Source organism: Sus scrofa, chromosome 11 (assembly GCF_000003025.6).
Source record: "Sus scrofa isolate TJ Tabasco breed Duroc chromosome 11, Sscrofa11.1, whole genome shotgun sequence".
NCBI lineage: Eukaryota > Metazoa > Chordata > Mammalia > Artiodactyla > Suidae > Sus > Sus scrofa.
This window is the reverse complement of record NC_010453.5, coordinates 55,364,559-55,508,737: the sequence shown is the minus strand read 5'-3', so window position 1 is coordinate 55,508,737 and position 144,179 is coordinate 55,364,559. Positions and strand designations below refer to the sequence as shown.

General features: G+C 34.7%; 1 long non-coding RNA gene across 1 annotated transcript; it reads left to right on the top strand.

Moving 5' to 3' along the window:
• On the top strand, positions 64,444-115,377 carry LOC102163241. Its single transcript, XR_002336714.1, has 5 exons — positions 64,444-64,527; positions 81,551-81,640; positions 86,875-86,976; positions 88,587-88,659; positions 115,296-115,377. It is a non-coding gene; the product is annotated as an uncharacterized LOC102163241 (long non-coding RNA).

The window sequence follows — 144,179 nt, the reverse complement described above, 5'->3', positions numbered from 1 at the left end:
GTATCTAAATTATTTTAGGTAGTTAGGGGAAGGTCAAAGTTTCTTCCTGGATATTTGGCCCTTGATTTTAGCTTGAAATAATCTGTGTACTAAAGAGACACTTGGTGGGGGGGGGCAGGAGCAAATTTTTTTTCCCTTTAGCTTATACAAGGAAAACTGCAAAATATGTTTGAACAAAATTAGAGAAGTGCTAAATAAATGTTAAGATAAGGTAACGGACTGAAAGAATTAATATTGCTACAATGATGCACTATTCAAATTGATCCATGGACTCAATGCATTTTCTATCATAATCCCACTTGGCTTTTTTGCAAAAATCACTAAACTGAAGTTCATACAGAAAACGAAAGGATCTGAAAGAGCTAAAAAAATATTGCACAACAAGAATAAAATTGGAGACTCACATCCCCTGATTTCAGAACTTAGTACAAAATAATAGTAATGTACACAATGTGGTACTAGCATATGAATTGGCATATAGATCAATTGGATAGAATTGATAGTTCAGAACTAGACTTCTCATGGTCAATTGGTTTTTGACAAGGGTGCTAAGACAATTAAAAGGAGAAGATAGCTATTTAAACAAAATGGTATGAAGAGAACTGGATATCCACACAAAAGAATGAAGTTGATCCCTGACCTTGGACTGTAAATAAATAAATAAAAAATTTAAAGTGGATCGCAGACCTAAACGTCAGGATTAAAACTATAAAACTCTTAAAAGAAAACATAGAAGTATTTTGCATTAGGCAATGGTCTCTTATACAAGAACCAAGATCACTGTTGACAATAAAAACAGATAAATAGACCTTAAAGACACCTCATCAAAGAAGATATTAAAAATAGTCCCACCAGCAATGAAAATGAAAATGGTACAATCACTTTGGGAAAGAGTTTTATGGTTTATTACAAAATTAAACATACTTTGACCATATGATCAGCAGTGTGTCTCTTAGCATTTGCATAAAGGAACTGAAAACTTATGTCCATATAAAAACCAGTTCATGGATATTAATATTAGATTTATTGTCAAAACTTGGAAGGAACTAAGATGTTCTTTAGTAGTGAATGGATAAATAAACTGTAGTCCATAAAGACAGTGTAATATTATGCAGTGCTAAAAACAAATGATCTATCAAGTCATGAAATAATATGGAGGAAACCTAAATGTGTAATACTAAATGAAATAAACCAATCTGAAAAAGCAATATAGTATATGATTCCAAATATACGATATTCTGCAGGAGGAAAAACTATGGAGGTACTAAAAAGTTCAGTGGTTACTAGGGGTTAGGAAAATCCAAGTTTGAATAAGTGGAACCCAGAGGATTTTTTAGGGAAATGAAAATACTCTGTATGATACTACAATAATGGAAGCATGTCTTTATATGTTTTCCAAGCCAACAGACTGTGCAACACGAGTAAACCCTAATGTAAACTATTGGGTGGGCGACTATGATGTGTCAATTCATGTTCATCAATTAGTAGCAGATGTACTGCTCCCATGGAAATGTTGATAATGGAGGGAGAGAAGGGACCACGTATGTGTTGGAACAGGGAGTATATGGGAAATCTCTGTACTGACTTCTCAGTTTTGCTGGGAACCCAAAAATGCTCTTTAAAACAACAACAAAAAAACCCTTAATTCTATATCTCATTTCACTTTAAATAAAATCTAGGTGAATTAAATCCTCAAGCAATAAAGAAAAGAGAAAAATCTGAAAACAGTAAAAAATTTAGTCATATTTTTAGAAAGAGATTGGAAAGCGGGGTCTCTTTTTTTTTTTCCCCAATAAGTCTCTGCAAAAGTCTGCATTTTAACATTTGAAAGAAACAATCATATGTTCATGCTGACAGCTTTACAGCTTTCCCAGACTGGGCCACCAGGTAAGTTACATGCACACAGGAACTTGGAAGGTTATCGCACAGCTTTTCAGCAGGTTGGGACCAAGTGGCCACCTTCCCCATAGCTGGGCTCCAAGTCCTTCTTTCACAAGAACTGAGGTTTGGGAAGTAGTAGGAAACTGAGAAAGCATAGTGGCAGATTGGATAAATACACCTACAGACATTAGAAAAGCCCCATACACAAAAGTCTATTACCTTAATATGTCCACTGAAAACAGGCAGATTCTGAGGCATGTCACTAGCTCTAAAGACTTTCCATGTCATTGGTAGGCTATAACAGTAAAATATACAATAGTCAAATACATATTTTTGAATAGAATCCTGTTCTTAGAGAATAAATATATTCACACATAGTTAAAATATGACCACCGTGAGTAAATTCAAGGGGGAGGAATTTAGTTTTAAAGAACAGAATGCATGATGCAATTTAAAACAAATGAATGCAGCTTAATTTCATCCTGAGCTGTTTGGTAAATAAGATGTAATCCAATCCTACTGGAATTAATGGACGAAGGAATATTTGTAGTTAAAATGCATTTGTACATATTCAATAAAGACCTCAAAAACACTGTTTTCTTTCAAGTTAGATCCCATATGAACTGTTGTTTATACCATTAATGTGCTAGGGAAGCATTTATAAAGTGAAACATAAGCTTTATAATATAACAATGAATTATACATTTGTGGCTCTCATTATACATAAATGTTTACCATATAAAGTAGAAGATTGAGGCAAATATATTAAGAGTATTTTAAATCAGATCTGCAAGGGAATGTATGCTACAGATTCAGGAATATTTTTAAAATGATACATTTGACTACAAAAATGTAAACAAGTTAATAAATTATAATAAAACTCATCATTCTTCTTCTTAGCATACAGTATTTATTAATTTAAATTTTACTGATTTCACTAGCTGATCCATTAAATGCAAATTTTCCCTGTGGCAACCAAATGAATTAGTGACTTATTCCTTTATTTATAATGTGAACTCCCATGAAAATCTCTGCAAAAAAATTTCCTTCCTACTCAGTACCTTAGGCACTGACATATCTCCACAAACTCAGAATATGTCTTTGGTTTCCATTGGGAAAGTAAACATCTCATATTTCAACATTTTCTATCAAGTGCATTTTGTATCAAATGCATTCTATCAAATGCACTTATTTTAACAACACATTTAAGCCTGATGAGCATTTGACAAATATATTTCAGTATGAGATACATACAATTTTCTATATGATTCTACTGTACTGTAATCAAAGGTGATATGTTTCCTCCAAGTCCTGAAAAAATACAGAATTGTTTTTTTCCCTTTTGAGTTTAAACCCAACAGAGTTAAATTGAAAACGATAAAAGCCAAGTGAAAAACTCACATTTGGCTATTCTCAGACAGCACTGGTTCTTCTTATTTTCTCCTTTGTCAGGCTGTGTGCATTTCACTTTAAAATTCCCAAAGCTATGGAGCATCTATCGCCTCTTTGGGGAGACTATTCCACCATCTGATACAGTTCACTAGCTATGTCAAAGTCCAACTTTCCTAGCTAAGAATCAGACTTGAGTGGAATTTCCTTCTAACAGAGGGACCATTTGACTCATTTTATTATTTTTATTTCTGAACACCATAGTGAACTAGCCAGTTGACTGTGTGTTCAAAGACATAGACCTGCCCTGAGGACTCACATCTCAGCAAATGATCCCTTTCCTCTGCCTGACTTGCCCAGCACAGGACAGAGAATGCAATCATCTTGATCAATGAACCTGAGTAAAAGCAGAGCAGGCAGGACACTAATCAAATAAGTGGATCTGCTGAGGCTAATCCTTCAATCCCAAACTTTGTTTCTTGAGGGCCCATAGGCGATAAGCAGAAAAAAAGAAAGCTAGATAATATGCTGTACGTGGCATGCCTCAAACAGTCCCTCTGCAGTCACATTTCCATTTAATCACCTTGAGAATACAGTGTAGTGTCAGAACTAGAAATGCATATCCTGCTTCAGATCCATTTCCACATCTGAATTTTGCTATTTTCTGAAACCTTTACATTTTAAAAATTACACCTGTAATTACAAGCATCTTCACAGAGAAAGAAATAGACAGCCAATTTGAAATTAATCAGTCTTTATAGGGTTCCTCTCATGATATTCTTCATAGGTTGTTACAATTAAAAGTACTCTGGGCAAAGAATCAGAATCAAGATTTCAAATTTGACACCAAGAACTATATTACCTTGAGAAAGTTATTTCACCTCTTAGTATTTCAAATGTATTGTAAAACAGTCATAATAACTATTCGATAGATTGTTGTGACATGTATTGGGAATATTGTCTTAAAAGTGCCAATCTGAGAGTGTGATTAACGTATGGTATATTAAAATTTGTTCTTTCTTTTTAAAAACAATTGCCAAAATGCCAATTCTATTTGAAAACTGTTACGGACTTCTATACAGTGTTTTGGGAACCAAAAAATGAAAAGTATAATTTAATTTGTAAAAATGAAATAAACATAGATTGATGAGGTCATTTTAATCAATGGCGCAAGTAGGCAAATTATTAATGGAAAGAGAGGAATATTATGTCCAATAGTAAAAATAGTTATTTTACACATTAAATGTTAAATATTAAATATAAAAGAGTTTCTTTGAAATTCCTTTTCACCACCAATCTAAATCTCTTTTGTCACATTCTTCTTTTTATTGGTACCAGTTCTCAGTTTTAAATTAGAAGATTTTCTTTTAAACGATATTTAGTAAAACTATCCACATAGTAAAAACTTAAAATATGTGTATAGATTTAAATTTAGAGAAAGTTTGTTTCTCAAGTGTCCAAGGAAGGGAGTTGATGAAGAATATCAGTGAAAACCTATCAATGGTGACTATTTAATGGGCAAGGTCATGACAGGAGAAAGAGAATTTGAGAAGTTGAGTCACATAACAAAAATATGTGCCTGAGGTGCCATGTAATTCTAAGAAACTCACACATATATGCACACACATATATTCTAAATGAGATTAAACACCAGGTGTGTGATGCAGAAGAGAGTTGATACCAGAGAGCTCTGATAGTCAAGGTCAAGAGGAGTGTATGGTGGAGGGATGCAGTGGGGGTGTGCGATGGAAATACTATAAAACTGGATTGTGATATCATTGTACAGCTATAAACATAATAAATTCATTGAGTAATAAAAAAATTTAAAAAGAGCATATGAAATATTAGCGATGGAGAGAGATGTTGTCTCCAGTCTCTCTTCCCTTCCCATCCTAAGGCACTGAAGGAGGCATGCCTCTATGGACAAAGAAAGTTGCCTAGCATTTGAATAAACAAAGAATGTTGTCTGTCATCAGCCATTGCAGCCAACCCTGATGGTGAGCCCTGAAGGGAATTCAGGATGGAGAAAAACAGAATACTAGCTCTAAATAGTGAAAAGGCATATCAAAGAATAACTTAAGTACAGACTCTTACATCTTCACATATATAGAAACGTAATAAAATCATTAACTTGAGATGTCTACTTTTTGTGATTAGCAGTAATCTTTTGATGTTCAACTACAAACTACAATTTTACCTCCTTGGAAACGTTCCTGAGAGTTATCTGAGAGGCTATCTCCAAGGCTATAATACTTAGTAAGATACTCAAATGAAACATAACTCCCAAATTTTAGGTTGTGTGTTTTTCTTTTTTTTTTTTTATTACTCAAATGAATTTATCATGTCTGTAGTTGTATAATCATCATAACAATCCAATTTCACAGGATTTCCATCTCATAACCCAACCACATCCCCCCACCCCCCAAACCTTCTCCTCCGGAGAACATAAGTTTTTCAATGTCTGTGAGTCAGTATCTGTTCTGTAAAGAAGTTCATTCTGTCCTTTTTTCAGATTCCACATGTCAGTGAAAGCATTTGATGTTGGTGTCTCATTGTATGGCTGACTTCACTTAGCATGATAATTTCTAGATCCATCCATGTTGCTAATAATGCCAGTATTTCATTCCTTGTGTATATGTACCACATCTTCTTGATCCACTCCTCTGTCGATGGACATTTAGGTTGTTTCCATGTCTTGGCTATTGCAAATAGTGCTGCATTAAACATTGGAGTACATGTGTCTTTGCAAGTCGTGGTTTTCTCTGGATAGATGCCCAGAACTGGGATTGCTGGGTCAAATGGTACAGGTTGTGTGTTTTTCTTTAGTGGACTTTTTGAAGAAGAAAGGAAAGATGTGTCTCAAAGTCAAACACCCCATCCATCATCAACTTCAAATACTGGGCATGTATGAGATTACTGGGTATTATATATGTATGCATTCATCTCAGGTGCAAAATTAAGATGGTAGTCAAAACAGTTACAACATAAATTATATATTGATGCATTTTAAAAATCTACATTAATGCAAGAAATCCATAATGGAGAAAATATAATAATTTTAAGTAAAGATATTGAGAGTCTTAAATTCAATCCCATGATGTTGGGACAAGAATTTGAGATACATCTAGACTCTCCAAAGGTATTCAAAACACTAATAATTGTTAAGATGTATTGGCTCAATAATTAATTATAGCTTGGACTTCATTACATTTTTTGGAGTTGCAAGAAAACTTGATTTTCTTTGGAATTCTTTGGGAAACTAAATATTATTAGAGGGGTGTGTGTGTGTAACTATACAATAATATATATGTTTATAAAATTACAAAATACAGTTTACACCAAAGTTTAAGTTTCCCTTTTTCATTCTAATCTGTCTCTTGCAGAACATTTGAAATGTAATAGCAAGTTGAATAAAAGACAGGTGAAGCTAAGCTATTTCATGAATTCCCAGCACATGACTCTGTGAAGTCTTTTGTCAGTAAGCCAACCTTCAATTAATCACGATGTCTGAGAGTACTCTAACACCTAACATATTATTTCCAGGCTTGACAACTGTAAAGACAACCCTGGAAGGCAATTCGCTTCCTCTATTTCAAGGCTTCTGAAGCCCTGACAAAAAAGTAGGTGATGAATGCAAAGACCTTTCAAGTTAATGTGCTTGCTGCTCTGATTTCTGTCATGACAAACTATTTTTATATGACTACCAATTAAGTCACATAGCATACACTAATTATTTAGGAATTAAAAGAATGAAAACATCTTCCTTTCCTTAGGGGAAAAATATATTTTTTCTTCAGTACACCAGTTGTGTATGTTACATTCCTCTTATTTTCACTAAAATGATGAGCTCTAAATCTCTGAATATACTCACAATTAAAGAAGGAAAATCACAGTTTTGAGTCATGCCTTTCTCTGAAAGGAAGTTTCCAATTAACATTCTTATTCAAGGTCCAGAAAAAAGGTAGGCTGTTGAAGTGTCACTGCAGTATGCCAATGTATTCAAGATTTGACCTGATCTATAGCTATAAAAAAGCACAAGAATAGGAAAATTACAATTAGTAATCTTCCTTTTATTTCTTTTTTTGAGAAAGAATGTTGCAGTTGTATTAATTTTTAATGGTGACCTTCTACAACTGTATTTCCTCAAAGACATAATATTTAGTGATAGTGAATTATATTTTAAAATCTCAGCAATAAACACTATATACTTAACTCTATTTTATAGCTATTTTATTTAGGAAGTAAATTTTTTTTTCAGGCCTGCACTTGCGGCATATGGAGGTTCTGATGCTAGGGGTCAAATCGGAACTATAGCCACTGGCCTATGCTATAGCCATAGCAACACCAGATCCGAGCCATGTCTGCAACCCACACTACAGAACTCTAACCCTAACCACAGCTCATGGCAATGCCGGATCCTTAACCCACTGAGCGAGGCCAGGGATCGAACCTGCCTTCTCATGGATGGTAGTCAGATTTGTTTCCATTGAGCCATGATGGAAACTCCTAGGAAGTAAATTGATCTTCACTCTTCCTAAGGCTACTTATAAATGAACTGTAAATAATTGAAAAAAGTTTACAGTAGTACTAATTATAATTCATCCATTGTAGAACTTGGCTTATTTAAGGCAAACTCAAAAGTTTTCCAGAAGTAGCTAATTAAGCCAGAAATTTGTTTTTTTATTACCTTTTATTTATTTTTTTTCTACTGTACAGCATGGTGACCCAGTTACACATACACATATACATTCTTTTTTCTGACATTATCATGCTCCGTCATAAGTGACTAGACATAGTTCCCAGTGCTACACAGCAGGATCTCATTGCTAATCCATTCCGAAGGCAATAGTTTGCATCTCTTAGCCTCAAGCTCCCAATCCATCCCTCTTTTCCTGAGAGAAAAATGATTTTTTCCTCAAGTCAACAAGTTTTGCATGTTGCATTTCTCTGATTTCTTTTTACTTCATACATTCCAGACATATAGTTGAATAAATGAATGACCCAGAAATGCTAATAGGTAGGCACAATAAGAGCCCCAACAAAGCCTGTTATCTCTAGACAAAAGACCAGGAAAAGAGCAATTTAGCAAAACAGAAAACTTCTAGAAAATAACTGCTCTCTTATTGCCAGAAGAAACAGCAAAATGAAGAACAAAAACAAAACCAAAATTTTATCTCCTCATCCAGCAATACCAGAAGAATTTGAATGGGGAACCCAGACTTCCTAAGCTAGAATAAGTCCTCCCAACATCACAACTGGATGGTGGCTGAGAAGTCAAGTGGTGATCTGATGTTTTTATCCCTGACACTCTATGGTGCATGCATGAAGAGACTGGACCACCACCTGTCAGGCAGCAAAAGGCCTGCCCTCCCTCCACAGTGAGGTGATGTCAGATGTGAGGAATAAGGCCTATTACCACATTCTGTGTTAAAAAGGCCACCTTCTTTCAGGCAATGTCACTGGAAACCACATGGGAAGCTAGAATGCCCACCATTGCTCAGCGTTAAATAGGAACAACCCCTGTCTCAGGTCAAATGGAAGATAAGTGGAGAACCTGGAGTTCTACCTCTCCCTGTCGGTAATGAGATGGTATACCACCCTTTTCCTTGACAGAGTGGATCAGAAAGAGTTAAAACAAAGATTTAAATATGATTCTGAGATACATATAACATGAAAGTATTCAGATTCCATCAACAACCCCTTGTCGTACCAAAACATGTAACACAAAAATATTAGGTTCCAATCAGTAGCACCTTGTCATGCCAGGAACAAGGAAGTTTTCAAGCTAAATGAGAAAATGTATGTATATAATCAATAGATGTCATTACTGAGATTTACTGAGCTAGCAAAAATGTTAGAATTCTGTTGTACACATTTTAAGGCAGCCATGACAAAAATGCTTCAATAAGCAATTATGAATGCACTTGAAACAAATGCAAAAATAGAAAGACCCAACAAAGAACTAGAAGACGTGGGGATGAAACAAATGGAAAATAATACAATTGTCCAAATTAAAACAAAACAAACAACAACAAAAAAGCCTCTGTGAATGGGATCACAGCGGAATGGAAGAGACAGAGAAAATAGGGAACTTAAAAATGGAATTATAGAAATAACACCATCTAAATGAACAAGAAAAAATAGACCGAAAAAAAAAAAAAAAAAAAAAAGAAACTCAAAGACCTGTAGGGCCATGCCAAAATATTAACATTCATATCATGAAGCTCCATACCTTTACGTTTAATTCAATTTGTGATATATTTATACTCTAGCACCAAGAGTGTATTAAATTAGTCAAAATCTCAAAATTCCTGTGCACTACTTTGAAACGCCTATCTTCAAACCTAAAATCTTGACATAGTGTTATTTTAGGTTTACACTTTGTCAAAACCCACATCTTACTTCCTGGTCCAGGAACTTCCCCTAAGCACAACAAATCTGTTCTGGTGAGAATCACTTATTCAATTCAGTGCAACAAATCTTTTTAAAGTACTTTCAAGGGGTCAGGCCCTCTGTATTTTCACATGCTGTTCTCCCTTCCTGAGAAGGATTGTTTTATCTGACCCATTTGGCAAATTCCCACTCTTCCATTAAGTTCAGTCCAAATACAATTTTTGCTGATTCTCTCCAAAAGTATGATAATTTCTTCATTTTTATAATTTGCTTGTCAATACATGTGCACCGATTTTTGCCCTCCTAACTAAACTCTGTGTCCTCAGAGGCTAGGACTATCACTTCTCATCTTTGCAACTCCAATTGCATTTAGATATCTTCTACCACAAAGAGTTTTCAGTAATTATCTCTTACATAAATAAATGAATTAATGCATTCATCAATGCATCAGATATTTCTTTAATACCTACTGCCTACCAGGCATGTTAACAGACCTAGGTATATCTGGATGATATTCATTGTTCTGAAGAATTCAAATCAGAGTAGAGAAGATATATCATTAAAGAAGTAATTATAGGAGTTTCTGTCATAGCTCAGTGGAAATGAATCTGACTAGCCTCCATGAGGTTGCAGGTTCCATCCCTGGCCTCACTCAGTGGGTTAAGGATCTAGTGTTGCCATGAGCTGTGGTGTAGGGTGCAGACTCGACTCAGATCTGGCATTGCTGTGGCTGTGGTGTAGGCCAGTGGCTACAGGTCTGATTCGACCCGTCAGCCTAGGAACCTGCATATCATGGGTACGGCCTAAAAAACCAAAAAAAAAAAAAAAAAATTATCACGTAAACAATGCGCTATAACCAAATTCTAGTCTATGTTGTCAGAAGATTTTAAAAGTGAGTATGATTTTGTGTCTTTATGTTCTAGGAAGGTACATATGTCTCACATTACCTTAATGTGTGATATTTTACATGCTTAGAAAAGGAAAGACTTAAAACAATTTTACAGTACTGATCATATAACTGCCATTATCATCTTTCAACCAATAACATAAGCCATATTTTAACCACTTGACTAAATGAAATTACTAGCAAACACCACAGGGCCTAGAATACAATGAGTGCCCAATAGATACTCTGTTGAAAAAAATGGTTAAAGAATGGTCTAAATTAGTCCTCTCCAAATTTTTACATTGTGATAATTCTTCCTGAATATATACATATATGCATGCATAATTTAAAGTACATTTCCTATTATAATATAATATATCCAGTGCCTTTAAAAAATGCGAAATAGAAAAAGGAATGAAAAAAATAGGTAAAAGTAGTTACAATATAAATTCTGTATTCATTATTATTAATTAGAACTAAACAGTATTCATATAATAATTTATAAATATTTATTGTTGATAACTAAACAATTCAAAGTCAGATTCTTAATGTAAATAAATGCTGAAAAATCTTTTAGAAATATAAGTTTTTAAGCAATAAGAGTTTTAAAATGAGTTTAAAAATATGTTTTATTTTCTCTTATTTTAAGAATTACAAAAAGAGGAAATCCCAAGCTATTGAATCTATCGCAGTATGTTTTCAAGGACTACTGTCCCTCTGATTTCCAGTTCTGTTGTTTCCAGTGTATGACTTTCACCTTCATGTTCATACAATGGCTGCTGCATCTTTCACATTATATCTGTTATCCAGGCAAGTGGTAAATCAGGGGGAGGGGCACAAAAGTCAAAAGACTGAAGAGACACATCCTAAAATTATTTTCCAGCACAGCCACTGCCTATATTTCAGTGACAAGAATGGGGTCACAAGTCAGCACTAAGCTACAGATTAATCTGGAAAATATTTTGGTTTGATCTCCACTAAGAGAGGAAGGAAATTAGAAGGGAATACTATATGACTTGTCTAAATATTCCACTCTTTCTGTTTTGACCATCATAGCTGAAAATGGTTGTCACTAATGGGGGAAAAATTAATAGATTGAAATTAGAAAAATAGACTATGTGCAGGGATTTATTAACATTGGAAAGAAAATTGTCATCTGCTTTGATAATTGTGTTTCTTAAAACTAATTGGAAGGTATCATTAACAAATATATGTTTTAAACCAACTGAAACTTTTACTTCAAAAATTTGAAATGAATAAGAAAAAAATGTTTCTAAATTTCCTACACGGTAATGTGAAAAGTTCTGTATAGTCAATGTTTTCTGTAACAGAATCATATAAATATACCAACACTTCCAAACCTTTGATTCATCAATGCTCTTTTCATATTGTGGTACACTGAGAATGAACAGGTTCTAGTGGCACTGTATTCAAGCCCTCTATATTGCAAAACTTCCCCTAATCCTTAAAGAACTTCACATATTGGAGTTGACACTTAGCAAGGGAGAGGAGATTTATAAGTTAAGTATTGCAAAAGAGAATCCTCTTGTTTTTAGAAAAGTTATCTATAAATATAAATTGAATAGTTTCTTGTTACCTACCACTAGATAGCACCTCTTTGCTATAAGCAGCTCACTTTGGAAACCATTGGTGTAAATTTCTTGAATTTAAAATGTTCAGAGACATGCTTTTTAGAAAGGAACACAGTAGAGTTTATTATATTCCATGATCACTTCTATGATAGGATATCCTTTAGGTAACTTTCTTTGAAACTTCTTTGAAAAAAGAAATTATAACTACTAGTTTTCAGATTCAGAGTCTGGTACTGGGGCTTAATTCTTTTCTAATATCACTTCCCTTTCTCTCTGTTCTGTTTTCTGTATACCAACAAATTGTAATTCAAACAAAATACTTAAATCTTCTCACTTACAGAAAGACTACTTTGAACAGTTCAGGGTCAGATTAGCTTTATGTTACAACTTGTTTCAACTGGTTATACTTTGACTACAAATGTAATACCAGATACCTTCACTTATGTGTTTACCTTTTGAAAGGAATGAGATAAGTTTTACATTCCTAGGATTTTATATTTACATTAGGATGATTTTTCTTCCTAAATTTATTACTTTCTATGGAGATTTCTCTCACCTAGAATGTTAAATTACCTTTCTAGGAACTTACTAAAAAAATACATATCCAGTTTTTTTTTAATTAAGAACTAAGATAACTAATTATGCATAATTTTACATAAATCTCTATCCCCAATAGAATTTCGCATTCAAAGATAACTCTACCTTAATAACATTTCTCACTTTCTCATAATGATTAAATAATATAAATTGTTAGCATATTCATGTAAATTATTAATTATTGAAATTATTAATAATTCTTTTGCTTTTTGTTTGAAATAGAACTGAATTATAAACAGACATAAAAGTATATTTACATATATAAAATGTTTTTAGAAGAATATATAGCATGTATCTGGAGAACTCAACTGCTGTATTCTTTGAAGATACCATGTATTTCTTTCTTTTCCCACAACAATGCTTACCACAGTATTAGGTATGTAGTAATTTCCTGCAGTTACTGAATTGAAATCAATTCACATTTAATCTTCCAAAAATAATTTTATATTTTATTTTGTAATTTTACTTTATATATACTATGTGTAATAATCATAAGTCATATAAATTAAGTTCCATGTAATTTTTCCTATGCAGTTTTTAAAACATAAATACATAGACTAAAACGACGAGGTAATGATCTGATAATAATGATTTTAATATATCTTTCCTTTTAGTATATGTTTCCTTTAAAATGTTATACTTCTATTTTTAAAAGTACATTTTTTTTGAAAACAAGTTTACATATCCTCACGTAAAACTTGATATAATCTTTTTGATTTCAAAAGTGTAATCTTCAAAGACTTTGTAAATGACCCTCCTGGGGCTTGTTCATTATTCATAAATCTTGGGTTGAACCTAGTCTGTGTAGTCAGTGAGATTGACCCTTTTGCAATTAAAGCAAGTAGTTCATTTAGAATTTAGTTTGCAATAAATCATCCTTGCAAGTTATTTATACATGCTCAAGGTTAGTGCTACAAATCACCCTTGCTTTTACTCTGTGTCAAACACTTTCCCTCAGACATGAAAGGAAAGACAATTATGAATTTGACTCTATGATAGTACCTAGTACATTAATTATCTATAAGGGATTTTTGATATATAATTCAGGTTCCTCCATCACATCCTTATGCATATATGTGTATCCATAGAAGCATGAATTGCATGAATTACAAGAAAAGCCTCCCATTGTTTTCTTCCTTGCATTGCTTTTTTTTTTCCATTTTGCACTTCCGTCCTTTTCACCTTGAACATAGCTTAATGGAGGAGGTAACTCTTTTAGATGAGATGCAAGTGAGACTTTACCACAATGGAAAAGTCTACTTTGTCAAGGGATTGATCCTGAGGTCAACTCAGTTTGTTTCTATCCATATAAAATAAATTAACTTAAAAAATAGCCTACTATGTGCCTTACTTAGTGATTAGGTATTAACAATGAAAAGGAGAAAACGAACACACTCAGCTCTCAACAATTTTGTATCTGAATGGCCTCTCATCAACATTTCTCCATCCTTGACTAGGTACTGTTATGTATTGAACTTGTTCTTTCATTTCACAAGTAATCCTCTTTTAATGAACAAACATTAAAAATTACTATCCTGGAGTTCCCGTCGTGGCTCAGTGGTTAACGAATCTGACTAGGAACCAGGAGGTTTCAGGTTTGATCCCTGGCCTTGCTCAGTGGGTTAAGGATCCGGCATTGCAGTGAGCTGTGGTGTAGGTCACAGACGGGGCTCGGATCATACGTTGCTGTGCCTCTGGCATAGGCCGGCGGCTACAGCTCCAATTAGACCACTAGCCTGGGAAACTCCATATGCCGTGGGAGCGGCCCTAGAAAAGGCAAAAAAGACAAATGAAATAAAATAAAATAAAAATAAAAATTACTATCCCATCCACTTTCTTATTATTTGCTAACATTGCTATGTATCAGATACTAACAGATATCAGTCACATGCTTTACATACATTATTTAATACAAAGAAAAACTTTATGAACTAAGTCCTCTAGCTATCCACTTTTTTAAAAAAAATAAGTTATGACATTGTAGCTTTGGTGAATGAAGAAACTTATGCAAATTCTCACAACTAGGATCCTGCTTTGCAATCACACCATGGAAGTTTTCTAACTTCAGTGTCAAATTCTTAGTCACTGTGGCAAAAGATTTAATACAATTCTTATTCTATCTTAGTAAATTTGTTTAAATCATATCTTTTCCAAAACTGTTAGTACTAAGCATGGAATAAAGTAACAGCTACTTTTCCATTATCTATGGCATTTATGCATAACTTAATTTCCAACTATATAATCTGATTGAGTTATTGGCAGCAATCTTGTATGGTAGATATAACTACTAACCATATTGAAATGAAGATAATTTGGCTCAGAAACTCTAGGATTTTTGCCCAATATCACACAGCTGATAAGTGTCCCAGCTAAAATATCAGCCTCCATTTTTTTTTCCAGTTAATTTCTTCTGATATTCCATGGTCCCAATGCAGTTCTTGATAAATTTTGGTGAAACATGGGAAATGTGTCCTTCCACTAGTCATGTAACTCGGCTTATTCTAACAATGTATATCAATAAATTTGGCCAAAGAAGAGGAAATGAAATGGGAGAAGTTGTACTTCTATTTATCCAAGAGCAGAGAGGAGGAGTAGAATAAGAGAATGACAAGGTAGTGAGTGAGTGAACTCCTTCTCAAGATACCTGATGCCACTACATAGAGAAAATATGTATTTTAAGTCAACCTACCTCCAAAGAGAAAAGGAATTCCACAAACTTATTCCTTGGTGTTACAAGCTAGAACCCAATAGACATTTTACTAAAACTCCTGCTGAGGAAATTATTTATTCTTTTCTAAACTACACAGGTTGTGTGATGTCAAAGAGAACAGAAACAGGAATTTTCCTAGACCAAAATCCAGGAAAATAGGATTTCTTCTTGGAGTGGAAAAGAAAAATAATAAATCCTGTTCTTTGAATATGACAATTTTCATAGCACGATAAGATAAAAAAAATTAATTTAATTTAATTTTTATTTTATTTTGAAGTGTGGCTGATTTACAATGATCTGTTACTTTTAGGTGTACAGCAAAGTGATTAATTTATAAATATACCCATTTTTTTTCAGATTCTTTGCCCATATAGGTTATTACAAAATACAGAGTGGAGTTACCTGTGCTATAGAGTAGGTCCTCGTTAATTATCTATTTGATATATGGTAGTGTGCATGTGTTAATCCCAAACTCCTAATTTATACCTTCCCCTGTCTTTCTTCTTTGTTAACTATAAATTTGTTTTCTAAGTCTGTGAGTCTGTTTCTGTTTCATAAATAAGTTCACCTGTATCATTTTTTTAGATTCCACATGTAGGTGATATCATATGATATTTGTCTTTCTCTGTCTGACTTACCCCACCCAGCATGATAATCTCCAGGCTGGCCATGTTGCAGAAAATGGCTTGATTCCACTCTTTTTAATGGCTGTGTAACATCCCATTGTATGTATGTACTGCATTTTCTTTATTCATTCCTCTGTCGGTAGACATTTAGGTTGCTTCCATGTCTTGGCTATTGTAAATAGTGCTGCAATGAATACTGGGGTGCATGTATCTTTTCAAATTTTGTTTTTCTCCAGATAAATGCCCAGGAGTGGGATTGTTGGATCATATGGAAGTTCTCTTGTTAGCTTTTTCAGGAATGTCATATTGTTCTCCACAGTGGTTGTAGCAATTTACATTTCACCAACAGTGTAGGAGGATTCCCTTTTTGCCACACCCGCTCCATACCCTCTCCTCACCTTTATTGTTTGTAGACTTTTTGATGATGGCTATTCTGACTGGTGTGAGAATGGGAGAAAATACTTGCAGACAAAGTGACCCACAAGGGAATACTCTCTCCAAAATATACAAACAGCCCATGTAGCTCAACATCAAAAAACAAACAACCTAATCAAAAATGGGCAGAAAATCTAAATAAACATTTCTCCAAAGAAGACATACAAATGGCCAAAAAATACATGCAAAGATGCTCAACATCTCAATTATTAGAGAAATGCACATCTACTTTTGACAAAATTATAATCTACTTCCCTCCCAAACATCTTTTCACAAGATTCGCTTGCTACTGCAACTTGCTTAGGTACTCAAATATTCTCAATGCCATGAGTATTGCCTTTGCATGGCAGTATAATTTTGTACATGTTATCTCTCCATCTGGATATGTATTTCATGCTCCATGTGTTCTTTTAACTAGCATATTATATTCCTTCAGGAACATCTAATCTAGGTGTTCCTGTCTATGGATACTATCTTGATTGTACCAGAAAATGGGATATTTTATTATTTGTTTCTGCAGTGTTCTGCTTATACTTGTATACCCAGTGTACATTTTTCTGTATTGAAATGTAGGGGAGGGGGGATTTTCCATTATTCTCTGCTGTTTCATTGACTGGTCTAATAATTAAATTGATGTAAGACAGATTAACAGGGGAGAAAACAAATTTAATTTCATACATATAGGCATCCCTTAAAAATATGAGACTCAAAAAAAGTGACCAAAGCAGGAAGATTTTATACCCCCTTTAGACAGGGAAAAAATAAATTTGTGAAGAATTTATAAGACAAAGGGCTCTGGGCTTGGGGAGTAAGTGAAGAAGTAACAAGATTTTTTTCTAAAGCCTCCTCAGGCCTAAATTCCTGTCTCTGATAATAAGGTACAGGGAGGATACCTTTCACTTGGGAGATTTATCTCCTATTTTCAGGAAGAAAAATGAGGGTCAGAGTGGCCTTCTTATACTGGCTGTTTTTCAAATACCTTTAATTCAAAATAATCGATATGCCAAAGTGGCATATGGCAAAGTAACATGTTATAAACCCCTAGAGAAACCATTTCTGATTCTTTGGCACCACAAAAACTGTGAAATTCTTGAGGGGAAGACTGTGTCTTATTTTTTTTGGCGTCAAACACAATCCCTGGTATTAAGTAAGTAAATGTTAAGTTATAGAAATGGATGAATTTAAAACATTTCTGGAGTAACAAGCTATGGTATTTCCTGCTAGATGGGTAAAGAAGTCATACTATTTTTGAGAGACCTTTGGATGGAAGGGAATCCTAATAGCATCTTTATTCTTTCTGCTAACAAGTATGTATGGCTATCTTAAAGTCATTTATACTCATGTCTGCAAGGGACTTATAATTATATCTAATATTATGCAGCACCATGAAATTATATATGTTTAATGTGGCAATTAAATTTATTGCTATTTTAATTTTATTATAACAGTAAATGTTCTTCCTTATATTTTATAAGGCCTAATCATTGTCTTAGACCTTAAAAGAATTAGTAGAAATCTAGTATCCAGAAAAAATGTCATCAGGAAAATGAACACTATACATATGTAGTATTAGACATCTGTGGAAAAATTATAGAACATGCTTAAGTATCCTCTACTTGATTTCATAGATTAATAAAAATAACCTATAAGCCATTGTTTTTCAACTCTCAAGTACATATGAATTACTTGGGAATCTTGTTGAAATGCACTTTTGTATTAAGTAATTTTGGGGTAGAGCCTGAGGATCTGCCTTTCTAGCAAGCTCACCAGGTTCTTCAAATACACATTAGACTTCAGGACACAGATTGAAGGAAGAGTTGCTTTTGTCTCTAGCAACTTAAAAAAAAATAAAATTAAAATTGAAATGTGAGTAGAGTCCCTCTTTTATGCTTAACTCAGTCCTTATTTTGATCAAGAGGATTAATACATTGAGAACTAAGACGCCTCAGAAATTGACTGGAACATCGGTGATATTGAGACAAAAAATAATTTCAGGAAGACAAATGTAGAGGGCACTCTTTTGAAGTCAAATCGCAAGGATAGATGCTGGTCTCAGGAAAATCCAGCTGAAGCAAAAAAGCATTAAGCTATTCAACTAGAGAGATATGCCAATAGAGTCTGAGAGCAGAGGTGACCACTGCTTCTAACTAGAACACTGGTTACAATTTATGATAACTTGAATATGCCTCTCCTAGACTATTCTGGTGATGTGTGTATCCTGAGGGAATAGAAAATCAAATGTACCAATATAAACAAATAATTACAAAATAAAACTTCTGGAGTTCCCATTGAGGCTCAGTGGTAATGAACCTGAGTAGTATCCATGAGGTTGCGGGTTTCATTCCTGGCCTCACTCAGTGGTTTAAGGATCTAGCATTGCCCTGAGCTGCAGTGTAGGTCACGGACGTGGTTCAGATCTGACATTGCTGTAGCTATGGTGTAGGCCAGCAGCTACAGCTCCATTTTGACCCCTAGCCTGGCAACTTCCATATGCCGTGGGTGCAGCCCTAAAAAGACAAAAATAAAATAAATAAAACTTCTAAACATCTCAAATGTCACCTTCAATCAACTGAGTAGCAATTGAGAAAGTTTCAGTCAACTAACCAGGTTAGTAATTAGGCTGCAATAATTAAGAACCAATACCTAAAAGAGAGCTGACCACCTGCTAGTAAGGTAGAGGTGATATTTGAGTAACATCTTTTAAAAAGGTGTTTATTTCTGTAATTTTCATCCAAACAACTATTTTAACAGCTAAACAATGTAGCATATAATGTAAAATACAAAGGAACATTATCATTCTGAGAATTTGCAACATATTCTGAACATTAAATGTGTTAGGTATTTTGGGGATTTTGTTTTTGATATCTTAACCCTAATGCCAGCTCTTTTTTAGATGATGGCTGTAACAATCAGATTTAAATATGCTAAATATTTTGATTTGAAATTTTAATGGAGTAATTATTATAAAATATGTTGATTTCTCATTGTCAGTGAAAATTACAATGCAACACACAGCAAGCTTTTAACTGACTGAAAATAGTTTTTATAGTGTCAGTTTATGACATACTATAAGTAATTGTCTAGGCAACCAATTATATTTTTATTGGGGACACATATGGTAAGACAACTGAAATATTCACATAAAAATTTTACATTGCTTGTTTTTTTCATGGTTTGTGGTATATTTAAATACCAGTACTGCCAAGTTCAAATTTACCATTAGAGTGAGTTCCAAATGGGTACATTGTAACATTCAGGTAGAACTATAAAGTAATTATATTGACTCCACAATCCAAATGTGAAAGTCAGTAAAATTTTTTAACAAACATACTCTCAGATATGTGTTGCAGCAAACAATGGCATCAGAATCCCATAAATCATATGAAAATGTTCATAAGGTAAAACCACAAATTAGGAAGAATATCTGATAAATAGCACAAAGCTCAAAAGAGGATTAGGGAGATATCTAATCGCCAGTTCACAACCCTTTTGACAGCAAACAGCAAACAAAATGTTCTAAAGTAAAAGACCTGAGAAGTGACAGGGTCTCATAATCACAGTGAAATATGGGAATGCTGAAAGACCTCAGGCAAAGTGGCTAGTTTGAGCTCTTGGTCACTGCTGATGTGTTATCACTTTCATCATCAGGCATTCTTGAGCTCACTTGGCCTGACATGGCCTTTGGCTGATGCTCTAGAGCCCCCTGTGCCTTGGCTAAAGGTCATCCACCCTAATCTCTAGCCTCTGTCTGGTACAATGGTCACATTGGCTGTTAGGACCAGATGTAATTGCTAGCTATATCTGAAATTTGACACCTCAGTATAGAATTGTGTGTGTGTATATCTGTGTGTGTGTGTGTGTGTGTGTGTGAATTAATATTAATATACACTGTAGGGATGGTTAGGACATTAGTTAGGACTATACAGTTTAGAGATGATTAATTAGTAATTGAAGGCCCTTACATAGGAATTCATACTTCAGAACTCATTATATATTACAAAGTAAACATGAAACAGAAGACTCATAATTAACATGATAAACATTAACAATATTTTATTTAGGGTGAATAGGTGATGTTCACAATATATATTTGTCTAGGAACATTATAGTAAGTTCATCACAACACACACAGTCTCTCTCCTTTTCTTTCTTAACAAAAAATTCTGACTGCTGATACAAGTAGAAGACTGACTATTCCAGTTAATTATTTATCATTTTATCTGCTTTAGAATGACCTAAAATTTCCCAGATAATTGTAGGAGTGCCTAAAAGAGAACAAACATCAATATTATGGAGGAAGTTAAGTAATTATTTTTGTACAGGCTTAGTGTGAGTATTTGTATGTTTATCAGAATCTAGTCTGAGCCTTACTTTCATAGTAACATGTCCCATGGTGGCAAGATTGGGAAGGAGTTATATACATCTGAGCTCTGTCCCTAGTAGTCAGAAACCACTAAGATTTACAAAAAAGAACCTGACAATGGTTGACTGAAAATATTTTCTTAGGTTAATTAATAACAATCACTTTGATGCCCATTACCGTGCATATTACTACAATATTTTCCTGATAGTGGGGACTTCCATTTTGTACATTTGAAGACTGAAAATACTTAACACTCTAAAGGTTAAAAGCATATTTAAGGCAAGTAATATAAGGTAACAGTATTTGCAGAAATTCTGAGTCTTCAGTTAGAAGTTTCAAATATGATAAGCACACAAATCTGATCTTCAGTGTAGGAAAACAACTTTGTTCAAATGATTAAAATGCTAAATGGTACATTAATACATGTATACCTAATTGCTATTCAATATTGATTAAGAATCACTTAAAATGGCATTATTTTGTTCTTTGTATGGCTGAGTAGTGTTCCATTGTGTATATGGACCACATCTTCTTAATCCATTCATCTGCCTGTGGACATTTAGGTTGCTTCCATGTCTTGGCTATTATGAATAGTGCTGCAATGAACATAGGGGAACATGCATCTTTTTTAATGAAAGTTTTGCCTGGATATATGCCCAGAACTGGGATTCCTGGATCATATGGTAGTTCTATATTAAATTTTCTGAAGAACCTCCCATACTGATTTCCTTATTGGTTGTACCAATTTGCATTCCCACTAACAGTGTAGGAGGGTTTCCTTTTTTCACACACTCTTCAATATTTGTTTTTCGTTGACTTGTTAATGATGGCCATTATGACTGGTGTGAGGTGATACCTTATTGTAGATTTGATTTGCACTTCTTTTTTTTTTGGTGTTTTGTCCTTTTAGGGCTGCACCCATGGCATATAGAAATTCCCAGGCTAGGGGTCTAATCAGAACTGTTGCTGCCTGCGTATGCCAGAGCCACAGCAACGCCAGATCTGAGCCGCATCTGCGACCTACACAACGGCTCACAGCAACGCCGGATCCTTAACCCACTGAGCCAGGCCAGGGATCGAACCTGCAACCTCATGGTTCCTAGTAGGATTCATTTCCACTGCACCACGGCAGGAACTCCTGCACTTCTCTAATAATTAGTGATGTTGAGCATTTTTTCATGTGCCTACAGGCCATCAGTATGTCTTCCTTGGAAAAAGGTCTGTTTAGGTCTCTGACCATTTTTTAATTGCATTGTTTGTTTTATGTTGTTGAGCTGATTGAGTTGTTTGTATATTTTGGAGATTAGGCCCTTGTCAGTTGCATTCTTTCCAAAGATTTTTCTCCTATTCTGTGTGTTGTCTTTTTTTTCTTTTTAATGGCTTCCTTTGCTATGTAAAAGCTTTTGAGTTTAATTAGGTCATGTTGGTTTATTTGCATCTTTATTGTCATTAATGTTGCTGTGATTTATGTCAGAGAGTGTTCTGCCTATGTTTTCTTAGAGGAGTTTATAGTATCTGGACTTACATTTAGGTCATTTTTTCATTTTTTTAAAAATGTAAATATAGTTGACTAACAATGTTTCTTTTATTTCTGTTGTACAGCAAATTTTGAGTTTATTTTTCTGTGTAGTGTTAAAGAATGTTATAATTTTGTTTTTTTACCTGTTGCTGTCCAGTTTTCCCAGCACTACTTATTGAAGACTATCTTTCTTCCACTATATGTTGTTGCCTCCTTTGTCATAGACCATTTGTTGACCATAGGTGGTTGGGTTTATTTTTGAGTGTTCTATACTGTTCCATTGATCTATATTTCTGTTTTTGTGCCAGTACCATACTGCTTTGATGACTATAGCTATGCTATTTGCAGCAACATGAATGGACCTAGAGATTCTCATACTAAATGAAGTAAGTCAGAGAAAGACAAATACCATATGATATCACTTCTATGTGGAATCTAAAATATAGCACAAATGATCCTATCTAAAAAACAGAAACAGGGTCACAGACAAGGAGAACAGACTTGTGGTTGCCAAGCAGGAGGCAGGAGAAAGTGGATGGACAGGGAGTTTGTGGCTGGTAGATGCAAACTATTACATTTAGAATGAATAAGCAATGAGATCATACTGTACAGCACAGGGAACTATATCTAATCTCTTGGGATAGAACATGATGGAAGATAGTATGAGAAAAAGAATATATATATATATATATATATATATATATATGCATGCCTGGGTCACTATGCTGTACAGCAGAAATTGATATGACACTGTAGATCAAATATACTCTAATAAAAATAAAAGAATCACTTAACCAAAAAAAAAAAAAAAAAACAACACGGAGTTATGCCTGTCCTGTAAGAATTTCTCAGTAAGTTTTAACCTTTCATTATTATAAAAAAATCATTTGATAGTCAAAAAGTTTTTAAATGAATTTTACATTGATAATTACGTAGAATAATTCATCTAACATTTTTTGGTATCATCATAAATTCAAAATGCAGGCACTTTCATCTAGCTAACTCTGTTGTTTGCCTATTCAAGGTCTAGTTTCTTCTACATCTTTATTACCAAAGTTCCCAAAGTGCCCAGTTGGAAAACCATGTTTCCCAGCCTCCTTTGCTGTTTAGTCCTGTCTTGAAGCTGAGTTATTGCCCATTAATTTTTGGCTGGCATTCCTGAGAAAATTTGCTTTCTTATATGGGTATCACATTTATTTTTATTTTTATTTATTCCTATATTTATTCTGGCATGAATCGCAAATATGAAGCCATAGTTAGAGCACTATCTTGCAACCATAAGGTGACTGTGAAAATAAAAGCCATCTGCTTAAGAGGGCAAAGTAGGAATGAGGAGCCTGGAACATATCTGGTTCCTTGGAGCCTCTGCTACATACGACTCTTGGCTGCCTGCCTTTGCATGTTTCCTTACGAGAGGAGTCACTGGGGGGCACATTTCCATTGCCTTCAGCTAAACACAATTCCAAATGGTTCTAAATTGTGGTAATTAACTTCTTTTACTTTCCTTGTCAAAAACAAGACCAAGAGTCAGTCATTGTTCACTAGAAGGAGTAAAATTTTATATATATATACTTGTTTTACTTTTTACAAGGAAAAAGTAAGCATTCATTAGCATGCAGATCAATTTCAAAAAAAAAGCAATTCAAGTTTTGTCGCACAATAATCTATTAACAACTTTCAGCAAATTTATAATTCCTGGGTAGAATAGAGATCAATCATAGCTGATTAGTCTCAGTCTGTGCTTTGAACATATGCATTTATTTTATGTGGGATATTCAAATTAAATAATATTGATGATGAAATAAAATCACACCTAATATTTGTGGACATTCCTATAGGATATGTAGTATTTTGACGTGTTATATAACTTTACTCTTATAAAACTTAATTTGATAAAATATTTGTTACTACAGTGTTACAGTTAGAAAAAAACTGAGGCTAAGAGAAGTTAGTGATTTTCTAAGTATAGTTCATATATATTGAGTCAGATTTTAATGCTCATTATACTAAATTTATTCCAGTTTTGAAGTTAGTCTATTCTTTTATTTACCTTTGTTTGGTTCTGGGAGGATTTTACAAGGAAAGATCCTCTGTGCTGATATTAATTGAAGTAAAACTTTGTTAAAATGAGAAGACTGCAAATATAGTTAACTTACAATTTTGTGTCAGTGGCTTTCACCTTCATTTCATGGCAACAGCCTATTCCCATGGATATTTTGATGGATCTGGTCATCTCCTCAGACTGATATACTTCTGAAAATGCAAATTCAAATATTCCATCTTCTGAACACTTACTCCATTTTATTTATGATTACAAGTTGATCCTTGTCCTCACTGAGATCTCTAATCTTGTAACCAAATAATTTTTATGCTAGGCTATCAGTTTCCTCTTTCCATCACTCCCTTTCTGAGGCCAAAGACCTCAGCACATTCTTGAAAAGATTCTCAGTTTCTTACCTACTTCTGACATATGGGAACTAAAAATTCTAACAGCTGATCAGTATAAGGCACATTACCTTTTCTCCTGTATACACTACCCTGCCCAATAAAACATTGCCTGGAAAATAAATAGAGCAAGCAACAAATCAACTCTTTGAAACCAGTTCCGTTTTATGGTTTTGAGAAATCTCTGAAACTTTAAATGCCGACTGGATACATGTTTATTTGCTCTGATGACTACTGTATTGCGTTAACTCAGATTAAGCTATATCCAAACATTTCATTTAAAGTTCTGAACTCTTCTTTATGCCACTGATCTGCCTTTGTTACTTTCTGCTAATTAATTTTTCCTCATATTTAAAGAAAAACTAGAGAAATAGAGATCTAATCACTTTCCTTGTCCCACACTAACACACATATATATGTACATTCCCTCTCATCTTTGCTCCAGTTTTGCTTTCCTCAGTAGACGTGTCATCCCTTCTTCAGTATTCTGAAGCATCTTATTTCTCTTAATGGCCTCCACTCTGTTAATAATTCCATATTCTTCCTAGGTATGTGTATACACACACACACACACACACACACACACACACGTACATATGTGTGTGTATACATATTTATATGAAATTTTCCCTTTTATTTAAATATTTACATCAGTTTCAATTAAAACATTGTTACTTTCTCTGAGTAGCTGCTTTTAATTATGTTCATCACCCTGGGATATTCTAAGATTATTGATATTGTCACATCTTCAAGATTCTATAGACCAGTTTCAATTCACTCTATTCTTTTTCTTTGACACTCAATAGAATACCGCATAGCTAATGATTTCCTCCTCCATCTTCTCTCTCTCTCTTTTTTTTTTTTTTTTGATCTTTTTAGGGCCACACCCATGGCAAATGGAGGTTCCCAGGCTAGGGGTTGAAACAGAGCTGTAGCCACTGGCCTATGTCACAGCCACAGCAACTAAGGATAGGAGCCACATCTGCAACCTACACCACAACTCACCAAAAGGTGGATCCTTACCCCACTGAGCAAGGCCAGGGATCAAACCTGAGTCCTCATGGATGCCAGTCTGATTCATTTCTGCTGAGCCACAATGGAAAATCTTTTTTTTTGACTCTGCTTTTTACATTTTCTGCTTCCATGGTTGGCATGAACTCTTTCCTAGCTCCTTCGTGCTTCTTTGGTTGTTCTGGAGGTGGTTAAAAAAAATCTGTTCTTCTGCCATCCCTTGATAAGTCAGTATTTCATCCTAACTATCCCTCCGTGAATTCTATTCTGAAATCTCCTTCATATACATTTATTTCCTTGCATTTTTCCAAGTTAGTATAAGATCACATCATTATTATCAGCATTATAATACATCATATATTATTATCTTAATGCCTTAATATCCTTGCTACCCACTTTCCACAAGCCATACATAAATTTTCTTACAAGTGATATGCTATTGTATATTTATAGGTAAAATAACAAAAACTGTGGTAAAAAACTTAACCTGAAATAATTATTTTCTGATCTGTTTTTCTAACACCATTTACAGATGCTTTCCTCTTGAAACTGTAGTTCCAGCTATGCACAATAACTTGCAATTTTCAAAATGTATCATGCTCTTATACATTTATTTTGTAGCATACATTGTTCTCCTCCTAGACTGTGCTTCTTCTGCTCTACCAATCAGGTTAATTCTTACTCTGTCCTCAAGAGACAGCTCAAAACTTAGAATTTAGAATGAGGAAACCTCATTCTAAAAGAGAGTTAGGCCTTCCTTCACAATCTATAGAGATTGATATCTATTAATATTATATCTGTTAATCACATTTTATTGTAATTTTCTAATAATATGGATAAAAGCTAGCATTCACATGCTATTCCAGATAAATAGTCATTTATTCATTTTTCCTAGTAACAAGTAAGATAGTTTTGTTAACATCCCAGTACTACAAATAAGGAAACAAGGCACAGAAAGGGTTAAACAACCGGTACAAGTCTTTTACCCACTACATGGCAGAGGTAGAACACTGCAAATATACGTTTTAGTCTATTTTCATATTCTTCAATAAAAACTCAGCACACAGCACGAGGAATTACTCATAGCAAGTACCTAATATGTATTTGTTGAAAGCTGCATGAAATATGGGAAATACACCAAAGACATGTCAGATAAATACTTATCGAAGTCACTTCATCATGTCTGCTTAATTACTATGCACAAGAGAGGCATAAAGATTTAAAGTTTAAAAGCTTATAAACAAACTTGCATACGGTCAACTCAACCGTTTTTTTTTTTTTTTTCCTCATGCTAGAATGAATTAGGTTTACAGACAGGTATTTAATTTAGACATATCAGAAATGATAAGGAAGAATTGAGCAGAAATTTAGAGAAGGTCAGTACAGTCTTAAAATCCCATTATTTCCCTTCTGGAAGGCTTCTATCATTCTTTTAACTTCTTAGCGACGTTATTTTGTGATCTCGGAACCCTTAATCATTGTAATGCTTTGGGTAGACACTTTAAGTACATGATCATAAATCACAGTGAGGAGGGTAAAGCCAGAACATTTTGTTTGTGAGTTTGTTGTTGCCAGTGTCATTTTTAATGAGAAGATTCATCTGTGTGTTTGATATGAGAACAAAGATTCTGAATGAAACATGAGCAACCTTAGTTCCAGTTAAGTTACCTTATATAAAAAATCACATGCATTGAAGAATATTTCAAGCTACTCTTTAGAAATGCTTAAAACTAGATTTTCATATATGTAATTTTAAAACTTATCTCAGTTGTTATAAATTGTAGTTGTTCTTAGAAAAATACATTGTTTTCTTTCAGATTCCTCATCAAACTTGCCTCTACAATGTTCACTGGTGGCTTTCCTCATCTTTTCCATTTTCTGGAAATGCCGCCTTCTTACTATCTCATACCCTACTTTTCCAGGCTTCCCTGAAATAACAATTTTCATTGATTTCATTATTTGACTTTCTGTAATGCTTATATTACACTTTATACACTGCTTTGCTTTGTTTTGCAATTTATTTATTCACTTGGCATTTATTGCACAACTATTACAAACCAAGCAGGATGAGACCTAAACATAGCTAAACAATATAGATTCAATTTAATAATGGACAGCAACAAATATGACATTGCAACTGTGAAAACTGTTATAAAAATTGTAGGTTTAAGGGAATTTGCACAAGTAAATGAATGTCAGAGGAGGTCCTCCAAAGCAGAACTTCTTCCCTTAGACCCTAGAAAGAGAAGAAGTGGGTTCCTGGCCAGGCTACATGACTCAATGGACCCAAACTTTGGAATGATTTCCTCAAAAATTTCTGAGTCTCATTCTGGGACAAGCTGAAGCTGGCAATGCCATCTGGATTGCCTAAATGTGAACCTGGATTGCATGGGTCGTAAGCCCCACTGTTCCCCTTCAAATGCTTCCATAGCTTGATGAGAGAAAAAAATTCATAATGAAATAACTGGCAACCTCTATCTATATAAAAGTGCTTGTTATAAGTAAAGCATATACATATAGTATATTACCATCAGAAGGCAAAAGAAATAAATGTAGGTGTTCCTTGGACTGGCTCATTAGTAAAGGATCTGGCAGTGTCACTGCTGTGGCTCAGATCACTGCTGTGGCATGGGTTTGATCCCTGGCCCAGGAACTCCCACATGCAGCCAAAAAACAAAAAGCAGAAACCAATACACACACACACACACACACACACATGCATCAAGAGTCAGAAACCCAATGTTAAGTGAAAAAATCATAAACAGATAAAGATTCCAGCACAATGAAATCTTTAAATGGATATCTTTTACACATCCTGGTAAATTGACTTCAAGAAACAGCATTATCAATGTGGTAATGCACTCACAGGAGCCACATTCTATAGCTGTGTTGGGGAAGGCTCTCTAAAAAACTGAAGAATAACAATAGAGAATGATGGTTTTGTTACGTGTTGTTGAAATATTGCAAAATGTCTGTACCCATACCACAGTTTAAAGATAGCCCAATATTCTACCTTAATCTAAAACAATCTATATGCTTAAAATTAAATTGTGCATACATATATGGAAAACTGACTAAATTGTTAAGCTCTAAGGACTAGTACTCTGGGATAGACTTCCTGAAGTTTTTTTTTTTTTTTTTTTTTTTTTGCTATTTTTATTCCTGGACCCAAAAGAAGTTTGTGCTTATTTCCACATATTTCCCAAAGGCAACATTAATCTACCTATCCCCCCAAAATATTTTGAAAATTATTTGCAATAACAAGATTGGGTGCCTATGATGCAGATGGGAAAGGGGCAGGAGGAAAAGGGAAAATGAAAAAATAACAGAAAGAATAGGAATGAATTAAGATGTTTGATAATCTTAATTCCAAGCTCTTAACATCATCTTTTGAAAAAAAAAAAACCATGATCAGTAATTTCATGAATTCCCAATGGGTGTTTATCTCTTGATGTTTTGTTTCTTTTTCATTCCTAAATAGATTAAAGCATTAGATCTATTACCTTCAAGGGCTTCTTCTCATGCTTCCCAATCTAGCTTGTAATTACTGCTGACTAATGGGATATGAATTACTCCCCCCGAATTGCTAATTTATTAACATTAAATATTTTAATTTCCCCAGTGTTTTGTTTTCTTTTGTTGCTTTTTAGGACAGTACCCAAGGCATATAGAAATTCCCAGGCTAGGAGTTGAACTGGAGTTACAGCTGCTGGCTTACACAACAGCCACAGCAACTCAGGATCCAAGCCACGTCTGGGACTTACACCACAGCTCATTCACAGCGATGCCGGATCCCTCATCCACTGAGCAAGGCCAGGGTTCAAAGCCACATCCTAATGGATAGCAGTCCAAAGGAACTCCCTAATTTCCCCAGTTTTGAACACTTTTCAGTACCACATCCGCAAAGGTACCACACTGCAATGATGAGATGAGCAGATCAAGTTTGTTTTCCCTGTTAAGCCCTTATTTTTGTTTTAATTATTGTTATTTGTTTTTATGGCTGCACCTGTGGCACATGGAAGTTCCCAGGCTAGGACTTGAATTGGAGCTGCAGCTGAGCCTATGTTATAGCTAGGGGAACACCAGATCCAACCCACATAATGAAACATACACTGCAGCTGGCACAACTTTGGATCCTAACCAGCTGAGCCAGGCCACTGAATCAAACCCACATCCACACAGAGGTCCTTAACCTGCTGAGGCACAATGGGAACTTTGAGCCCCTTATTTTATTGAATAGTCACAATTGTTTTAACATTTTTTTTACTTTTTCTTCCTTGGTTTAGTCCCCTTCTTCTTCTTTCTTCTTTCTTCTTCCTCTTGTCTATGCCCACAGCATGTGGAAGTTCCTTGGCCAGGGTTCAAATCCATGCCACAGCTGTAACCAGAGCCACAGCAGTGACAATGCTTGATCCTTAACCCACCGAGTCATAAAGAAATTCCCTTAGTTTTGTTCTTTTTTTTTCTTTTTAGGGCTACACATATGGCATATGGAAGATGCCAGCTAGGGTTTGAATCAGAGCTGCAACTGCCAACCTATGCCACAGCCCCAGCAACACCAGATCTAAGCCACATTTGCAATCTACACCACAGCTTGAGGCAACACTGGATCCATAACCCACTGAGAGAGGCTGGAGATCAAACCCTCATCCTCATGGTTAATAGTAAGGTTCATAACCACTGGGCCACATAGGAACTCCAGTTTTATTCTTTAAATGCAAGGAGAAAACACTGTGTTCAAGTGCCCTTGTTCTTTTTTGCTTTCAAGGTTATGTACTTGTTTTCTAATATGCTTTTTTTTTTTAAGATTGTGCAACGGATGGGCTCTCTTACTGTAAAAAGTTAAGGGTCTACAAAAGTATCCATTGCTCAAGCATCTCATTCATTTTCACCTACCAATGTAAAACAAACAAGCAAAAACACTGAGCATGGATCTTCCTATATGTCTAACATCAAACTTGGGTCTGGATTCCATTTATTGTGGCCATACTGTTTCTTTTTAATTGATTTATCTGCTTCGCAGTTTCTTTTAGTAACTTCCTCTTATTCCACAGGCATTTACCTTAAAGTGAAAACCATTATTGTTTTTTACTTCAAAATAATTCTGTTACTTTAAAAATCTGATTTTACTTAAATGATTTAATTTTTTTATACACACCCTTTCAAATATGCACAAATTTAATGAACCATCTTAAATTACTCACTGAGTCATCAAGTTATGATTTCTCAGTTATGCAAAGTATTAAATTCATGTCTACAGATTTTAGGGAATTTCTATTTTGTATACCTTGGCTTCACCTAAATAGGACATTCCCATTAACTTTCTGAAAATTCTCTACTTTTTTAGGACCAAGATCCTTTCTCAGCCCAGTAACAATTAAAGAAAACTTTTTCCTTAGAACTACCCTGCATAGGTAGATATTTGATTCTATTTTATTTTCGTATAATACTATATTTGCCTCTTAGAACCCCATTTCATTCAGCATATCTTCCTTCCTTTATATGTTTATTTTTACTATTTTCCATTATTTATTTTTGGCCTACTGGATGAAAAATTCTTTATAAAAATGGACATTGTTAACCAATTCCAAAAAAAAAAAAAAAGTGAAAAGCACTGGTTGTTTAACTTCAATTTATCTTTATCTGTTCATTGATAACATCAGATGTCTCACTTTGGTGTTGGATTTTTTGTTTGTTTGTTTTGTTTTTGTCTTTTTAGGGTCCCACCCATGGCATAGGGAGTTTCGCAGGCTCTGGGTCAAATCGGAGCTGTAGCTGCTGGCGTACACCACAGCCACAACAATGTGGGATCCAAACCACATCTATGACCTAAACCACAAGCTCAAGGCAATATGGGATCCTTAGCCCACTGAGCAAGGCCAGGGATTGAACCCTCATCCTCATGGGTACTAGTTGGGTTCCTTAACCACTAAGCCACAACTCAGCCACAACTGTCTCACTGTGTTTTGACCTCAGTGGGATTCACAGATATCTTACAACCATTGCTTAAAACCAATACATGGAAAATACAGAAATTAGTCAAGTGGTAGTGCTAGAAGTGAAGACATGATCAGAATCCCTAAGACAAGGCACAATAATTCAAATGGTTAACTGGGCCATTTCTGAGTCAGTTCATTTTTGAAACTTGAAAAAATTTAAAGTGAACTTAAGAAGAAAATATAAAGCAGCCATCCAAGGGTCACCAACTTGATCTGCCTCATCATTTTAAAGGACATTAAACCCATAAACTAGTGTCCGCCCCCTCTTAGAACACTTAAAATGAAGTTCTAATCTGAAATACAGGTAAATAAATATATTTAACATATTGGTGACCATAAACTCTGAACATGCCTGATTTGAAGAAGTCTTGGATAAAATTTATTTTAATATATCTTTTCCTGAAAATCAAATATCAGCCTCAACCTAAGAGTTACTGCATGCAAATCAAGCACCTTGTTCTCCTGTGTGAGACCTTGATCTCAACTCTTAAAGGTACCTTCTTTGCATGAACACTTTGAGGCCCATGTCAATATTTAACATTTTCCCTATGAAAAACACTTAAATTAAACTATGAATATTAAAGAGAAATGCTTTAATTATAAATAATATAGTCTCATTTAGAAAAAAACAGAATCATAATGAGCACTTCAGCATTAAATAATTTGTTAAAGAATTAAAACTGTTCAAAAGTGGAAGTGCTTATACACATGTAGAAGGGACAATCAGAAAGTTTGAATCAGAGCCACTAAAGATTTTGCTTGAAAGACTGACAGATGATAACTTTGACATATGAAATTATAATTAAAATATAAAACATATCTATCTTCCTAAGGAAGAAGTTCAAGAAGAGGGACTCTGTGCAACTAACACTTCTGTAGTTTCATAGCCAAGCATCTGGGGCGACTTAAGGCCACTGTTTGTCACCAGGACCAGCAGCTGGGAAGACAACCTGAGAGCAGAACGGAGAATGGCTGGGGCCCACCTATGTGTCTGTCACTATATCTGAACACAATGACCTTTATAGAAAAATGGATAATGGATACAGCTGCAGCTTTGCTTTCCAAATCTCAAGAAAAGTATGTGTGTGTGTGTGCATATATATATATATATATGCATATATATATATATATATATATATAGCCTTCTTTTTATCTTTTTTTTTTTTTTTTTTGTCTTTTTGCCATTTCTTGGGCCACTCCCCCGGCATATGGAGGTTCCCAGGCTAGGGGTCGAATCGGAGCTGTAGCCGCCAGCCTACGCCAGAGCCACAGCAACGCAGGATCCGAGCCGCGTCTGCAACCTACACCACAGCTCACGGCAACGCCGGATCGTTAACCCACTGAGCAAGGGCAGGGATCGAACCCGCAACCTCATGGTTCCTAGTCAGATTCGTTAACCACTGTGCCACGACGGGAACTCCCCTATCTTTTATTTTTATTTTTTGGCTGAGCCCATTGCACACAGAACTTCCCGGGCCAGGGATCAAACCCATGCCACAGCAGTAACCAGAGCCACCAAAGCAGTGACAACACAGGATCCTTAATCTGCTGGGCCACAAAGGAACCCCTCGTGCAAAGATTTTCTATGATCATTTCTAACTAGAAATCATAGAAGGGAGAGAAAATCTGGGAAACCTAGTTTCCATCTTAACTAAATTGACATTAGCACAGTCCAGGAAATAGAGCATGCATCATGAAGCTTCAAAAAGAGATGATCACTTTATTTATATTATTACTGAAATGTAAACATTTTCTAACCTGTTCTTCCTTACATTGCTGAGAAGAACAGTTTCATAATAGCACCAGGATAATTATACCAACAAAATTATATTCCTCTCAAGGCTCCTCATCAAATAGAATTGTAACTTATATTTCCATATTTAAATCAAAGAAATTAAAATCTATAATTCAGATTTCCAAAGAAGAATTTTAAGTATAAAATTCATGTTTAATACTCAGAATATAACCATTAACCATTGAGGTTGTGGTGACCATCAAATAGTAAACATCATCTATCATCAAAAATTATATGTTTTTTTCAATTAAATTTAAAATATTTAGTATGGGAACTTGCTCAGTTAATCCGTAAATTAGCTCATCAGGTTCTCATCTGAGCAGAGGCTATTTTGCCTCACTCATTCCTATGGCTGCATTAAAAAATAATAATAAAATAGTCTCTGACAGAACAAATTCAAACCCAAGGCAAAGTTTGGTGTTGTTCCTTACTGGTTTAACTTAAATTTCATGACCACAGACCTCAAATAGGAACTTGATACTGCCTAGAAATCTTCTATTTCTCTGCTATATTCATTTCCCACTCTTGAGATTGCTTTATACCTTTAGCTCTTGCTGCCAATATCCAGCTGCTATACCTCTTCCCTCTCAGCTAAAGGCTTCATCACATGTTGCTTGAGAACATACAAGTATTTGGGAGGATCTCACTCAAATTTTTATCTCTAAATTTCGAACCCAGCCTCTGTCCATAATTAAGATCCTTGTCTTCCCTCCTGTTAAGTGGAGAGATTATTCCAGCTTCCTTTAAAGTCCAAACAGGCCACTTGCCCTCTAGACTTTAAAACTCTTTGATCTGCCTATTTTATCTCTCTGTGTCATCTAAAATTGAACATGACCTCAATGGAACAAATGATTTCCTCCACTGAGGTTTATTAATCTGCCAGTATTCCTTGATCTGAAATTAGTACCACCATCTCCTCAGTTGTTCAAGCCAAAAACTCAGGAGTCATCCTTTGCCAAGTTCCTTATTTCCTCCTCTAATAGTTGAATGCAGCTCTGAAAATTATACGGTGGTTTGGGTCCTGTTGAATTCATTTATTTTTACTAGATCTTATCACTGGAAATTAGGCTTAGTTCTATAAGTTAGTGAGAATTCTTAAATATTAATATTCTTAGACTATGAATCTATATAATATATAATAATAACTGACTCCTGGGTAACTACCTGATTAGAAAGCTCATAACTAAACCATTTCCCCAAGTATTTACCAGACTTAGGCATCTTCTAATGGATACCTACAGCACTGCTTCTAACATTCCAGTTCTAGAAAGTGCCCCTCTTCATTTGACCTAGTTGATTGCAGCTGTTTCTATATCAGAGAAACACCTACAACCTCGCTCTTGTTCACAGGACCGAGATAGCAAATTGTGCAGAACAGCTTCTTCCGAAAATAAGTCCAAAAAAAGGGAATTCCCATTGTGGTGCAGCAGAAACGAATCTGACTAGGAACCATGAGGATGTAGGTTCAATCCTTGACCTCGCTCAGTGGGTTAAGGATCCAGCATTGCCGTGAGCTGTGGTATAGGTCACAGACACGGCTTAGATCTGGCATTCCTGTGGCTCTGGTGTAGGCTGGCAGCTACAGCTCTGATTCAACCCCTAAACTGGGAACCTCCATATGCTGCGGGTGCGGCCCTAAAAAGACAAAAAAAGTAAAGAAGTCTAGTATTTTTCATGGTAGCTGACACCCTTGCATATAAAAATAAATTGTCAAGATACAGGTTGGATCAGGTGAAACAGAAGAGAAAAAACGATGTTTTGAAAAGAGAAGGATATTAACAAACATTCTCACAAATGCAAGCAGAGACCAGGGAGGGAACAAGAAATCTCTTTCTGGGATCAAGCAGGATTCCTGTTCTTGAGTTCTGCAAGATGCCCCAATATGTTGCAACAAATTCCTCCTTAAACTGAGACTAGTCAACTAACTTTCTGTTACTTACATTCAGCAAAATGTTAACTATTACATGTTTCTTAGATATTCCCTGAGTTGCATTTCTGGAATCCAACTCTGCAGTTTCTTTTGTTCTTGGGTGTAATTTGGGTCTCATGTCAGACTGAAATAAATTTTCCTTCCTTGCTTGCTCTGTGTTTTAGTGAAAAAAAAAATCATTTCTTATCCTGGAGTCTATTGCACTATTTATCATGACCCGTTATATTGTAGTCACTTATGTGTGTTTATCTCCTGCAAGATTCTAAGGCCCCTTTCTGGAGGGCAAGGCAATATTTTATCTCCATTCTTTCACAGCTCATACCTAGAGGAGTGTTGGGCACATCAATGGGTTAAAAATAAAATATTTGTTAAATTATGTTTTATGCTTTGAATATGTAACTTTAATTACAAATATATTAAGGGGTGAAATGTTGGTATTATTTCATTCAATCCAATATAGTTCAGCATGTGTTCAGTGAACAATCATATTAGTTCCCAGAAAATGACCTATTTATCCTGATCAGGGCACTGCTAAATGGTTTAAAGAGCCATATATTAATGTAATTGCAATTTATGATTTTAAAAATAAGTTTGAATATGCCTTTAACTGCAGGCTACATTCTAGTTCTCATTGTAAGAGAGTGATTCACGTATGCCATGGTTTGTAATAACTTGCTTCAATTATTGAATGGCTCTTCTTTATAGTTTATCACATGACCAGGCATTTCATAAACTCCCTGGTTACTGGAAAATTACAAAAGCTGTATATTAATTCAAAATATCACCATAAAATAAGAATTTTAAAAGTGTAAACATTTAAAATATTTTTTTACCAATTTGGAGCTGTGATTAAAATATTTTAACCTCACAGATTATTATGCTTCATTTTTTGTTGTGCAGTTTATCAGCTCTCGATTGTGAGTCTTAGCACAGTTTTGACAGCAAGATATGTCATCAGAGCCAATAAACAAGAGAAATGCTTGGCAGAAATCTAAGAGATTCAATAATTTGGACCACAGAAGAATTGAGAAGTTGTGGTTAAGAGAGAAATCAAGGTACAGAACTCAACAAAGCAAGAAACATCAAAAAAAAAAAAAAAAAAAAAAAAAAAAAGTAAGGCGTTCCCACTGTGGCTCTGCCATAATGAACATGGGTAGGATCCATGAGAATGTGGGTTCTATACCTGGCCTGCTCAGTGGGTTAAGGATCCATGAGCTCTTATGTAGGTCACAGCTCAGATCCCGCATTGCCATGGCTATAGTGTAGACCAAGAGATGTAGCTTCAATTTGACCCCTAGCCAGGGAACTTCCATATGCTATAAGTGCTGCCTTAAAAAAAAAAAAAAAAAAAAAGTCAAGAAAAAAATAGCAAATAATTATAATCATGTTAAACCAGCCAAAGAGTAATTCTAATATTTCAGCAAGTAGTAGGAAAACAATTTAACAAGAAAAAAAATATTAGAGAACAACACAAGGTGGATAATCAAAACACAGGAAATAATTAGAAATTTGGCTCTCTCATCAAGCTAGTAGACCACCTATATTCTGTCTCTCCTTTTGTTCTCCAGGTCTTATCTCTGGGAGCACCAGAAGGGCAAATAACAAAACAAAGGAGTGAGCCTGTCATAAGAAGGATAACAGGAGACAGGATTCATCAGCAGACAGGGTATTTTAGTACCTAATTGAACATGGAAGCTGCTGGTAAGATCAGTTTGTTTTGTTCATCTATTTGCCTTGATTACCTTCTAAAGTCTACACTATTGAGAGGAAAAAAGTAAGGAAAAAGTACCATATCAAAGTAGGGCTGATCTCTGATTTGTCACCTAGCTACACTACTCAGCTGTCTGTTTTCTCCTGCCTCACCTTGTCTCCTCCTTCCCACTCTGCTTTTTTCTTTCATGGCAATTTTACATTAGCAGACTCAAAAAGGGGGACTAGACAGTACTCCATTTAATTTTTTTTTAATTTATGGACACATATTCAAATAAAGAAAAAAATCATTGGTCTACAATTTCAAAAGAGAGCTTGAATTCTGATCATTTGTCTTATCATTTATTTTAATTTTTCCTCTAGTATTTTGTCTACCTGGTTCCTTTTCTTGCATATATTTTATCACCAGTTGCTGTGCTATTGGCATTGGTCTCTTTCCTCTTTCTCAAACACTATTTTTCAAAACTCTGTATATCAGACCAATCCCTTCTATCACCAGCATGTTTCAAAATGAAGAGAGAGAGGGAATTCTGTTCTTTCACAGCTTAGTGTCGTTTAAGTTACTCTGATGTTAGAAGTTTGGAGTGTCATTGAAGTTGGCCATTTGAAATAGATGAAAGTTGTCTGTAGAGTACTTCATACGATTTATGCTTAATTTTTAAATTGTCAGCAAGAAGGAAAGAGATGCATTACCCACAGAGAGAGTGGTTGTAATCACTATAAACAGCAAGAATAGCAGCAGTTATTTCTGGGAAATAGAATGGGATGTGGTGAGAAGTAGATTTTCATTTTCATTTTATGTTAATCAAGTCAGTTTGACTTTTGTGTTGTACACATAGGGCAAAATGTATAATATATTGATAACTAAAAATAAAAAAATAATTAGCTGGATAGTAATAGCAGGGGCAGACTGACAAGGCATATGATCAAGACATCAAAGTCTCCAGTAAAAGTAAAGAGAATAAATCAAAATAGAGGAAATTCAATCTATTCTGGCCTTGGAGGACATTATTAACAGACATAGTTTACTTTGGTCCCAAGACTTACATGGCCATCACTGAGCCATAAACATTACAAGAATAGGCAATTGTAATTAGCAAGAGGAAGCAAATTTGAAGGACTAGTTTGATGGGGCAAAAGGAAGTAAAATTTTTTAGTGAGTTGATACGGAAAATCATCATGATGTTTTGAAATTACACAATAACTGTAAGGATATTTTCTCAGTTTCACATGTTATGTGCTTATATTTGAAGTCAGAAAAAAAAATGTATTCCACTTAGCTTCAAATTTTGTCTCCACAACTTATTGCCTGTGTAAACATGGGCACATTTTTTCATCTGTAGTGTCAGGTTCTTCATTGGAAAAAACAGAAAAAAAAAACAAAACACATATCTTATACATTGGGTGAGTTAATGAGACATATTTTATTTATCACCAAGGATATACACATATTCCAGAAATGACTATCTTAGTCTAAGGGGAGAAATTAGAACTTAATATAAATGTTAACTCAATCAAGTATATTACAGAGTGAAATGAGTGTGAAGAAAAATATCAAAATTCTGGTGAACTATTTCGTGACACAAATTCCAATACATATTTACTATGCTCTATAAGAAATTGATTTAGGGGAGTTCCCTGGTGGTCTAGTAGTTATGATTGGTGGTGGGGAGGATTAATTTAGGAAAACATGGTGAAGTCAGCACGCTCTGTATTAGTGGTTTCACATACACCATCTGATTTGCAGCACACAAAAATTCTGCTATTTTTGTAATAAGAAAAATGAAAATTATAGCAGTATTTTCACACAGTTAGAGAGTTTTGATTTAAAGCAAGTTGGTTTTAATATGAAACTCATGATTCCATAATGCCTATTATAATTACCATGATACCACACAGCTTCTCAGCAAGAAATGGGAAGTGGGAAAAGAGAAGTAAACTCCTTGACCTTAACGTCCACATTCAGTTTGTTGTCCATTTCTAAGTCAAAGTCTTTCAATTTAATATTAAATATGACCTCCAAATGAGCAGGTCATTTGTACCCTCTGTTTCTCTATAATTTGTTGGCAGTTTGAAAGTGGGTCTTCTTGGTTGCCTCACTGTATATCCTAGGTGATCTTCTCCCTGGTCCCTATTTGCAGTGAACATAAATGACAACAACATTGACATAAAACACTACATCATTTTCTTAGAATGGATGCACAATCAGTATATTCCAGCATGAGTTTGTGATGCATTTGAAAATTTTTTAAAAATAAAAAAAAAGATATCTCATGTACAAATAAAAGGTTAACTGTGGATGTATATAATGGTATATTACTTGAAATAGATAATAGTTTGAAATAGGGGATATTTGAAAAGGTTATCTTTATGAAAATTATAGTCTGTTGCAGTCATTTTGGATGTTATTCTAATTTCTACATGAAAAAATGAAGAGATCATGTTTGATAACCATTAAGCCAACAGACTAACTTTAAAAAAAACAACAGTTTCATATTCAAGTGAATCACCAAATTATTCATAAACTTTATTCCCTTTGGAATCTCATTGACATGTAGTATCATTTTACATTTTAGACTATAGCTAGTTATTTCTTGTTATTGAATTATAGGGTTTTTCTTAAAATAAGTATTATTTCAGGTTTTAAGTATTATTTTTAATTATCAACATCACAGTAAAATTTATAAATATTTTTATTAAGACTTTATTTCTATATGAACAGTGTTATTATCTACAAGTATTCTTCCAGAACACTGCCAAATACATAGTAGAAAACAGATGCATAATACAATTTGAAATTTTAATATATTTTTATTTAATTTCTGAAGAATAAGGAGGAATGAATATGTGGATCTGTTTTAAAATTTAAAGTTAAATTTACTTTAAGAAATCTCTTAAATCACCATAATTATGAATTTCATGAGTAGGCTGAAATTTTAGTGTGTAAATATAATTTAGTTTATAAAAATAGCTTCACTTACATGGGGTTTTTTTGCATGTCCTGCTTTCTTATTTTTAAAAATTTAATTGGAAAATGCTTATACTTCTGTCTTGATGTAGAGAATTAGCATTTTTTTCAAAAAATATTCTTGGAAAATGTAATTACACTAAAAGGGAAAAAAAGGAAACCTGTATATTTCTTATGACAAAATATGAAACAAAAACATATGACAAAATCCAACATCCATTCATGATAAAAACTTTACAAAAAGGGTATAGAGGGAACACACCTTAACATAATAAAAGCCATTTATGACAAATCCACAGAAAATATAATACTCAATGGAGAAAATTTGAAAGCCTTCCTTCTAAAATCTGGAACAAGACAAGGATGCCCAGTCTTACCACTTTTATTTGACATAGTATTGAAAGTCTGAGCTACATAATCAGACAAACAAAGAAATAAAAGGTATCCAAATTGGAAGAGAAGAGGTAAAATTTTCACTCTATGCAGATAACATGATACCATATATAGAAGACCCTAAGGGATCCACACAAAAACTGCTCAAACTGATCAATGAATTCAGCAGGATACAAGATTAACATCCAGAAATAGGTTACATTCTATATACTAACAATGAAAAATTAGAAAAGGAATATAAAAATACAATACCTTTTAAAATTGCACCCCCCGAAAATTAAATACCTAAGAATAAACCTGACCAAGGAGGTGAAAGACCTATATGCAGAGAACTATAAAACATTAATCAAGGAAATTGAAGAGGATTCAAAGAAATGGAAAGCTATCTTATGCTCCTGGATTGGAATAATTAATATTGTTAAAATGGCCATACTACCCAAAGCAATCTACAGATTTAATGTAATCCCATTCAAATTACCCATGACATTTTTCACAGAACTGGAACAAACAATCCAAAAATTGTATAAAATCATAAAAGACCCAGAATTGCCAAAACAATGTTAAAGGGGAAAAAAAAGCAGGAGGTGTAACTCTCCCAAGATGTCAGACAATATTACAAATGTATAGGAATCAAGACAGGTACTGGTACATAAATGGACATACAGACCAATGGAACAGAATAAAGAACCTAGAAATAAACCCAAACACCTTATACAGGTCAATTAATTTTTGACAAATAAGGCAAGAATATAAAATGGAAAAAAGACAGTCTCTTTAGTGGGTGGTGATGGGAAAACTAGACAACTGCATGTAAATCAATGAAACTAGAGCACACACTCACACCATGCACAAAAATAAATCCAAAATGGCTTAAAGACTTAAACATAAGACAAGACATCATAAAACTCCTAGAAGAGAACATAGGCAAAACATTCTCTGACATCAACTGTACAAATATTAGTCTCCCAAGACAGTAGAAATAAAAACAAAAATAAACCAGTTGGACCTAAACAAACTGACAGGCTTTTGCACAGCAAAGGAATCCTTAAAAAAAATAAAAGAAAATCTATTGAATGGGAGGAAATAGCTGCATACAACACAACTGATAAGGGCTTAATCTCCAAAATATACAAACAGTTTATACAAGTCAACAGCAAATAATTTAAAAATGGGCAAAAACCTAAATAGGCATTTCTCCAAAGAAGACAAAAGGATGGTCAACAAGCGCATGAAAAAGTGCTCAACATCACTAATCATCAGAGAAATGCAAGTCAAAACTACAGTGAGGTAGCATCTCACAGCAGTCAGAATGGCTATCATTAATAAGTCTACAAATAACAAATGCTGGAGATGGTGTGGACAAAAAGGAACCCTCCTGCACTGTTGGTGGGAATGTAAATTTGTACAACCACTATGGAAAACAGAAAAGAGGTTCATCGGAAAATCGAATATAGAACTACCATATGACCCAGCAGTCCCACTCCTGGGCATATATCTGGACAAAAGATTCATTGAAAAAGATACATGAACCCCTATATTTATTGCAGCACTATTCACAATAGCCAGTTCATGGAGAAAACATAAATGTCCATCAACAGAGGAATGGATTAAGAAGATTTGGCACACAGTGGAATACTTCTTAGCCATAGAAAAAGAGCAAAATAATGCCATCTGCAGCAACATGAATGGAACTAGAGATTCTCATACTAAGAAGTAAGTCAGAAAGACAAATACCATATGATATCATTTATATGTGGAATCTAAAACATAGCACAAATGAACCTATCTACAGAAAAGAAACAAGCTCATGGACATAGAGAACCGAGTTATGGTTGCCAAGGGGAGGGGACGGGACTGGGATGGACTGGGAGTTTGGAGTTAGTAAATGCAAACTTGCATTTAGAGTGGAAAAACAATGAAGTCCTGCTGTATACCACAGGTAACTCTATCCAATCACTTGTGATGAAACATGATGGAAGATAATGTGAGAAAAACATGTATATGTATGTATAACTGGGTCACTTTGCTGTATCATAGAAATTGACAGAATATTATAAATCAAGTATAATTAAAATTTAAAAATATGAAAAGTAAAACATGAATCAAAAACAAAGGCAATATAAAATTAGCAATAACAGAAATCCTCCAATGTACAACTACACTAAATTTTATTTTTAACAATTCTGTTTATTTTGGTAGTTTGCTGGATTATTTCATTAGTCCCATTTATATCAAAAATGACAAATTATGTTAAATTCATTTGTTGATATTCACACATTTAAAACTAAATGTTTGACATCAAATAAAACATTTGTTAACAGAAATGTTTAGCATGTTAAACATTTTTTATTGTGTAGGTTTTCAGGTTAGTAAAGGAGCAACCCAAATTTCTTATGGAACTTAAGATTCTAAACAGAATTAACCAATATTAAAGATCTATACCAAAAAAACTGCAAAGAAATCTCACAGTTCTAGATCACATAAAAGAAGGGGGAAGTTTTGTCATTTTGTCAACACTCATGCTTGAGTGTGTTTCTTTCAAACCCCTAGGAGGGAAAATAGTATTATTTCCATAGACAATGATGAGAAAAAGGGGAAAAAATCACAATTATTCTATGCCAAATTAACTCTACTGTTGAGAAGATTTTATAAGCCCTATAGTAGTTCATTGTGCATAGGTAAGATGAAATTGATAAGCTAGCAGATGGTAGCTTGATGAAGAATACATTCATTAATCTGTAAAAATATTCCAAAGAATCCCTGCTGGGTACCATAGTAGTAAAATAAAATAGAATTAAATCCTATAAATTACGGCCTAAGTCCTAAGGAGAAAGAAGATATGTGTGTATGTAGACTAGCAGCAACATAATTAATATGGATAGTGTATATAGTGAAAGAAAATAAGAATCAAGAAGAATACCACTTTGTTTGGATATATAATGGTCATTCAATTAGCCCATTTATAAAAGGTTATATGAAATCATAAAATGAAAAATAATGTGACATGTTAAAAACAAATGTCTATTTAATTGACTTTCAGTTAAATTAACAGTATTGTGATTCCTTATTGCTCTGGACCAAAATATTATCTTTATTTCATAAATATGTGTGATATAAATAAACATTTAGGAAAGATTCAGACTTAACCTGTTAGCCAGTTTTAGACTTACACTCATTCTGAAATTTACATTTAAACTGTTTAGGTTTGTGTGTGTGTGTGTGTTTGTGCACACACACATGTAAGAATTAATTATATAATGATAAAATACAAAACAATGCAAACAGTATGGTAGCATTTGTGTAAATTGTTTTAAAAATCACAAATGTTTCGACATATTTCTCTATATTCAAATATGCAACTGAAAATTAAAAAGGACAAGATATACAATAACATGATAAGAGCTATTATCAGATTCACATTAATTGCAATTTGGAACTTCTTATAACTCTGTTCTGTAGATTTTTATTACATGATTAAAGTTATTTTTTTATTTTATTTTACTTTATTATTTTTTATTACTCAATGAAATTATTACAATCCAATGTTATAGGATTTCCATCCCACACCCCCAGCACATCCCCACACCCCCAAAAATGTCTCCTTTGGATACCATAAATTTTTCAAAGTCTGTGAGTCAGCATCTGTTCTGCAAAGTTCATTGTGTGCCTTTTTCAGACTCCACATGTCAGTGATAGCATTTATGCTGGTGTATCATTGTCTGACCGACTTCACCTAGCATGATAATTTCTAGGTTTGCTAAAAATGCCGGCATTTCATTCCTTTTAATGGCTGAGTAAAATTCCATTGTGTATATGTGCCACATCTTCTTGATCCACTCTTCTGTCGATGGACATTTAGGTTCTTTCCATGTCTTGGCTACTGCAAATAGTGCTGCAATGAACATTGGAGTACAGGTTCTTTTCAAGTCATGGTCTTTTCTGGATAGATGTCTAGGAGTGGGATTGCTGGATCAAATTGTTGTTCTATTTTTAGTTTTCTGAGGAATCTCCCTACTGTTTTCCACAGTAGTTGCACCAATTTACAATCCCACCAACAGTGTAATAGGGTTACTTTTTCTCCACACCCTCTCTAGCACTTATTCTTCCTAGACTTTTTGATGATGGCCATTCTGGCTGGTATAAGGTAGTACCTCATAGTGGTTTTGATTTGCATTTCTCTAATAATGAGTGGTGTTGAACTTCTTTTCATGTGTTTTTTGGCCATCTGTATATCTTCTTTGGGGAATTGTCTGTTTAGATCTTCTGCCCATTTTTTGATGGGGTTTGTTTTTTTGGTATGGAGCTGTAGGAGGTATTTATAAATTTGGGAATTAATCCCTTGTCAGTTGATTCATTTGCAAATATTTTCTCCCATTCTGTGGGTTTTCTTTTTGTTTTATTTAGGGTTTCCTTTGCTGTGCATAAACTTTTAATTAAGTCCCATTTGTTTATTTTTGTTTTTACTGTCATTACTCTTAAGAGGTGGATCTGAAAAGATGTTGCTGTCATTTATGTCGGAGACCATTTGGGCTATGTTTTCCTCTAAGAGTTTTATAGTATCTGGTCTTATATGTAGGTCTTTAATCCATTTGAAGTTTATGTTTGTGTATGGTGTTAGGGAGTGTTCTAGTTTCATTCTTTTCCATGTGGCTGTCCAGTATTTCCAGCACCACTTATTGAACAAGCTGTCTTTTCTCCATTGTATATTCTTGCCTCCTTTTTCATAGATTAGTTGGCTGTAGGTGTGTGGGTTTAATTCTGGGCTTCCTATCCTGTTCCACAGATCTATATTTCTGTCTTTGTGCCAGTACCATACAGTTTTGATGACTGTTGCTTTGTAGTATAGTCTGAAGTCCGGGAGCCTGATTCCTCCAGCTCCATTTTTCTTTTTCAGGATGTTTTTGGCTATTCTAGGTGTTCTGTGCTTCCATTCAAATTAAAAATATTTGTTCGAGTATTGTGAAACATGTCCTTGGTAATTTCATAGGGATTGCATTGAATCTGTAGATTGCCTTGGGTGGTATAGTCATTTTGATAATATCGACTCTTCCAACCCAAGAGCATGGTATGTCTTTCCATCTATTTGTGCCATCTTTGATTTCTTTCATCAGTGTTTTCAGAGTACAGTTCTTTTGTCTCTTTAGGTGGGTTTACTCCTAGGTATTTTATTCTTTTGGATGTGATGGTAAATGGGATTGCTTCCCTAATTTCTCTTTCTGATTTTCATTGTTAGTATATGGAAATGCTGTCAATTTCTGTGTATTAATTTTGTAACCTTCAATTTTGCCAAATTCATTGATGAGCTCTAACAGTTTTCTGGTAGAGTTTTTAATATTCTCTAGGTATAATATTATGTTATCTGCAAAAAGTGATAGTTTTACTTCTTCCTTTCCAATTTGGATTGCTTTTATTTATTCTATTTCTCTGATTGCTGTGGCTGGGACTTCCAAAACTATGTTGAATAGTAGTGGCAAGAGTGGGCAAGCTTATCTTGCTTCTGATCTCAGAAGGAATTCTTTCAGCTTTTCATCATTGAGAATGATGTTAGCTCTGAGTTTGTCATATATGGCCTTTATTATGTTGAGGTAAGTTCCCTCTATGCCCACTTTCTGAAGGGTTTTTATCAGAAATGGGAGTTGTATTTTGTCAAAGGCTTTTTCTATGTCCATTGAAAAGATCATATGGTTTTGATTCTTCAATTTGTTAATGTGGTGTATCACACTGATTGATTTGCAGATATTGAAGAATCCTTGTATCCCTGGGATAAATCCCACTTGATTATGGTGTAAATCCTTTTAATGTATTGTTGGATGCAGCTTGCTAGTATTTTGTTGAGGATTTTTGCATCCATGTTTATCAGTGGAATTGGCCTGTAATTTTCTTTTCTTGTGGTTCTTTTGTCTGGTTTTGGTATCAGGGTGATGGTAGCCTCATAGAATGAGTTTGGGAGTATCCCTTCCTCTGCAATTTTTTGGAATAGTTTCAGAAGGATAGGTGTTATATCTTCTCTTAATGCTTGATAGAATTCACCTGTGAAGCCATCTGTCCAGGACTTTTGTTTGCTGGAAGTTTTTTAATCACAGTTACAATATCAGTACTTGTGATTGGTCTGTTCATCTTTTCTATTTCATCTTGGTTTAGTCTTGGGAGATTGTACTTTTCTAAGAATTTGTCCATTTCTTCTAGGTTTCCATTTTATTGGCATATAGTTGCATATAGTAGTCTCTTGTGATCCTTTGTATTTCTGTGATGTGCATTGTTACTTCTCCTTTTTCATTTCTAATTTTATTTATTTGAGTCCTCTCTCTTTTTTTGCTTGATAAGTCTGGCTAAGAGTTTATCAATTTTGTTGATCTTTTCAAAGAACCAGCTTTTCGTTTCATTGATCTTTTCTATGGTTTTCTTCATTTCTATTTCATTGATTTCTGCCTGATCTTTATGATTTCTTTCCTTCTACTAACTTTAGGTCTTGTCTATTCTTCTTTCTCTAGCTGCTTTAGATGTAAAGTTATCTTGTTTATTTGAGCTTTTCCTTGTTTCCTGAGGTGGGCTTGTATTGCTCTAAACTTTCTCTTAGAACAGCTTTTGCCACATTCCATATATTTTGGAGTGTCATATCTTTGTTGTCATTTGCTTCTACGTATTTTTTAATTTCCTCTTTGATTTCTTCAGTGATCCATTGGTTGTTTATTAGCATGTTGTTTAGTCTCCACGTGTTTGTGTTTTTTGCAGTTTTTTTTCTTGTTGTTGATTTCTAGTCGTTTTGCAGTTTTTTTTTTTTTTCTTGTTGTTGATTTCTAGCGTTGTGGTCGGAAAAGATGCTTGATGTGATTTCAATTTTCTTAAAGTTATGAAGGTTTGATTTGTAGCCCAAGATATGATCAATCTTAGAGAATGTTCCATGTGCACTTGAGAATTATGTGTTTGCTTGCTTTGGGATGGAATATCCTATAAATATATTTTAAGTCCTCCTGGACTAATGCTTCATTCAGGGCTTGTGTTTCCTTATTGATTTTCCATCTGGATGATCTGTCCATTGATGTAAGTGGAGTGTTAAATTCCCCCACTATTATTGTGTTATTATCGATTTGTCCTTTTAAAGTTGTTAGCAGTTGCCTTATATATTGTGGTGAACCTATGTTGGGTGTATAGATGTTTAAAATTGTTATATCTTCTTCTTGGATTGATCCTTTGATCATTAGGTAGTGACCTTCCTTGCTCCTTAAAATGTTTTTCATTTGAAAGTCTATTTTGTCTGATATGAGTATTGCTACTCCAGCTTTCTTTTGATTCCTGTTTGCATGGAATGTTTTCTTCCATCCTCTCACTTTCAATATATATGTGTCCCTAGAAGTGAAGTGGGTCTCTTGAAGACAATATATATATGGGTGTTGTTTTTGTGTCCATTCAGCCAGTCTATGTCTTTTGGTTGGGGCATTTAGTCCATTAACATTTAAGGCAATTATTGATATGTATGTTCTTATTGCCATTTTATTAATTGCTTTGGATTTGTTTTTGTTGCTCTTTTTTCTTCCCTTCTCTTGTTCTCTCCTCTTGTGGTTTGATGACTATCTTTAGTGTTGTATTTGAATTGATTTTTCTTATTTGTTTGTGTATAAATTGTAGATTTTTGGTTTGCAGTTATTCTGAAGTTTTGATATGAGTCTATATATATACAAGATTGTATTAAGTTGTTGGTCTCTTAACTGCAAGTACATCTCCAGCATCCTGCATTTGTTCCCTCTTTTTCTCACAATTTCTGATTTGGTGGTATAATTGTGCGTGTATGATTTTGTATCTTTACGGTATATGCCTTCACTGGTGAGCCTTGTCATTTGTGGAATTTTTGTTTCTGGTTTTGGCCTTTTCTTTTCTGCCTAGAGAAGTTTCTTTAGATTTGTTGTAAAGCTGGTTTAGTGTTGCTGAATTCATTTAGCTTTTGCTTACCTGTGAAGCTTTTGATTTCTCCTTCAAATCCAAATGAGAGCCTTGCTGGGTAGAGTAATCTTGGTTGGAGGTTTTTTCCCTTTCATCAGGTTAAGTATATCATGCCACTCCCTTCTGGCCTGCAGAGTTTCTGCTGAAAAATCTGCCAATAACCTTATCGGGGTTCCCTTGTATGTTATTTGTTTCTTTTCCCTTGTTGTTTTCAATATTTTCTCTTTGTCTTTAATTTTGGTCAGTTTCATTAATATGTGTCGTGGGGTATTCCTCCTTGGGTTTATTTTATATGGTACTTGTTGCACTTCCTGGATTTGAGTGAGTGGTTCCTTTCCCATGGTAGGGAAGTTTTCAGCTATTATCTCTTGGAATATTTTTTCTGTCCCGTTCTCTCTCTCTCTTCTCCTTCTGGCACCTCTATAATATGGATGTTGGTGCGTTTCACATTGTCCCAGAGTTCTCTGAGACTCTCTTCATTTGTTTTTGATCTTTTTTCTGTTCTGCATCTGTGATTTCCACTAATCTGTCCTCCACCTCGCTTATTCATTCTTCTGCCTCCTGTATTCTGCTGTTGGCTGTTTTCTAATGAATTTTTATCTCAGTTATTGTATTTTGCATCTCTTCTTGCTTAAGTTTTATATTTTGTATCTCTTTGCTCAGTGTTTCCTGTAAATTATCCATCTTTGCCTCCAGTTTATTTCCAATGTCTTGCATCATCTTCAGCATCAACAGTCTGAAGTCTTTTTTCTGAAGGCTGAGAATCTCCTGATCACTTAGCTGTTTTTCTAGGGTTTTTTCTTTCTCCCTTATCTGATTTATAGTTCTCTGTCTTTTCATTTGTATAGGTTTTTGGTGTGGTGACCTTTTTACAGATAATAGAGTTGTAGCCTCTCTTACTTCTGGTGTCTGCCCCCTTTGTGGCTGATGTTTGTATGGGGGCTTCCTGTAGGCTTCCTGATGGGAGGGACTGATACCTGTCCACTGGTAGGTGAAGCTGATTCCTATCCCTCTGGTGGGTGGGGCTTTGTCTCTGGATGAGATTAGAGGCAAGTGTGTGCCTGGTGGGGGGGTTCTTTAGGCAGTGTGTTTACTGATGGGTTGGGCTGTGAGCCCATCTGGATAGTTGTTTGACCTGGGTCTTCTCAGTGCTGATGGGTGGGGCCATATTTTCTCAAAATGGCCACCTCTAGAGAAAGGCACACTGATGAATATTCCCAAGAGCTTTGCTTCCAATGTCCTCCCCTACAACAAGCCACATTCACCCCTGTTTTGCCAGGAGGTCCTCCAAGAACTGCAGTCAGGTCTGACCCAGGTTCCTATGGAGACTTTGCTTTGACCTGGGATCCAGTGCACGTGAAAGTCTGTGTGTGCCTTTTAAGAATGGGGCCTCCACTTTCTCAGTCTTGTGGAGCTCCTGCACACAAGCCCCACCAGCCTTCAATGCCAGATGCTCCAGGGGCTCTTTCTCCCAGTCCCAGATCCCCAAGCATGGTGGTTTGATGTGGGGCTCAGAACTTTCACTCCTGTAGGTGAGTCTCTGTGATACAGTTACTTTCTAGTCTGTGAGGCTTCCCACCTGGGAGATGGGGTTGCTTATATTGGGTAATTACCCCTCCTAACTCTTGATGCGGCCTCCTCTTTGTCTTCTGAAATAGGATATCTTTTTGAAAGTTTCTGGTTCATTTGGTTGAAGATTGCTCAGCATTTGGTTGTAAATTTTGTTGTTTTTAGGAGAGTAGTTGAGCTCCAGTCCTTCCATTCTGCCAGCTTAATCCCATCCTCCACAAACATAGGCGTGGGAGCCCCACAAAGCTAGGATGCTCAAAAGGTGCCCTTGAGCTTGAGGCTTTTACACCATCTGAAAGTTATTTTCTTTAAAGGAAAAAAAAAAGCAGCTTTAAATACTGCATTTATTTTTATTTTATCACTAGGCTATTCACTAATATAAGTAGTCCTGATAACCCAGGGTCTCTTAAATATAAGGGGCTAAAATAATATCTACAATAATGAAGCCATGCTCAGAAGCTTTTATAAATTTCTAAATTGGAAAGTGTCATTTGTGGATTAATTCTCTTATCTAATTAATGTTTCATGCATCTCTGAGTGACCTTTCACCTTCTCTTATTAGATTTCAAGTGTGATGTATATATGAAATAAAAAAGAATATGCTTCATTATGAGCATTTTGCTGGTAAGAATATAAAAAATCCTTATACTTTATTTTCCAAAGAATATATCAGTGAAAGAGAAACATTCACATTAAAAATATGCAGTTTTATAGCATAACTTATCCTTTAATGTCCAAGTTTTGAGTTTTGCTAGATAAATTTAAACACATGAGTATATTTTATATATTAAAAATGAAAATTTTTAGATGGCTGTAATCATATAGAGAATCACAAAACAATTAAACTACTAAGAATATTATAAGTTATATAATATTTTATTAAAAGTATTTTAGCCATCCTTATTTATTTCTTAAACCATGTACTAGTACATATTCCTAGCTATTATTTCAATTTATTTCTGCCATTCCTCAATTATTTTAAAAGTGTAGCCAGAGAAAAACTGTAAATACCACATCCTAAAATCATGGCAATTCTAAATTAAGTAGTAATCAGAATTCACCTGTAGAACTCTGTTTAACTTATGTTCACCACTCATATAATTGTTTTCAATGAAAATTAATTCTAGAAGGAGAATCAAGAGAATGAGGTTGAAAATATATATGTATGAAAAAATTTTTGTACATGACCATCAAACTGATATTAATTTAATGACCATTTCCATTTGGAGCAGAGCATAAATTTATTTTGTATTGTAGCTACAACTGGCAGCATCTATGTGATGCAAGTTTGTGCCTAACTCTCGAACATTTCCCAGACCTGCTTACTGATTGTGCTTTTGTTTTAAGGGAAGATCATGTCATCCAACTAATAATTATAACAATGAAATGAGAATATCCCACAACTTAAATTTACTTGTTACACACTATCAGTAAGAGATCCACCATCAGAAAAAGTAGCAGAAAGCAAGAACAATGGGGAAATTTTGAGACTATCTATAACAAAACTATAAGGGATAAGAAACAGAAAAGAGTTAACAGGATCAAAGAAGTCACCTAATCTGGGAGGAGACACTGGCCCAGGATTCCCTTCTGTTTTACATTATAGCTCTGACTACTTCAGAAGATCTTGTGTTTAAGTAGACAAACCAGTCTAATAAAGAATCACCACATATTCTGTTGAATTTATAATGTTCAATGCAATGCCATATCTCAGGGAAAGAAACTCCCATGTAAGCATCTTTACCCTTTGTAAAAATCATCTACAGCAGTGCTTCTTACACTCTAATGTGAATATTAATCACCTAGGGGATCTTATTAAATACAGATTCTGACTCAAAAATCTGGGGTGGGGTCGGAAATTCCACATTTCTAACATCCTGTTTTAATGACAATGCTGTATATTATGAGTTACATGATTCCTTAATACCTTACGGGTTCAGCTCCCTCCTAACATAAAAATAAATATTTTACTATAAATCAGAAGATAGATAGAAGTACTTTAAAATTTGTACTTTCAATGTTTCATTCAAAATAATTTTTTTCCTCTCTTTGACGCATAACTTATTATGTCTGTATAATCACAGAGGTGTGGTCATTTCTGACTCCCATAAAACAGTATCAAAAAATCTTATATGGGAAAATTAAAAGAGAATTATTAAAGAGATAAATCCTGGGAATGAAAAAAAAAGGAAAGAATAGAGGGAACAGATTGCAAATCTTCTTACCTTAGTCAATTCAACACTGTTCTCTTTAAGTATATGTGTTTCACCACCATGCAACTTGATTCTATTTGAGGATGATGCTGGAACAACTTGGCATGTCACACATTTAATTTCACAATAACCCTGCAAGGGTTTTTAGAAGGAAGAAAATCCAGTTCAGAGAGGTTAAGTTACTTGAACAAGCTAAAAATTGAAATAGCTGTTATCCAAAGCCAAATCTTTTGTCTTTAAAACATATATACTCTCTTGCTGGCCCTGTTCTGGAAGATAGAATGGTCAGTGCCTCCAAAATAAACTTTGCCTGTTTGAGAGCCTTGACCAGACATTTCTCTTTGGAACAACAAAGACAATACTTTCGTGGCAGCCCTAGGCTTAATTCACCTCTATTAGACACAAGGGGCCATCCAAATAGAGCACAAATCCAGGTGGCAATCTATTTGAATGCAATGAATGGGATTCTCCCTTTGGAGGTCACATAAGCTTTAAAGTTGGAATAATAAAGGGAGAAAGTAGCTAGACAATGACTGGAAGAAGCTGGCCAGATTTCCCCTTTTTGCTTAAGTTTCTAACTGTAAGAATCTGATTGTTAGAAGGTGATGGTAACCCACCTACAAAGGAAGAGAATTGCGACAGAGAATGACATTGATATCAATATAATCTATGAAATGGACAGTGATACATTAATGATACAATGTTTAACTGCTGGAGGTATTATTACGGCTTGTGATGGTTAACTCTATCTCGACTGGACTATAGCATGCCTTGACATTTGGTCAAATATGATTCTGGTTGTATCTGTAAGAGTGAAATTCATGAGGTTAATGAATCAGAAAACTGAGTAAAACAGTTTGCCCTTCCCAACGTGAGGGCCTCATCTAATCTCTCAGAGGCCTGGAGAGAACAAATGAAAAGCATCAGTAAGGGAGAATTTACTATCTTCCTGTCTTCAAGCTAGAACATCAGTCTTCTCCAGCCTTTAGTCTCAGAATTATACTAGAAATTACACTAACGGCTTTTCTTGTACTCAAGCCTCTGAACTTGAAGTGAAACTATACCATTGTCCATCCTGAGTCTTCAGCCTATGGACTGCAAGCTATGGGACTTCTCAGCTTCCTGGAGAGAGAGAGAGCGAGAGAGAGAGAGAGAGAGAGAGAGAAAGAGAGAGAGAGATAACTATAGATATGGATCTCCGATTGATTCTGTTTCTCTGACCAGTTTGTTTCTACATTCAGAATTTCAGTGCAATGTTTGTGTAAGAGGACATACATGGAAATTTATTCTTGCTTTGTTTTTATTTTTTATTTTATTTTTTTTTCCCACTGTACAGCAAGGGGGTCAGGTTATCCTTAGATGTATACATTGCAGTTACAGTTTTTTCCCCCACCCTTTCTTCTGTTGCGACATGAGTATCTAGACATAGTTCTCAATGCTATTCAGCAGGATCTCCTTGTAAATCTATTCTAGGTTGTGTCTGATAAGCCCAAGCTCCCGATCCCTCCCACACCCTCCCCCTCCCATCAGGCAACCACAAGTCTCTTCTCCAAGTCCATGATTTTCTTTTCTGAGGAGATGTTCATTTGTGCTGGATATTAGATTCCAGTTATAAGTGATATCATATGGTATTTGTCTTTGTCTTTCTGGCTCATTTCACTCAGGATGAGATTCTCTAGTTCCATCCATGTTGCTGCAAATGGCATTATGTCATCCTTTTTTATGGCGGAGTAGTATTCCATTGTGTATATATACCACATCTTCCGAATCCACTCATCTGTCGATGGACATTTGGGTTGTTTCCATGTCCTGGCTATTGTGAATAGTGCTGCAATGAACATGCGGGTGCATGTGTCTCTTTTAAGTAGAGCTTTGTCCGGATAGATGCCCAAGAGTGGGATTGCAGGGTCATATGGAAGTTCTATGTATAGATTTCTAAGGTATCTCCAAACTGTTCTCCATAGTGGCTGTACCAGTTTACATTCCCACCAGCAGTGCAGGAGGGTTCCCTTTTCTCCACAGCCCCTCCAGCACTTGTTATTTGTGGATTTCTTAATGATGGCCATTCTGATGGTGTGAGGTGGTATCTCATGGTAGTTTTGATTTGCATTTCTCTTATAACCAGCGATGTTGAGCATTTTTTCATGTGTTTGTTGGCCATCTGTGTATCTTCTTTGGAGAAATGTCTATTCAGGTCTTTTGCCCATTTTTGCATTGGTTGATTGGCTTTTTTGCTGTTGAGTTGTATAAGTTGCTTATATATTCTAGAGATTTAGCCCCTGTTGGTTACATCATTTGAAACTATTTTCTCCCATTCTGAAAGTTGTCTTTTTGTTTTCTTTTGGGTTTCCTTTGCTGTGCAAAAGCTTTTCAGTTTGATGAGGTCCCATGGGTTTATTTTTGCTCTAGTTTCTATTGCTTTGGGAGACTGACCTGAGAAAATATTCATGATGTTGATGTCAGAGAGTGTCTTGCCTATGTTTTCTTCTAGGAGTTTGATGGTGTCCTGTCATATATTTAAGTCTTTCAGCCATTTGGAGTTTATTTTTGTGCATGGTGTGAGGGTGTGTTCTAGTTTCATTGCTTTGCATGCAGCTGTCCAGGTTTCCCAGCAATGCTTGCTGAATAGACTTTCCTTTTCCCATTTTATGTTCTTGCCTCCCTTGTCAAAGATTAATTGACCATAGGTGTCAGGGTTTATTTCCGGATTCTCTATTCTGTTCCATTGGTCTGTCTGTCTGTTTTGATACCAGTACCACACTGTTTTGATGACTGTGGCTTTGTAGTATTTCTTGAAGTCTGGGAGAGTGATGCCTCCTGCTTGGTTTTTGTTTCTCAGGATTGCTTTGGCGATTCTGGGTCTTTTGTTGTTCCATATAAATGTTTGGATTGTTTGTTCTAGTTCTGTGAAAAATGCCATGGGTAATTTGATAGGGATTGCATTGTATCTGTAGATTGCTTTGGGTAGGATGGCCATTTTCACAATATTGATTTTCCAATCCAGGAACATGGAATATCTTTCCATTTCTTTACATCTTCTTTGATTTCTTTAATTAAAGTTTTATAGTTCTCGGCATATAGGTCCTTTACCTCTTTGGTCAGGTGTATTCCGAGGTATTTGATTTTGTGAGGTACAATTTTAAAAGGTATCATATTTTTGTATTCCTTTTCTAATGTTTCATTGCTGGTATACAGAAATGCAACTGACTTCTGAATGTTAATCTTATATCCTGCTACTTTGCTGAATTTATTAATCAGTTCAAGGAGTTTTGGGGTTGAGTCCTTAGGGTTTTCTAGGTATAGTATCATATCATCTGCATACAGTGACAGTTTGATCTCTTCTCCTCCTATATGGATGCCTTTGATTTCTTTTGTTTGTCTAATTGCTGTGGCTAAGACTTCCAAAACTATGTTGAAGAGCAGTGGTGGGAGTGGGCATCCCTGTCTTGTTCCAGATTTGAGTGAGAAGGCTTTCATTTTTCCCCATTGAGGATTATATTTGCTGTGGGTTTATCATAAATGGCTTTGATTATATTCAGGAATGTTCCCTCTATACCCACTTTGGCAAGGGTCTTGATCATGAATGGATGTTGGACTTTGTCAAATGCTTTTTCTGCGTCTATTGAGATGATCCTATGATTTTTGACCTTTTTTTTGTTAATGTGGTGTATGATGCTGATTGATTTGCGTATGTTGAACCATCCTTGTGAACCTGGGATGAACCCAACCTGGTCATGGTGTATAATTTTTTTGATATGTTGTTGGATTCGGTTGGCTAAGATTTTGTTGAGATTTTTGCATCTATATTCATCAATGATATTGGGCGATAGTTTTCTTTTTTGGTGGTATCTCTGTCTGGTTTTGGAATGAGGGTGATGGTGGCTTCATAGAATGTCTTTGGGAGTATTCCTTCTTCTTCAACCTTTGAAAGAGTTTAAGGAGGATGGGCACCAATTCCTCTTTATATGTTTGATAGAATTCACCTGTGAAGCCATCTGGTCCTGGACTTTTATTTGTAGGGAGTGATTTTCTGACCTCTTCAATTTCATTTCTAGTGATCGGTCTGTTCAGTTGGTCTGTTTCTGCTTGATTCAGTTTTGGCAGGCTGTAAGATTCTAGCAAATTGTCCATTTCTTTCAGATTGTCAAACTTGTTGCCATACAGTTGTTCATAGTATTCTCTTATGGTTTTTTGTATTTCTGCTGTATCCGTTGTGATTTCTCCTTTTTCATTTATAATTTTGGTTATTTGGGTTCTTTCTCTCCTCTTTTTAGTGAGTCTGGCCAGGGGTTTTTTCAATTTTGTTCACCTTTTCAAAGAACCAGCTCTTGGTTTTATTAATTTTCTCTATTGTTTTTTGAGTCTCTATTTTATTGATTTCTTCTTTGATCTTTATAATTTCCTTCCTTCTGCTGACTTTAGGACTTTTTTGTTCTTCTTTTTCTAATTCGTTTAGGTGGAGGGTTAAGTTGTCAATTTGGGATCTTTCTTCTTTTTTGAGAAAGGCCTGGATTGCTATAAATTTCCCTCTGATCACTGCTTTTGCAGCATCCCATAGATTTTGAGAGGTTGTGTCTTCATTATCATTTGTTTCAAGGTAGTTTTTAATTTCCTTCTTAATTTCCTCATTGACCCATTGGTTTTTTAGTAGCATGTTGTTTAGTCTCCATGTAGTAGGTTTTTTCTCTTTCCTTTTCCCATGGTTAATTTCTAATTTCATGGCATTGTGGTCAGAGAAGATACTTGAGATAATTTCTACGCTCCTAAATTTATTGAGATTCGCTTTATGTCCCAATATGTGGTCGATTCTTGAGAAGGTTCCATGAGCATTTGAGAAGAATGTGTATTCTGATTTTTTTGGATGTAGTATCCTGAAGATGTCAATTAAGTCTAACTTTTCTATTGTTTCCTTTAGGATCTCTGTTGCTTTATTGGTTTTCTGTCTAGAGGATCTGTCCATTGATGTGAGGGGGGTATTTAGGTCTCCTACTATGATTGTATTCTCATCAATATCTCCCTTTATGTCTGTTAATATTTGTTGTATGTATCTGGGTGCTCCTATATTTGGGGCATATATGTTGATGATAGTAACATCCTCTCCTTGGATGGATCCCTTAATCATTAAATAGTGTCCTTCTTTGTCTTTCTTTATGTCTTTTGTTTTAAAGTCTATTTTGTCTGATATGAGCGTTGCAACTCCTGCTTTTCTGTCATGTCTATTGGCTTGAAATATTTTCCCCACCCTTTCACTTTCAATCTATATGTATCTTTTGTCCTAAGGTGAGTTTCTTGTAGGCAGCATATTGAAGGTTTTTGCCTTTTTATCCACTCAGCCACTCTGTGTCTTTTGATTGGGGCATTCAGTCCATTGACATTTAAGGTGATAATTGATAGATGATTATTTATTGCCATTTGAACCTCGTGTTCCAGTTGATTCTATGGTTCTCCATTCTTCCTTTCTTTTTTTTTTGGTTGGATGGTCTCCTGTTGTTATCTGCTTGAGTGTATTTTTTTTTTTCATTTTTTGCAAATGCAATATTTGGTTTTGGCTTGTGGTTGCCCTGTTTTTTAAGTATGCTAACCCCTTCCCGTAATTGTGTGTTTTAGCCTGATGGTCCTGTAAGTTCAAACACTTCATTACTATATTAAAATTAAGAAGAGAGACATACATATAAACAAAAAGGGTTATTTACCTCCTGACATCCCTTGCCCACATTTTATGGTTTTGATGACTCTTTTTTATTTTTTTCTTTTTAATTTTATTTTGTTTGAAGCATGTTCATGATTAAATCTGTATGCTGGCTTATTTGAGTGACTGCTCTCTGATTGCAGTTTCTTCAGTCCTAGTTCTTCCTCTTCTTCTTCTTTTTTTTTTTCTTTTCTTTTTTCTTCCCTTTCCTTCCTTTCTTTTTGGTTTAGAGAAGCCCTTTCAATATTTCCTTTAACCTGGGTTTTGTGTTGCTGTATTCTTTAAGTTTTTGTTTGTTGGGAAAAATTTTTATTTCCCCTTCTATTTTAAATGATATTCTTGCTGGATAGAGTATTCTAGGTTGCATATTTTTTCCTTTGAGCACTTTAAATATCTCTTGCCATTCCCTCCTGGCCTGTAGTGTTTCTGTAGAGAAATCAGCTGATATTCTTATGGGGGTTCCCTTGTAGGTAACATTCTGCTTTTCTCTTACTGCCTTGAGGATCCTCTCTTTATCACTAACTTTTGCCATTTTTATTATGATGTGTCTTGGTGTGGGTCTGTTTGGGTTCAGTTTGTTTGGGGCCCTCTGTGCTTCTTGTATCTTGAATCCAGTATCCTTTAGATTTGGGAAGTTTCCAGCAATAATTTCTTCAAATATATTTTCCATTCCCTTATCTTTTTCTACTCCTTCTGGAATTCCTATTATGCGTAGATTGGCCCGCTTTATATTATCCCATAGGTCTCTTATATTGCTTTCCAGTTTTTTGATTCGGTTTTCTGTCTGTTGACCAGATTGAGTGATTTCCATTATTCTATCTTCCATATCACTGATTCGTTCTTCTACATTATTCATTCTGGTTTTTACTGCCGCTAGTTCAGTTTGCATCTCTGCAAATGAACTAGTTTTTCTTGGCTCCTCCTTATATTTTCTAGTTCCTTTCTGAGGGTATCTGCATTACTATTCATATCTTCTCTTAATTCCTTCAGTATTTTCACTATTTCTCTTTTGAACTCCAGGTCTGTCTGACTGCAGAGATCTGTTTCATTGTTGACTGTTTTAGGTGAGTTCTCCTGTTGATTTAACTGGGGGTGGTTTCTCAGCTTCTTCATCTTGCTTGTTGTTTTCTTTCTCCTGAGGGAGTTCTACTCTCCGTGATTGGGCAGTGTTTGCCTTGTCACTGCCGTGGAATATTTCCTGAGAGCTGGCGTTGTTGGTCAATCTTTTTTGAGGCAGTGTGGCTTTTCTGGAGTGTTGATGGGGCTAACAGTGTTTCTTTGAAGCAAAGGAGGACTTCCTGAGGGCAGACAGGACTGGGAGGTCCACACCACGATGGTAGCAGATTTCACTTGGTCATGCAGAGCTTGCTCTGGTGTTTTTAGGCTGTGGGGTTCTTGCAGGGGGTTGGCGGTGTTGGGCAGCTGCTCTTCAGGGGTTGCTTTGTTTTATTTCAGTGTTTGTGTCAGAAAATTCTTCAGGTCTTCAAGGATGTTGCAGTATTTTTCTGGCTATCAGTGGCTTGCTTGGAAATTATAGATTAATGGTATGACTTGAAGAAAGCAGAACATTTATATATACATTAGCACATATGCTTCCACTAACAGTTACTTGAGCAAACATCTTCCTTACTTTCATTGAGTAGTTGCCCTCCCATGGTGAATTAAGGTAATCAAAGTTAGGAACCAGAATGATTCACACATTCTTAGAAGTTGTGATTGATGTCATGAGGCTTGTAGGAATTAAGGGTACAGGCTGTACACTGTCTGTAACTAAACTAAAAATGAGGAGTATTGACAAAATGTGATAAGGCAAAAACCTTTTCTCCTATTCCCATATTTTAAAGCAATTCCTCGTTTAAGTATTCTACTGCCATCTATCTACATTTGTAAATTTTTAGGTAGCAGTATCAGAGGACAAAGACAGACAAGCCAAAAATGACTTCTATCACCAATTTGAACTTATTTTTTTTTCTTTTTAGTTCTGCATCTGCAGCATATGGAAGTTCCATGGCTAGGGGTTGAATAGGAGCTGCAGCTGCCAGCCTATGCCACAGCCACAGAACATGGGATCTGAGTCACATCTGTGACCTATGCCACAGTTGATGGCAGTGCAGGATCCTTAATCCACTGAGCGAGGCCAGAGATCAAACTCACATCCTCACGGACACTACATCAGGTTCTTAAGCTACTGAGCCACATCTCCCTTATTATCTTATACTTAGAAATGTTTAACTTTCTAAAAGATACAGCCCATCTCATGAGCATTGAATGGTGATCAAAAATGTCTACACCTTACTCTAATAAAATTTTCATATTGCCTAGAGAAAAAAATATGAAGGCTAGGTACTGTAAAGTAAGAAAGAATAGCGCTGATGAATAGATAAGGAGATGTATAATCAATTGATGAAGAAGGAGTTTATCCAAATTTGAGGAAATACGTTAAAATGTTCATTAAGTCTATGTAATCTGGAAAATATATATTGTATTAAATCAAATATCACTTCCTCTTTTTCTCCCCAAATTAGTCGTCAATATTTGGAATCATCATTGACAAATGTCAGATTCCAACTGGCCATTAATGTTGTGTATCATCTCTGCTTTTCCTTTGCAGGGAATCCAATCTCTAGGATTTTCTCTCTAGGGAGAGAGAAAGAGATGGGACCGTAGGGAAGTTCAAAGACAGGCTTGGGGGGTCGTTATCCCATTGTTTAGTATTGTGCAAATACTTCTCTCAAAAGGTATTAAGGCAGAGAAATGATCTGAGAAAGTATAAAGTTAATGCAATCCTCTTAAAACCATTACATATCTTTAGAGGGCTAAAAATACGTAGGCTCTAGTCACGTAAAAACAGATTCACTCAAGTGTTTAATGTAAATGCATGAGACATGGGCTGTGAAGCCAATTCATCTGAAGGATACAGACTTAGAATGAATTGATGTCCCAAATGTTAAAAAAAAAAAAAAAAAAAGGAGAAGAAGAAGAAAAAGGGATTGGGAGCCTATCTCTATCACACCTAGAATCTAAATTAGAGATAATAGCACTTGGCTTCTATCTCATCCATCCTGTGTAAAATCTCAATAACCATCAAAAGATCATCATATATAATTGACCAAACAACTTCTAGAGATAACTCTGCTTCTTAGTAGCTATTTTTTTTTTCCAAATCTGGTCATTCTTAGAATTAAATGTAGGAGTCATTAAGGTACCCAGTTTATAACATGGACACTAAAGTGCGACATTTGAAACAACCTATGTATGGGTACTATTTAGAAAGTTTTTGATATTTCAGAACAGTGGAATATTGGCAAATGTTATTTTTCTTATCAATGTATTTCCTGTAATGTATTATTTCTAAGAGATTTTTTAAATATTTAGAAGATTTGCTTTTGTTTGTTAGAGTACCTTTGCCAAGAACTTGAAATAATTGAAAATAAAATTAAAAACATTAAACATATAAATACATCTAAATGGCAAATTATTTAAGGTTTTTCTGTTGTATTTGAGATGATCAAACAATAATGATATTTTCATTTAATATAAAATATATGTATTTACAAATAAGAGAACAAGAATTAAAGGAATAGTAGGCCTTTGAAACTTACAATTTCATTGAAGTGGTAAATAATGTACAAGTGACCCTAAATACTCCTTTATGCACACAAACCTCTCAAAGTATCTCACATGCTTGAAAACAGATCTTTATGATTTAATTAACCTAGAATGTGTGAACAGAAACCACTATTAGTATTTAAGCAAAAATAAAAATATAATATACAAATCATGTGATTAAAAATCATTGAAGGGGAGTTCCTATTGTGGCTCAGCAGTATTGAACCTGACTAGTATACATGAGATTGTGGGTTTGATCCCTGGCCTCTCTCAGTGGGTTAAGGATCTGGCATTGCTATGAGCTGTGGTGTAAGTCACAGACATGGCTTAGATCCCACGTTGCTGTGGTTGAGGCCTAGGCTGGCAGCTGCAGCTCCGATTTGACCCTTCTCCTGGGAACATCCCTATGCTGTGGGTGCAGGCCAAAAAAAAAGCAAAAAAAAGAAAAAATTATATAAAAATCATTGAAAGGCTAGAAAACTATAAGTTAAGAGATTATCACAGGTTTTTGTTTGTTTTTTTTTATCAATGTCACACCACTGCAGCTGAAGTCCAGATGCAGAGCTTTGGCCATTATCAATAAGCAATCATAGAGTACCAGTCTCACAAAACCAGGGAACAGGGAGTCTTGCTACTGCTAGTGCTCTATTCTAGCAAAATTTGCAGATTGATATAAGTTAGAGCCTTTTTAAGCTCATGAGAGCACCTGAAACATACAGCCTACTTCACTCCCAGAACCCTGGTAACAAAGGATGGGAAGTATGAATTTTCAGTGTTTCTCCATCTTTAAGTAGAGAAAGGATGGAATTAGAGGTTGAGAGCCAAATCATCGCTTTGCACATACAGATCAGGAGGTCCAGGATAGTGTAAGGGGAACAAAGTTTTTTTTCAGGTGTCTAAACAAAATATATTTGACATTGAGAATTTCACAGAGTAATCAAGATGTACCTGTTTTGAAACAATTAACTTGAGATAGGGCTATTTTTAAGGCAATTTAATAGTTTTATAAGCCAAAATCATTTAGTAGCATAAAACACAAATCATTTGTGTCATTTTTTTTTTTTTTGTCTTTTGTCTTTTTAGGGCCACATCCGTGCACATGGAGGTTCCCAGGCTAGGGGTCCAATCGGAGCTACAGCTGCCAGCCCACACCAGAGCCACAGCAACGTCAGATCTGAGCTGATGCATCTGCGAACTACACCACAGCTCACAGCAACGCGGGATCCTTAAACCACTGAGCAAGGCCAGGAATTGAACCCGCAAACCTCATTGTTCCTAGTCAGATTCATTTCCGCTGTTCGACGACGGGAACTCCCAGTGTTCAATCATTTTTATCTTCAAGTAACAAGAAAAACAGAAATTATCATTTAACTCTGAGTATTACATCATGTGAAACCTTATTCCACTTTAGCCTTCACTGCATATAATTAATGCGACTAAATTGAAAAAAAAATACCCATCACCGCGTCACACTTCAAAACAGTGGTGTTAGATGGCATCATCGAAGGACTGTCTTTAAATATCAAGCTTTAATGTTGAAAAAATGTTATAGTATTAAAAAAATAAGAGAAAGGAAACAAAGGTGAACAACTAAGTAAAAATAAAACAAGAATGCTAATATATATTGACCCCGAATAATGAAACTTAAATATGTATACAAAAATTGTGAAGATAGGCTAACATTGACATTAATTCTGACTATTCCCCCTTGTTGTAGTATTCCATATGCCAATGGAAGAAAAATCTTGAAGAGGAGGGAGTGCACTTAGTTGTAAATGCCAGGGATTATTCTAATAATAGAGCAGATATATATATATATTGACTATAAGTACACACAAAAGGAGTACCATCAATTTTTGGTGGTCAAATAAAGTAGAAAATATAAAGTGAAAGACAGAAACATCCAGAGGTAAAAACTGGACTTGGGTTATGAGGAGTGGTCTTTGAAGTGTCAATTTTACAGGCTGCACGTGAAGCATATGGAAGTTCCCAGGCTAGGGATTGAATCAGAGTTGCATCTGCCAGTCTACGCCACAGCCACAGCACTGTGAGACCTAAGCCTACACCAGAGCTCATGGCAACACTGGATCCTTAACCCATTGAGCGAGGCCAGGGATTGAACCTGCATCCTCATGGATACTAGTTGGGTTCCTTATCGTTGAGCCACAACAAGAACTTCCTCAACTGTGCAGTCTCTTAAAATCCAAGTGGCCTTCAAATTTATGAAAATAATCTATATATACAGACACTTTAATTTATAAGATCATTTGATAAATTAAGGATATTCAATCATTATTACCATAAATGTTCCAAGTATCCTCATAGTTTATTTTTCAATTTAGTCTCTCACTTCAGTTGATGTGTAAGAGTTTACATTTCTATATATTTGAGAATATTAAACTTTCTTTTATAGGATTACACTTAGAAACATTTTCCTTATTCCAATTTACATTAAAATATTCTAAAGTTTATAGTGACTTTCTTCCATTTACATTTTACTCTACCTGAAACTTAGATGGATGCATACTGGGACTTATTGGTCTGATTTGGATGTGTTTACACTGCATCTAACTTTTGGTTTATATCCCTGACATTACATTGTTTTTCTTTATACTTTCCTGGTTTGATTGCCTAAAAGACATATATATTCACATTTTCTTGTGGACATGAAGCTAAAAGTTAAGTAAAGTTTTCCTTGGTTTTCTCTAGAAAGTTAGAAAATTATTTTCTTCTTTTAGGTTTAACAGTGACATTTCTTTCTTTTTTTTATTTCAGTATTTTTTCTTTCAACCCTATATTTTTTTTTCCCACTCGGATCATAAGGAGGGGAAGCAAGGCTGGCAAGACCCTATCTGGATTGGAATGAGGTACTTTAACAGTTTGCTAGTGAGTAAATATCCCTGATGGAAGAAAATGCTAAACATTTAAAACTAAGCATAGTGAAAAAAAAAGCCAATACTTCACTGCTTCTTGGAAATTGGCACCAACTTATTTCAAAGAATGAATTATAATTTTATTATTTTTTCCCTTTAGTAAATGAAATTAAGTTGGAACATTCCACAAGTTTGACAGAAACCTTTTGTATTTTGTTTTTTCTTATTTCTCTGGAGACATTTATGTAATAATGGGAAAGGGGAAGTTATTGATTTTTATCATGATGTCACTTAGAATGAAGGTCTTATTTTTAAAATATTGCCCTTTGAACTGAATATTGTTCCTTAGCAGAGAACAGACAAAAACAAGGTAATATACAATTTACACAATCATGTCCTATATACCATCTAGCTATCAAAGCCAGATAATGCTGCATTATTGAGAGAACATGCAATTTGTTCAGTAATCTTGTATCATATATCAAAAAACCAGTTATTTGGAAAGAGTAGTTAAATGATAGAAAATCACTTCACATAGGAACTATATCTAGTCAGCTGTGATGGAGCATGATGGAGGATAATGTGAGAAAAAGTAGGTATGTATGTGTGTGTAACTGGGTCACTTTGCTGTACAATAGAAAATTAATAGAACACTGTAAACCAACTATAATGGAAAAAATAAAAATCATTTTAAAAAAAGAAAATCAATTCACTAATGATATGGAGAATAGTCTTATTATCTTATACCTGAAAAACCACAGATAGGAGCACAGGATAAAGTTACTCGGGGAAAAAAAGATGACACATATCATAGTTTATATCTTTCAAAAGAAGATATCTTGTGCCAGAATATTATATGTTTTATCATAAATGTAATGCTTCAAATATGCTTGCAAGATAATTGTTTTAAAATTCAAGATTTTATATAAATAGTGATTGCAACATTGGAGTAAAATAGCATATTCAAAATTTCATAAAAATATTCAGATTTTGGGAGTTCCTGTCGTGGTGCAGTGGTTAACAAATCCGACTAGGAACCATGAGGTTGCGGGTTCAATCTCTGGCCTTGCTCAGTGGATTAAGGATCCGGCGTTGCCATGAGCTGTGGTGTAGCTTGCAGATGCAGCTCGGATCCTGCATTGCTGTGGCTCTGGCGTAAGCCGGTGGCTATGGCTCCAATTAGACCCCTAGCCCGGGAATCTCATATGCCATGGAAGCGGCCCTAAAAAAGGCAAAAAGACAAAAAAAAAATTCAGATTTCAGAATCTAAAAGTTCGTGAAAATACATAACACATTTCAAGTATAAATAGTTATGACACAAAATAGAGAGTACAACTACATTATTTGAAATTATTTTAGGCATATATTTAATTTCTACCATAATTGAGTAATAATGTTAAAAATACATCATACATCACCTAGTGAAAATTAATACTGTATAAAATAAACAGTCAATTATCTTTCTTAATATATGATTGTTAAAAATGAGGGCATTAATTTTGCCACCAAGTGAGGAATTAATTTTGGTACCAAATTTTCCAAAGTTATAAGTAATAAATTTTCTGAAAAGTTTATTGTGATGTAATTTACAATTTCTAAAATTCACTCACTTAAGAGTACAATTCAGTGGCTTCAGAACCTTTTTTTAAAATTTTTGTTATGATTATTATTTTTAATAGTTATTTCCCCAATACAATTTTTTTTCTACTGTACAGCATGTTGACCCAGTTACACATACATGTACACATTCTATTTTCACACATTATCATGCTCAATCATAAGTACTACACAGCAGGATCTCATTGCTAATCCATTCCAAAGTCAATAGTTTGTATCTATTAACCCCAGGCTCCCCAACCACCCCACTCCCTCCCCCTTGGCAACCACTAGTCTATACTCCAAGTCCATGATTTTCTTTTCTGTGGAAAGGTTCATTTGTTCAGAATATGATATTTCAGGTGTTAAGTGATATCATATGGTATTTGTCTTTCTCTTTCTGACTTACTTCACTCAGTATGAGAGCCTCTAGTTCCATCCATGTTGCTGCAAATAACATTATTTCATTCTTTTTTATGGCTGAGTAGAATTCCTTTGTGTATATGTACCACATATTCCTAATCCAATCATCTGTCGGTGGACATTGGGTTGTTTCCATGTCTTGGCTATTGTGAATAGAGCTGCAAAGAACATGCAGGTGCATGTGTCTTTTTCAAGGAATGTTTTGTCCAGATATATGCCTAAGAGTGGGATTGCTGGGTCATATGGTAGTTCTATGTATAGATTTCTAAGGTACATCCATACTGTTCTCCATAGTGGTTGTACCAGCTTACATTCCCAGCAACAGTGCAGGAGGGTTCCCTTTTCTCCACATCCCCTCCAGCATTTATTTGTGAACTTAGGAATGATGGCCATTCTAACGGGTGTGAGGTTGTATCTCGTGGTAGTTTTGATTTGCATTTCTCTAATAATCAGGAATGTTGAGCATTTTTTCATGTGACTGTTGGCCATCTGTATATCTTCCTTAGAGAAATGTCTCTATAGGTCTTTTGCCCATTTTTCAATTGGGTTGTTGGCTTTTTGGTTGTTGAGTTGTTTAAGTTGCTTGTATATTCTAGAGATTAAGCCCTTGTCAGTTGCATCATTTGAAAGTATTTTCTCCCATTCTGAAAGTTGTCTTTTTGTTTTCTTTTTGGTTTCCTGTGCTGTGCAAAAGCTTGTCAGTTTGATGAGATCCCATTGGTTTATTTTTGCTTTTATTTCTGTTGCTTTGGGAGACTGACCTGAGAAAATATTCATAAGGTTGATGTCAGAGAAAGTTTTGCCTGTGTTCTCTTCCAGAAGTTTGATGCTGTTTTGTTTTATATTTAGGTCTTTAAGTCATTTTGAGTTTATTTACATGGTGTGAGGGTGTGTTCTAGTTTCATTGCTTTGCATGCAGCTGTCCAGATTTCCCAGCAATGCTTGCTGAAGAGACTGTCTTTTTCCCATTTTATGTTCTTGCCCCCTTGTCAAAGATTAATTGACCATAGGTGTCTAGGTTAATTTCTGCGTTATCTATTCTGTTCCATTGGTCTGTCTGTTTTGGTACCAGTACCACAATCTCTTGATGACTGTGGCTTTGTAGTATTGCCTGAAGTCTGGGAGGGTTATGCCTCCTGCTTGGTTTTGGTTCCTCAGAATTGCTTTGGCAATTCTGGGTCTTTTGTGGTTCCATATAAATGTTTGGATTGTTTGTTCTAGTTCTGAGAAAAATGTCTTTGGTAATTTGATAGGGATTACGTTGAAGCTGTAGATTGCTTTGGGTAGTATGGCCATTTTTACAATATTAATTTTTTCAACCCAGGAGCATGGAATATCCTTCCATTTCTTTCATCTTCTTCAATTTCCTTGATTAATGTTTTTTAGTTCTCAGCATATAAGTCCTTTACCTTCTCGATTAGGTGTATTTACAGGTATTTGATCTTGTTGGGATGCAATGTTAAAAGGTATTGTATTTTTGTATTCCTTTTCTAATATTTAATTGATAGTATACAGAAATGTAACTGATTTATAAATGTTAATCTTATATCCTGCTACTTTGGTGGATTTGTTGATCAGTTAAAGTAGTTTTTGGATTGAGTCCTTAGGGTTTTCTATATATAGTATCATGTCACCTGCATACAGTGACAGTTTTACCTCTTCTCTTCCTATTTGGATGATTTTATTTCATTTGTTTGTCTGATGGCTGTGGCTAGGACTTCCAGTAGTATTTTGAATAACAGTGGTGAGAGTGGGCATCCTTGTTTTTTTCCATATTTTAGTGGGAAGGCTTTCAGCTTTTCTCCATTGAGTATTGTATTTGCTGTGTGTTTGTCATAAATGGCTTTGATTATGTTAGGGTATTTTCCCTCTATACCCATTTTGGTAAGAGTTTTTATCATGAATGGATGTTGGACTTTGTCAAGTGCTTTCTCTGCATCTATTGAGATGACCATGTGGTTTTTGACTTTTCTTTTGTTAATATGGTATATGACGTTGATTGATTTGTGTATGTTGAACCATCCTTGTGAACCTGGGATGAATCCCACCTGGTCATGGTATATGATCTTTTTTATATGATGTTGGAATTGGATGGCTAAAATTTTGTTGAGAATTTTTGCGTCTGTATTCATCAAAGATATTGGCTGAAATTTTCTTTTTCAGTGGTATCTTTGTCTGGTTTTGGAATTAGGGTGATGGCGGCATCATAGAATGTCTTTAGGAGTGTTCCTTCTTCAACCTTTTGAAGAAGTTTAAGGAGGATGGGTATAAGTTTCTCTTTGTATATTTGGATGTTTGGTAGAATTCACGTGTGAAGCCATCTGGTCCTGGACTTTTATTTGTAGGGAGTGAAATAGATCAACTGAACAGACTGATCACTAGAAATGAAATTGAATATGTCATAGAACCTTTTCATTATTCTAAAAAGTAACAATGTGCCCATTAACATTCACTACCCTTTCTCCTTCCCTAGCCCATTGAAAATATTAATCTATTTTCTTTCTCTAGAGATACACCTGTTATGGACTTTTCTTATAACTAGACAATATGTATGTAACCAATTGCTGGCACTTTGCATACAGTTGTAACCGGCTTTTTGCACTCAGAGCAGTGTTTTCAAAGTTTTTCCATATCATAGCATGTTTCAGTACTCCAGTCTTCTGTATTTTAAAATAATATTCCGTTGTATGGATATGTCACATATTTTGATGTGACTCATTAGCTGATGGACATATGAGTTGTTTCCACTTTGGACTATTATGAATAATAATGCTAATTTCTTTCCCCACTTGAGAATTATACATATAAAAAGAAAGTTGTTTTTTTTCCAAAACTTGAAGTAGCATAAAGCTCTCTCAGTCTAGAAAAAATCTTTTCAGTAAGCATTTTCAGCAAAAACTGAATAATTGACTTGTTGGTATCAGTGTCTGAATATGTAATTTCTATTTCAGAACTTTTACAGTATTGAAATAAATGTATAATGAAAATCTATTTAAGAATTGCTCTTTCTGAACTTCACTGCTTCCTTTGCCTTTAATCCTGTTCAATTAGCAATACTCTTAAAACTAGTACATGATAAATCTGTTGCAGATGAGAAATAGGGATGCATGAGAAACACAGAATAATGGGAGAGGCTGGGGAAGTCATACCTACCCTGGGCTTTGGGGAGTGACTTAGAGGGAAAGAGAGACAAGAAAAGGAAAGAGCATAGAAGGATAATACTCTGGGGTAAAATACTGTTTGAGATACTCAGAAAAATAGACAGCACCATGCTGAACCAAACTTTCTGACCCTCAGTGTCAGAAAATAATCTATACTAAATTTTCAAAGATAATTTCTCTGAAGCTTTAATAAAATGATAACATAATACTTCCACACTTTTTTTTTTAACATTGCGCTCATGCATCACATAATGCTGTAGAAAATAAAGTATATTTTATGTAGGCCTCATTTATTAGGAAAATTCAGAGCCACTTGTAATCACAAATTAACTTTGCTTGAAAAAGGAAGCATAACTTCAACAAAATATAAGAATCTTCATTGATTTTTTTCCTAGTGACTTAATATATGACCAGTTTTGCAAATTTGATAAAAAATGTATAAGCAATTAGAAAGGAAATTATTTTTCTTATTTTAGGGCATAAAATATTTATACCAGTTATTTTTTAAATTAGTATCGATTACTTCTGCTGAGTACATCTAAAAAAATTATCATTAGTTAAAAAATACTTTTATTTGCCTTCTAAAAACACCTAACATACATTAATATGTATATCCTTAAAGCATCTATTATTTTTAGTAGTTGAAGGCCATAGAAACAATTATATTAAAGGGTTTAATATATACAACTAAAGAGCTGATTTATCTGATTTACAGCACATTGCCTCAAAGTAAACACATATGATTTGGAGAAGTTTCATAATTTATGATTACTTTATTAAAGTATTAAATTTATCCAGAGATTCCCATATATATCAGTTTCCAAATACATTCCATTTAGCATACTTCAACTCAATAAACATAGTATGGCTCATAATTTTCTATCCATTCAACCTACCAGATTTTCTCATATTCCTTTTGCTAGTAACTGACACAATTTTTTTAATTAAAATATAGTTCATTTACAGTGTTGTGCCAATTTCTGCTGTACAACATAGTGACCAAGTCATACATATGTATCTAATTCCTTCATCTGAAAACCAGGTATTAAATTTGACTTTCCCTATATGTTCCATCCCATTGAAGATAACACCAAGTTCTGACAAATTCCCCATTCAGTGTTTTACCATTTTTCTTAGACTACAGTCCTAACTCCTTAACCTTCCTTTTAAGGCCTATTTATTATAACCTTTTTCTTGTCTTTCTTGCCAGCTTCCTTTGTGTATACTTCTTTCAAGTTTCTGTCATGATACTTGAACCACTGGATACTACTGTGTTCTCTCTGCCTGGAGTGCTCTTCTTCCTCTTTACTTTGTTAATTGTATCAGTTTCAAATGTCTTTTCTTAAGATCACCACTCACTACTGAGACTAATACTAATTGTATGCCCATACATAGCACTTATTAGAGTTGCAGTTTTCCATTTACCTTTGCAGTTTTCTCTGTACCCTTTTCTCAAAGAGAGCATTAGAATATGCTAATTTTGTTTGCTATACCCTCTAGCACTTACCACAGTAATAAGCCCATGTTAGAGACTAAAATGCTTTTTGAATGAATGTGTGCATAAATGAATGTGTGCATTTGAGCCTGGGTGGATTTTAAATAGACCTATACCACTCTTAATTTATATTTGTATGCGTGTATCTATGGCTCCTTAGCAAACATTCAGCAAAACCCCAACTCTGTGGAATTACCAACTTCTTATCCCTGCAATTTGGAATAGCATAACTAATACAAAATTCATGTTTCTGGAATTCCCATTGTGGCTCAGTGGTAATGAACCAGACTGGTATCCATGAGGATGCAGGTTTGATCCCTGACCTCGCTCAGTGGGTTAAAGATCTGGCCATGAGCTGTGGTATAGCTTGCAGTTGCAGCTCAGATCCCTCATTTCTGTGGCTGTGGCATAGGCTGGCAGCTATAGCTCTGATTTTACTCCTAGCCTGGGAACCTCCATATGCTGTGGGTATGGCCCTAAACAGAAAAAAAAATACATATATAAAATTCTTCTTTCTTTTTTTGTATTATTACTTGAGTTAAAACAAGATATTGTATTTTCCCTATAATCATAAATAATATTTATGGAACATTTGAGTACATTTCTATAAGTCAAGTCAGCTTTAGTTGTAAACATGAGTATTTAGCTTTTTCTATCTTTATGATCAGCAGTCATTAAAAAAAAGTTCCGGAACATTCAGAATTACTGATTTATTTGCCAAAAAGCTAGGTAGAGGGAAAAATCATTGCAGTATGAAAGAACTAATGAGAACTTATTTTCACTTTTTTATCATGCAAATGAACTATCAAAATTTTAAATCATAATCTATTCTCTGACAGACAATAAGTACTAAATTGGAATATGTCAACTCCTTGGAAATAGTTTTATTGCTTAGCTTCTCCTGTTCCTCAATGGTATCAAATAAAATACATAGAGGAAACACAATTGATAAATCAATTGTCAATGTTAGATAATTAGTTCCATTATTCCAAATTTAAGTATTAAAGTTTAATATATCCATTACAAAATTGCAGAATTGTCAGAATACTAAGAAAATTAATGCTCATAAATACAGTGCTTAGCTGAAAGTTATAATTAAAATTTTGAGAAATAATTCAAGACATATCAAAAGATCCCAGATGCCTTGTGTTTAAAGACTTTAATAACTGTTCATGCATATTAGGCATTTTAAAAGAAACTTGTTTACCAGATTTTTAGAAAATTATCTTCAAGTATTTCCTGAAAACAAACTTTAAAAAACTTAATGAATTATGCCAAAGGATTAATCACTTTAAAATAAAGCATTAACCAAATAAAAATATAAACATTTTCCCAAAGATTCCAGGAGTATTTCCTTAAAATCTAAAATGATTATATCCTGTTCCAGTGTACTTTTTCTTTCAAACAAACTGGTTAAAATTAATTTTGGTATATTTTTTTTTTCTTCATTTCCCTGACTTCTCTCCATGTATCTTGAGCTTTTTTTTTAAATTGGAATATAGTTGATGTACTATATTATGTTAGTTTCAAGTGTATGAGATTGTGACTTGACATTTGCATACTTACAAATGATCACATTTTCTAGTAACCAGCTGTCCTCATACAAAATTATTATAATATTATTAATCATATTCCTTACGTTGAATATTACATCCTTATGGCTTATTTATTTTGTAACTAAGAAAGCTACAAAAGGTGGACTCTGTTAACATGTGCACTGAATTCAGTATTTTCCTCTTTGTTAACCGAATGACCTTTGATAACTTGTTTAACCTCTGTTCTTCATTGTTCTCATCTGTGAAATGTGGCAAATAATAGTGCCTATCAATAGAGTGATTAATAGCATTAAATAAATAAGTACAATAACAGTGCCTAGGACATAATGAACCCTCAATTCTTAGCATTTATTGCTGTTTTTATTTCATCACCTGCTGAAAAAAAATGCTTAAGAAATAGGACAAGATAGACAAGGTTAAGCTTTTGCTCAGTATTGGTTACCCATTCTTTTGTTGTTGTTTTTGGCTGCACCCATGGCGTCTCAAAGTTCCTGGGTCAAAGATTAAGTCTGGGCCACAGCTGTGATCTATGCTGCAACTGTGGCGATGCCAGATCCTTAACCCACTGTGCCAGGCCAAGAATCAAACCCACACCACTGCAGAGACAAAATTGGATCCTTAATCGGCTGTGCCACAGTGGGAACTCCTTATTCTTCATTAGGCATAAAAATAATGAATGCAGAGCAAGTTAAGTTGAATAGTAGCATTAATATCTTATGTGAATAGAATATGGTTTTAAACTAAAAGTACATTGAACATTTTAATTTTTAATACCATTCTTATGGCAGCCAACTATAATTTGGTAATGAAAAAGAAGGAAGCATAGGACTGGCAATAAATAGAAGAAAGTATGGGGAAACAGTTCATCATGCTACATCTGGAATTGAGTAATTTAGGGTAAGCATCCCATTTCTGTCACTTGCTAGTCCTATGCTCTTGGCCTCTTGTTTTCCCACCTGTAAACTCTGAATAAACAGAGTTTCTACCTCATATGTTGTTAAGTAAGTACGATCTTCTATTAAGTCAAAATAAATGCTCACTATGACTACAACTATTGATATATTAATGATGGAAGCCACAAGTTGAGTATCACCATAAAAGTCACCAAAATATAATGGTTTTGATTTCTCAGTTGCATTATATTTTCAAATTCAAAAGATTAATCTTTTTAATATGAATAGCTAAAGCAAGAATAACAGATAAAAGAATTCCATTGCTAAGTGTTCTTACTGCAAAAACAAAATAAACCAAAACCAAAACAAAAACCCACAGAATAGGAGGAAACATTTAGGATGATAGATATCTTTGTTTGGATATTGACTGTCATGATGGTTTTGCAGGGATATGCATATCACCAAACTCACCAAATAGTATAAAATTAAGTATTTTGGGGAATTAATAATTACTTAATGAAAAAATTTTTAAAAAGGAATATATTTATCTGATTTAATAACATTAAGTAATTATAAAATTCCAATTTGCTCACCTGTGTACCTATATATATAATGTGTAAAGGAATAGTTTTTTATTAGAACATGCTGTTGCCTAATCTGTGAGATTTAACTAAGGCGACATTTGAGACTTTGAAAGCAAGATGTTAATCAAGCCTAAAAGTACTATGGAATCCATTCTCTAAAATTGAAGTGTCCACCCTATATTTTAAAAATAAGTAAATTAGGAAAATTACCTGGTGAATAACTCAGTAAATTAATCAAAATGAACTAATAATTAACTGACTATGAATTCTCCAGATGTGGACAGATATAGTTGATTGATTAGGCTTTGCGAATTTAGGAGAAATTTATATTAGCACTGTTGTGAGTTAGAGTTTGTAGGAAGTAATTTTTAGTTGTTAAGGGATACTGACATTAGCTTTGCTTTTCTAGATATAATCTCTCATTATTAAGAAAAGAAGGATTAACATCGTGCTGATCATTGCTTTGAGACAAGTGCTTTCTAGACAAGAGTAAGGCATCACACAGAGGAAACAGTCATACCTGCACCACCACTTATAAACTGCTACATGTGTTGCTACACATGTGACCATTTGGGCCTATTATTCAATGTAAAGAGCCAAAAAACAACACTGAAATAGCCCACCACAAAATACCACCCCCAACACCGGACTAAACTTGTTACTTCTGGATGTTGTTACCTATTTCCTTAAGGAAATTTATTATTGGAATAAAAATCAACAATTAAGCCAAGTCTAATAAGAAGAAATAATTTCCTAAAACATACCACTATGTCACAACATTCCTCTGAAGTCATTATCACAAAGCAGGTGGAAAAATTACAGTACAAAGAGGTTAATCGTCTAATAACACAAAATAGAAAGACGAGGATCACCCAACTCACTGATTCTCATGCCAACAAATTAAAAGTGAACTACCAAGTGCTTTTCCTACATGACGTATCTATTGCAACTAATTAACACTAATTAGCACTATTCTTCCACTCCGCAAGTCTTAAGGTATTTTTGGAAGACTTGTCATCTAGAAAATTATTTAGTGTTTGGTATTATTTGATGATATAGCTTCCAGGAAACTCAGGACAAAATATTCCCCCACAAATTATTCTTCCTTTGCTTGGGGTTACCATGAGCTACACATGAGGGCAAATAGGAAAAAGGAATCAAAATACCCCTTTTTTAGTCCCTCTACAAGGACCTACATCTTCCAGTGCATAGCTCTGGTAAAAGCCTGATTGGTATGTATGGTTTATGCTTTAAGGGAAGCCATTCACCTGCATACACAATACAAAGTATAATCCTAAGGGGTAAGTTTGTCAAAGAAAGGAAATTTATCATTGTGACAAGGCAGATCCAGATCAGCTCACTTAGCCTGCTATGTTGAGGAGAAGGGAGAAATATTAGACCAGTCAGACTTTTCTAGATTTGCTTACCATATGGACAAAAAAAAAAAAAAAAAAGGAAAAAGAAAAAAAGAAAAGAGAATTATGTGAGAATAAATTATGCATTTAAAACTGAGTGGGGGGAGTTCCCACCGTGGAACAGCGGAAAATGCATCTGACTAGGAACCATGAGGTTTCAGGTTCGATCCCTGGCCTCGCTCAGTGGGTTAAGGATCTGGCGTTGCCATGAACTGTGGCATAGGCCAGAAGCTATAGCTCTGATTAGACCCCTAGCCTGGGAAACTCCATGTGCTGTGGGTGTGGCCCTAAAAAAAAAAAAAAAAAAAAAAAAAAAAAAAAGGTAAAATTGAGTGGGGAGCCTAAGTTACTTTAATAGTGACATAGAAAAATGAATTAATGAAATTAATGAATATGCAATTCCTTTTGGCCTAGGAATCCCAAAAACCACCTGTAAGTTTAATAGATCACCAGAAACCATAAGACTCAAAACAAAAACAAAAACTGGGAGTTCCCGTCGTGGCACAGTGGTTAACAAATCCAACTAGGAACCATGAGGTTGCAGGTTCAATCCCTGCCCTTGCTCAGTGGGTTAACCATCCGGTGTTGCTGTGAGCTGTGGTGTAGGTCGCAGACGTGGCTCAAATCCCGCATTGTTGTGGCTCTGGCATAGGCTGGGGGCTACAGCTCTGATTGGACCCCTAGCCTGGGAACCTCCATATGCCACGGGAGCGGCCCAAGAAATGGCAAAAAGACAAAAAATAACAACAACAACAAAAAAACCAAAAAAACCCAAACTGTTGTAACCATGATTATGTTTTATTACAGTGCAAGAATACAAAATAAAATCAGCAATGGGAAAAGGTACACGGGGTGAAGTCCAGTAGAATTAGGGGCAAGTTCCAGTGTTCTCTCCCAGTGGAGTCACACAGATAAGCTCAATTTCCTAGATCTGTGTGGCAAAATGTACGAAGTAATGCCAACAGTTGAGCGCACCTGAGTCTTGCTCAGGATTTTTTGAGGGGTTTAATCATAAAATGGACTGACATCAACTTACATCCAATTCTTTCTCTGGACGCTGCATTCTATCAACAGCCTCCAGAGGTCCAATATAGTTACATCTTGTCATCTCAGTGGAGAGAAGTATTCTTGATACTTCCTACTCTTCTATCTTTGCAGAATCATTTCACTGTCTTACAGATTTGACTTTTTGTGTTACACTGTAGTTATTTTTTGGCATGGTATCAGCATTTGAAATGATGAATATACATCAAGAGGATTCCATTCTTCAGAGTTAATTTGTTCTGTTCATTTTTCTTTATATTTTAAAAACATCCTCCTATTCATTATGCTAGAAAACCTCCTAGAGTGTTTGAAGTTATTGAAGAAAAACATATTAAAGCAGAGTGACAAGCAGTGACACACCAAAGTGAAGTTGTCATATAGAAAGTCAAAAGCCAAAATTAAGTAAATACAGACTGAGAAACAAAGTTATAACCAGCTTTAGATATATCCAAAAAAAGAAGAGACCAAATCAAAGAGTGGAGAACAATATTTTTGCTCTTGCTGTTGAAAATGCTATCATCTTCACACAAACATTCAATTAACAGCATGATGACAGCAGTTGAGGGGTATCTAAGTCTGGAAATAGAAACTGGAGTTCTATGTGTTCAGTTTAATAAGCTCTTAAGAGTTTTAAAATAATATTTCAAAGATAATCTAGTTAACAGAAAAATCAAATTATGCAAACAGGCCTCACTCTCTCAAACTGACTGGTGTTCAAGTTATTTTTTTCTGCTTGGAACCTTTCAATGTACCTTAATAATTAGTTTCACAATGAATATGAAAAAATTAATTATTTTAAAGGGAAAGACCATATTAATTATTTCATGAGAATTAACATATTTTAAAATTATTTGCCTTGAAGTAAATAAAACAACAGTTAATAAGTAAAGTGATAGGATTTGTCTCAAAGTTGAATGATACAGCAAAGCCCATACCATGAAATTTTAAATTATATATATATATATATATATAATCATTTAATCAAAATGTTTTACTGGATAATCTAAGCTATAGGAAACATGGGTTTTAGAAATGGATAAATGTGTTCAAATCTTACTTCTAACAGTTACTATGTGTGTGGCATTCAATGATTACTTAAGTTCTAATTTCAGTCTCCTTTCTGATAAATAGGGGAAAAATAGTATCAATAATTCAAAGTTGTTAAAAGGATGAAATAGATAATCTATGTAAAGTCTTTATTAAAGTACCCAGCTTATAGGTAAGTCTCAAAAAACAGTAGATGTGATAGCAGAACACATTTACTGCCTGCATATTATGTGCATGTTCTAAATAATTCATGGGAATTAACTCAATTATCACAACCTAGAACTTCTGCATTTCACTGCTTCCTGAGTGTACCTTAAATAAAAATAAAAACCATCAACTCTTGCACAAAATTAAGGCTGTTTATATACTTCACTCATCTAGTCAATAATCATTTAATTAGATCTTAGCAAGAGAGACACTTAAAGGTTCTGAAGCCAGTATGCCTCAGTATAAATTCTGGCACAGATATTCATTCAGTGAAGGAACTTAAGCAATTTATTTAGCCTCTTCTTGTCTCATAAAGTGTATGTCACAGAGTGGTGCATTAATATAGTCAGAGCCCTTTAACATTTTCTGATGTACTGTAGGTACTCAATAAGTGGCATTGAACAATATAATTATTATCACTAGTAGATGCTGGAACCTGAGTATATTTATCAGCATATTAACAAAAGGGTATCCAATCTCATAGAGTAAGTTAAGTATATTAGCAAATAACAGTATAACAAATTGGTAGGGAAAATGATGTGTGGGATATATGAGAGGTACAGGTAAGAAAATGGGAGGGTCTACTGAAGGGTAGGAGTTAGGATACCAGGAAAATATTGGAGGGAAGAAAAATCACAGGGTTTGGCATAATCTGAAGTGACTTGGGAATTTATGTAGTTGGGAATAGCAAAATTGGACAGACATTTGGCAAGATATGCAGCTATAGACATAGGCCAGAGCTAGATCATGGGAATCCCTATAGGACATTCTGAAGACCCTATCCTTACAGGCATCTATGGATCATCAGTGTGTTTTTAAGGAGGTGATATAATAAATATTTATCTTTCCAAAAATATATGTCTTCAGTATATAAGATACATTTCTAGAGAGGTGAATGCAGGAAGACTAGTAAGAGGGGCTAGGAAAAAGCTTATCTCTTACTCAGGAATAGGACCTGGAATCTCCCAGTGAAAGTGTAACAGGAAGGATAAAAAGCATTTTTAAATTGTATGAAGATAGAGCTGAAAGTAGTTAGTCAACAAGAGATGGTTGTGTTATGGTGAGGAGGAATTCTCTGAGATGAGCCTCCAAGTTTCGAGTGAAAGCAGGTTGTAGAACACATCACCTGAGTGAGTTAGGAGACTCAGAAGATAAAAAGTCCTAGCCATGCAATTGCTTTGGAAACTAGTTACAGTTGGCCGCATGCCTGCAGCTTACAAGAGCATGGGAAACAGCTTTGTGAGTCATTTGCAAATATAAAAATGACTAAAGAGGATGCAGTCTCCTTGGGGATAGATGATAAGAGAGAGAAGAAAATTTGCAACAATTGTGTATGCTGGAATAGTGCTAAAATGCCATTGAAAGTTCATCTAAACCTAAACCTCCTGATAGAAGTGTTCCCTCTCTTACACTCTTGCCTTTTGGCTGCATCTGTGGCATGCAGAAGTTTCTGGGCTGGGGATTGAACCAGTGCCACAGCAGCAACCCAAGCCACTGTAGTAGCAATGCCTGCTGAGCCACAAGAAAACTCCACATTGTACCTTTCTTAAATCTATCTGGCCTATGAAAATGCAGCTCTTTGAAAAAATAAATGAATATTTTTATTTCCAACGAGCATTTAACATTTTGTCTATAAATATGAACTTTATGCAGACAATATTTTTACATTGTCTTTACAGTATTACCTGGAATATTAGATGTTTTTTTTTTTTTTTTTTTTTGGTCTTTTTAGGGCCACACCTGCGCACCTATGGAGGGTCCCAGCCTAGGGGTCCACTCGAAGCCATAGCTGCTGGCCTACACCAGAGCCACAGTAACTTGGGATCTGAGCCGTGTCTGTGACCTATACCACAGCTTATGGCAATGCCGGATCCTTAACCCACTGAGTGAGGCCAGGGATTGAACCTGAGTCCTCATGGATGCTAGTTGGATTAGTTAACCGCTGAGCTACGATGGGAATTCCAAGATATATTTTTTTTTGTCTTTTTTTTTTTTTTATTTTGTCTTTTGAGGGCTGTGCCCACAGAACATGGAGCTTCCCAAGCTGGGGTCTAATTGAAGCTGTAGCCACTGGCCTATGCCACAGCCACAGCAACGCGGGATTCGAGCTGTGTCTGCGACCTACATCACAGCTCACGGCAACACCGGATCTTTAGCCACTGAAGGAGGCCAGGGATCAAACCCACAACCTCATGGTTCCTGGTTGGATTCGTTTCCACTGCTCCACGATGGGAACTCCCAAGATACATTTTCTTAATTTCCAAGTACTTTTTTAACAAATGTATCTGAAGAGCAAGTGTAACACAACTGCTCCAATAACTAATTTGGATCTCAAATTGAATCAATTATTGAATTAACCAAAAAAAAAGCAGCAAATTTGTGAAGATTTGGATAATTTAGAAATAAATCACCAGAAAAAGTGATGAATAGCCATTCTAAAACTTGTTTAAATAAAACATACCGAGGTCAGTTCTACTTTCCCTGTACAGGAACTTCCATATCCCTCAGGTGCAGCTGTAAATAATAATAATAGTAATAGTGATAATAATAATAATAAAGCAGTTTAAGAGAAAGCAGAAAACCTTATTTTTTATTTTTAAATCATGAATTAGGTATTGCTTGCCTACTTTTTTAAAAAAGACATAACTGCAGTCCCAATACAATACAACTGCAATCTACTAGTTTACCAACTTTTCTCTGAGTAGAACCCTTTTATAGAAGTCATCTTCTATTGACTCAGTGACAGGGATTGAAAAGTTTTGAATTTACATCAAATATGAAATAAGACCATAACCATACAATGATTTTAAGCCTGTCTGAAAATTATCAATCATCTATAAGCCAGATGCAGTATTAGCTCTCAAATATATAGATAATGCCACTTACGAAAACCAGATATATAAGGATCTGAAGACTTGAGATGGAAGAATAAACTGAGAGTTTAATATTTTGAATTGTAGTTTCCACAGGATGCTCATGCAAGTGAAAAATTAAAAAGTGACATCAGAGATAATCAATTTGAATACAGCACATTTAATAGTACAAATTATAGGACTTGAAATAAGTGGCACCATCTATCCATTTCCTTTAATAGAAGACATTGTATTTGGAGCTCTACCAAAGAAAACAATATAAGGTATAGTGAAGTGGTATAGCATATGTTCTTGATAGTATTTATTGCAAATTTTAAAGCAAAATATATTACAATGTGAGTGAAAATATTTATGGAAAACTGAAACCCTGTGCCAAACATTTCTAAGATAACTAGTTTAATAAATACTGACTTAGAAGGGATAATGGTAAGATGAATTATCATGGCGTAAATGGTTAAGACCTTCCATAACCCTTCACAAAGAATTGCAACCTCTATATTCTGTTTTTGTGGTAGCCCCTAATCATTATACTCTACATAGACATTTTATCTTTAGGCTGTGTTTCTGATAACTGCGGGATCTCTGCCCTCTACCCACAGAATTTACTGTACTGCTTCGGGATCCCTTTTTCTGTGACCAAAATAGGTGTTTATAATATATATTGTCTCTGTTAAATATCAGTCTCCCATTCTCTCCCATTTTATTTTGCCTGTTTTTTTGTAGCTTTACTCCATGATCCTCCATAAGGGAAAGTATTGATATGAAAATAAGATCAAAAGACATATTCTACTTCTGGAACCCTTGAGTAAACAGGTAAAATGCACTCATGTAAATATCGTGTGGGAATCCACCTTTTAAAATATTATTTTCTAATTACTTTTTTTTTTTTTTTGGCTTTTTAAGGCTGCACCCGCAGCACATGGAAATTCCCAGGCTAAGGGTTGAATTAGAGTACGTCTACCAGCCTATGCCACTGCCACAGCACCTCCAGATCTGTGCTGCATCTGCGACCTATACCACAGGTCATGGCAACGCCAGATCCTTAACCCACTGAGCGAGTCAGGGATCGAACCTGCATCTTCATGGATACTAGTAAGATTTTTAACCTGCTGAGCCACAACAGGAGCTATAATTTTTATGTGGGATAATTCATATAAGTAATACTACAGCTCACCATCTACTGACTCAAACATATTCATTATTTAAATGAGAAAGTACCAGAGTAGAACTAATACACTTTTATTTTGAATTTTAAAATATAGGGCTTAATTCCATTACAGACGTATGCACCTAGAATTCAAAGGCTTTTTTTTTTTTTTTTACTTGCAAGAGCTAAGCTCTATGGATGGAAAAAAATGTCATGGAGTTTTAAAAACTTGATGTTGCAATATCAAGGGCAAGTTAATGGAGGATTAAGGATACATTGCACTTACAGCTACAAAATGAGTAGGGGCATTTTGACTGTACCTATTGCATATAGTGTTAGTTTTTATGCTTTAATGATAGGGAAAAAAAATAAAGAGCACTGCCTAGACCCAAAAGAGAATTTTGGGAAAGAGAACCTGAAAAATTAGATGTTTATTTTGGAACCCCACTCTCTGAAGCCCTAAGGTTTGAGTTAGAAGGAGGTAGAGAACTATGGAGAAAATGTTATTCCAAGAATCATCCAAGTGATATCAGGAGACTTTTGCCCAATATTTTTCTCCATTTTCTATGCACCTCTGGGTGTGTGTGTCTGTGAGAGAATATGGAATGGAATAGTAATTGTTATGATACAGCCATGTTGACTAAGAGGTTTGAAATCACATTTGAAACTTTCTAGCCCTTGAAGACTGGAATGAAGTTACATCCACTTTCACTTAGAAAATTTTTAAATTAATTTAGTTAAGCAAATATCAAGGAGTAAAACATGAAAACAATTTTGAGAAACTTCATTCTGTAAAAACATAAGCTCTTGAAGCATTTCATGGTCTTAAGTCACATCATAAACCACAAGCCCAGAATAAAATGACTGCTGAGAATTCCAAAGCATCTGCCTTTGTTCCAAAAGCCAATTAGAATCATTCCTGCTTCTCTTATAGCCCATGAAAATTCTCAAGTTCCATGTTCTATAATATATATGACCTGTTCCAGCGCTGAGTAGGACACTATTTTCAAAGGCATGTCCCTTGCACAACACGTTTAATAAATTATATTTTTGCTTGAAATTTTTTTCATTATCTCGAAGTTTCTTCTCCTGAAGACATCCCTGCTCTCTCAGGCAAACTCAGTCACACTTGTCTCTAGACTGGCTACATCTTTTAAACACATCCCTTATAGTTACTACATAGTAACCACAAGTGCAATTGCTATATTATGATTATACATTACATGTTTGAGCTCTTATTTAGCCTAACAATAACATTATCATGTCCTTGGCTGTGAGTTGATATCTAGCATATTTCTAGGCACATCTAATAAATCTAATAAAAGAGTATAATGCCATCAAAGATAATGAAAGAACTGATTTCAAGGGCCATCATGTATCAAGTGACCAAGCATGCATGCAAGTCTACAGAGAAATCAGGTAGATTTAGGAAACTGTTGGTGTTAATTTTGAGGTAGAGTTTCTTACAGAGTCATTTGAGAAAAGCAGGAATACAACTGATGGAAGGATAGAATCGATTTAGGACACTTTTTGTGTAAATGTGTTGAAAGATACTGAGAGGACTTTTAATAAAGTGGAAAACTAGTGGAGAAGCTGCTAGAACCCAATTTCATTCAGGAAAGCAAGTTCCTAAGGAAGAAGCAAAAATAGCAGAAAAACAGGGCAAGAAGCAGCAACCTCCTTAGTGGTAGATTGGCCATGTGAGTAACTTCTGGCTGATGAAGAAAAATGACCCAGTGTTGGACATTAAGGATATCACCTTGAAAATGTAGGGCAATAACCACTTCCTCCCTCTTTCTTGTCAACAAACTGAGGTTTTGTTATCAAGAACAAAGGCACACTTGGTAACAGGTTTGACAACAAGCAGTCTCTAAAAAAATATACACCTTGGCTGTTCACATATCCGCATATCTATTTGCTGATAAACAGAACCCACTTACAATTCCAATTGAACAATGGGAGCCACTTCTCACACCTCCCTGGAAACAAATTCCACATACCTGGGTGTCAGGTAATCCTCTCCTTCAGGTATGCATGTGGGATATTATATATCAAGAGATCAGCAACTAATAAACTAAATGTGAAGTTATCCATCCTTATACCCAATACATGAAATTAGAAAAGAAAAATGATAAAAATTTTTATTTGGAAACAAAGAATTGGAAAATCACAGTGGTCAGTGGTTCTGGCCGTGATGAGATCCTGCTAGCAGGAGAGTTGCTGCAGAGAGAGGTACTTAGCTTGTCTGACCGTCTCTGATTGAGCTCTCTGAGAAAGACTCTTTTGTCTTATTTCTGGCTTTGCCTTTCTGGAAGTGATTCCTCGACCACGGTCCTCTGTGTGCTGCTCACCCACTCTGTCTTCAAACGACAACTCTCTGAAGGCCTGGGCGAGGAGACAGCACACTTAATCAGATTTAGTCTCAGCGCTCGATCCTACTGTCTTCCTACAAACATTTAATGAAGAGCGAGCACAAACCAAAGGCAAAATCAAATTGCACTTATAGTCATAACCTCTGCTTTAGTGCCCTTCTGCAGCCAATTTTCTCCCTACTTCAGTGCTTTGGAGTGCTACCGAACTGAGCCTATGTCCACTCACTGAACCAGGTGGTGGTAAAGGTAAGGATGGCGTTTAATCACAAGAAGAACAGGCAGCTCATGCTCAAGAGAGTCAAACTCTGTGATGACTTCCGGTGAAGGGTTTTTAAAGGCAGTGTGTATGTAGGGGGGTTATTTCCCATAAAATCTTGACAACCTTCTGATTGGCTGGTCGTGAGGGAACAGGGTTTTCAGGAGTCAATAGGACCAACTTTCTTGTTCCAATCCATCTGAGGGCCACCTGTTGTTGGTGGTCAGCATGTAGTCAATTTCCTCCACCTGGTTGTAGGGGTCTTTGTGTCTGCAACACTACTTAAGCATGAGCGTTAGATTTATCTTTATCTTTGAAATAGACCTAGGGGTTCTTGTGATGGGTTTATACTTTAAGTATGGCTGGTCTCTTGCCTGGCTGTGCTGTTTTTATGTCTGCATTCTTCTCAAAACTTTCACTGGTGGGGCCCGTTTTTTGTTCCACATGGAAAGCCTAGGAGGTCACAGTCTATTTCCATAGCCTCTTTTCCAATCGACAATAATCAATAATTGGGGCCATAGAGGAGTCTGTCACTGAGAGGGCCCCTACGTAGCCCTGCTTGGTTTCAGGAGTATAGCTGTAATTGACCTTAAGCCTTAGTATTGCAGGAGAGGGAGATGTCAGGTCTTGGTACCCACAGAAGTTCTTAGGAAGGACCACCAAGTGTGGGTTCTTGGCTTCACGTGGAAAGGAATGCAAGGGGGAGCCAGAGTAAAGGGAAAGCAAGTTTATTTAGAAAGAAACACATTCCAGAGGCAGAATGCTACCCTCTCAAAAAGTGTAAGCCACTCCAGGACAGAGTCATAGGTTTTTATGAGTTAAGTAACTTCATAGGCTAACAACTAGGCAAGATATTCTTGCTATTTGAAGGAAGGGAAGGGATTTCCCAAGAATTGGACCATTGCTCACTTTCTGGCCTTTTATAGTTCTCCTAGGAACTGTCATGGTATAAGGGGGAGTAATTTTTAGTGTTACAATGAAGGTATAATGAGCTAAAGGTCAATGCCCAGACTACTCTCAAAGCCACCGTAGTTTCAGCTGGTTCCAGTTGGTCTTTATTGCATCCCAGCAGTTGTGCTCTGTTTTCATTATCTAGTGCTTTGACCTGCCCCTTTCTCTCCTGTCTCATCAGAATGATGCAAATCACATAACTTGCAGGCAACATAGGTTTTTTGGTAGCCATGTACTTTTACATCTTTGCTTAAGACAAACATACCTCTAGGAAAACACTCTCTGACATCAACATCATGAATATTTTCTCAGGTCAGTCTCCCAAAGCAATAGAAATTAGAGCAAAAATAAACCCATGGGACCTCACCTCTAGGTTTTTAAAATTTCCCTTTCTTTGTAAAGTTTCTGAAAGCTGTAGGAAGCAGCCTAAACATGCCAATAGCATTCTTTTTTTTTTTTTTTTCAATTTGGCCCTATCAGCCTAAGCACCTGGTCTGCCTTCTAGCTTACAGAAGGAAACAATTTGACTATTTCACCATCCAGCTCATATTGCACATCCCACATTTTCCAGCCTGTGCCACCCACTTCCTGCTTATTTCCACTGAGCCGAAATATTCCTTTTCTTAGCTTTTTGTTTGTTTATTCACTTTTTTAGATTGCAACTTTAATGTACGTACAGATTATCTGATGGGCCTGTTAAAATGCAGGTTCTGAATCAGAAGATCTGGTGTGGGGCTTGAGATCCAGCATTTCCAACTCCCAGTTGATATCAATACTGCTAGAATAGGACCACACTTTGCTTAACTAGATTCAAGTACCATGCTGCTTCTATCTACTAATTACTGTCTTTACCAGTGATTTCTGTTTAAGGTAGCCAAATTTACTCTGAGCTAGTTTAAATGAAATGGAATTCATGGTTAACACACTTCTAGGGAAACCTGGAGGGTTGAATCAAGAGACAGTATTGGCTTTAAGAACAAATTCCGAAATAATCCATAGAACCTGGCTATCAAAGGAGTTGCTGTCTTTGCCAAGATCAGGCAGAATATTAAATCTGTCACCATAATCTTGTGCCTCTTCAGAAATCAGGAAGTAGCTATTTAGCTTCTGGCTTCTATACAAGATAACCTCTGCCTTAATCCATAAGAGCAAAATTTCCCACTCTCTGCGCCTCCCAGCACATAGCTAACACTGAATACAAGTTTCATAAGAGTGCATTTAGTTGACAAAACCTAAATAGCTCATCCTCCTAAAGAGACACATCCTGATTGCAAAGAAAATATGAAATAAAACTTTTACATTTCTACTTTCTTCCCACTAGGAGACCTGCATTGGGGTATGATGGACAATCCACAGTATTCATCTATCACAGTCACGTTTTCCAAGAGATGGACAATGTCCAAAAACTGCTTAGATGGTTAAGGTAAGAAAAATAGGAGAAAAATTCTAATTGTGCTGCAGATATTTCATGAATTAATATATAATAGTTTTTAAAGTCAAACTGAGACATTTATATTTACAAATTAAAAAAAGAACTATGATGGACTGGGAGTTTAGGGTTAGTACATGCAAACTATTACATTTAAAATGGATAAACAATAAAGTCCTACTATATAGCAAAGGAACTGTATCCAGTCTACTAGGATAGATCATAGTGGAAGAGAATATAAAAAAAATGTATATATATGTATAACTGAGTCACTCTGCTGTCTAGCAGAACTTGCATAACACTAAGTCAGCTATACTTTAATAATAATAATAAAAGAACAATGAAGTCCTTTACTCAAATAAAATATTTAATCCAGAGGCGTAGTATATAGATTTCTTATTTAAATACACCAGGTTAAAGGACTTCTCCACCTAAGACAGCATATTGCCAGTTAAGGTTTTTAACTATATATTACTAATTCAATCTCTAGATTTATAATTTTTATAAGCTTGGGTTAAAAATGATCTAATTTTAAATCATATAAATCTGAAAATATTAAAATGATTTATTTTCATATCAGATATTAACAACCAAATTTGCAAGGTTTTACCTAGAGAAGGGGAGCTATGAAAAGCCAACAATAGTTTTATGACAGTTATTCGCTGGCATATGCTATGAGATTTGTTGCCCAAAGAGATTATATACAAAAACATAAATATATCCTGACATTCAACATTTTAGAGTATTTTATTCTTATTTTCTCTTCTTTTTTTCTCTTTTTGGTCTTTGATTTTACAAATATACATTGCTTCATTTGATAAAAGCTATGTCACTAAAACTGAAAGTAGAAAAACTCAACAAACCATTAATTGCTCTAATTTGCTATTGATTAATATATTTATCAAATAATATGTTGATGAAAATTTGGACAGCAGTTTTTATATTAAAACATTTTGTAAATTCCCTTTATGTCACAGTCGTATTTTATTTTTATAGAAGCAGCTGCATATTGTTTACTACCTAAGCTGAATACTTCAACCGTTAGGTTTTCCCATACTTCACTGATTGAAGTGAATATGTTAGTAGTTCAATTTGCATATACTCTGATTGCCCTGAATATTGTGCAAGTGTATATGTTGTTAAATACAAAAAAAAAAAAGTCTAAGTAGTTACTTCTATTAAAGAGATTTAAAGCCCTTGACTTAAAATTAACCCAGCCATGAAGATTTTCCCTGTTACTGTCTCTTAATCTGTTATTAACATATGAAAGATTGCTCTGTTGTTTTTGGTCACTTTTAAATAAAAGCGTTGTTTTGGTTTTCTGGTGTTTCTATTTTGTGATGAGTACCCTCTTGCTTCAAGATTTTTAAAAAAGCCAAAAAAAAAAAAAAAGGCAAATCTCATTGGAACTACATCTTCTTTTGTGATTAATATTGATATATGGAGATATAAGTTCTAATACTTTAACTCTTGTATGGTACACTTTGAGATTTTTATTAATGTAATTTCTATGAACCTATGACTTAGAAGGATGGAAATTCTATTAGTTTGATCTCTAATATGTGCCAAGTTATCAAAAAAATCATTCTCCTTAATTCTCTCAGCAGCTGACATCATTTCACACATAAGGAGACAAACTCAAAGACGTTTAAACAGTTGCTGAAAACTACACACCATGTAAGTAGTAGAGCTTGGAAAATAACCTGGAACCATCCAGTTCCAAATCCTCTAGTGTCTATTCCATCATGTATGCCCTAGACAAAAAAAAAAAAAAAAAGTATTTTTTAAAGATTCAAATCTCTATCAATTAGTAGGTTTGTGTAGTTGAACATATCACTTATCTCCATGTCTCTTTCTGAAAATGAGATAATACCTTTCACATATCAGTTACTTTTTGTAAGGGCATGAGCTAAAACAAATTTAGGCTTTTAGAAAATCATAAAGCACTCTATTATTTTAAGGTATCCTAAATATATTTACTAGTCAATTGATTTATGTCATAATATAAAAACATGTTTTTAATGATGAATTATATATGTTTATGTGAGGAACTAAAAATTAGGGATGTGACATATGTTCTCCAGGAATCAGTGTATAATTCAGAAAATAAGTAAGCAGTGATTTGCCTGCAGCATGATGTTACCACATTTGCCGTGATCCTTCGAGTTGTTGCCTTTTCATATACTGTTTCCTTTATTTGGACAGTCTTTTGTCAACTGTAATCATTCTATGTGTTTATGACCCTTTACCCCTGGAAAGACTTCCAGTCAATTCTCATTCTTCTTGAGACTCCTCTTCCTGAAGCAATATGTACACTTATGATAATTGCATTTATAAAACTGTCAAGTGAGTGTTATTCTCTTTGTAATTCTTGCCAGTGTGAACATCACTGGTACATAGTAAATGCTCAAAAATGTTACCTGAATGAGTGGGAGTGTGACTGTAAAACAGCTAGAGTTAGGTGGGGTTTATTCTTCTTGTTTAGCTTTAATGTTATGTATTTCATTATAAAAAAAAACACAAAATAAGAGATCTGTATTCTCTTAATAGATTTGTAGGTGTTCCAGTAGAGTACTATTAGATAAACACAATGTCATACAGCAGATCTCTAGAACTTTTTCATCATGTGTGACTGCATCTTTATACCTGGAACAAATTTGTCATAAAAATAATTTATGAGTAAGAAAACTGAGTATAACATTGGATGACTTGGACTTATTTATTTTTCCTTTGGAAAAACACTTTGCTCTACTACTGCCTAATTTCATAACTGAGTGTATATCACAAATTAATATTTTGTAGATATATATACATACATATATATGTGTATATGTTATTTATATATGTACGTTCTTTTTAATTGCTATAAGAAATATACATTATATGATATGTTTAGAATTATAGAAATGTATTTTCAGTGTGACAAAATGGAAAAGCTTATATATTGTGAAGATATAGTTAAATAAATTCAATCTATTTTATAGTGACAAAATACTGTTCTTTTATAAAGTAATTTTATTTACAGTACATATTACATGTATGGAGAACAGACTTGTGGTTGCCGAGGGGGAGGGGGAAGGAGAGGGAGTGGGATGGATTGGGATTTGGGATTCATAGATGCAAACTATTGCCTTTGGAATGGATAAGCAATGCGATCCTGCTGTATAGCACTGGAAACTATGTCTAGTCACATATGATGGGGCATGATAATGTGAGAAAAAAAGAATGTATATATGTATATGTAACTGGGTCACCTTGTTGTACAGTAGAAAATTGACAGACACTATAAACCAGCTATAATGGAAAAAATAAAGATCATTATAAATTTTAAAAAATACATAAAAGCTAACAAATAAAAAATTTTAGGAGAATAAAATAAAAATAAAAAATAAATTCAGTCTTTTATAGTGATAAAATAATGTTCTTTTACAAAGTAATTTTATTTATAGTACATATTACATTTATAATTACAAAAAATTCTGTTTCACAAAGTTGTTAATATGTCATATCATGAACTTAGCACTTAAATATTCCTCTAAAATTTATATTAATTGAGCTTAAAGTGTGAAGCAATGGGATTAGGAAATGAAAAAAATCCAGTTAAACATTCAACTTTTGTCAATAATGACTAAGGCATGATTAATAAATTGTACTGCATTGAAAGCTCAATTATTAAAGCTGGCAACCTAATCAGGAAATTAAACTGTACAACCTGTAGTGAGGTTTGAAACTCAGCAATTGTAACTTCAAAGTGTTCAGCTGTATCAGTGGAATTGGTGGTTAAATCATTGAATGTGCAGTGCAATTAGTTGAATAGGAAAATCCTACAGTTTTACAATATGGAGATGAATCAGTTAAAGCTTCCTAGTGATTGCTAAATACCTGACTACTTTCTCAGCACCTATAGTTCTTGAATAATTCTCTAAATAAATATGGAAATGGAAATGAAGTTTAATGAAATGAAATAGTGAATATGAGATATTCTTGATAAATTTGGGAAAATTGGTATAATTTGAAAGTAGCTGGATAATTTTCTTTCACATGTGTTCACTGATTTACAGGGCTTCCTACTATATACTACATATTATTCTTGTTCTTTTAAATATCTTTTTTGATTATTAAATGTCTTTCCACTAGAAATTTTCTCAGAAGGTAAAGTTTCTTTCATCCAGAAGAATTAACCCATAGAGATACAGTATGTGGATCCATCTCAATAGAGTAACTATATCAGATATAATTTACCAAAAAAAAGTAAAAATCTTTAAGATTTTTCTAGATGAAGGACTGTTATGGGACTGATCTGTTCTGGAGATTAAAAAAAAAATCCCTAGAGATTGAAAGTCCTGGTTATAGAAAGTTTCCTTAGTGCGGAAAGTTCAAAGATACAGCATTGTTTTAATATTTCAGATAGGAAACAGAAAAGTATATTTGTAGATATGTGGTAGTTAAAAGCTGTAGTGTATATATTCTTTCACTTCAAAAATCTATGTTTGCAAGTTCAAGTTCTATACTTTAAGAAAATGTTCCCAATTTCAATTGGATTATTTAGCTCGTAAGTGTCAGGTTCTCTTAGCTGACATTCCACCTTCTGAACAAAACTTATAAAATCATCTTAATATGTTAAAGTTACAGATAAGCACAGATTTTTTTAAAGAATGCTAATGTTTTATAATACTGATTTGATGCTATTGTCACAAAATGTATTTTAAAAGTACTTAGGAAAAATGGAAATTTGGTTTTTTTGGGGGGTTTTGGGGGATTTTTTTTTGCTTTTGAGGGCTGCATCCACAGCATATGGAGGTTCCCAGGCTAGGGGTCGAACCCAAGCTATAGCAGCTGTGCTATACCACAGCACAGCAACACCAGATCCGAGCTGCATCTGTGACCTATACCACAGCTCATGGCAACACTGGATCCTTGACCCATTGAGCGAGGCCAGGGATTGAACCTGCAACTCATGGTTCCTAGTTGGATTCGTTTCCACTGCACCATGGCAGGAACTCTGAAAAATGGAAATTTGGAATCAGAAGAATATTTAGGTCTTTTCCCTAAACCTCTAGACTGGAAACAACAAATTCAAAAGCCTATTGGACTTAGCCAGGTCATATAAAAGAGTGAGATTTGAAGACACAATGGGAACTGATGGGATTTCTAAAAAATTAGAGTAGGTCTGCTCTAAAGGAGCAAATGACCCTACTTGAGCTGAATGTCACCCCTCAGTCTAATAGAAAAAGCAGTTTAGAAGTTCCTGTGTGATTCAGCCTGTTAAGGACCCAACTAGTATCTATAAGTATGCAGGTTCGATCCCTGGCCTTGCTCAGTGGGTTAAAGATCCAATATTGCCACAATCTGTGGCATAGGTTGCAGATGGGGCTCAGATCTATTGTTGCATGGCTGTGGTCAGGCTGGCAGCTGAAGCTCAGACTGGACACCTAGCCTTGCTTATGCTGCAAGTGTGGACAGAAAAAGAAAAAAGAAAAGGCAGGTTAAGAGAAACCAGAAAAACTTAGTTTTTTATTTTGAAATCATGAATTAAATATTGCCTACTTTAAAAAAAAAAAAAGACATGATGATGCTGTCCCAATACAATACAACTTCTGTGTACCAGTTTACCAGTTTTTATCTAAATAGAACCTTATTATAGAAGTCATCTTCTGTTGACACAGTGATAGGGATGGGGCACTAAGTTCTTCATGAAACAGTTCCCTTAACCAAGAGTCAACACTGTCAGAAGTTATTCCTTACCATCACTAAGAATTCTAAAGCAGGAAAGTCAAAAGATGGTCAATTCATTGTTTTACTTTAAATGGGAAAACTGAGACCCATAAAGTTCAAATCTTTCACCCAAAGCCATATCACTGTTTAATAAGAGAGCCAGGAAAAAAACCAAAAAGCAACCAAACTTACCATGTAAGTACTCTCATGGTGGACATCCCCATATGTGTTATAATATTTAATCTTTAAGCAATTCTGTGATGTTGATACCCTAAGCCACGCTTTACAAATTAATAAACAGCTTCAGGTCAATTGCCTGTTATTACACAGCTACTAAGTATCAGACTAATCATCTGAACAACATTCCTTATTCTCAGGCTAGCACTTTTCACATTTTGCTACCAATCATTGCATAAAAAAAGTAACTATTCCTATCCTGCAAACAGATCTCTTTGGAAAACTCTTCAGATTATGGCTCTTTACAGTATTTCCCCTTTACTACTCATATTGATTAGTATTTATAGTAGACACAGCTGATTTGTGGCAGGCTTTTGGACATTTCAGTCATTATCTGGCAGAAGGCTTTACTGATCTTTGGTTAGACCTGAAGAGGTAATACCATTTGCTGTTAGGATCAAATAAATAAGATAGACACTTAAACTTAGTTTCTCCAAAACTGTTAGGACTTGGCAAGTATTGCTACCAAATGTCATTTTAGTCACTACAGTGCGTTCTAGCTGGGACATACACACAAGAGCCATAGCTGACAGTGGACACCAGTTGGAATGTGTCAGTCAGTGCAGGGCCAGCCATTTTCCATGAATTCAAGACTTACTCCTTGATATGAGAGACGATACCCAAGGTGAATTGTTTTTTAATACAACGAAAGGTTGCAATCCCTTAGGCAAATACAGTTAAACCTTGGGTGTTGATTTTTATTCATGCCAAACATCCAAATTAAGCAGATACTGGGTTAAATCAAAATAATATAAAAGAGCTAGCATTAAAATGTATTCATTAGATTTATGACATACTTAGAGCAGGAGTTAAAAATAGAATTTATATGCCAGTGGTATCCAATATGCTAAAAATTATTTTAACTCATTTCAATAAATATATTTATGAAAGCTTATCTAAATTTGGCCATGCTACTTAATTTATCACACCTCACTATTTATTCCTGTCCTTGGACATAAAAACTTGTAATGCTTGTTTTATTTTAATACATGTAAATAGCTCCACTTTTTACATTAGACTCCTAATGAGATGAAGGCAGAGGCTTTGTCCTATCGTTGATTATATAAGCTTCATATGGAGTTTAATAAAAAAATGAATTGATAATGCAAGATGAAACATGGAAGTTGCCAGGGGGTAAAGAATGTTAAGTAATCATTCTTAATCAGAAGAGAGCTCAGATAGTAATGGACATATCAAAATTGATAAGAAAGTTATCTATGAAGAATAACAAAGTAATATTTAGAATTTTCAAAGTTGAAAGAAAAAATATACAGGAACAATATATGAAAGTAAAAATGAAAAGGAAAAACAAGCAAACTTGCTATGAAATTAGTTTTTTTAAGCCCAAAGTGGCTAGGGGTGATAGGAAAGAACAGAGTGAAAATATTCTCTGTCGTCTCCATTGATCCCAAGTCACTGGGAACTCAGATAAGGCATCGTAATGGTCAGTAGTCACATTAGACCAATGGGCTTCATTTAAAATACTTGATCTTTCATATATTATGGATCTAGAGAGAAGCTAGCATACAAAGATTAATCATAATCAATAGTCTAAGAGGAAATATAAAAATCTCTCTTAAAGAGATTTGCATCCAGCAAATATGTGTATGCATATTCTGTTTTAATTTCTCCTTTTGCAACTCTTAAATGGTTATATACACTGCTAATTATTTTAACAGTTGCTTCCTTAAAATCTTAGGGTGAATTCTAATTAGAGGCTAGTTTGAGTACAAATCCATCTACCTCACTACAAAAGTCTTACCTTGTATAATATACTATTTTTTTCCAGTGTTGTCTAGCTTAGTTTCTTCCAAGGTGATCTTATAACAGTCTTTCTTCCAAGGTGATCATATAACAATTTTTAAAAATTCAGATCTGTTTGAATAGTCACGCTTCCATCCTAGTTTATTTTTTTCTATTTATCTCACAATGATCCAATTATTATTATTATTAGATTCAAACCCTCCAAATTTTCCAGCTTTGTTTTGATGCCTGAACACATTTGTCTTCATCATCTTTCCCCCAAAACATCTCCATATAATCAATATCTCTTCATATTTTCACTCTTTTGTAGAACTGAAAATTCCTTTATATAAGAGCCATTTGGTTTAAGGCAAGATGCCAACTAAAAGCAAGACTTTTGTTACCTCAATTTCCTAATCCTTTACTCAAATTCATATGCATTGTCTCCTTGGAAAGTTATGACTAAAGGAAAAAAGAATAGCAATATGATATTCCATCTTCTAGCATCTTATTGAGTCATGAGTTATGTGCACGATTTATATATACAGAAAGGAATATTACATTTAACATAGATTCTTGATTACTGTCGGTTGTAGTGTCCATGACAAGGTACCACTCAGACCTTTAACTGCAGGGACTGTGATTGTAGCCATTGCACCCTGAAATTCACCATGTTTGCACAAGACAGTGCTTCTCCTGGGCTGCTTCCAGCCAGTGCTTTAATCATGCTGATTCCTAGGAGAGGAATAATCCTTTAGAAGGGCAACTGTGCTTCAAGAAATCTTCAGCTTTGCCAAATTTCTGTTAGAATTATGTGGCAGTCTAGGATCCTTCCACTTACCCATCCTTCCCTCTCTCCTTCAGAAGGGTCAGGCCTGCATTATGTATTTTCATCTGTCTAGCTTTCCTCTGGTTTGTCTCCCTTCACACACCTTTCTCCTTGTAAATGGCTTGAATGTAATCCCACTTGACCTCTGCTCTTTAAGGGACCAAGACCACCACACTGGGCTGCTTCTTTGTGTTGTTAATGTTAGTAATGACTGTTAGACAGCAAGCAAATAATGCACAAAAACTATATATGATTTTTCTCATGTGGAAAATGCCTTGTGGATTTCTGGTTAAACATAGTGGATGCATGAATTTATCTCTTTTCTCTACTGAAATTCTTCTGCAATGGTGGCAATTAAATTAAAGACAAATAAGTATAGACAACTACAGAGTGAATGATAAAGTAACAAGATGAGAGATGTCAATGAAACTTTGTAAATCAAGCATTTTGGGGGAGTGGTAAACTAATAGAGTGAAGAAAGCCAATGCCAGGGAAACTTTTTCCTTTAGGTTTCCATTTATAATTAAGAGTTGATAATAGTACCTACTTCTGTATGTTATTTATTTATTTTTTTGGAGAAAGTAAGCTAATGCACATCTATCACCTAGAAATTAGAGCATTTACCTCATTCACAGTAAATATTCAAGAAATATTAACTGCTATTAAGCTACTATCATTCTGCCCAACTCAAAAAATTATCTAGTTTCCCTGCCAGAGTAACTAGTATTTAAATAAAATGTATAAAGTCTCATGGAATGATGAAGAAAGCACCAGGGAAAGAGATTGCATACATTCTTGGAAAGCCAGGAAATCCATAATATGATAATTTAAAACTTGGCAGTTTTGCAAATTTTATATGTAGATCTAGATATGGATATGAATATCAAGATCTATTTCAATTATGCAACAAATATGGAAACATAAAAAATAACAGTAAGGCAGTAAAATATTTAATTTTCTTTACAAATACGATAAGCTTTTCAGTAACCAAAAAAAAAAAAAAAAAAAAACCTGAGAGCTACTACTTGGAAAGAAGCTTCTGAGTCAAAAAAAAAAAAAGCAACATCAGCAGTTTGACTGTGAGAGGTTGAAGCACATAAAAACATGGGAAAATTTCAAAACTTCTCATTGACACAGTGTTCTACATTCTGGTGCTTGAAGTCTTTCCTCTTCTCTGCCTATCTTTATTTACTCCAAACACCTTCTATATTGGTTATTCCTGATACCCTAAATTTACCTTCATTTCATCATCACACCTCTTAGCTATTTTACCAGTGATTCCCTAGAGAAACTTCACATTTCACCTACTAAATTTGTAATACAAGAAAAGGCAAGCAGTACTTCACAACTGGTCAGTGAGGATAGGGAAGGGTCACAGGCTGCATTAGGAGAGGGGTTGCTGGGTGTGACATTGCAGTGTCATCAATGTCTTTGCTCAAATAGTTTCTAAAACACAAGTCTAATTATGTCTCTTTCCTACTTAACACCATTCATAAGCTCCCACAAAATCTACTGCCGCTTTCTACTACTGGGGTTGCCGGGTGCGGTAGAGTTGATTTGGGCATAATAACAGTTAATATTTCTTGAATATTTACTGTGAATGAGGTAAATGCTCTAATTTATATGTGATGGATGTGCATTAGGATCACATCTGCAACCTACACCACAGCTCATTAGTGGAGCCCACTCCTTGGTTCCCAGCCAGACTCAGGTGGATGAGAAATATGAAATGGAGAGATGCCTTTACAAAATTTATGATCTGTTTATTTATAAAGAACTATTTCTGAAGTCATCAAAATAATAAAAAAATGAACCGATGTATTTTCTCAACTGGAGGAAAAAACAATGAATGCAACTAGCAATATATGGTCTGGGCCCAATTATATGATACCTATAACCTCTCAGGTTAAGAGTATTATTCCTTAGCTGTAAAAACCAAATGGTTACATATACATGATCTCTACAAGAATCCCAAACTGCTCTTTCTGATTATCTCCAAACTTCTAGTCATCCCCATTCTTCATGTGTAACCTATGTGGAACTGCAGATCACTCAGAAATCTTTACAGGACTTCCAAGCCACTGTCACTCTCCCTCTCAAAGAGAGAGGCACAGAGTCCTACTGTTTTCATAGCTCTCTACTTTTTGGCTCTTTACGAGCATCAATAAAATAGCTGTGTAAGCATTTCCTCGTGAGGTCATAGGTCACAGTGAGCGATCTGAGAGCAAATGAGCTGTGCGGACTTTGAAAAACTACCTATCTCATCCAGAGACTTGGAATTTATATGTTATAGCCAGCACACACTTGATGTTCAGTACACTTTAAGTAAACAGATTAACAGGTTTGATTGGTCTCCTCCACTTCTGCTTCCATCCTACTTGGTGTCATCCATGTCTGCTCAAATAGTTTCTAAAACACAAGTCTAATTATGTCTCTTTCCTACTTAACACCATTCATAAGCTCCCACAAAATCTACTGCCCTTTCTGAAATAATCGTATGGCTTAAAAGAACCTGCTAGGCCCTGGTAGAAATTCAAAATCCTGAGTTTTAACCAGACCTATTAAATGAAAATCTTTGGGGTAGGGGTTCTGGGATTTGCATGATTAACAAAGTCTCTAAGGTTAGGTTTGCATGCTGAGTTATGAGAACTACTGACTCACAGGAAAATTTTAAGCTGGTTAACTTGTTACATGAGTCACACCACCATTTAGTCCTTAAATTTCTATTTTTCTATTCCCCATTTCTTTCTTTCCCCCTTTCTTTTCTTTTTTTTTTTTTGTCTTTTTTAGGGCCATACTTGCGGTACATGGACGTTCCCAGGATAGGGGTTGAATCAGAACTGCAGCTGCTGGCCTATGCCACAGCCACAGCAACACAGGATCCGAGCTGAGTCTGCAACCTACACCACAGCTCATGGCAACACCGCATCCTTAACCCACTGAATAAGGCGAGGGTTCGAACCTGCATCCTCATGGATGCTTGTCAGATTTGTTTCCACTGCGCCACAATGGGAACTCCCTGACCCTTAAATTTCTAGTCTCAGTTCCCATATTGTTGACCTGCCTTACTGATTTTATACCAACAGCACTGTACAGCTTTTATTATCTCCAAGAAAATGATGCTCTCTTCCTGTTTTTGAATTTTTTCATCTTTTGCTCAGCCTTTCTCCTTCACTTCTGTATTCTTAAGAACTCAAATTTCAGGGAGTTCCCATTGTGGCGCAGTGGAAACGAGTATCCATGAGGATGTGGGTTCGATCCCTGGCCTCGCTCAGTGGTCTGGATAGCTAGCGTTGCCTGGAGCTGTGGTGTAGGTCACAGACTTTGCTCATATCCTGCATTGCTGTGGCTGTGGTGTAGACCAGCAGCTGCACCTCAAATTCAATCCCAGCCTGTTAACTTCCATATGCTGTGGGTGTGGCCCTAAAAAGCAAAACAAAAAAACAAAACCCTCAAATTTCATATTTCATAATCCGCCTCAGGTATGATCTCTTTCCAAATGCTTGTCTAATGTCCTATAAACTTAAATAATTGACCCCTCCCTCTTATGACATTCCTGCATATTTCTATTTCTGTCTGGGTTTCTCACAGGGCATTTGTTTATATCTCCTCTCCTAGCCTCTGAATGCCTTTAGTACAAGGCCTATATTGTAGTCTTCTCTTTAAACAAATCCTTAGTAGACCCAGCACTTTAAATACATATTTTTTTATGGATATTTGGTGGATGATTGCATGCAGACAAAGTGTGTTTGGTCATTCATGCAGTGTTTTCCTTTTTTTCTGTCAAAATTATCTCTGAAAAACAAATCTGTTTATGGGAAACTTTTTTTTAATGCTTCTTAAATAACATGTTCTCATTAAGAAAGGTAGAATCCATATTGAAGAAGATGCTGATTTTTACTAATACACTGGTGTTAACAATTTAGAGATTAAATTAGAAATAAAAAGTTTAACATGGAGAAGCAAATCAAGATGTGCTATTCATGTGTTTTCTATTCTTTAAGAGGAAACTGCTTATGCTGGTTCTAAATTAAGATTTAATTTTTAATACATTGCTTATTAAAAAAAACCCTAATGTTAATAAGGGAAAGTAATGTGTTTTATTCACCCATTCTCTTAAATTCTTACGCAAAGAACTTCCAACTTCTCTTCACTGAGAATATATGCCAAATGTCTCAGCAGTTTAAGTACCAGATTAGCACCTGCTTTAAGAATTTAGGAGGCACTAATTGACCTGAAAACAGCCCAACATGAGCAGCAGGCATGGTGCTATGTTTGCTTCAAATTCAAAGTCTTGTTGCCAACATTTACCTAATGTAAATATAAAAAAAGCAAATTGAACAGTACCATCTCTTGTGTACTGAATCCTTCTCTCATTGAGCCAAATTCTCCCCTGGAGCATGCCATTCCTTGGAACCTAGATAAGCATCCAGTGAGATGGATTAACACTCTGAAGTCACTAGGGTATCATCAAGACTTTGTTGTTGATGCTACTGTGTCTTTGGCACTGGGGAAAACCTGGCTCATCTTGTTAGTAGCAGAAAAAATGTAATTTAAGTGAGCTGCCAGGATAATTAGAGCAGGTGAACAGTAGACAGAAATAATGCTCTGAAGAGATGAAAGAAAATGCTTAGATTCTTTTTCACTTTATTTCCATGCTAACAAATGCTATTGGTCTCTGTTTGCTTATGTGTCTCTGTCAATCCTGGGTAGTAAATTATGCGTTTAGGGAGACATTAACTCTTCCAAGCCACTTGCAGACTATTTAGTACATTTTTGAGTGGTGCTAATTGACAGAGTTTTAAATGAAAACATCACAAAAAATGTGATATTTAGCTATACTGATTTAAGAATGTCTGAAATTCACAGGAGAATGAGTCATTGTCATCATTTTGGGAAAGAAATGCAATTCCAGATTCCTGTCAGTATTTAATTATATGAGAACAGTGAGTCAGTAGCTTCTTATATTTGGGAAATTTAGATTAAGTATATGCTAAAGGTTTGTAGACAAGAAAGTTTACTTCCCAAAACCTTAATAGGTCCCAAATCCTAAGAATAAAATTCAAAAGATATTTGGTTGTTTTTCCAAGGGAATTGGACTGCAATCTCTTTAATCAGTATTATTTCCAATAATCTTTCTGTGTAAAATGAAAATGCTCTGCAAAGTCTAGCCTAGCAATTCCTCCATGAATACATTTTATGCATTTGTGTCTCTATATTTCATGTGTATTGCTCTTATTGGAAAGTTCACTTCCTTGTTCCTAATGAACAATGATCTTCCTACTATCACTTATGTTTGGCTCATGGTAACCAGTACCCCCCACCCAAAAATAATTGAACAATGATACACAGAAAAAAAATTTAGGACAAAAACTACATGCAAATTTGTGAGGCTGAAAGACCCTCTTGCAAAATGATGCAATATAATTTAACTCTGTTATAATTATATTAAACAACACTGAAAGAATCAAGGACAAGATGCTGATCTAAGAAACATTGGAAATGAGTGGAGTTTGTAAGGTTAAAGGCCCAAAAACTTTACATGAGCCCTGTATTCTGGTTGATAAACTTGTTTCCATTGGGGATTAACAATTCTGATACCACCATACATGTTTACTAGAATTAAAAAGTTAAGTCAGTGAATAACATCTGTATCTATCTCACTAATATACTTCCTGCTGTCAGATAAAAAGTCTTAGAAGCAAAGATGTCCCAATCTCAAGGAGCATACCTAGTGCCCAGATGTTGCTTTCTAAAAACCATTCTCTGATAAAAGGAATTAAGAATTCTTGGAGAAATGGCTGATTGTAGGATAAGATCAGGCAGTATATAAGATGGGCTTTGGATATCTTGTATCCCAGAAAATAAAGGAATGTTAAAAAAAAATACAAAAATGGTGGTAAGTCAAAGGGAAATTGGAGCAAACTGATGGAGCCCCCAATAGTCAGAACTTGGCGGGGGGGAACCTCATTCAAAAAAGTAAGTAAAGTTGTTTTGGATTATAAATAAAATTATAAAATAAACAAGCATGATTCCAAACCAGTATAAATCAATGATATAAAAATAAATAAATGGAAGAAGGAAGGCAAATAGAGCATGTAGAAAAATATTTTCTTAATTATATAGATATTTGACTTTCAAAGAAGGGGCACTTAAATTTGCAGTCATCAATTGTGGACTGTACATAGTAAATTCCTTTGATAGAGCATAGTATGGAAAAGAATAAAATACAGAGCCTTTTACAGTGGGTAAACCTGGCAAACACCATTTCAACAAGTAGGTCAAAATCAATCTCATAGGTTGTAAGTTAAGGTAATAGTATATTTCCTTGATATGATATGAAGAAAATGGCCATTTAACTTGTGTCTTCCTCCCCAAAATCCATAGCCACAATCTAATCATGAGTTAAATGTTAGACAGATACCATTTGGGCACCCTAAAAAAAACCTGGCCAGAACTACTCAAAACTATCAAGATCATAAAAGTAGGAAAAGTCTAAGAAACTGTCACATCCAAGAGGAACCTAAAGAGACATGGCAATGAGTATATGTGGTCTCCAGGATGAGATCCTGTATAAGCATATTAGGAGAAAACCCAGAAAACAGGCATAAACTATTGTCTTTATCTGTGAAAGATACCATAAAAAATGTCATAAATCAGGTGACCTATCAACAACAGAAATTTATTTCTCACAGTGAAGGCTGGAGTGTCCAAGATCAAAGTGCCAGCAGACATAGTGTCTGGTGAGAACCCACTTTGTGGTTCATAGACAGCCTTCTTTTCATCTGGTCTCCCATGGTCTTACATGATAAAAAAGACAACTTAGCTCTCTGGAATCTCTTTGGAAAGGGCATTAATTGCAATCATAAGAGCACCTTTATGACTTAATTACCTTCCAAAGGTCCCAACTCAAAATACCATCGTATTGGGAATTAGATTTCAATATATGAATTTGGGGAAGAACACAAACATTCAATCCATAGCAAATATGGACTTTAATAATAATAACGTATTAATAGTTTCATTAATAATTATGAAACACCATGTTAATGTAAGATGCTAATAACAGAGGAAGAACTCTACTATGTTGTTTTCTATAAATTTAACTCTTTAAAAAATTAGAGTCTATTTAAAAAAATCAAGTTGGTCAAAAGTAATAAGCCAAAATAAATTCTGTAAAGCTGCTTGGTTGAATCAACTTGGTCAGCAGGACAACTTAGAGTAAATATCTTGCTTGAACCAGTAATGTACCATTTATATTTGACAATCTGTTATCATTTTTTTCTATACAACGGTATTATTTTCTAAGTAGTCATTATCCCATTAATTATTTAGTTAAAAATGAATGATTTAAAGAGATAATTGTTAATTTTAGGTATTACTCAAATTTAATTAAATATTGTATACAAACTAAAATTTCTACTTACTAGACACATATATTTCTTCCTGCAGATTTTACTCTGTTTCACTCTTTTGAATGATAAACACAAAAATTTCTGAGTGGTCACGTCAAGTGACAGAATTAAAGTAACTTAAGTTCTTCTTTTTTGATTTTACAAATGCTGTGCTTTCAAAGTTTATTTCAAATGTGCTAGTTTAACACAGGAATATGTGGTACAACAAGTGCTGAACATATAAGTTGAATCTCAGAAAAACTCAAATCATCCTACCCTCTTATGAACTTGCTATCAAAACAAGTCTGTGTAGCTGAATCCCAACTTGTCAGGGGACAACTTTATAACTGGAGATTCTCCAAATTAAAATCCATGTAGAAATCAATGTCCATTAAATCAGAAGTAATAAAAATGTAATGTTACATATGATTTCCATATATATATATAATTAAAATCAACATATCCATATCTTTTTTTAGCACTTAGAACAACAAAATATTTGTTTTTCCCCTAGGAGCAATGTTTTATAATTTTGAAGTTATTTAGCATTGCCAGTGCATGGTGCTATAGAAAGCAGATTGTTTATTACAGATAAAAGATCAACACTTAGTTATGTATTTACTATGTAATTAATTGTTAAGTATTAATTTTTTAAAACTTCTATACAGAGCGCACATGCATTTCTTGCTGATAGCTTGGAAGATCCATTAAACCCTGACTCTTTGATTACCATTGATATGAACATTGCTTTTTTTCACCTCCTTGAGGATTTGTATTTTTTTCCTATTTTTAAATACTAATTCAAAATATGAAGGTCCTGCTCTTCCTTGTGACAAAAATATTGTAACTTAAAAAATTAAATGAGTAGTTTTAACAAACAATATAATTTGCTTCTGTTAAATACATAATTTTCAGAAGAAATGGGACTATACAATGCAAATTGCTCTTAATCACTTGTAAATTATGTAATCAATAACACTATTACTAGACTCCCTCTTATTACCATAACAACCCAACAGGGATGACCTACAATAAATCAAAAATGAAAAATCAGATCACTAAGAATAAATCATGGATCAAAACAGTTTAAAGAATCCAGTCCTCCCAATTAAAATGTAAAATCATCTCAATTTTGCATGAACTTTATCAATTATCAGAAATTTTAACCTAATATATATGCCCTTCAGCATTAATCATTATTTTTGAACACATTTTTTACTTTGACTAGCTCATGGTATATCAACTTTCATTTAGTCCAGCCACTTCCAATGAAACAGTTTTCATTCTTTAAATGTTTACATAATAATTATAGTGAGATTTATGCTCCTTAAGATCTTATTCATTTTTGGCTCTTTAGTAAGTCTCAATGAATTTGTTACATCAGAAAAATTTCCATGATAGTTCCGTATTTCTTGGAATGTTTTTTTCATGTTTTCACAACTGAGAAGGTAGGAATTATATAAGTGAGCTGATTTGTTGCTTCATATTAATATTGCATTTTTGTATGTTAAATTATATATGTATAGTTACATATATATAATATATATCTAAAGTTCAAATATATGTATATATTTTTTTCAGGCCATAAATAGCATCTGCATTTACAATTTCTAAAAAAATGACTTGTAGCACTATGGAAATTTATAGTTTTAAATGTTTACATTAAAAAGAAAGATTTTATACCTGGAGAAAACAACAAACAAAAACCCAACTAAATTATTATCAAAAACATAAATAAATAAAAGTGAGGTGGGTGAGGATGTGAATAAGTTGTAATCCTTGCATACTGTTGGTGAGAAAGTAAAATGATGTATTCACTGTGAAAAACAGTATAAAACATCTTCAAAAATTAAAAATAGACCTACTATGAGACCTAGCAATCCCACTTTGTGGTATATATTCAAGAGAATTGAAATTCACATCTCAAAGAAATGATCTGCACTTCCATGTTCATTGCAACATTATTTACAATAGCCAAAATTTAAAACGATCTAAATATTCACTGATGGATAAATGGACAAAGGAAATACGGTATATTCATAAATGGAATATTAGTTGGCCTAAGTAAAAGAAAAAAATTCTTGATATTTGGGACAATATGGAAGAAGTGGAGGACATTTTACTGAGTGAATTTAACCAGTCATATAAGAACAGATACTACACGATCCTACTTATATGAGGTATCCTAAATAGTCAGATTTAAAGAGAGATTAGAATGATGGTTACCAGGGCCCAGGGAGCAGGAGAAATGGGGATTTGTTGTTCAACAGTTATAAAATTTCAGTTAATTATGGTAAATATTTTCTAGAGATCTACTGCAACATATAGTGTCTATACTTTGTAATACATACAGTGCACTTACATTTTGTATTAGGAGGATGAATATCAAGTTGCCTTATTCATTCACACAAGCACACAGACACACAAAAAAACAAACAAATGGGCAGGAGATTTTGAAGGTGATGGATATATTTATTCCCTTGATTGTGTTGGTGGTTTCACTGATAAGAGTATGTGTTTGACTCCACCAAACAGGATACATTAAATTTGAGCAGTTTTTGTTATATTTCAGTGAACTCATAACTGAAGCACATTTCATTGAAATTTTAAATCTATAAAACAAAGAAATTTCAAAATACTTCTGAAAAAAAAGAAGTGCACCTACAAAAAAAAAAAAATAAGTTTAGACTGACAAATGACTTCCATATCATCAATGACAAGCAGAGGAACACTTTGAAGTAAAATCTTCAAATTGCCATATGAACTAAATTTCAAACCTACACTTTATATCCAGTAGAAGTCTCATTTAATTGAATGGGGGAAATACAAGGTCTCAGAATGTTGAATTCATTATCCTCTTTGAAATTCTTATAGAGGGTACTCATATAATTTATCATCCAAACTAGGATACTTCTCATCCTTAATTTTAGTAGATGATAAATAATTATTAATTAATCAGTTAATATTTGTAAAAGGGTTAATGAGGTCTATCCTTTGCAAACTCAGGCAATATTGCCTACGTCTGGGTTACATACTCATTCAAAGAGAGAAAAACCTATATAAGAAAAAATAATAGTTAAATTGCTTAGTAAAATACTGTTTTCTACAACAATCTGCATTTCTAAATTCCAGAACTGAAATTCCAGACAATAGTAGTGCAGCAGTAATGATGGTAGATAGAAGATGGGGAAACAAGGAGAAGATGAGTGTGTTTTAAAGCAATTGTTTCGTTCAACTACATTTAATTTCATAAATTATCATTAGACATACATAAACATAAGAATGACTTCAGTAAGTTAGGGGGACCATAAGAAAAATTAAAACAAAATGCATGATTTTCATAGCAACCGAACAGTGATCCCATCCAATTAGAGACAGGAATGGAAAAATCAAGACAAAAATAATATATTGTATATAGAGAGCAAATATGAGGGTGAAAATATGGTATATCACAATCACTGCAATAAATTGACGAAACATACCGTCACATCAAGAAAGAAGTCATACACACGTACAAACATCTTAGATCCATCAAGTCCGCAAGAAACAGTAAAGCAAGTATCTACACAAAAATGGGGAAAACTAAGGACCTGAAAAAGATTATTCAGGGAAGTATAAAACAAACTAGTACAGCAGTTTTAATATCAATCAATATAGAATAATGTAGTGATGTCAAAAGACACAAAGCGTGTTATACACAATAAAAGAAAAGGGTTAACTATCTTGAATACACACATTTAACACATGCTCTTAGGAATATGTGAGGCAACAACTACCAGAGCCATTAAGATAAATAGAAGTAGAAATAGATAAGTAGTAGTTGAGAATTTTAACAAATCCTAAAAAAATATTGGGCAGACACACAGAAAGATATTGAAAAATTTTTTTTGTTTTGCTTTTTTTATAGGACCATACCTGGGGCACATGGAAGTTCCCAGGCTGGGGTAGAATCTGAGCTGCAGCTACTGGCCTCTTCCACAGCCACAGCAACGCCAGATCCAAACAAGCCACATCTGCGACCTACACCACACCTCATGGCAAGGCTGGATCCTTAACCCACTGAGCAAGGCCAGGAATGAAACCTGCATTCTCAGGGATACTAATTAGGTATCCACTGAGCAACAATAGGAAATCCCAAAATATAAAAAAAATTCGGTAGCTGAATTAATAAAAGTGAACTATAAGTATATTCAGGAACTTTACAACCAAGAGATGAAAACATTTTTTGAGCACACTTAGAATATTCTCAATAAAACTAGTACATTCTAAGCCCCAAAGAAAGTTTAATAATTTTCAAATGAATTAAACCCCCACTTCTTAAATTTAAATATTCTGAACGTAAAGCAATTAAGTAAAAAATAAAAAGATGTCTAGCTAGATTGATGCTTAGAAACTTATTTACAATTCATTTTGTGACTTCATTTTAAAAATTACTTATCAAAAGCTATCCTCAATAAAAATCAGTTGTTCTAACAAATGATATTTAATAACTTTATAACACTCTATTTTACAAGTGTACACTTTAAAATCAATCCTCTCTTATTAATCTTCTCTTATATTAGGTAGTTTGCCACACTATTATACTAGAAATAACTGAAAAACATGCTTGTATACAAAGCTCTTTAAACATTTCTAGGTTATTTTTTCTTGATGATAATATCCTTGTAGGAATTACCACGTTATTTGGTATGAGCTGCTCTTTTTATAGCCATAAGACTTCTGTAAGAAAAATAGCTTCTACTAATTTGTAATTATTTTATCATTGCTTCTTATCAATGTCAACGATGATCTTTTTATTGCCAAATACAACAGACATTTTCCACTCTTAGTTTAATTTGAATTCTCAGAACATTTCAAATAATTGATGATGAAGACTCAATCTTCACTGCTTCAGTGAAGTTACATGATCCTACTTTTTCTTAAACAATAAAGAAGGTTATTTCTTTGTTTACTTTCCTGCAGATTAGTTGATCCTTAAATATTAAGATGCGTTAGTGTTCTTTTCTCCATAGACTCTCCATCACACTGTGCTTGGTATACATATGTGCTCATAACTCCCACATTCACTCCTCCTACTGGACCTATCCTATGAATTCCAAATTCATAATCCAAGTTTACTTGATTCTTCTACTGTGATGTCTCTGAGTTATATCAAGTTTAATATCTCCAAAATGAAGTTCTCATTTTTATTTCAAACTTATCTTGCACCAGTTTTTTCCTGGGCAATAAAATCCATGCAAATACCAAGACAGGAATAACAGCTAGGCTTTACTCCACCCTCTGGCCCTCACATCCGACTTAATGCAAATTCTGTCCTTTCTGTGTAATAAACACATTCTACCTCTCTCGATCTCTCCTGGTAACACTCTTTTCCAAGCCACAGTCCATTCTTGGACCATTGCCATATGCTCTTAACTGCATTCTCCCATGACTTTCTTGTACATTCTTTGTTGGAGAGTGATTTTTGAAAAGTGGAATTTACGTCATGTCAGTCAACTTCGTGAAATCTTGTAATAGCTTTCCATTAGATTTTGAATACAATCCAAATTCCTTAACATGACCTAGTGACCCAGCTCCAGCTTCTTTCTCCTATTTCATCTCTAGCGGCCTCCCCTTTCTTACCAGGCTCCAGCCACAACACTTTCTGTCTGTTCCTATAACATACCATTTCACATCTAACACCAAGGTCTTGCCCTGACTGTTCATTCCTTTTTCCTGGAATATCCTTCTGAAATTTGATCTATTTACTCCTTACAGTTTAGAGAAAATCGAAATAACTTCTGTGATGACATACCTTCCTGTTACATTCTGGATGCCTTGGTAGCACTTATTTCCTTATCACTTAATGCAATTTACTATTGTTATGTCTAGTTTTATGTTTATTTTCCTTAGTTTTGTCTTTTAATTCACACAATTTTTTTGCTACTTCTTTCACCACAACATAGGGACAGGAGAGTAGAGATTGTATTTACCTTGTTCCTGATTCTGAACAGTTATTTACTATTTACCGTGGTGAATGGCAGAAAGAAAACTTAAATTATTAAATGCAATTTGCACATATGAAAGACATCTCTGTGAACTTTAAACAATGGATGTATATTTTTAAAATACTTGTCATAACTTTTGTTTGTAAAAATTCTTATAAGTCAGACAGCAGGGATAAAAATAGGTTTTATTTTATGTTATTTTTTATTTTTACAGCCGCACCTGCTGTATATGGAAATTCCCAGGCCAGGGGTGGAATTGGAGCTGCTGCTACAGGCCTATGGCATAGCCATAGCAACATTGTATCTGAGCTATGTCTGTGACCTATGCGGCAGCTTGGGCAATGCCCTATCCTTAACCCTCTGTGATACCAAGGATCAAACACATATCTTCAGGGACACTGTTGGGTTCTTAATCCACTGAGCCACAATAGGAACACCTTTTATTTTGTCTTTATTCTAATTTTCTTTGAACATTTTCTATATATATTTTCTTTTAGCTTTACTGAGAGTTAATTGACAAAGTGGTAAGATATTTGAATTGTATATTATGATTTTGTATATGTATTATACATTGTGAAAAGATTTCCTCATCTAGTCAGTTAACACATTCATCACCTCACATACTTTTTTTTGTTTATTTGTTGTTTCTAGTTTTGTTTTAGTAAGACGTTCTCTACTTTTAGCAACTTTCAATTATACAACACAGTGTTATGAAATAGAATCACCATGTTAGGTATTATATCCTCAGATGTCATTCATTTTATAGTTGAAAATTTGTACCTTTTATCAACCTCTTCCCTTTTCTCCCATGTCCCATCCCTTGGCAACTGCTTTTCTAATCTCTGTTTCTATGATTTTGATTTTTTTTTTTAAAGATTCTGGGTATATTTACACAGTATTTGTCTTTCAATGTTTGTCTTCTTTTTCTTAGCATAATACCCTCAAAGATCATCCATGCCATTGCAAATGGCAGGATTTCTTTCTTTCTCATGACTGAATAATATTCCATTGTTTATGTATGTGTATATGTGATATATATCCTCTAATTTTTATTCTTTCATCAGTTAGAAGACACTTGCATTGTTTCCATGTCTTAGCTATTATGAATTGTGCTGCAGTGAACAAGGTACTGTAGATCTCTTTGATATGCAGTTTTAATTTCCTTCAAATATATACACAGAAGTGGGATTACTGATCATATGTAGTACTATTTTAATTTTTGAGGAAACTCCATACTGTTTTCCATGGAGCTTTCCCCATTTACATTTTCACCAACAGTGCACAAAGATTCTCTTTTTTTTCACATCCTTCCCAAGACTTGTTATCTCCTGTGATTTTTTTTTTTGAAGATAACCATTCTAACAGGTTTGAAGTACTATCTCCTTGTACTTTTGATCTGTATTTCCTCGATCATAGTGATATTAAGCATCTTTTCATGTACCGTTGGCTATGTCTCTTTAGAAGAATGTCTAGTCACTTCCTTTCCCCCTTTTAAATGTCTTTTTTTTTCTTTTTTTTTTTTTTTGGCTATTAAGCTAAGGATACCCATTAGCTTAATATTTTGGATATAAACCCATTTTCAAATATATGACTTGTGAGCATTCTCTTCCCTTCTGAATATTGTTGTCTAGAAATTTATTGATGTTTCCCTTTGCTTTGAATAATCTTTTTTAGCATGGTATAGTCTCATTTGTTTATTTTTGCTTTTATTACCTTTGCTTTTGGTGACAAATCTAAAAATCTAAGATGAGACCAAAATTAGGGGGCTTATTTAATATTTTTCCTCAAGATTTTTTATTTCTGGTGCTACATTTAAGTCTTTTACCCACTTTGAATGATTTTTGTGTATGTTGTAAGGTAGGAATCCAGTTCCATCCTTTTATATGTGGCTATCCGGTTTTCCCATATTATTTATTGAAGAGATTATGCTTTCCCCATTGCATATGCTTGTTTTCTTCATCATGAACTACTAAGCAATAAATAAATACGTTTATTTCTAGGGTCTTCATTCTGTATATCTATTTGACTGTGTTTATATCAATGCCATACTATGTTGGTTACTATAGCTTTGTAATATAGTTTGACATTAGGAAGTGTAATGTTTCCAGCTTTGTTCTTCTTTTTCAGGATTGCTTTGGTTAATTGGGTCTCTCGTAGTTCCATACAGATTTTAAGTCTTTTTTATTTTCCTATTTCTGTAAAAATCATCATTGGGATTTTGATAAGTATTATACTGAATTTATAGATTACTGTAAATCATTTTATTAAAATCAATTATTCTAATTCATGACCATAGTATACAGACCCTTCACCTCCTTGGTTAAATTTATTTCTAAGAACTTTATTATTTTTAACACAATTGTGTATGGGATTGTTTTCTTAATTTCTGATAGTTTATTAGCATACAGAAATACAACTGATTTTTGTATATTGGTTTTGTATCTGAAAATTTACTGAACTTATTAGCTCTAACAGTTTTCTGTTGCAGTCCATTTATAATATCATGTTACCTGCAAATTGTGAGAGTTTACTTCTTCCTCTCTAATACAAATATATTTTATTTCTTTTCCTTTCCTAATTGCTCTGGCTAGGACTTCTGTTACTATATTGAGTAAAAATGGAAAGAATGAATATCCTTGTCTTTTTCAGGTTTATAGCAGAAAAGCTTTCAGCTTTTCAGCATTTTATAGGACATTAGCAGTGAGCCTGTCATATGTGATCTTTATTATTTTGAAATATATTTCCTTTGTATCCTTTGGTGAGAATTTTTCATCAAGAGTAAATGTTAATATCTGTCAAATTATATTTATGCATCTATTGAGATGATTGTATGATGTTTATATTTTTGTTGTTGTGGTGTATCACATTAATTGATTTGCAGCAGTCGAACTATCCTTGCCTTTCTGGAATAACTCTCAGTTGATCATGGTGTATGATATTTTTAGTATACTCTTGAATATGTTTGATAATATTTTGCTGATAACTTTTGCATTAATATTCATAAAGGTGATTGGCCTTTTATTTTATTTTATCTATTTTAATTTTTCTCCTAGTGTCCTTTTCTAGTTGATGCATTTGAGTAATGCTGGCCTTGTAAAATGAGTTTAGGAGTGTTCCCTCCTCTTCTATTTTATGAAAGATTTTGAGAAGGATTGGCACTAATTCTTCTTTATATTTGGCACAATTCAATAGTTAAGCCCTCTGGTTCTGGGTTTTTATTTATTAGGAAGTTTTTGATTGCTGGTTCAAACTTCTTTCTAATAATTTTTTAGAATTTCTGCTTCTTCATGTTCAGTCTTGGCAACTTGTATGTTTCTAGGAATTTATTTCTATATATGATGTATCTTTTTTTAAGTTTTTCAATTTTTTGATATATATTTGTTCATAGCAGCAACTTACTATCCTTCATTTTGTGGTATCAGTCTTCAAGTCTCTTTTTCATTTATGGTTTTATTTATTTATGCCCTCTCTTTTTTTTTTTTTTCCACAGTAACTCTAGCTAAAGGTTTGACTATTTTGTTTACCTTTTCAAGAAAAATTAGCTCTTAGTATCACTATCTTTTTTTTTTCTTTTCAATATTTATTTTATTTCTACTCTTTTCTCTCTTATTCTAATACTAACTTTGGGCTTAGTTGGTTTTCTTCTTTTTCTATTTCCTTGAAGTATAAGCTAGGTTGTTTATTAGCTCTTTATTTGTATTAATGAATGTGTTTATTGCTATAAAACTTACAACTTAGAACTGAATTTGCTGCATCATTATTTCCACAACTTCCAAAGGGAATATTTAGAAGTATATGTTTTCAAGTGGTTTATAAAATAAGCTGAAAATTTTTCATCTGCATCATATCATTTTTTCAAATTTTTTTCTGGAAAATATGTAATTTCCTTATTATGAATCCTGCTTATTTCTTACCAAATATATTTAAGCTATTTTTACTTGTTTCTATTGCATATTTTATTTTTACTTCCAAATTAATAATGTAAGGACTCTTTTAATATTAATATATCTTCAGAGGCAGCCTAATTAAGATTTGAGTTCCAACATCTTCAATTTATTTATTTAGAGTTTGCATGTAAAAAAGTATATCAACTGCAAATTATAATATCTCCTTTTCCAGAAGGAGTTTATCTTTTAATCCTTACATTTCTGGTAATGTCTCTTGCCAAGCTTGCAAATGATGTGAGTATGGAAATATCAATCTATGGATCTTTCTTTCCAAGCTCCTTAAATGCCATTCCATTATTTTCTCTACTTAATATTTTAAAGTTTATTTCTAGGGATAAATTGTTTTGCAGCCTATATAGGTATTAGTATTACAGATTTCCCCCCTATCTTTGAGATCTGAAATTTGCATCAAAATGTGTTTAGGAGTTTTGTTAATTTATGTTTTGGAATATCTGATGAGCCTGTACAATTGTGCTTATTAAAAGATTTTCAGCTCAAGAATATTTGACTTCCTTTCTGTTATATCTTTGTTGTTTATTTCTCATATCTCTTGCTTTCTAAATTTGAAATATTTTTACACATATGCTGATATCTACTTTTCATCACTTGTTCTTTTATCACCTCATTTCTTTATACAAGTCTATAAATTATGGAGAATATTTCTGTCTTTCCCTTTACTGATTCTGATTACGAAACTTCAAAATTATTGGCTCAATTCTAATATTTAATTTGACATTGCTATTTTTTAGCTCTATATTCTCTTTCCTAAGTTCAAACACTGTATGATCTATGACAATAATTTTGTACAAAGTATTTAAGTCTTAAATTTTAATCTAAATGTATTACTAGTGATACAATCATTTAGTAAAAAAATGTTGTCTAATACCTGACAGTTCCTTTTTCAAAAATATAGCATTATTGTATATATCTGGTGCTTTTCCTGTTTGTGTTAATTCCCACAGAATAAAGTATATTTTTGCTGTATGCCAAGATTTAACTTGATCTAAATCCTTAATGTGAGGGTTCTTTATTCATAGAACCTAGTCACATTAGTTATATATATATACATATATCCCAGAATTTCAGAAAACTTAATGAAACTGAGTGAGATACAGAGCTATAGTCAGTGGCCATAAGAAATGGGTCTTAAATCCTGTAGAGTTCAAGTCCCAATTAACATAGGTCGTGTTTAGATTTCTGCTTCCCCATTTGGTTACACTGTATGATGTTACCCCCATAGAGTTTTCAAGGAACAAATAGATAAAATTTCATCCTTTGAAGTTTTAAAGCAAATTTTAGGTAGGATATAACTTTGAAAATGTAATTGATCAGATTTTTTTCTCTCTCCCCCATCATCCAGGCCATGTCACTAATAGACTATATAATGTACGAGTTCTAAAAGATATATTAGAAAATAAAGCAAGATTTAGAAGTGGTTAGCCCTTGTGCGCAGTAGCTCTGCTTCCTGCTCATCACCCCAACAGCAAGTTTAACTCTTAATAATGTCAGAGGTGCCAATAACTATTTGAGAAACCAAGGGCACATCAAACTGTATTCCTTCTTCCTCTGGAAAGATGGAATGGAATTTAGTCAGTATTGCTATGGTTTAGTCAAATAGCAGAATTTCTCAGAGAAACAGAAGAGGGAACAGAATTGCTTCAATGAGAGGAACAGTTGTTCTACAGCAGTCACAGAGTTGTAATAAGGGGACTCTGTAGAGGAAAGTGGCCTAGATCTAAGATGTTAATATAATTTCCCAATCAAACTAAGACACTTTAGGATAAATCAGAAGTACTATTAGTATAAACTTGTTCAATAGGGATATACTATTCCAAGGAAACCAGGATATATAGCCACTCTCTTTAGATTCTACAGGTGGAGAACTAGTGGGAACAAGATTATTTGGTGGGGATAGATGACTACATCTGCAAGTAAAGTTCAATGACACATCTTCTGGCACCATATATAACTGAGAGATTAATCTAGGCTTTTGCTACTCAAAGTCTGGTCCTCCCTAACAGCATCATCAGCAGCTGTTTCTTAAAAATATACTATCTCAGGTCTTATCACTTATCAAATCATCCATTATTGAATCAGAATTATCCCTTGTTGAATCTGCTTATAGAAATCCCAGGTGAGCAGTTCCCATTATGGTCTTAACAGGTTAAGAACCCAGCATATTGTCTGTGAAGATGCCTCGCTCAGTGGGTTAAGGATCTGGTGTTGCGGCAAACTATGGTGTAGGTCACAGATGAGGCTCAGATCCGGTGTTGCTGTGGCTGTGGCTTACACCTCAGCTGTAGCTCTGATTTGACCCTGAGCCTGGTAACTTCCATATGCTGCAGGTGTGGCAATAAAACATAAAAAAATAAATAAAATAAGATGTCTGGTAAGCGCTTGTCAAGACCCAGCTTCATCATATATCAAAGCCTAAATGTGACCCTCTCACTCTTATATTCAGGCAGAGGAAGAAAACAGGGAAGGGAGTCTCAACTGACAAAAATTTCTTCCAAATTGAGGAGTTTATGTGAACAGGTAAGATTAATCCAGCTTAAATGAAGTGTCAAGAGAGTGATTAAGTTCAGTCAAAAACTTGGTTTTATTATCTCAATAATTTATCTAATATTAATTATGTTTAGTATAAAAACTGAGAATGAAGTAGGACAGTTTTCCCATTTTTTCTGTGATGGAGTTAGTTACCTTTGTTTCTAGCTTTTTGCTTGGTATATATAGCTAGATCAAATGTAGGCCAGGAACAGGTGCTACCACAGACAATTTCAGAGATGATGGTAAATTCTATATTTGCTGCCTTTGCTGCTGATCCTTGCTCTTTGGAAAAATAACTGGACTAGTAAAGGTGTGTTGGAGTGGGTATCTTCTACTCGATTCCCAAGGAAGCTGTTTCTAATCATGAACAGCTTGGTTGATCCATTGACTTTTCCTTTAATCTAGTGGTAGCTATACTATATCTAAGAAAAATTCCTTAAAATTTTGTTGCATGGATGCCTCTGCTTCTTTTGCCAATGCAATGCCACTTCCCTCTCCAGTTGTATTTGCATTTTTGTATTCAGTTTAGGCTGGAAACGAAAGGCAAAATGTGCTAATCGTTTCTCCTTATAACCCAGATATCCTCATAAATTCTGCTTGAGAAGATATTCCAAATCAAATTGAAATATTAATGTGTTTCCAAGTCTACTTTATCAACACAAAGGAAATGTGCTAGACAGGGGCATACAGAGGACAGATGTGGATTGTATAAGGGGAAAGGGGAAAGATATATAATGGGTATGGCAAAGATACTTTGTCGGAGCCATATTTTTGTTGAGTTATCTCTTATCTGGCCAGCTCAGACTCTGAAGAGGTTTTGTGGTGATTTTCTCCCAGCATTTATTTATAGAGACCTCGGTGAACTGCCGTACTGAATCCTCCCAAAACTACTTGAATACAGCTGGTCATATAAAGTCAGTTTGAGGAAAAAAAAATCACAGACTTCCTCTAAGTACTAAAAAATATATTTCCTATTAGAGATATTTTATAGTAATATTGTGATACATTTTATCACATCAGGAGGTAAGGTGTCTTTCAAACATAAAAGACCTCCATAAAATGAACCACATGCTATGTAATGTATTTTGATGCTACATTAGCAAGGCCTGTCTGATGCTGTCAAGAAGTCTAATATTACAGAAACATAATGCTTGCAGGAATTATGAGCTTGGGTATTAAGTGTTAAGAACACTTCAGTTTAATGAGTAAAAGAATTATCTTGTCATGAAGAGAATACATTCAAGCCAATAAGCACCATACGCGGTAAGTCTGAGTGAAAATAATTATTTCCTTTGAGAAAAATCAAAATAGATCCTTTTAAATTGTAACTTGTATTAAATTTTTTTTTTCCCAAATCACACATGGATTTTTATACATCCTCCCAAAGTGGTCCACAATTTAGTTTTTATACAGTTATAATACAGGTCATTACATTAACTATCATTTCTGCCAACACATCCATTCAGCAAACCAATGAACTTTCTCATGTCTATTCTAGATAAAATATATGCTCTTCTGGAACTTTTAAAAATATGTGTTCTTTTGGAACTTTTGAAACAAATTAATTGGAGGTGAAATCCCTTCATAGAAGACAATTGAAAGAAATGGAAACAGTTTTGATTAGTCACAAGAGTTTACGTTTGTAAGATTATAGCTATTTCCTGTTATGTACCTTCTTGCAGGTATATTAGCAGCAAGAAATATAAAAATCTGAGTTTAAGTAGCAAGACATGGAAACAACCTAAATGTCTATCGACAGAGGAGTGGATAAAGAAGATGTGGTACATATACACAGTGGAATGTTACTCAGCCATTGAAAGGAAAGAAATAATGGCATTTGCAGCAACATGGATGGACTTAGAAATTATCATGCTAAGTGAAGTTAGTCAGACAGTGAGATACCAACATCAAATGCTATCACCTACATGTGGAATCTAAAAAAAGGACACAGTGACCTTCCTTGCAGAACAGATACTGACTCACAGACTTTGAAAAACTTATGATTTCTAAAGGAGACAGGTTGGTGGTGGGAGGATGGGCTGGGGGTTTGGGATGGAAATGCTATAAAATTGGGTTGTGATGATTGTTGTACAACTATAAATGTAATAAAATTCATTAAGCAATAAAAAAATCTGAGTTTAAATGTAACTGCTGAAGGAGATAGGCCTAGTTATAAACTGGCAGTACTTTATAACCTGATGGTTAGATTTAGGAAGTACCACTTTGTATGAGCCAGTTCTGCCAAGTGTGCACCAAAGCATAAAGAGACCACAGGAATTGTGCCAGGGGATAATAGAAAAAGTACACTTGCCTATCCTGTCTTCATATTAGTAGGCAATATAAAATATTTTGTTATATTAAAAGTGGATTCTTGCTATTTGTGTATGTCTTATTCACTTTTGAATCCTCAAAAGGCAGCAGATATTTCAGAAGGGCATTGATCCACATATAAGAGAAGGTCTTCATGTAGCCTCCTGGTTTTCCAACTATTCACTATCCAACTATTCAATGCAATGGGACCTATAGAGCATTTCTTTCCAATAGAAGAATTCAGTTAAGGGACACAAGGAGAGTTGTAAAATGAAAGCAGTGTATTTGGTTAAGCCTGTGGCAGGCATAAGAGAAAGACAAAAACATGAAGCACAGACAAATTGCCTGTATGAGACATAAGAATTAGAAAATTAGGAATGAATCACACATGAGAAGCTCTCAGATTATTTTACATATGCATGAATCAATAGAATAAATAAAAAGGGCCTGAATTGGGTAAAAGTAATCAGATAAAGCAGAAGTTTCAGTTGTTGAAAGGAATGAGGATGGTACTTAAAAATATCCTAAAGTTCAATTACCCTTTTTTTTTATAGAAATGGTTAAAGACAAAACTTATTTTGAACATATTTTTTAAATGTTATTAAAGTGTTGTTTTTTGTTTTTTGTTTTTGTTTTGTTTTGTTTTTTTTATGCCTACCTAAGAGATAGTGTGACACAGTGGTAAGCATTGCATCCTGTGATTCAGAGGCAGCCCCGTAGAGTTAATGCTTTGTTCTGCTTCTAAATGGCTTTGTATCCTCAGGCAAGCTACCTACTCACTTGTGCCTCCTCAATTTCCTTATCTGTAGAGCAAAGATAATTATGCTATCTAGCTCAGAGAGTTGTTGGGAGCAAATTATTTAATCTAAAATATTTAGATCAATGCCGAGCAAGTAGAAACAATAAAAATAGTAATTGGCAATATTAACGGTTATAGTCATTGAATGTGATTTGTTTTAACTGTAATTACTTTAATATTAAAAGCTAATATACAGATAGTGCTAAATGATATTATATTAAAGAAATGAAGAAGAAAGAAAAGACTGGTATGTTTATAGGAGTACTTATTTTGATTTCTTTTTGAAAGCCTTATTAAAAAGGTAACATTTGAACACAGATCTGAAAGGAATAATAGATCAAGCCTGCACATATTTAGAGGAATAATATTCAAAGAAGAATAAATATTAGGTAGCAACAGTGAGGGCAGAATGTGCTTGGTAAAGTTGAGAACAAAGTAAACCAGAAGAATGGCGATAGAAGGTGAGTTCTAGAAGGTGAGATAGACCATGTTCAGCCTTTTAGTTCAGGATAGGGAGGTGGAATTTTATTCTTAGTGTGAAAGAAAGCCTTTGGGGATTCAGGGCATGCTAGTAACATGGTATTTTAAGAAGATGTATGAACTGTTATGTAGAATACACACTGTGATGTGAAATGATAGGCAAAGGAATAATTGTCAGGTAGCTATTGAGTAATCCAGACAAAAAATAATCTATTAGAGTGGGAGAGCGAAAATAATGAGAAGTGGGTCCTATGAGAAAAAAAAAAAAAAAAAGATTGACTGGTAAAAAAGAGTATTCCAAGTTAACTTACTATTCAAAAATTTTATACTATAAAATAGAATATTGGATAGCTATTTTGTGTATGTTCCTAGGACATCACCAGCCCCAGTGTGGCGAGGGTATTGCATTTGAGGACACTTTGCATGAGATGAGACCTGAAAATGGCCATGCCTATGATCTAAGATTCATTTTATGCAACTTTCAAACCTGACAATTTTGAGCAGGTTACTAGTCTGGCTTACAGACTATACGTAAAAATAGTGCTATAGAACAATAGTAGAAACACTGGTGAAATGCAAATAGATTTGGATTCTAGTTTATAGTAATATGCCTGTGTTAATATCTTTGTTTTGGCAAAAATGCCATAGTTATGATGATAAGCAGAATAATGGCCCCCTTGCCCCAAATATGTCTATGTTCTAATCTCTGGAACCTGTGAATATGTGACTTTAAGTGGCAAAAGGGGCAATTAAGGTATCAGGTGGCCTTCATGTTTGCCAATAAAATGACTTTAATTAGGGGGAGGGGCCTGGATTAACCCAGGCAGACCCAATGTAATCAGAGTTTCATTAAATACAGAGAAGGACGGTAGGAGAGTCAGTATCACTGTTGTACAGAATGAAAGAAGGTTCGTAGCAGGAAGGAGGAGTTTTTCCCCCTCTACTCCTCTTGCATTTTAGGGTTTTGGTGCTAAACTAGTGAAAGATCTAAAAAGAATTTGGGCTTGAGGTAGTAAGTTAAAACCATTACAAGATTTGGTTATATAAGCTTCTCTGCTCAAATTCCTAATTTGCTGGCGATAAAGGTATGATTCCTCCTTCAGATTCAGGGAGTGCACCTTGCATCATGATTGTTGGTGTGCATTCTTAGGAGGGTTTCAGGGAGACCAAAAGGAGAAGCAGAGTGTGCACTTGCGTTGGCTTTTTCTTAGATGACTTTAATTCAAAATAAGCAGTATGCCATTGAGACATATTTTGGGGCCACCTACCCTGGACCCCAAGATTCGATTGGCTGTTGCTGTCTTTGAAGATGGAAAGAAGCCCAAACCAGGGAATGCTGGTGTCCTCCCGAAGCTGGACAAGGCCAGAAAATGGATTCCACCAGAAAGGTGGACACCTGGTGACCCACTTTGAACTTCTGACCTCCCAAACTGTAAGTTGATAAACTTGTGTTGGTTTGAGCCACTAATTTTATGGTAATTTGTGACTAAAGTGATAAGAAATTCGTACTTTTACATAAGATTTTCATACTAGAAGAAGCTAAGTAAAGGGTTTGTGAAAATCCTCTGTAATATCCTTGTGGCTTTTCTGTAAATCTAACATTATTCCAAATTAGTTATTTCTCTTTCTCAATCATTCTCTCTCCCCCACCCCACCCCATCTGCTTCACTTCCTAAGTATGTATTGCTTTTGACTTTATACTTTCCCTGAGAAGGGCTCCCTCTTAACTCCTACAGATGTGCCAATGCAACATATCATACACTTCTTTATTCATATGCTGCTATTCTTCTCCTAAATGCATTCCCAATCAGCTTGCATGCTCTCTCATGTACTCTCTTTAATATTTTAACCTGTAATTCCCAAAGTTGACCTTATAATTATTTTCCTAACCTCCATTTTTTTCATTAATTCTTTAAAGTCACTATCATATACTCAAAACAATTTGGAAACCTGACTATGTGGATACTTTCTCTCACGTGTCTTCAGTGTAACAATCCTAAAAATTGTTCCACAAACTGTCACACATGAGGTTAAGTGTAAGGATTTCTCTATTTCTAGAGACCCTGATGCCAGTTCTAATATCTCTGTACATCTGTGCATTCTTTATCACTGACTTTTAAAAAAAACTGTTTATGATATTCCATAATGTTAATCTACAATATTTCACAGTCACTAGCAATGAATTCTCTCAAGAGCTCATACGTGATTTTCATCTCCCCCCCCCCCGATTTTATATATCCATGCACACTGAACTCTTCTATTCTCCTTGAAGGTACCATCCTTTAAATAATGCATAACTTGTGGCATACCTTTTTTTCTTGGCATATTTCACCACTCTTGCATAGTGTCGTTAGTAAGGTAAAAAGGGTTGTTATGATGAGGATGAAGATGATGGTGATGTTGAACAAGTGACCTTTCCACGGTTTTTGATGGATTTTTTCCCATGACCTTATACAAGATCAGATCAGTTATCCACAAGTAGGTGTCCTGGTGCACAGTTCTGGCTCAATACACTTCATGTTGTATTATGATTGTTTATGTGTATACTCTCCATTCATTTCTCTATCCTTTAAAGTAGCAACCATGTCTTGTTCATCACTGTATACCTAATGACTAAAGGGAGAAAATTAGCCCAAAGGAGAAAAATTGGAAGCTTGTTACAGACTGATGACCTTTGTTGATGAGACATGTTATAGTTTGGTCACGTACATAAATTACTGTTTAGGCTATGATCACATGGTGCCACAGTTGACTAATTTTATGACATAGCAGCTAGAGTTCATGGAAAATATGTTCTGGTTATAAAAATCTTTGATACCCTCCAAGTCTTAGGTCTTTGAACTAAAGGCAAATGAAGGATTCAACGTTGCCATACTTTTGCTTCGCTCCTGTTCAATCACAAGTGGTATTTATCTTATCAGGACACATCTGAATACATTAAAGCTAATTTGAAGCTCATCCAACTTAACATATACTTAATAAACACAATGCACATTAACCTAGCAGAATGAATCTGTAACATATTTATTTATACCTCTTGATGCCTTCCGTGGTGTGAATTCCCACTGCAGAGCCTAATAGTCTGGTATGGCATAGTAATGTGTGTGAAATGAAAGCAATGGGAATGAAAAGTGGGAACTGATTCCGTTGGTATTGGTGGTATAATTAAGAAGAACTATACCGAGTGTGAACAGAGTGAGGAAAGGAATCATTTGAGACTCCTAAACACAATGGGAATATTCCCATTATTGCTGAAGAATATTGGTCATTGATACATATAAATGCTCTTTGGCTCTGTCTTACGTTTTACTCAAAATTCCTTGTGTTAATCTGAAAAAAAACTTTTGATCCTAAATTCTATATAAAATTGCTCATTTCATTGTAAAGTAGATGAAGTGTAATGAGGCAAAATGTACTGAAAGGAACAATGCATGCAAAAGGACAAAAGTTACATTTAGTTTTGCTTTTCAATTAGCATCTGTATAATTTGGGAAAAACATCTTTTCTGAGACAATTTAATCTTTATATGGAAATACTTAACATCATTTCAAATTTAGGAATTAATCTTGTCTATTAGCAGCAAAATTATGAACTTATGCATTAATGTTTTCTTACATAATAAAACTATATGTTGCAATAATATGTAAGATTCAGCGTTACAATTGAGTATACTTTAAAATTGAATATCTTTTTATACTTATGTACTTGGAATTTGTAGAAGTTGCTTACATAACGATTTTCTTTTGTTTTTCAAGCAGTTAAGAACTATTAATGTAAACCTATAAAAATACTTCTATTTTTTAAAAATATTTACCTACAATGTTCATGACATTATTTTGAAGTCTTGCCACTTTATATCATATAGAAAGTGATGCATACACGGAAGCAAAAAAACAAATTCTGGACTACTTAACACTATACATAAAGACTGAGTTCTCACTGTGGTGCAGTGGGTTAAGAACCTATAGTGGCTTGGATTGCTGTGGAGGTATGGTTTGATAGCTATCCTGGAGAGTGGGTTAAAGGATACAGTATTGCTGCATCTATGGCTCAGATTCAGTCCCTGGCCCAGAAGCTTCCATATACCGTAGCTGTAGCTATAAAAGTTAAACGATGAAAAAGGAGTTCCAGTTGTGGTGCAGTGGAAATGAGTCTGACTAGTATCCATGAGAATGTAGGTTTGTTCCCTGGCATATAGAAGTTCCCAGGCTAGGGGTCAAATTGGAGCTCCAGCTGCCGGCCTATGCCATCGCCACAGAAACATGGGATCTGAGCCATATCTGTCACCTACACCACAGCTCATGGCAATGCCGGATTGCTGACCCACTGAGCAAGGCCTGGGATAGAACCCACATCCTCATGGATACTAGTCTGATTCCTTTCTGCTGTGCCATGATGGGAACCCCCTGTGTGCAAATTATTTTAATGTTGATTTTTGAATAAAATGTGCCTGAGAAGGGAAGGTTAGGAAGACTTTTCAACACAATTAAATTCAAAAATTGAAATGAGAATAAAAATGAAATGTATTAAGAGTATATTGAATCCTTAGGAGTGTTGTGGTCACATTAATGCAAGTCCAACTATCTGGCTGCATTTTACCCATTGTAAAAATGAGGGATTTGGGTTAGAAAATCTCTCCTAAGATTCCTTTCCCACTTGTTCCTGATTCTATACTTCCATATCCCCTTCCTAAAAGTATGACTGTTATAACTGCTCTGCCCACCTCCTGTAATGGTTGATATGTGAACATGTAAGGAAAAAGTAAAACAAGACCTCAGGCACTCAGATTTCAAATAACAACAGCACTTGTCAACTGTTCATTCTCTTTTATAGTCTTTGTGTTACAAAAGCAATGGCTTGGGTCAGGATAGGAATTTCATTCTTGGTCAGCAACTTCTATCTTTATTCAGAATTAATTCTTTTGTGTAAAGCCAGTTGTCTCTTGACTCATTTATTACTACCCCTCTTCTGCTTCTGATATAACAAAGTGGTGCATGGCTAAACATGTCTAGGAATAAAGGATGATTTATGAAATTTCAAAAACTTAAGCTAGTTGTATTGAATAGATAACCAGTTTGAGTCATCCTTCCTTATATGTTCAGAGCATTCCATGAGATGTTTTAAAGCAGAGGTGATGAGTATCTGTAAAATTGATTCAAATTATTTAAAATAGCAGAGAATCTCAGATATGGGTAGTAGTCAGTTTAATATAATACTCATTCATGTTTTTAGTCACATTTGTCTTACTAACTAGTGTGTGTATATGCATATATGTGTGTGTTAAAAGTATTTATGCAAGTAAAATAAACCCCTCCAAACAAATCAATGACTGAGTTTCACAATTTGACCATTAATAAGCCTAGTGATCATATGCTAATAGGATTGTAATAACTTTAATGCCAGCATTATATGTAAGACAATACAAAGTTAGTAAATGATAATGCCATAACCTAATTCGATTTTCAAGGAGTTAACTCTTAGTATTATTGCCTCTGTCCTCCAGTGCCAGATAGAACCACTGAGTTTTGGGTGAAGGAGGGAAAAAAAAAATATATGGCTTAAAGACTCTGCCCTCCGCTGGGGAAGAATTGTGTGGAGTTTGAGTCTAAAAGGAGAAAAACTAGGCTTTAGATAACAACCAGGGTTGGGGCAAACATGCATTCTTACTGCTTTTGTGGAATCTGAATCATTAGAGCTGGTGTCAGATCTGTGTCATCCTGGTGGTTGTCTTCTGGGTTATCACATCTTGACTTTTCCTAGAATTAACAATACTTGCAAAAAGGGCATATTAATCAGCAATTAGAACAAACTAGGAAAGGTCCTTAAAAAACATCAGGTGTTTAGCATAATCTTTAACTCAAAGCAATTGTGGTCAAGGCAGAGACTCTAACTCACAGGTGAATGTGTTTCGGTGCAATCAAGTGGGGAAGGGACACAAGGAATGGCTCCAAGCTATTCAATTTTACGCTATTTATGTCTCAAAAAAATCATGAGAAATATTATCTTTTCTTTCAGGTGTATGAGGTAGCTACATCATTATGTGTCGCCCTTGAGGGTGATCCAGGACCCTGCCCCAAGACTGCACTTTTTTTTTTTTTTTTTTTTTTGACTGTTTGCATCCTTGTCGCTGTAACCCCTCCCTTCCTTGATTGGCAACTGTTTGAACCTGCCCCTTGGAACTCAGGGAAGGTCATGGGGGTTGAATGAGGCCTATTTCTGAAAAAGAAAAAGAGGGGATACAGAAAGGCTTTTCTGTCCAGGAGCCCTGCTCATTTTCAGCATAGAAGATAATAGATTGCAAAATCAACTTTATGGACACTAAGATAATTAGCAAAAGCAAGTTAATTTCTTGCAATTGTTTTCTATATGTTTAAATATTTAGGCAAGAAGTTTGCATGCTCATAGTTTATCATATACATCTTTAGGTCATGTTCTTAATACTATGTTAATACTTCCAACTAAGTACACAGGAAAACAAATCACCCATTTCTAGGATCCCTGCTTATAGTGCTATAAAAACTGAACAAAATAAATGAGATACAAAAACCTAGGTGGCAAGATTTTCTCCATAATTGTCTTTTAAAATTGCAATGTATTTTAATCTACCTAACATAAAATTGTGCCTATTATAAAAATATGATTAACTATAATGCACAAAGTATATCCCTTCAGAGGCTTGCTTCATGGCGAAGGAAATGTGTTAAAAATATGAAGCATAATTTCTTAAGCCTGGGGATATAAACAAAACAAAACAAAAGGATAGATCATTCAGGGCAAGCTCCAAAAAGGGAATAAAATACTCTTAATTGCTAGCATACTAAAAATCCTTCTGTGTCTTATTAAAGTAACAGTCCTAAAACAAATACTTAAAAAGTGTGCATATGTTAGGCAGTTTGGCTATTTAACACACAATGGATGGTACCCTTACACCTCTCTCCCCCCACCCCATTCTAAGAAGAGTTACGAAAACAAAAGAGGCTGACTTGAGTGTTAGTTGGAAGATGGGGATTTTGTGTTCTTCAAATGTGCAAATTTAAGGAAAGGCATGGCTTCAGGCTCTACTCTTACTGTTATCCAAAGACCCTAAAGCCCTATTGTAATACATCAGACTACAATATAACTAATTATGCTGATGGAGTTCATAACATAAAACTCTTATTTTCACTCTGCAAGCAGTCTGCTTACTAAATGAAGTGAAAGAAAATTAAGATTACTTGAGGGGTTTCTCCTCTAATGCTAAAGCAATTGGGATTAGGAATGGAAGGAATCAGAGCAAGCCCTAGTTTACAAAAATGACCTCAATACTCCTTATTAACATGCTCACTTATGCTGATAGGAGATGACAATGGAAACAAAGGGAATTTACTATTATGTTGAGACTAGTCTACCCTAGAATGAGTAGTGACCTTAATGTGTTCCCTGCCTACACAAATCAATATGACCCCAGGTTTTGCCCAGATTTACAAAACTGCAGGTTCATGTTAATCCAATTAAAGTATGATGAGTCAATTTTGTACCCTTTATCCTACTCTTCTTCTGATATTTATGTTTATATTTTGTGATGAATGAATGAGTGAATTACTTGCACTTATGCATGTGAAAAATAAGATACCTATTTTTTGGTGTGTAGTCTGTGGATCTTTTATAGAATTTGATCTTGTCTATACAAATGGAAATTGGTTCTGTTCCTCTTTGCTAATATACATTGATTGGGAGGAAGAAATTTTCCTCTACTAGGTTCTTTTGGTTGGTCTAAGAATTAATGTGAGACAGATGAGTAAGAGAAAAATCAAAAAATGTTAGTAACGTATACATGGGAGTGATCCAGAAAACTTAAGGAAATGTCCAGAAGGAAATGTCCAGAGTCCTCATTTAAATGCCATCCTCATTTAAATACAAAAGAGGACATTGAGGGTAGTTTTAGACTTCAAAGACAAGGAAGGAATTTCATATGGAGCTGGAAAATAAAATTTTTGGTAAGAGACAGTGGGACAAAGTGGACTCATTAATAGGTCCACCACATCTACCCTTATCTTTGAAGGTCTCTCTGGTAATAATTCTATTTTGGGGACAGCCCCTCCATCTAAATCCTTTAGGCACTAAGAGGGAGACAAATGTTTCTTCCTTTGAAGTCTTAATTGTTTTCAGCAAGAAATAATCCACATAGTGTTGACTGAAGAAAAACACATGACCTAAATGTTGAGAGTTACGTTTTATTTGGGTCCCTTCCTGAGACTATAGCTGGGAAATTAGCTTCTCGGATAGCTCTGAGGAACTGATACAAAGAGGTAAGAGGGGACCCAGGCTATCTAGGAGTTTTTACTGAAAATAACTACATAAACATGTAGTCAAATATCCAAAGATACTGCTAAAATTGGATTGTTATGTTCATTATACATCTACAGATGTGGTAAATTCATTTGAGTAATAAAAAAACAAAGACACCTCTATGTTAATGATTTTAGTGCTTTTCTACATATGGGAAGATGCAGGAGTCTGGCTTATTGAAGTTCTTCCTTGGATAAGCATCTTAACTATAAGTATCCTCTTTTTCTCCATCCTGAATGACCTTCAGAGTGCACCTTCAGGGTGGCTGCAATGATTGATGGCTTGATGGAGGGTAATAATTTTGTTTATTGAAATGGCAGGCAACATTTTTTTTTTGCCTTCATGCCAAAGAGAGATTTTGGGGTGGCAAATGTTGTTCCCCTATGGCTTATACTAAAATGGGGGAAAAAGTAAATCCGATCAGGGAGAGAATTTTGCTGATCATGCCCATGGTCCTTAATACATTCTTTGGAAATTCTTAAATCTGTATAGGTAGAAACATAGTTTTCATAGGATTTAATACATAACTATAATATGGATTAGATGTAATTGACATTAATTTTTTGATTTAACTTTTTAGAAATGACATAAACCATGTGAGTGAGAGGAAGCAAGGAAGAAAAAAGTCAATGTGGTTATCTTAAATTTTTTAAAAGTCAATACTGGCAGTAATATTCTATAAATCAGTGTGGATAAAATATTTTTTGCTAAAAAACCTATTAGAGTTGTCCTATTAAAGGAAAGAATATCGAAAGTAAAGGAGCTGCTCAATCCAGTGTTTATCTGGGACAAAAATCCTTGTTTCGGTCATATAACATGTGAAAAGGCATTGCAAATTCAAAAAAATGATAGATTTCTGCCTTTTCATGTATATGTATATATAAGATGACAATGGGGTCATTTTTTAAACTTTTATTGTGAGAAAATATACATAACAAAATTTGTTCCTTTATGCCTAGCAGGAATAATTACTTAACATAGTATTTTCAAGATTAATCCATGTTGTAGTGTATGTTAAAATTTCATTCCTTTTTTAAAGCTGAAAAATATTCTATTGCATATGCATATCACGTATTGTTCATCCATTTACCTGTCAATGGACATTTAGGCTGATTCTATCTTTTGGCTATTATCAATAATGTAGCTATGAAAATGGGTATATATTTAGCTATCCTAGTCCCTGTTTTCAATTCTTTTGGGATATGCACAAACTGGAATTACTGGATCGTATAATTCAAATTTTAATTTTGATTACCTGCCATAACTGACAGTGAAATTATCCCATTTTCTATCCTAGGGTAGTTATTATTACCAGTTATTTTCATAAAATTTTCAGCATATGGTTTAATGTTTAAAATTTAAATATAAATGTGTTAAAAAGAAAATGTCAAGCCTCTTTAAGGCTAATATGTTCACAACAAGCCAAAATCTTAATCTCTTAATAATACAGTGAACGTGGTTAATACCTAGCTCTTGTAATGTGGATTTTGGTTAGATGTTGATGGTAAGCCAGCAGAGGGTTAGACCAACCACTCACCCAAAATTGGTTTGAAAGTTAAATCTAATTATGCCACATAATGCATCAAGAATATGAAAAAAGTTTTACTCCCATCAAGAGATTTTGGAAAGGAGGGCAACACTGGTATCCAAGATGGTCTGGAATGGCTTAGGCAGAGACTGGGGTTGGATTAGGAGATTTTGTTGTGGCTAGCAGGTGAAAAGTTGGGCAACTTTCCAGCTCTTCATTTGGGGCTTTCATGATTTTGTAGCTCTACCTACACAAAGGGTAGAGGTAGGGCTTTCTTATCTTACAGATGGGTTGGAGGGCAAGGGACAGATGTGGGACCCAAACGCTGTCAGTAGTCGTACATCATAAATGGGGTCAGATTCTCTACTACAGAACTTGGTAGAATTTAGAGCTTCCATTTTCTATTCCTAATTCCAAAATTTATGGGCTATGTAATATTAAAAAGCTAATTAATCTACCTAATTGTGACATTAAAGAGGATTCTAGAAGATATTTTAAGTTAAAGATCTTAGAATCTTTTCAGGGATTACTGATCTCAGGCAGTCTGTGCCCCAGAGTTCATGTGTTTAAGCTGTACATTTGCCGTCTCATGATCTTGTCCTGCTCAGTCATCATAGAGGGCTTGGGCCCAGCTCACATACATCCCATACTATGTGGTCCCATACCCATAGCCTTTTTGTTCCTCGGCCTCCATCTCTGTAAAATGAAGTGGTAAAACCCTACCACACAGAGTTATTGTGAGGATTAAATGAATTAACTTATGTGTAACACTCAGAAAAGTATCTAGCATATAGTAAGCAACTTACAAGTGTTATAGATGTTTATTTGGAGAGAAGAGAAGGAAAAAACAGGGTTCCTTTTTATGAAGATACCGTCTTGAAAACAAAGTAAATATTTGTATTTATAACTTCTTAGAAAAGCATTTCTTCAATTTATCTGTATTTTCCTAAAATCTTATTTTATAATACATTTAGGTAAATTTAATTCAGAATAATAAAGAACTTCATATGTCATCTTCGAGCATCTTTTATATTCTTTCCAGAAGTAAATAAATCATCAAAGAGATCCTATTGGTTCTCTTTATAAATACCACTTATTATTCCACCCCCTGTTGTTCCAAACTTGACAGCAGGTTCTTTAAACCTAGCAAATCTCTGTCAAAGTAATAATTACAGGCAAATTGCTTCAATAGCAATTTCAACACATTTGAATCCTGGGCCTACTTTTTAAAATGTGAATAACAGGTGTTTACCTTGAAGTTACCTACATTTATGTCATAACTAGATCTATCACTCGTGTCTTTGACACAAAGTTCTGACTTTTATTTTAAAACACAGATAAGCATTTTTCCATTGTAGGTGTCAATACAAGATTTCCTCCAAGCTTTGGATTTTGGGAAAGTGGTTTCATGGTATGGTGGAGCAAAATTTGCCACCCCAGTTGTCTCTTTGACATGCAACAAGCTGAAAATCATATAGGTTCAAGAGACTCAGGAAGAAACTTGACCTTCCCCTCAGCTACCTAAAAAGAATTTAGATAAAAAATTCCTTGAAGAGAGCTATAACTAGAGACATCTGCCAAGAATAGGGCCTAGGTATGGTGAGGGAGGCAGAGTGGAATCTAGAGATCTTCTACTAGGCCCAAAAGCACCTGTTTACCCAACATTTGCTTTTGCATCTCCCTGGGAATTTCTATCCTCCTATTCGAAGTCCCAAACCCCTGCATTCAATATCCTCTTTAGTCTTTGAGGATAGTATTTAAGGTGAGGGCTTCAGCAATTTTGGTGAGTTATTCAGATCTCCTAGGTCTCTCCCATATTTACATGTTATTAAACCTCTTTGATTTCTTCCTGGTAATGTAGCTCATGTCAATTTAATACTTAGACCAACCAGAAGAGCTCAGAAAGGTAGAGGAAAATTTCAATCCCTGCCCCCAAACAACTTGTATATTAGTGAGTCCCTTTCCTTTCATTAGTATTTAACTTATCACAATGGGTAATCCTTGATTGAGTTCAAAAATACAAAGGGTAAGCAATAGACCTCTGAACACTCAAGAGCACATACAATTTCGTGTTGGTCTGCGCCATGTAGGCCTACAAGGCTGGTAAATTAGATAGCCTCAAGACTGAAGCAAGAGCCCAGAGTCAGCAACAGAAACATCAGTGGTTTCATGGATATAGGATCTCATATCTGAGGCAAGGTCCTAGAGTAATATTCCATTATGTGCAGTGGATGATGGGCAGGGCATGGTGTCAGTCTCCTCTCCTGAGAGGAAGGATAGATTGCCTGTTTAGGGGGAATTAGGTCAGAACGGCTCAGTGGTTACCAGGGAAACAAGGCAGGGACACACCCCTCACCACCCCTTTGATAAGAAAAATCAGTAGCTGGGACTTGGCGCAAGTATGTATGAAGGTCAAGTCATATGAGGAGAGTATAGGTGAGGCAGGCACTGGTAGAGCAGGAGATGTACAGAGAGCAAGAGAACAGCCACCTTGAGTGGCCTGAGCATTCAACTGGGTTATTAGAATGACAGTTACAGACCAACTAGCTCATATGCTCAAGAAAATCCTCACTGACAGGTGGTGTGTGATTCATGGTGCCTCTGTTCAGTATTCTTCAAAATTTGTTGAAAGCCCTCATTTTCTCTCCTGTAATAATCCCACTAAAACAAAGTTGTAATATTGGTAAAGTCCTTTTACCTCTTTTCATTTCAGACTCCACATCTTTAAACTGGGTTACTCCAAGAAAGTCAGGAAACTCATTTCACTTACTTCTCCCACCAGTGTGTATAGATAGAATTTTGACTTACAGTTCTGATTAGAAACACAATAGATTCCAGGAATTCCTCTAGTGGCTCATCAGGTTAAGAATCTGACTAGTACCCATGAGGATGTGTATTCAATCCCTGGTCTTGCTCAGTGGATTAATTATCCGGAATCAGAAAAACAATGAAAATACTAACTGTGGCACTTGTATTCACTCCGCAATGGCATATTCTTACTTAGCATCATCCCAGGCTACTCCACTGTGCATGAAAACAAACAAAAATGTTGTCTTGACATTTCCAGTAAACAAAGAATATTGCCTTCCATCAAGCCATCAGCCACCTCTGATGTTGCACTCCAAGTGAAACTTGGGAAGGGGAAAAAGCAGGATACTAGCCCTAGATAGATAAGATGCTTATCTAAAGAATAATTTCAATAAGACCAGATTCTTGCATTTTCCCATGTGTAGAAAAGCACTAAAATCAACTTGACATGTCTATCTTTTATTATTTAGCAGTAAACTTCTGATGTTCACGCCCATGTTTTTGTTTTTAGCAAAAACTATATATTCTGATTGCTTCCTTACCTCTTTGGACGAGTTCCTTAGGGTATTTGAGAGGCTGATTCCTAGGTTATAGTCCTCAGTAAGGTCCCCAAATAAAACATAACTCTCAACTTTTAGGTTATGCATTTGTTTCCAGTAGACACCTCCAATGCTGTATCTTATGAAAAATTAAAAAAGGTTGGAAACAGCTAGTATTGTAATTGTTAAATGTAATACATAAATACTTTTCAGAAACATGCACTTGTATATTCCTACATCAACTCTGAAGCATATTTTTATATTGAATAGAAGGCTTAAGACATGAAAATTTATGATATTCTCAAAGCTCCTAGAATTTGAAAGTGACTAAAGATTGGTGAGAAAAATCCCAAATATAATAATGCTTACATATTCAGTAACAAGAGCACAGCCTACCCTTAGTAACAAAAATGTATATTTATGACTTTGATGTTTGCCTGTAGAATTTGTCTCCTAAGAAACAGAGGTTCCCAAAGGATCACCTGAAAAGCCTCCCAGAAATGCTATTTCTTTTTTTCCTGAAGTATAGTTAATCTACAATGTTTTACCAGTTTCTGCTGTACAGCAAAGTGACCCAGGCATAAACATATATACATTACTTTTCTCATTATCTTCTATCATCTTCTATCCCAAGATATCAGTTATAGTTCTCTGTGCTATACAGTAGTGTCTCATTGCTTAGCCATTCTAAATGCAATAGTTTGCATCTGCTCTTTCCAACCTCTTAGTCCATCCTATTCCCTCCCTGTGCCCTCCTGGCATCCACACGTCTGTTCTCTATGATATCACTTACATGTGGAATCTGAAATATGGCAGAAATGAACCTAGCCACAAAACAGAAACACTCTCACAAAAATGCTATTTAAAAGGCTATTGACAAGCAGAGTGATTTAGTAATCCTGGAATAAAGGGTTTGGGGAGTTCATAAATTACCCTTCACAAGAAATAATAATCATGCAGATCCAGAACTAGGAGTCTAAAAATACATTCAAGTTAAATGTATAAATTCATGGTGATGAACAGCTCCCAGAATGCCTTGACGTGTGCTCATTATTCACTCTAAGTCATTTCAAAAGACCACATGTGACAGGATATGGTTGATGTCCAAGATCGGAACTAACTTGCTTGTTTACTTCAACTTTCTTTATCTAACCCACGGAAAGTACAGTTAGCATATTGGCCATGACTCTCCCATTTACACATGTTTTGGAGAACAAATGAGAAAGCTTTGAATAATATCTGAGTTCTTTGGGGTCAGTCTCACATACACACGTGTGCACATACATGGATATGTGTACAAACACAGGCACACAAAGGTGTGCATTTGTAAACCTTTGTTTTATCTATTCAGAGAAAAATCTTCATTTCAGAATGAATGAATCAAAAATTTTTTTATGAAAAAACAGTCTTGGAACTCAAAGAATAAATAAGATAAAAGAAACATAGGAGACTATAAATATATCTTAACATCAATTTAGTAATATCAGCTTAAAATTTCTCCTGTAAGTACTAAAGATTTGGTAGTGTTAACATGTATTGTAATTAAGACAAAGGAAACATCTTGCTAAGGGCAAGTAGGTAAGGCCTTTAAATGGTGTTTTAATTTATATCTTAAAAATAGTCAAGGTTTTGTCTGATGAAACTGGAAATATTTTTAGAGATTCACAAGTTGAGAGGCACAAAAATAGGAAATTCAAATCATTTTTGAGGAGCTTGTGACACAGTTGGGTTGAAACATTGCTTGTGTTGGGGAGTAGTCTGATGAGGAGAAAAATGGAAAGGTAGTCTGAGTCCAGACTCAAAATAGAAGTGGCTCCAGAAATTATTTATAAAGGGGCTGAGAACAGCAAGTTTTAATAATTCTAAAGGTGGATTAGGGAGGGTGATATTTGACAAAAGCAAATGTGAGATGTTTAGCCTAACCGTAGAGGCAAAGGAAAAGTCAGGGAGACACAAAGCCTTGGAATCTGGATTATTAGCAATATGTACTTCGTCATTTTTTTCAAACATGAAACTTATTTTTACCAAGTGTAATCATTAACCCTTTTTCTTGTAAGCCCTTAAAAGCTCTGTAAGAGTCAAGTCGCTCAGACAAGCACTCGGTCCCAGTGATCAGTGGTGCTGCACTGTAGCAATAGCTATTCAGAGAAGCTAGGGTGTGAGAATCTTGACCAAGTATAATAGCTTGGGGTAATGGAACTCAAAAGCAGCACTAAACACCTGGGGGAATGATCAAATTTTATTCAGAGAAAAAAGTGAAGGCATAACTGTCTATTATAACATTATCTACCTTTGAGAGATTACTGTATGCCTCCACTGTTCATTTTTGTACTTGTGGTCGCATTTAATCCTCAAAAATAGATAAATGAAGATAATATAGTTATTTCTCATTTTAGAGATAAGAAAAACCTCATTATATTAACTAATCTGCCTGGCATCTTAGTCTGTTTGTGCTACTGTAACAAAACACCACAGACTGATCAGCTTATAAGCGTCAAATTTATCATAATTCTGGAGACTGGGAAGGGCAAGATCAAGGCACCAGCAATTTAGTGTCTGGTAAGGAAACTTCCTGGTTCATTGAGAGCGTCTTCCTATGTGGTGGCAGAGACAAGGGAGCCTTCTCAGTCACTAATCCCCTTTATCAGGGCTCCACCGTGATACCCTAATTTTCCCAAAGGCCCACCCCCAATACTATCCTACTGGGGCTTAGGCTTCAACATACGAATTTTGAGAGAGACAGTCAATATCACCTAGCTTTAGAAATTTCCTAAGGGGCCAGGTTGGGATATAAAGAGAGGCAGTCTGACCATAAGAAAAACAATCAGTTCCCATTGTTTGTCAAGCATAGGTCAAGGGTTCAGAAATCATTCTTTTCTTTTTCTTTCTTTCCTTTCTTTTTTTTTTTTTTTTTTTAAACCGTACCTGCGGCAAATGGAGGTTCCCAGGTTAGGGGTAGAATAAGAGTCGCAGCTGCCTGGCTGTAGCATAGCAACATGGTATCTGAGCCATGACTGTGAAACTACGCCACAGCTCAAGGGAACGCAGGATCCTTAACCCACTGAGCAAGGCCGGGGATCAGACTTGCATCCTCAGGGGCTCTATATCAAGTCCTTAACCCGCTGAGCCACAGGGGAAACTCTGGAAAATCTTATTCACCTCTGAGGAATGCAGAAATGTATTGCTTGAGTTATAAACAGACAGAACTATCATCAAAATTCAAGACGCTTCTTGGGATCAATTCTGAAGATATATACTCTGCTTTCACTACTTCAAATTTTAAGATATTGGTGTATCTTAATCTCTGTAGAACTATGTTAGAGATTAATAATGAAGTACAAAAATTCCATGTATTTACAGTTTTCCATATTCTGAGAACTCAACATCATCCTTCTAAATTTGCATCTTCACGTCAATGATTTCCCAAGAGAAATGCTGACATCATTACAGCTCACATTTGAGAGTGTTTGTATTACACAAATCTTATCTATGCCATGGTATTTAAATGATTGGTTTAATCACACACATAATTGTAATATGCTTTTACGAATTTTAATTTATATTAAGGATATTTAAGAATAGCTATTTGAATTAGTATTAAAATCTCTAACTATAAAGTGATAAATATTATTAAGTCAGGAGAGTAGGATGATTGACACATAGGAAGTAAATCTCTGTGTATAATTTCTATATAATTTTTACCTTTGAATTATAAATGTATTACCTATTTATAGAATACTTAATTAAAATAAAGGTTACCTATCTTCTATGCATAATTTGGGAGAGGTATAAGAAGTAGCATATACTTTTAGGCATGTTATAACTGTGTATACATCAATTTACCTGTCTCATGGGGTGTAAGGGGATATCAATCTTCTTTTGGCAGTTGTAGTTTTGTTTTCTTAATGTTTTTGGCCATTCTCTTTCTGGGAACATTGTAGGACTACAACTTCACACCTCCTTTAAGTCAAATATGGTCTTGTGACTTTTTTCATGCAATGAAATATGAGAGATTTCAGAAGGAATAAGCTATCTGGACAGATGTCATGAATAGATGGTGCATAATATGTCATGTTCTTTATCCATGGTCGTGATTCCCAGCAATATTACATGTGGTGAAAGATTTATCATTTTGGGTCCCTAAGAGAGGACACTATAGCTTGCTGCTGCTTACCTGAGATTGATAACATGAAAAGTAAGGGGTGTTACTGCTGGAGTCCAGCTCCAGCAGGTTCAGGGCCTCCTGAAGGATGAGCGCGTCAGCGAAAGAATGGATACAGACCTGATGCTTCTGCAGGACTGCTCGTTTATTAATAGAATCAACCATGCTTATATACAATTTTTACTTTCCTTTGGCATACGTCATTCGTCATACATCCTAGTGATGTTTTTTAACTTTCCACCCCGTCAAATGTTACCTTATGACCCGGCACATGACCAGGTACATTTGGGAACACAAACAATGCTCTTTTTTGTACTTTCCACTTGACTTTTCAGAATTAAATGTATTCATGTTAATCATCTAACTTTGTGGGTAGCAAAAGCACAAACTTAACAACTTTATAATTAAAAATATTTTTATGTGCCTAAAACCTAAGGCCAAACTATATTCTATTAGTGAAAGTTAATCATATATATCAAAGGTTATTTTTATTCTTATAGAACTAGAAACCACAGCATTGACACTTCTTAGGGTTGAGCCAGTAGGCCTGGCATAGCAATATACAACTGACTGAAAGTGGGTAATTTCCTGACCTGTATACAATTACCTGGTGCAAACTGCACAAGTTTTTCTATAACTAAAGCCCAATATCTACCCTATTCATCAACTAGTCTCTAGCATAGAAAAGAACTACCTGCTGGAGCATGTGCCTCAAGCCTCTCTTTTGTCCCCAGGGTTTTCCACAGGTTAAACAGTAACAGTCTAAATATGAAAGCATTCTATTAGGGTCTCTAAAGAAAAAAAGGGAGGAAACTCAGAAGTGAATGATGATCATAGAACAAGGGTTAGTAGGAATCTGTGGGTAAACACTAGGTCCCGATGTTTACCCTCCCTGGGGTCTTTTTTCAGGGAACTTTATTTGATAGCAACTTCCCAGCTCTCACAGTTTTTATTAAGAGCATAAGCAGGCAGAAAAGAAGCAGCAGCAGCAGCACTGTCACTTTTCCAGACATGCTGTGCAGTCTGGGGCCCTCAGTCTCCTGGTCTTTGTCAGCAGGCAGACCTTCACCAAGGCTCCCAGCATGTTACTGATTTTCAAGCTAGTGAAATAGTTCAAGTCAATTTCATGCAACATTATCTAAGCTGACTGAAAGAGCATCTTTCAAGTATTTAAAGATAGTTAAAACAACACTTCTTAATTTTCACTTCTCTAGGTTAAGTCAGAAAGAGAAAGACAAATACCATATGGTACCACTTATATCTGGAATCTTAATATATGGCACAAATGAACCTTTCCACAGAAAAGAAAATCATGGACTTGTGGTTGCCGAGAGGGAGGGAGTGGGGTGGTTGGGGAGCTTGGGGTTAATAGATACAAACTATTGACTTTGGAATGGATTAGCAATGAGATCCTGCTGTGTAGCACTGGGAACTATGTCTAGTTGCTTATGATGGAGCATGATAATGTGCGAAGATAGAATGCGTACATGTATGTGTAACTGGGTCACCATGCTGTGCAGTAGAAAAAAAATTGCATTATGGAAATAACTATTAAAAAATCAAAAATAAATGTAAAAAAATAATTCTGATACCTTCAATAATTTCCTGTTTGACCTGCTATCCAAACTGATAATGTTTTCTACTTTACTGCAACAAAACCTGACTCCAACATTCCTGCATGGTTTATACCCACATTTTTTTTTTTTTTTTTTTTTTTTTTTTTTTTTTTTTTTTTTTTTTTTTTTTTCCATATATTCCTAGGTCAATCGAGCTTACCCCAAGACACACGCATGGTTGATACACAATCACGATCTTCTGACGTCATGGTCATTTTAATGGAACTTTTTATTTTAATGATTATTATAGGCCATGTTTAAGTTTGGTGTATATCATTTGTGAACACATTTACATGGAGGCCAAAAGGTGTTTCATAAAATTCAACTGTCAAGAGAGGTAACTTTTTCCTGGAATGAGTGTTCATAAACTCAACTATATATGACTGTTTACAGGTCTTAGGGATTACTTATTTCATCAGTAAATGCACTAATCCTAAAACAAATAGAAATATCTGAAACTTTGAATACTTTCCATAATGAAATCTTTGTTTTATACTCGGTAGCTTGAGTCATCACTAAGAATGTAAAATACATTAAATACTAAGAGGGTCATAGGCAAGTGATGGGGTCACATGAAAGAGGTTGGACTCCCCACTAATAATATTCAAAATTATAAATAACATTTAAATGGCTCCTTGACCTCATTTTTTAAATTGAAATCTTTAGAAATTAAAAACTGACCCCTACTTATGCTTTCAAGCTTAGACACTTTTAACGAACTCTTAGTAAGCTCTTGAAGGGCAGCCTGGATTCCACTGGGGAAATTGAACAGAATTAGTTTCCACTCTAGTCTCAAACCTGACATAAATGGAATAAAAAGTATATCAGAAAAATGTAAGTATTTCCTCAACCTGTAAAGAAGTCTTCAATTAAGGATTTGGTCTAGGAGTTCCCTTTGTGGCCTGGTAGTGTAAAGACCTGACATAGTGTCAGTAAGGATGTGGGTTTAATCCCTGGCCTCTTCTAGTGGGATAAGGATCTGGTGTTGCCACAAGCTGTGGCATAGGTCACAGATGCAGCTTGGATCTGGCATCGCTGTGGCTGTGATGTAGGCCAGCAGCTGCAGCTCCAATTTGACCCCTAGCCTGGGAACTTCCATATGCCACAGTGTGGCCCTAAAAAAAAAAAAAAAGGAATTTTGTCTAGTTTTTGCTAGAAATATACAAATGTGACCAGATGATCTCTGAGGCCCACAAACATAAAATTCTATGAATATATTCTGAAATCAATTGTTATGGACTTCAGAATGAAAATGTGGTACTCTGGCCAACAGATTCAAATAGTAGAATTTTACTGTTTTTGATTCTGAAGACAAATGGGGTATGGAGAATGAATGCATTTTCTATGAATATAGTACAAATAATGGTGATTGCTTGTATTTTGGTTACAAAGCAAAAGAATTCAATGTTTCGAATAGGCTACCCACCAAGTGTTTTCAGAGAATAATCTAGACACTTCAGAACATCTATTCCCAGATATAGTGACATTAGATTAGTCTTTATTCATGTCCGAAACAGGTAAAATCAAACCATTCCTTCTAGTATAGAATTTCAGTGTAATGTGCTCCTTAATCAATATGACTTAAAACCCCAGGAGGAACCAGTCCTGGAAGATATGTTTCTTGTATATCTTCTGAGTCTAAATGTAAATACATAGGCAGTACCAACATGTTTCTACCCCCCATCACCAGGAAAGTGTAGCAGAAGAGGAGAGCACAAGGATACAGGAAGGGGTACAAAAATCTAGTATCAACTTTTATTTAATAAAATTATGCATTTTAAAAAGTGATTTTCTTCTACATCCACATGTAAACTCAAATGATAAGTATTTTTATGCTGGCATAATTCCACTATTAAACATCTGCTTAAGTAACAGAGTAAAAAATCTCCATTACCAGATGGTTTAAATTTTTTGATAGTAATTTTTAATTTGTTTTCTGAAATTATTAAGTAAAAGAAATAGGTCAGTATATTGAAATTTGCAAAAAAGAAGAGGCACTTTAGGGCATAGTAGAGAATTCATTTTTTTGTAAAGTCATGAGGATAACTGATGAATGAAAAGATCATGAATTTACATGGGTACTTAATCAGTATACTTAAAAAACTGTCAGAGACTGAAGGAATCTAGCCAGAATATTCAGATACTAAAGTAGTTTTCTGTTTTCATTTATTCCTTACATTGGGGAATTTTAAAAATTATGGAAGGAATATTGTCCAGGTGACCAAAGTGTATGGTGAAAAGATTAGGACACTTTGTTTTTTATCTGTTTTTGAATAGTTCTTCCCAAATAAAACAGCAAATCACAAGGGAATAAGATCGTTTGTAGTCCTACATCTGTCCTGGCGCAATAAATTGCAGAAATGGTGCTAAACATGGGCCATCTGTGAAGGAGGCTGCCCAGCAGAATCAGCAATGTTGCATTTAATGAACATCAGGTAGCTTTGGGAGCTTCTTCTGGTAGGTAAGACATCTAAAACAAGTTGCTAAATTGCTGTAGTTGTAAGATTCTGATTGACCTCACTTGCTGCAACATGATCATTATTTTACTTACAGTATGAAGAAAGATTTAATCATTTATCTTGCTGGAAGAGGGTCTATTTATTTACAAACATATGGTAGCACAAGGTTACTATACATAGATATGACATTTATTCGTTTAATAATAAGACATGTCAAGGGATTTCTGTCCTGCTAACGCTGTGATGCACAAAAGAAAAACAGCAACTAAAAGGTGCATAAGATGAAGATATTTGATTACTTGAAATAATCCTGACAAATTCTGAACAATTTTCTAATTCCTGTTTTTATTAATTTTCAGTGATGTGCTTTATTCATATTTTAAAGTACTGGATACAAAACATGATCAAACATATTTTAAAATTTTGCATAGAATTTAATCTCAGTGCATTTCTTCTTAATAAATTATAAATGGGCAAAAGGAATTTATACATAACTACTGTGCAGATACTGTGGATATGTAGGCATTTAATCTTATAAAATCTTAGACCAAATAACTCAATAGCCAGACTGTAAAGTTATTTATTTTTAATTGATGAATATCTTGTTATAAATATTGAGATTATGCAAATATCCTTTCTACCAAGTTTTGCTGACTGATTTTACTTTTTAAAATTTTAATTAAAATTGTATATATTCAATTGTATATACAACATGATTTTGTACATATATTTGTAGTAAAATATTAATTACAGTTGGTCTAATCAACATAGATTCTCCTTACATAGTTACCATTTTGCGTGTGTAATACTCAAATTCCATCTTCTCAGGAAGTTTCTAGTATCATTATACTATTATTAACTGTAGTCATCATATTGTACATTAGATCTCTAGACTCTTTCATCTTCACTGATTTTAGTATCATTTGGTTGATTGTGCCTGGAAGTCAGTATTGTGGTGTTTGCCTAATAGTGATTTGGGGTTTCCTTAATTGCTTCTATACATATTAATTTTAATTTTCCTTTAAACAAGAGCTATCTCTTTTATACATTTGATAGAATTTTTATTCATATCTATATGTACTTGTGAATGTTTATCTTATAGTTTATAATGCAATATTATCATTTGAAGTTGTTTTGGCTCAAATTGTACCAATTTTGGCCACAGAACAATTCTTCAAGTTGGTTTTTTTTTTCTTTATGACATGCTCCTTTTTTTTTTACTCACTTATTTCCTGGAAGCATTTAATATTTCAGCTTTATCAAATGGTGCTGGGAAAACTGAAAAGCTACATGTAAAAGAATGAAATTAGAACACTATCTAACATCATACACAAAAATAAACTCAGAATGGATTAGAGACTTAAATATAAGGCCAGATACTATAAAACTCCTAGAGGAAAACATAGGCAGAAAACATAGACTGTGACATAAATCAGAGCAACATCTTTGATCCACCTCCTAGAATAATGACAATAAATACACAAACAAATGGAGACCTAATTAAACTCACAAGCTTTTAAGTAAAGAAAGCCATTAAAAAGAGGAAAAGACAACCCACAGAATAGGAGAAAATCTTTGCAAATGATGGAACAGACAAGGGCCTAATCTGCAAAATATACAAACAACGCATGCAACTCAACAAAAAAACAAACAACCCAAATGAGAAATGGACAGAAGACTAAACAGACATTTCTCCAAGGAAGACATACGGATGGCAGTAGGCACATGAAAAAACACTCAACATCACTAATTATTAGAGAAATGCAAATCAAAACTACTATGAAGTACCACCTCACACCAGTCAGAATGACCATTGTTAAAAAGTCAAGGAGTTCCCGTAGTGGTGCAGTGGAAACAAATCTGACTAGGAACCATGAGGTTGTGGGTTCAATCCCTGGCCTCCATCAGTGGGCTAAGGATCTGGCTTTGCCATTGTCATGAGCTGTGGTGTAGGTCGCAGACATGGCTCGGATCTGGTGTAGGCCGGCAGTTGTAGCTCTGATTAGACCCCTAGCCTGGGAACCTCATAGGTACGGCCCTAAAAAGACAAAAAATAAGTATTTGTTGACTTTTTATTTAACAAATGCTGGAGAGGTGTGGAGTAAAGGAAGCCTTACTCACTGTTGGTGGGAAAGTAAATTGGTGCAACAACCATGGAAAACAGTATGGAGGTACCTCAGAAAACTAAATATGGAACTACCATATGATCCAGCAATCCCAGTCCTGGGCATTTATCTGGACAAAACTTTCATTAAAGAAGATACATGCACCCTACATTCACTGCAGTTCTATTCACAATAGCCAAGGGATAAGAAACAAATGTCTATTGATAGATGAATGGATTGAGGAGAGTGGTAAATGTTCACAACGGAATGCTTAGCCATAAAAAAGAATAAAATAATGCAATTTGCAGAACATGGATGCAACTAGAGATTCTCATACTAAGTGAAGTAAGCCAGAAATAGACAAATACCATATGATGTTACATATTTGTGAAATCTAAAATATGGCACTGATGATCCTATCTATAAAACAAACAATCATGGACAAGGAAAGCAAACATGTGGTTTCTATGGTGGAGGGGGGTGGCAATGGGATGGCTGGGAAGTTTGGGGATTTTCGATGCAAACTGTAATAATTGGAATGGATGGTCAATGGGGCCCTACTGTACAGCACAGGGAATTGTGTGAGATTAGGTCACTTTGCTATACAACAGAAAATGAAGAAACATTGTAATCAACTATACTTGAACAAAAGATCACATAAGATAGCTAGCATTTTATAATCATGTTACATTGTATATATGAATCTGAGATCAATCAAATTTTACATGTTGAGATTTTACAAGTTGTCTGTTTTCAATAGTAATCCATCTTCTATAGATGGCCTTTAATTTTGAACCTGTAAACTTAAAACTTGGAGTGCTCTTACTCATCAGCACTTTATAGTTTTGTACATACAATCACATAATTTCCCCATTTTATGACTTCCATTATACTTCAGTTCTTTGAAGTAAGTGGTATCCACATTTTATATATTAAATTGATCCCACAAAGCCAATTATTATGCATCATTTCAGAAAAAAAAGTTGCATAAGTTTCAGTGAACTACTTTATGAAACTTATGAAATTATTTTTATATCTGGTGTCTTCAACTATGCAATTCTGGCATTTGTTTACAACTCAATATTTGCAAGTGTATAAAATAGACAAAAGTGTAAATAATTTTAAAGTGGTTTTTCATCTTCTAATGTAATAGGGAAAAGAGAATAGCTATTCAATATTAATTTTTGATCAGTATAGAAATATGACCTAACAAAATGGAAGTTCACCATCTTAATGTGTAAATGGAACCAGATATGGTTGATATCTATGAGGTTAAGTAATGAAAGATTCAAGGAGAGTCAAGTAAAGTAATAGAAGACTACTTATTCAGAGAGTGAGAACAGGGGGTATATATTTAGCTAAGCCAGTAATGACTTGGTCATGTATTCTCATTCTTAGGTCAAATGTTTGTGAATTCAGTTCGATAAATATGCATGAATCATCTCCTATATTTAAAACTGCTGGATGCAATAAGAGCTATTTTCATCTTGCCCAGGATATTAACTATAATGTACAGTACATATTCAACAGTCATCGGATATCTAATATATCAGATGTTGTGCTAACTGCTAAGGTCCCAAAGCTATGTAAGAAATGTATGTGAACATATCATTTTAACATGGTATTACTGTGATAGAAATAAATGGATGATTTTGTGGGAAACA